This window comes from Trichosurus vulpecula, chromosome 6 (assembly GCF_011100635.1).
Source record: "Trichosurus vulpecula isolate mTriVul1 chromosome 6, mTriVul1.pri, whole genome shotgun sequence".
Lineage (NCBI taxonomy): Eukaryota > Metazoa > Chordata > Mammalia > Diprotodontia > Phalangeridae > Trichosurus > Trichosurus vulpecula.
In genome coordinates, this window is record NC_050578.1 from 153,999,177 (window position 1) to 154,143,355 (window position 144,179).

The 144,179-nt window shown below is 38.7% G+C and overlaps 3 protein-coding genes and 1 pseudogene across 3 annotated transcripts in view; all 4 read right to left on the minus strand.

The window, feature by feature from the left end:
* Window positions 1-24,150: 24,150 nt before the first annotated feature.
* LOC118854812 lies at window positions 24,151-28,176 on the minus strand (annotated as a pseudogene).
* Window positions 28,177-29,164: 988 nt separating this feature from the next.
* THEGL (theg spermatid protein like) lies at window positions 29,165-86,294 on the minus strand. The gene is made up of 8 exons (XM_036765044.1): window positions 86,257-86,294; window positions 81,996-82,049; window positions 63,527-63,655; window positions 50,954-51,091; window positions 40,610-40,730; window positions 33,153-33,284; window positions 30,414-30,589; window positions 29,165-29,279 (listed from the first exon to the last, which is right to left on the minus strand). The coding sequence occupies exons 1-8, from the start codon at window positions 86,292-86,294 to the stop codon at window positions 29,165-29,167; spliced, it is 903 nt and encodes a 300-aa protein (XP_036620939.1).
* A 14,125-nt stretch (window positions 86,295-100,419) lies between these two features.
* On the minus strand, window positions 100,420-115,055 carry ARL9 (ADP ribosylation factor like GTPase 9). Its single transcript, XM_036764196.1, has 4 exons — window positions 114,676-115,055; window positions 109,657-109,825; window positions 105,852-106,027; window positions 100,420-101,950 (listed from the first exon to the last, which is right to left on the minus strand). The coding sequence occupies exons 1-4, from the start codon at window positions 114,934-114,936 to the stop codon at window positions 101,771-101,773; spliced, it is 786 nt and encodes a 261-aa protein (XP_036620091.1). The 5' UTR covers window positions 114,937-115,055; the 3' UTR covers window positions 100,420-101,770.
* Window positions 115,056-115,959: 904 nt separating this feature from the next.
* The window catches only part of SRP72 (signal recognition particle 72), a 38,423-nt gene continuing 10,203 nt past the window's right edge, over window positions 115,960-144,179 (minus strand). The window contains exons 7-19 of the mRNA XM_036763008.1: window positions 143,888-144,012; window positions 143,733-143,790; window positions 140,964-141,095; window positions 139,394-139,522; window positions 138,142-138,214; window positions 135,752-135,816; window positions 132,346-132,441; window positions 129,849-129,952; window positions 129,562-129,639; window positions 129,094-129,231; window positions 127,211-127,248; window positions 120,835-120,994; window positions 115,960-118,575 (exon numbers count right to left, since the gene is read on the minus strand). Coding sequence (XP_036618903.1) covers window positions 118,398-118,575; window positions 120,835-120,994; window positions 127,211-127,248; window positions 129,094-129,231; window positions 129,562-129,639; window positions 129,849-129,952; window positions 132,346-132,441; window positions 135,752-135,816; window positions 138,142-138,214; window positions 139,394-139,522; window positions 140,964-141,095; window positions 143,733-143,790; window positions 143,888-144,012 — 1,374 coding nt within the window. The 3' untranslated portion in view covers window positions 115,960-118,397. The remainder of the gene's footprint in view (window positions 118,576-120,834; window positions 120,995-127,210; window positions 127,249-129,093; window positions 129,232-129,561; window positions 129,640-129,848; window positions 129,953-132,345; window positions 132,442-135,751; window positions 135,817-138,141; window positions 138,215-139,393; window positions 139,523-140,963; window positions 141,096-143,732; window positions 143,791-143,887; window positions 144,013-144,179) is intronic.

Here is a 144,179-nt window from a genome sequence, read left to right on the forward strand (position 1 = left end):
ACAGTTCCTTAACTGGAGGAGACCAGATGTATTACCCAGTGGAGAAAATTTGACATCCCTTCACCAACAGCTTCTGAGTGGGAGTCTGCATTAGACATTTTTTGGTTTTGGTTCAAACTTGTGATTTTATTGGTGTAGGAGAACTCCTGGTGTGGAGACTTCCTCCACTCATGCAGATTCATAATTCACCTATGATTTTTAGTCTTAGAGAGATGCATGGGGCCACGAGAGGTTAAATGACTTGTTCATAGTCACACAGAAAGTATATAACAGGCAGAATTTAAAGTCAAGTCTTCCTATTTCCAAGGCCAGAATTCCTATCTACTATGCCATACTGTGCAGCAACTAGGTGGCAAAGTGGATAAAGTGCCAGGCCTGGAGTCAGGAAGACTCATCTTCCTGAGTTCAAATCTGGCCTCAGACACTTACTAGCTGTGTGACCCTGGACAAGTCACTTAACCCTATTTGCCTCAGTTCCTTCATCTGTAAAATGAGCTGCAGAAGAAAATGGCAAGGCTCTTTGCCAAGAAAACCCCAAATGAGGTCACAAAAAGTTGGACATGAATGAAACAATGACGCCATACTGCCTCTCACAGAAGCTGTAAAATGAGTCAATAAACTCGAGGAGCAAAATGTTCCCCCATATTGGTGTCTGGGGTCAAAATTTCTTCATGTTTATTGCTCCTGGAATCAAATAGTAAGATTTATGGTTCCCAGTTAATTCCCCAAATTGTGAATTCATTTTTCCTTGGAAGAAAAATGGCTATGTCCTCTGCATATTTCACCGATTTTGCTCTGGCAAGAATAACACTGGACATGAAATCAGGAAGAGTTGAATTCTAATCCTGCCTCAGACGCCAGCTATGACAACCTGGGCGAATCACTTAACCTCGCTCAGACATTCTCCTCATCTATAAACTGGAGATAACAATAGCACCTCCCTCAGGGAGCTGTTGTGAGGATCAAAAAAGGTGGAATATGTAAAGTCCTTTGCCAAGGAGAATTGTAAAATATTAGCCATTCTAATCATCATTATTGTCATTGTTCAATATCTTTGTAAACCCAGTGCCCTAGGAATTCCACTCCTCCTCCTTCAACAGGAAATACAAGGGGACAGAGCCCTCCAAATAAGACTTCATTGAAAGGAACACTATCTGGGGCCCTGTGGATGATAACATTCCTACTTTATGTTCCAGAGCTCTGTTCTTGTTCATTTAAGACTACCTTTGGTCAATCCTAGGCCCCTGATCCCTAATTTCTTGAACTTCTTCCCTACTTAACTTTTATTGCCACTAATGTACAAATAAATCTTCCCTATATGAAAACTATCTCCAATTTTAAAGGTCCACAGGATAGGGATACATGGATGGCAGAAAAGTATCGATTATTTAACAAGAAAATACATATATATATATGTATAAAGTACTTTACAAGACATAATGTGCTGTATTATTTCTCTTATTAAGCAAAAATATGGTTCCTGCCCCACAGTCCCCTTCCCTGTATCCCCTTTCTCCCATCTCCCTACCTTACTCACATTCCTTTTACTCCATCCCCCTACAGAGCCAGGGGGACAATAAAACCCATTGGCATATATACCCATTGAAGTAACAAATTAAAAAAAATAAACATCAAAGAAGTTTTTAACTTTTAACTTTCTCCACACTCAAAAGGGAACTGGGAAGTCTAGATCTCGGGCCTAACATTTGTTACTTATCTTAAGACTGGTTGAAAGGGATAGCAATCTAATTGGACCATCATAGAAGTCCTATATATTGTAGAGGATCTTAAATGTCAGGCTAAGGAGGTTCTCTTTTATACTAAAGGCAATAACGGACCACTCGTGGCTATGGAGGATAGGTGTGACATCATCAGATCTGTGTAATAGGAAAATTATTATGGCTACCGAGACTGGAGGCAGGAAATTGAGAGTTAAGAGGCTATTATAATAATCCAGGTGAAAGGCAACGAAGGCTTCAACTAGGGTGGGAGTAGTATGTGTGGAGAGAAGGGGACATGGGAGACATTATGAAGGTAGAAGCCAGGGGTCTTAACAGATTAGCTATGTATAGTTGGTGAGAGTGGGGGGGGGGGTGGAGAATGGGGGCATCAAAGATCACTCTGAAAGCACAAGCCTGAGCAGCTAGGAGGAGAATGATGCCATCAAATGAAATAGGGAAGTCGGGAGGAGGGGCAGGCTCAAGTGAGGAAGGGGATGAGCTCAATTTAGGATGCACTGACCCTGAAGCATTGGCAGGACAAAAAGGCAATGTGGTATGGTGGAAAGAAAGCTGGATTTAGAATAAAAGAGCATAGTTTCAAGTCTCTACTCATTTATTTAATATACTTAGAAAAGCCAATTAATTTTTTTTTAAATTTAATTTAGTTTTACTTTCAGCTCCAAATTCTCTGCCTTTATACTCTCCCTCCCCAATCCATTGAGAATGCAACAAAAATAAAACTCGTTGAAAATATGTTTAGACATGAAAAACAAATCTCCACAATAGCCATGTCTCCTGCTCCTGCCCCCCCCCCAAAAAAAAAGCAAGAAAAAGGAATAGAAGAAAATATACTTTAATTTCTACTCTGAATCCGTCTTTTGGGAGGCAGATGGCATATTTCATTATGAGTACTTTGGAATGAAGTTGCTCGTTATGCTGATTTGTTACTAAGTCTTTCAAAGCTGATTATGTTTGCAATATTGCTGTTACTGCAAAAATGTTCTTTTGGTTCTGCTCCCTTCATTTTGTGTTAGTTCATAGAAGTCTTCCCAGGTTTTTCTTAAACCATCACCTTCATTTCTTACAGCACTATTGTATTCTATCATGTTTGTATACCATAACTTGTTCAGCTATTCCCCAGCTGGTGAGTATCCCCTTAGTTCCCAACTCTTTGCCATCACAAAAAGAGCTGCTATAAGTATTTTTGTACATGTGATTCCGTTTCTTCTTTCTTTAATATCTTTGAGGTATAGATCTAGTAGCAGTATCACTGGGTTAGAGAATATATATATATATATATATATAGTTTAATAGTTTTGGGGGCATAGTTCCAATTGCTTTCTAGAATGATTGGACTAGGTCACAACTCTACCAACAATGCATTAGTGTACTGTTTTCCCACATTACCTCCAGCATTTGTCATTTCCTTTTTTGGTCATTTTAGCCTATCTGATGTGTATGAGGTGGTACCTTAGAGTTGTTTTAATTTGCTTCTCTCTAATTACTAGAAATTTAGAGCATTTTCATATGGTTATTGACAGCTTTTATTTCTTCCTCTAAAAATTGACTATTCGTTTCCTTTGACCATTTCTCAATTGGGAAATAGCTCTTATTCTTACAAATTTGACTCAGTTCCTTATAAATTTTAGAAATGAGACCTTTATCAGAGAAACTTTCTATAATTTTTTTCCTGTTTCCTGCTTGTTTTCTCATTTTAGCTGCATTGGTTTTATTTGTGCAAAACCTTTTAAATTTTATGTAATAAAAATTAACCTTTTTACTTCTTGTGAACCTCTCTGTCTCTTGTTTGGTCATGAACTTTTCCCCTAGCCATATATATGACAGATACTTTCTTCTATGCTCTACTAGGTTGCTTATATCACCCTTTATGTCTAAATCATGTGCCCATTTTGAGTTTATCTTGGTATAAGGTGTGAGATATTGATCTATACCTAGTTTCTTCCAGACTGCTTTCCAGTTTTCTCAACAGTTTTGTCAAATAGTACTTTCCAGCCCCTGAAGCTGGAATCTTTGGGTTTATCAAACACTAGGTTGGTGTGCTCATTTGCTTCCATATCTTATATACCTAACCCATTCCATTGATCAGCCTCTCTGTGTCTTACCTGGTACTTAACTGTTTTGATAATTACAACTTTGGAGGAGAGTTGGAGATCTGGTGCTCCAGAATGATTGGACTAGGTCACAACTCTACCAACAGCGCATTAGTGTACTGTTTTCCCCCATTACCTCCAGCATTTGTCATTTCCTTTTTTTTGTCATTTTAGTGTAGCGTATGAGGTGGTACCTTAGAGTTGTTTTAATTTGCTCCTAGTCTCTCTTCCTTTCCATTTAAAAAAAATGATTGCCTTCGTAGTCTTGTCAACGAATTTTTCTAGGCCTGAGGTGGCTCACCTGTAGAATGAAGGGACTGAACTGAATGACCTCAAAGGTACCTTCCATGAATATGCCATCCTTTAATCCAGATGGAGACACGGGCCTGGATTTCAAAGGAGAGATTGGACATGGGGCCATTTGTATCGGGGTTGTAATTGAATCTATGGGAATAGATGAAACCGTTAGTGGAAACAGCGTCGAAAGAGAAGAGAGGAAGACCTAGTCCAGACCCTTGGTGGATACTACCACTTAGCATGTGTAAAGGGATCAAGGAATAAGGAAAGAAACTCCCCCCACCCAAAAAAATCATGAAATAGGTTAAGAAGAAAACCAGAAGGCAACACCGTCATGGATGTCATGAGAGGGTTTTGTATTCAGGAAAATGGTGTAGTTAATAGTGTCTAATATCACAGAAAGGTCAAGAATGCTGAGAATTGAGAAAAAGCGCCACATTAAATGTATGAGACAAATGGCAAAACAAATTTTAGACAGTTAAGGCGTAGACGTTTCTGAGACTGAAATGCATCAGTCCAACTGGATGTAAAATCTTAAGCTTTCAAAAATACAAAAAAAAAAAAAGCTGGGAGGGCTGATTCACTTTTTGGCTTTCATTAAATAATGACAAATGGTGTGTTGCTCTCAGGAAAGAATGGTTGGAAAGAACAGGAGAACGTAAGGTGATGTGTGAGTTGAATGCTTACATGTTAGGCAGTTTATTGTAACATTAGAGTTTTGCACTAAGCCACAGAATGCACTTTTAGAAATAGACAAAATGATGATTGAGGTATCTGAGTACTCTAAAAGTAATTAGGCAAATGTTTACTAACATCAGGGGTAGATGGCGGTCCACACTGATGGAATCCTAATAAAACTGCCCCCAGACCCAATATTCTAACTTCCTTATAGGGCCCACTGAACAGCAGGCCCACTGCCCCTACCTAGCCACTCCCTCACCCCCCCACACACACTCAATATCCTAGCTTCTTCACATATGCCTCACTGCTCACTAGAATAACATGTGTGTCTATGAACAGGTGTGTCACAGAAAGAGCAGGTATGTCCATGTGATGGGATCCCAGACATATTGCCTCTAGCTAGCCACTGCCCCAGACCCATTTCTCATATTTCCCACAGCAACAGCAGGTGTGCCCATGCACTTAACCACAACCACATCCGTCTAGTCTCAGACAGGACCACACTACTCAGGTAATCAGAAAGGGGCACCACCAAAACAATAGAAGAGACTTTCCCTAAGTAGGCTCCTGTGCAGTAACAGTAAAGAACTGACCTAGAGTGAACTTATGAGGTAGAGAGGCTTATTATAATATCATTATCATACATACATAACCCCACCCCCAATGGTTTTTTTCTGTATGCATTATGGATAATTGCATGCACAGTTTCACTGAAGCTGGGACCACTCCCCATCACATAATCCTTTAACAAACCCCTCCTGACTTTTTAATATTCCTAATTTCTGTAATGTAATTGCATCTTTACTTTATAAATATCCATCTTGCTTTCTTTGAAGTTGCTGATTCCTCTTGGAACTTAGCCTGCTCCAGAAGAGGCATCAATCTCAAAAGATGCCTATACTTGGATTAGAGGTGGTCTGACTCTGAATTCTTTGAGAAGGCTCCCCCACAACACATCATGAAACTTCAACAGTTTTTGGCATCCCTGGGTGGGCAGAGTCTAAACCCAAACAATCACAAAAGTATCTGAAAATGCAGTGAAAAAACGTTGGTCACACCTGATAGACAATACATTTGATTTGAAGGCCTATTATTTAAATTTACACCTAAACATTAAAGAGAGGTAGCTGTGGATAGTAGAATTAGGGATATGACCTTAGAACCAGGAAGAACTGGGTACAAATCCTGCCTTTGTGTGACCCAGGGCCAATTCCTTAATATCTTAGTGCTCCAGGCAATTTTCTAAGACTGTAAATTGCATAGCAGGTACCAACCTGTATCAATAGAAGGAGTCTCCTCCCCTGAAAGTTCCATATACCAACAAAATCACAGGCCCAGTCTACATCCTTATCTTGGGAACAATAAAGAATTAACCTTTAAATCACTAGCCAGGTGGTAGAAAGCATCATCCATCTCAACAACTTATAGGCTTTGAGCAAGAAGATACAAGCTATTCTTTGTACGTGGTAGCCCAAAATAATTAAATTTGAGGATGGAATATTTCAACACACAAAATCTGATAGAAACATCTAGGGATCCAATCCAGGTTCAACTAAGTATATTAAGCAAACATATGTTCTATGTAAAGAAGGAATACATTGTTTTGTTTTAATGGCTATCAAATTCTTCAGTGCTGAAAGACTCCATTCTCAATCAAAGCCTGTTTCAATAAGATAGCAGAGATGAACTGTCATTATAGATAAAAATATACTTGAACCTCACATCCAATTGGCAATTTTAAAACATTGAAGAAAGGGGCAGGGATGGGAAATATGCACCTATATAACACCTACTCTGTGCCAGGCACTGTGTTAAGCACTTATTAGAAATATTATCTCATTTGACACTCACAAAAATCTTGCATTATTATTATCCTCATCCTACAGTTGAGGAAACTGAGGCAAACAGGGTTAAGTGACTTGCCCAGGGTCACATATATCTCGTAAGGCCAGATTTGAACTCAGGTCTCTCTGATTCCAGGCCCTATCCACTGTGTCATCTAGCCGCCCTAAAATAATAGTTATGCTGGAAGAACAAAGGTTAGTGTAAATAAGGTGATATCGCAGAAATCATGAGGAATTAGAGTTATAAAAGTAGGCCTTAAAGATCTAGTCCATAAAGAGGCTGAATAACGTGTCTAAGGACACACAGATAGTAAACCTAAGAAGAGATTGGAACTAAGGTTTTATCATATCACAGTGATCCACTGTACCATGCATCTCATCTCATTGCTTTTAACATCAGAATTTTTTTAAAAAATGAATTATGTAGTTTGACCAATTAAAATATGCAAATACTTAGGAAAAAAGATCATCTAATCCAATCATCTCATTTTAGAGATGCAGAAACTGTAGCCCAGACAAATACATGACTTACCAAAGGTTATGTATCCAGTCAGGAGCAAAGCTGGATAAAACTCAAGTCTCCTGACTCGCAATCTAGTGCTCTTTTCACTACAGTGCAATTGTCTCTTGTCTGTATAGTAGACAGAATGGGAGACTTAGGGAGTGCTTTCCATGGTATGTAAGAGATTTTTCTTCTTTGGCATTGGGATATAAAGGAACAGCTGGGTGGAATAAAGGTGGGCTATACCAGCCCTTCTACCAGACATCATGAATGAGCCAGTGTACCTTGGATCACAGAGGTCTATACCTATTCATGAGCAAAACATATGGGGAGAATAGGTAGTGAATAAAGTATATCAAGTGAGGCTAGAAGATGCCTGTCCATCACTGAGACTATTCTTAGATATCTATTTTAGTCCAGGGTCAAGATCCATGCTCTCCTTCTCTTAACCAAGTTGGAAGGTAAGGCATGACTAAGGGTGTTGGACAGGCAAATGGCAACAGCCTGCAAGCCCAGGAATGCAACCGGTTCTCTACTTGAGTTAATTTCTTCAAGGCAACTGGCCTGATCTTGATCAACCAAAGCAGGGATGCCTTGCCAATCAACTGTGCCAGGAGCTCGGGCAAGGCAAGACCAGAGGTGTTCACTCTTTTCTCAGAATTGATTTGCTGGCTCATTTCCATCAGTGTCAGGGATTGGATCCACACGCCCACACTTGTTGCCCTTCCCCTGCCTTGGCTTCCTCTGTTACACAGGCCTGTGAATTTTCCTTGCTTACCAGATGTCTCCTGAGCTAGTCATTTTCTCCTCAGTTTCTCTGTTGGAGTAAATCCAATAGGACCATGCAAGGCAATAGGAAAAACACTGAATTTAGAATCTGAGGGACCAAGCTCAAATCCTTACTCCTACACTTTCTACCAGCACGACCTTCACCAGATCATTTTATTTCTAAAATGAGAGGATTGGAATTAAAGGTTCTTAGCATTTTTGTGAGTATGACTCCCTTAAGAGTCAAGTGAAGTCTATGGAACCCTTCTCAGAATAATATTTTAAAATGCATAAGACAAAATGCGTAGGATTATAAAGGAAAGAGGTTCATAGCCCCCAAGAACTCTCAGACTGAGTGATCTCTAAGGGTGCTTACAATTCTAAATCCTATGATCCTATAACCCAATGATACACCCCCTTAGCAGGTATTGCCTCAGTGGGACAGCCCAAGTTTGTCTCAAATTAAGTGTTGTTATAGGACAACACCGCTTGAGAGATATTTTTCACTTCAGCTTCCCACTGCCATTTTACATTCTTTCTATCATTTGGCCCCAGCTCCTGAAGATGCTTTAAAAATCAAATATGAGACCAAATACAAAAAATTAATTTACTGGACTAAAAAAAAGGAAACATAAGACCTCGTGTAGTATAATCATATAGGATGACCACAGGCTTTGAAAAAGTGTTCATTAAACTGGCCACAAAGAGCAAAACAGTGGGTCTCTGGGGTTAATTTAGTTGGCTTCTAGAATTTAGGCCATTGAAGGGCTGATGGCATGCAGGGTGTTTGTCAGCCAGAGATAAAGCCAGAAGTGGACGCACAATTTTTGGTTGCTTAATATGAAAGGCATGTGAAGTTCCTCGTTTCCAGGCCTCTGCTTCTTGATGTTTCTAACAGAAGCTCAAATATAGAAAAGTCCAGTCTTGTTCAGAGGCTGGTCTGAGAAGAGTTGGACTGAGTTTGGCCGTATATGTTTGTATGTAGAATAAGTGATGCTCTGCTTAACGTTAAACCCTGGCAATCAAATCCAGGGGAAGGACAAACAGTGAGTAGTCAAATGCAGCCCCAGCTCAGCTGCTGAAAGATTCCAAGTTTCCCAACAGAAAGGAAAATGCTGGTTTCCCAGGGGAAAGAGACCAACTGGTTGTTCTCTAGCTTTGAGGAGGAATCTGTCACACCTAAGTGCTAAATGGTTTCTTAGGGACAATATCAGCCAACGTAAAGTAAAACTAGAAGAGACAGGGAGAGGGGAAATGTTGGTAACTAAAAATGAGGTGAGGCAGCTAGGTGCCATGGTGGATAGAGCTCTGGGCCTGGAGTCAGGAAGACCTGAGTTCAAATCCAGCCTCAGACACTTACCAACTGTGTGACCCTGGGCAAGTCACTTAACCCTGTTTGCCTCAGTTTCCTCATCTGTAAAACGAGCTGGAGAAGGGAATGGCAAACCGCTCCAGGATCTGCCAAGAAAACTCCAAACGGGGTCAAGAAGAGGCGGACACAACTGAATGACAACAACAAAAGAATATGGTTATTCACTTCTGGAAGAAATCTGATTTGATGAAGTTAATGGCTCGTAAACCTTCCTCATCAAAGGGAAAGGTGATAACTTTTGTATCTATTTCTAAACTTTAAAATTTGATGCGATTTAGGATTAACAAATAGTATTAATAAGGTATCTGCCCTGTGGGTGATAACATCCCATTACATCTAGAATAAATTACACACTCGTCAGCCTGTCATTTAAAGCCATGGACAATTTGACTCCCATCTATCTTTTCAGCTATGCTATTCTCCTTGAATTACGTTTGGAGGGGGGGGGGGCAGTGCGGGAATGGCCCAATAGCTGTATCCTAAGCTCCATCTACCGGCTCCGTTTGTCACTCTGGCTGTCCGCTATCCTTGGAATGTGCTCTCTTCATGCCTATCCCTCAGCATCCTTGACTTCCTTTAACACTCAGTTCAAAGGCCATCTACTCTGGGAAGCCTTCTCTGATTCCTTTCTCAACCCCTACACTGTCTGCCTTCTCAAATTATATTGTATAAGGGACATATTTATTGGAATGTAGTCCTGGAATCTTAAGTTGGTGTTTCCCCAGGGACCACCAGTACTGGGATATTTCCAGTTGGCTTCAGTGCCAGCATGGCCCAGTTTGGCTGGCTGGGAAGAAAAGAAAGGGATGAAGCATGTCAGCATTCTAGAAACATGAGGTTGGGAGAGTATGCAAACTACAGGGTGTCGACACAGGAAATCTCATTAACATCTTATTAACCATTTCACCTAAGACTGTTGTTCAGCGACTCCTTTTTCTGGGGAATGAGAAAGGAGAAGGTGCATGAAAATGAAAATGAAAATGAAAATCACAAACGTAACACACTTCATTGAATGCATAAAGAGTGAATGTGCTAAAAATGAGGGCAATGTGGAGCTATTGCATTGAGTTCATGTGAATCTTGCAAAGCGCATCAACCTTTGCATCACAAATGACGGAAATCATATTGAAGATGTTATCTGTTAATATTCCAATTAAATAAAATGTTGTTGGAAATTTCATTCATTTCATTTCTTGAAAATGTGCATTTTTGCTTATGTGTCCAGACTTTAGGAACACCCTGTACAGGTAACACAGTAGCCAAAGTTCCTGCTCTACCTGAGCTAGGTGGAGAAGCCCTGTAACCCCTTAATGTCAGAGTGATTGTTCATCTCTGTCTGGAGCAGTGAGAAATGGAAACCATCAGTGAACTCCTTATTTTGTTGTGTGTTTTTGTTTTTAAATTTCTACCCTTGTAGCTTGGGAGACTCAAGGAGCAGCAAAAAGAGGAAGAAATTGGACTATAACCTTTTATCCATAAGGGATGAAAAAAAGAGTTCGTGAGGACTAACATCCCTATCTCTGTCTGGAGTGTTTATTGAAGGTGTGTTTGCTTGAACTCATAATGCTTGAAGTAAATTGTCTTTGTTCTTCACCGCCCAGATGAAGTCTAATGACGTTATTAAGAGCTGATCTTACAAAAGGGCAGGTTGCCATTGAATGGAGGTGGGGAAAAATTCAAACCAAAGAATCCAGAGCTTGGAAGAAAAAGGGATACACAGTAACTCTGTCACATGAGATGGTGGGGGGGGAGTGTTCTTATTACACCTGTATTATTATTTTTTTGTATGTACATATACATTTTCTTCAACTTGAAAAGGCTACAAGCCAAGACCAAAGTGGAGGGAGTGGCAATGCATGATTTTCTGTTTGCAGATGATTGTGCACTCAGTGTAGCCTCTGAAGCTGAGATGCAACAAAGTATGAATCTGCTGTTTGTGCTAATTTTGGCCTAACATTTTACACCAAGAAAACACAGGTGCTCCATCAGCCACCACCACACCATCCAAATGTGGAGCCATTGTTACAGCAAATGGAGAAGTTTTGAATTCTGTGGACAAGTCCAGGGATGTACACATTGATAATGAGGTTGATGCATGCATTACCAGAGCTAGCTCAGTGTTTGGGAGGCTCCAGAAGAAAGTGAAGGAGAGAAGAGGTATTAGACTGACTACCAAACTGAAGGTCTACAGAGCCGTTGTGCTGACCTCATTGTTGTATGCCTGTGAAACCTGGACGGTATACTGGCGCCATGCCAGGAAACTGAATCACTTCCATTTGAATTGTCTTAGGGAAGGTTCTGAAGATCAAGTACCAGACACCAAGATCCTTACTCTAACTAAACTGCCAAGCATTCAAAGTCTGCTTCAGAGAGCACAACTCTGACGGGCTGGCCATGTTGTTTGAATGCAAAACATACACTTGTCAAAACGACTATTTCATGGAGAACTCACACAGGGCGAGCATTCACATGGTGGTCAGAAGTGATACAAGGAGACTCTCAAGGTCTCAAGTACTTTGGAATTGATTGTGTGACATGGGAGACACTGGCATAGGCATGGAGACACAGCATGGCATGCCCACATCAGGGGAGGTGCTGTGCTCTATGAGCAAAGCAGAATTGAAACAGCTTGAAGGAAACGCAAATTTAGAGAATCCACTCCGGATGTTCTCACGGACTATTTGTGACCATCATGTGATAGCGCATTCCAAGCTCATATTGGTCTGATGAGCCATAGTCAGACACATTGAAACTTGACTCTAGCATAGTGATGTCATTTTGGTCCTCTTCAAGAATGAAGGTCAGCAACCAACATGTACATGGCAGTGTTTTCAGTCCAGTGCCTACTGTCCATCCTCCTGCAAAACAACCCCTGTGGAGATATAGCCTGGCAACTGCTCCTGCAGGTACTACAGTCATATCTACTGAAGACCAAGAAAAATTACCAAAGTCCTTGGCACTGTTAGAGGGTTCAACATCAGGAATGAATATGATTTTATCAGTGGAAATGGCATTAAAGAAGATGCTTTTAAAAAATTAATTAATTTTATTCTGAACTTAAGAAATAAAAAGCATTTCTATAACTACTAAATAGGAAAAAAGAGTTGATCATACATGAAAATGCAAATCTAGTATGTACAACTTGCTGTTCCTTTTAAATATATAATCAAGTTATCATGTAACTTTCTTTTTTGGTTTCCTTCACCTGTCCCCTCCCCGCCCCCTGCGCCCCCAGCCCCAGAGATGGCTACCATTATAGTTGGACCTTAAGGAACATGGGACCATTTGGTCCATTTTGCAGCTGAAACCTTCCATCTGTGTTGTCTTCTCCCTTTAGAATGTGAGCTCCTTGAGAGCAGGGATTGTTTTTTTGTTTTTTCTATTTGTATCTAGAACATCCCTATGTGCTTTGCACATCAGAAGTGGTTAACAAAACATTCATTCCTTCATTCATTCATGTTTTAGCCTACTCCCAAGGAGAATGTCCTTGAAAGCAGGACCTATTTAGTTTGTATTTATAGCACCTTGTACATTGGTGCTTATTGTTGAATTAAATTAAATGAAATGCCAACTACAACATGTGGTCTTTGGGAATCCAGGTGTTTTAGAATAAGTACACAGGTTGTAACTCTTTGTTACATTAAAGTTATTAATGATATTAAATAAATTTTAACTTTGGATTTTCATTGCCATTCAGAGCCACGAAGGTTGCTTTCTCCATTGTCATAAGAGTTTCTGTTTTTAAATTGCCCTACAATTAACAACAACAAAACACCCCTAATCCCAAGGGCTTCGTAGCAGTAGTGCATTGTGGGTCAGAGGCTAATTTTTAGGTTTCAAGGCAATGATTCAGTATTATATCTATCAAGGTCCCACCATCACATAGAATAGGGATTAGAAAAAGTTAATTCTGTGTATTTTCACTGCTTGGTGCAGGCTGTTAAATTACTTTGACCTTTCTAGAGCTAATGGTGTGTCCCTAGTCATTTGTTGACTCTCCAAAGAGTAATGCATTATCTTTTGTAAATTTGCTTGTGTTTGAGGGGAAGAGACTTACCCAGCATAGTTTTCCATATATAGCAATTCTAGGTAAATATCTCAAGGTCTTTTGATAACACTCAGAGCCTTTTAAGAAAGAATTTCTTAGGACACCTGAAGCTGATTCTAAGAAGGGGACTTATTTTTATATTGGGTAAATAGAACAAAAATGGTTTATGGAAAAGATAAATGAGAAAATACCTAGCTGCCCTCCATGAGTCCAAGTCACCAGACAGAGATGAATTATAATCTGGTATTAAATGAATTTCCAAAAGGAGTTTGGAAGCATCAATGATCTTTGGAAAATCCTGGGAAACCAGGGATGGGCAAATATGATGCTGATTTTTAAAAGGGAGAAAAAAAAGGGTTTTTTTCAAATTGTCAGCCTATGACATTGAATTTGAGGTCTTGAAAAAATTATAGAAAGGTCATTTGTGAGCAGTTAGAAAGAGGCAAGGTCACTCAATGCATGCTGGGCCATTGCCAATTGTCTTGACTTTTGTCTTGCCACTGGACTTTGATGACTCTGGAGGAGAGATCGAAGCTGACAGCTCTGAAGATTTTGCACAGCTCTGTCTCACTTAAATCCAATTCACAAGCAAGTCAGAAGATATCACCTGCAATGTCATTGGTAGCCTTGGTCCTCTTATCTGTCTGCTCCCTTAAATATTACTAGTCTCTCCTAGGGGATGTAGCTTTTAGGTTCAAGGTAAACTTTTGATCAATGTTTCTTTAATGGCGAATGGAGGACCCAACCTTTATATCCAAGGCTTGACTCCCTCCCACCAAATGCCAATTCTGCAATAAATGCACACAGCAAAGAAACTCATTTATCTAAGTTAATAGCAAAACAGAAATCAGAAAAAATATACACAGGATATATCAGACAAAAGAGTAAGAGAGTTCTCCTGTTGATAGGGAGAAAACTCAGCTCGACTAAGGTACAATCACGTACCCTGTGTGTATGGGGGATATCATAAGTCTCAGATCTTACCCCAGGGGAAATTCCTCAAAGACTCCAAGGGAGCAAGCTGGGGATGGAGACATGATGGAGACTGCCAGCTCCTCTCATGCCAGTTTCTTCTCAGAGTCTTACTTTCCCTTCAGCAGCCTGAAATGGAGTTGGCATCATCCATCTTCTCTCCCAAAGCTAGAAGCCAGAGGAGCCCAAAGCAACTACAGAGCCCAAAGAGACTCAAAGAAAATCAAGAGACTAATGAAACTCAAGAGCTTGAAGAAATCCAACCTTTGCTTTTTCTGGTTTTTGCCTACTCTGCCCCACGCCTCATGGAGGCTCAGGGCATTGTTCTCTACCAGTAAGGAGAGAGTCCTTGTTATTAACACAAAAACTTGTGTCGATAACAGAAAAATTCAACTGCAATTTGAGTCCAAAATTAGCAGAACCAAAATTAGTAATTTTTTCACCCAAGCAACACAAAAAGCACCCTCAAATAAGCTTTTTAAGGTAAATTCAGTTAGGAGATAAGGAACCTAGGATACCCTATGGATGAAGATTGTACAGCAACTTGAGGCTGGGGGTGTAAGGAGGGCCTAAAGAGTGGTTTAGCTGGTATTCCTGAGCCTTTTGATAGATTCCTATTGTAATTAATTATTCTTGCTAACTAGGCACTAAACTCAATTGTTTCTACCTGATGAAAGACTGAAAATACTATGCCCTCTAAATTTTGGCTGTCCTCAGGTGCTCTGCCCTAGTTATAACTCTGAACATTAACATATGCCACAGAGCACACCTTAATACCCAAGAATTTCATTGTCGTTCAACATTCAATCAGAGAGACTGTTTAGAAATTTTGTTGAGAGCTCAAGAGGGCAGAAAAATTAATAAACATCCAGTATTAGAAACAAAAGTCTAGACACCCTCTAGACAGAAGAGCTGCTCTGGCCTTCAGAACTGAGTCGAGGGCCAGAAGACAAGAAAGAATCTTTGGTATTCATAGCTACCTTGGCAAATACTGCCATTCTTTTCATCGTCTCTTGTAACAAATCACTGAGACTTCTAGTTCTGGTGTAAAACACTTATTCCATAATAGCCTGTGGGTAGCTGTCTGGGTAGAACATAAGGAGCTGGCTTCTCCCTATCCCCCTCCAGCACAGTGCAGGGATGAGCGAGTGCTCCCAATGTTTGGTGCAGCTAACTGTAGGGAAAAGCAAAGGACAAAGCCTTGGTGCTATAGTGCAGCCTGTGACCCAGCGTCCTCTCCCTGTTAACTAAACAAAAATTCTGCTTTCTTCACATGTGACTTTTAGTACAAGTAACCAGTCCAGGGTCACTATGACCCTGTCTGCAAAAGCAAACTGTAGGTTCTTACTCAAATTAAGAATAAAGGGGAAAGAATTATATAACCATAATACTTAAAAATTTAGCAGCAAAGGTATAACCAAAATGGTCCACATAGCAGTTCTGTAAACCTCCCTAAAACATTGGCCATGCCTTATCTGAGCGTAAGTGACTGTAGCTCCTCACAGGCAAGTGACCATGTTTTTCTGGTTTGTTCTTTACCATAGCCAAAGTTTGAAATTATAATGTGTTCTCTGTTACCTAAGTAAATATGCCACTCTAATACAAAATATAATGTGTTCTATATGACCGAATCTGGTATGCTGCTCTTATGCACTAAATTATAGTCACGAGCATTCCATTAAACTGCTGGATAAATATTTGTCGGACAGCTTACGGAACCACACAATCGGCACTGTTTAGATACAGTAGTTATTAACCAAAAGGTTAATTTGGACTTCTTTCTTAAAGGATTAAGTCTATTCATTGGACTGAAACGTACATTTTTATCAAATTGGGATCCTGAGAAAGGCTCTTTTTGGCACTGGGAATTGATTCCTCTGCTCCTGTTGTCTAATCCTTCCATCCTCGTAAAATGAACAATACACCTTGTCAAGGAATCAAAAGCCTATTTTGGATGTAGTTTGTCAAGCTGGAACAACCAAGGCATTTGCCAAGAATGCTCCTCTTCGGTTTTCACACCTCCTGTAACTTCATCTTTTCCCCTCCTAGCCCCACATTTTTAGAGGAATGTGTGAACCTAAGAAGCAATGAGGTGTGGGAGATAGACTTCTGTCTATCTTAAAGTCAGGAAGATTCACTTTCACATCCTTCCTTTGATACTTATTATCACTGTGACCTTAGAGTAGTCACTTCAACTTTATGTGCCTCAGGCAATTCCCTTTGGATTATCTACAAAGTCATAAAGTTGCAATCTACCTTGGTAGAAATCTCTCCCACACCAGGAGTTCCCTACACCGATGAAATAAAAGTTATCCTTTTCTACTTGTGGTTAGAAGCTAGCCCTCAGAGTTCATGCGAGAGCCTTCTGTTTGCTGTTAGTTGCCTCAAGGTGATTTCCACTTCTTAAATTCCTACCATGAATTAGGTCATTAGATTTCCCTCTTCTAACACATGCACCTTATAAAAATGAGAAGTTTACTTATTTCGCCACAGGCTTGAGCTCTCATTTTATCTTGTCATCGAAATGAGAGGGAAAAAAAATGAGTTCGGAATGTAAGCTTGTGGTTTTCCTTTTTTCTGATGTGAAAAGTTTCTGAGCAGTCGCATCCCAGATGAGCAGTAATTAGCCTGACCTAAAGGTCTGTCTTTTATTTTTCTTGAGATTTATTTACATTAGAAGGTATTTGTACAAGCTTTTGGTAGCTGTTATGCTACCCTTAGGCATTGTGTAATCTGGGTCTTTTTTTATCATTATGAAAGGAGAAAACTCTCCAATGTATGGCTGCTATACTGTGCAGTGAAGAAGGGCTTTGGCAGTCACAGGAAATGACAGGATGCAGCTGTAGCAAAGAAATGTGACGTTCAAGGTCAAGAGCAGAGAAAGGGACTGAAGCAATGAGCGGGGCTTCTCCTTTCGGTGGTTCACTGCTGAATTCATTCACCCTGCTTCAGGATGGGCTAGCAGAGGTCCAAGCCAGAGAGTGGACAGGCAAGCACAAATTCCATGCATTTCAGTTTGTATCAAATCTCAAGTTCTGCACCCAGACTTGGCTGAGATCCTGAGGCCAGAGTTTCTGGTTTTCCATCCAGTGACTGGCCCTGGGGGATGTCTAAAATGGTTGTTTACACTCCTTCGGGCTGCTGAAGAGAAAACTCCAACTGCGCATGGCCTAGACCTCCTGGATTTGGATCAATCTTGTGTCAGAAGAACTTTTGGGGTCGAAGAAAGTGGCAAGCTTACAACCACAATCCAAAAAAAGTGAAGAGAAGGGGTCCGATAGAAGAGGTGTCATGGAAGTAGACACAGTAAGATTTGGCCACAGACTGGCTATGTGAGGTCACATAGAATGAAGAGTCCAGAATAATACCGAGGGAGGGGGGCAGTTAGGTGGCTCAGTGAGTAGAGCACCAGCCCTGGAGTCAGGAGGACCTGAGTTCAAATCCAGCCTCAAACACTTGACACATGTACTAGCTGTGTGACCTTGGGCAAGTCACTTAACCCCAATTGCCCTGCCAAAAAAAAACAAAACAGAATAATACTGAGGATATAAACCTGGAAGACAGAAGGATGGTAGTGCCTTTGACAAGATAGAGAAGTTTGAAAAAGGCAAATACTTAGGGGGAAAGATGAGTTCAGTTCATGACATGTTGAGTTCAAGATGTCCCCATGACATTGAACTTGAAATGTTCAATAGTCAAATGGTGATACAAGACTGCGGTTCCAAAGAGAGGGTGGCACTTGATCTGGGACTTAGTTCACAGAGATGATAGTTAAACCCATGGAAGCAGATAAGGTTCCTGAGAAAACATGGAGAGAGAGGAGAGAGCACAGGACAGAAGCTTGGGGAATACTCAGAGTTAGAGAGTATGATATGGATGATAAGCCAGCAAATGAGGCTAGAAAGAGTGGTCAGGTCAGACAGGTAGGAGGAGGAACAGAAGAGAGCCATATCATGAAAACTCAAAGAGAAAAGAATAACCAGGAGAAGTGGGTGGTTTTGTTGTTGTTGTTCAGTCATTTCAGACTCTTCATGACCCATTAGGGATTTTCTTGGCAAAGATACCAGACTGGTTTGCCATTTCCTTCTCCAGCTCATTTTATAGCTAAGGAAGCTGAGGCCAGGGTCACACAACTGGTAACTGTCTGAGGCCAGATTTGAACTCAGAAGAAGAATATTCCTGACTCCTGACCTGGCACTCTATCCACTGCACCACCTACTTGCCCCAGAGTGGGTGGTAAACAGGCTCAAATAAAGCCAGTTGGTCTACTCTAACAGGATTAAGACTGAGAAAATACCATCTGATTGGACACCTGAGAGACAATTGCCTTGAATATAATGGTATTTAATGAATGCTCCTTGATGAATATATGCCTATAGTGCAGCTCCTTCCTAGCCTCTGCCTCCTAGCTGTTCCATTCTCTCACATCCAGATGGCCAAGCTGACATTAGGATACCAGTCATGTTCTAGCAGGCTACTTTGGCATCAGAGAGAAGGCAGGAAAGTGAACTCCAATGATAGATGGGGAAAGATTTTCTCATCTAGAATTCCCTCCTTACATGGAAAAAAAGTAAAGATTGCTATCTAGATACCTTCATGTTCATGCCTCAATTTGGAATGTCACATGAGACCAATGTAAATATGTGCCAGGACCTTCCTGAGTAGGCTCTGTGGAGCAAGTTCCCTCAGAAGCAGGAGCAGGAAAAATGGAGTGTGTTGGTAAGGTGTGAGGATCAGTTTAGCAGCTAACTCATTCTCCTCTGTGTTGATATAAAGGATTGCTAGTAATTCACTAGTTGCCAAAGTTTATGCCTGGTTTGATAGATGTCAAATTAGGGGGGTTAGAACACCTATTTTAGAGGAGAATCCCATGCCTGCTCCTTGGGCAATTCAACACCAAGCACATGATCATATGCCTAGGGAAAGCAGCAAATTGATTTTTTGCAATTTGCAAAATGTTCTGCCTCCAGGCTAAAGGCTTCCTTATACTGTTTTCCTCAGTTAGACTATTCCATCTCCTCATGAGAAAACAAATCTAAGCCCAAATTGCATCACTTCCCCATCTTTGCCATCTCTGCCTCCTACAATGCAAAACATCCTGAATACTCTTATTTGAGGAGCTCTAATTCAGTGGTGGAAATTCAACTGGGAGAGGAGGCCTAATCTGCCTGTGTTCCTGATTCAGTCTTCATAAATTGTGTGTGTTTGTTGCTGTTTTGTGGTACAACACATTTTTATTATCCTTGAAGATAACAGAAACCTTTTGGGAACTGAGGTAGACCATGAGGTACAAGGAGGAATACCAAGGGATGGGGATGGAAACCCATTTCTCCAAATGTTGATCAGTCACTGGATAGACAGTATAGGGAGGTTCCCAGCTAGGGAGTGCTCTCCAGAAAAGAGATCTACACGTGACACACCTTTATTTGCATTATTAATATTTTCTCCACTACTTTCTTACGTCTAGACAATCAATAAAACAATAAATTAAGTACTAATTTGTAGCATTTGTCCATTTCCAAGGTATAAATGCTAACAGTAAAGATTTAACAATAAGTTCTCAGTCTTGGCACTTGTAGAACACCTCTGGTTCCCAATGTCTTTCTACATAAGAGTATCTTTTACAGTTATCAATTACTTTAGCATGGAATAAAACATGGTGGTGAGAGGCCTTAATGGATAAAAAGGAGCTTCCAACCATCATTCTTGAGTAGTAGGTGGGCAGATTATATTATCCGATGTTTGGAATCTTGTTGATATAGGGAGATTGCAGAGTTGCATTTCCATATGCTGTCCACTGCCTAAGAGCTAGTATGTTGGCATCTAAGGGAGGTGCTAGAATGACAAGACACAGCCGAGCCCAGAGATGTTAGGTCTTCAAGAATGCACGCTCTAAACTAGTATTTCATTCTAAGGATGGATCAGTTCCAGTGGTCACTGAATCCTGGGTGGCAGAGGTTAGACAGTCAACTCTGTGCCTTTATTAATATTTTAAAGACTGTTGCTTAAAAAGCTCATATGACTGATAGCTTGATTAATGCTATCTAATGTTTCCAGATAGAAATCAGATACTATAGAAACATACTCCATGTGCTTGCCTCTTTCAATACTATCTTTTTCATAGGTTCCCAAAGTGGGCAATACTATGCCCTGGAGGATGCTGGAACAATCCAGGGGGCAGTAGTAGCCTCGGGTGCAATTGGGGGCTGTTGAATAAAAATAAGGGAGCAGTGGAAGCATAAGGAAAGAAGAAATGAACTGATGTTTGCATGCAGTGAGCAGAACCAGTAGATCACTGTACACAGTAACAGCAATATCGTAATGATGATCAACTGTGTTTTTTTGGTGACATGGTTAATATGGAAATATGCTTTGCATGATTTCACATGTACAGTTGACATCATATTGCTTGCCTTTTCAATAAAGAGGGAGGGGTTACAGGGAGGAAGAGAAGTTGGAGCTCAATTTTTTTTAAAAGAATGTTAAAAATAAATAAATAATGAACTTTTAAAAAAGAATAAAAAGGGACCTTAAAATCCTCTCATTTTACACATGAGGAAATTGAGACCAGAGTGACTTGATAAAAGTCACTTAGTGGCAGAAAATGTCCTAAAACCCAAATCCCTTGATTTTCACTGCAAGCTTCTTTATATTACACTGCCACAGTACCTTTCAAGAAAAGAAGGGACCATAGAGTGTGCCTCCACCACAGGACCAAATCCAGTCTTCTATTCCAGAGGATTGTCAGTTCCATCTTTGAGGTCAAGTGACTGAAACAGTATCATTTCTAACAATGATTTTACCAGTCTAGTAATCTGACCATAACCCAAAAGATGTAACCGTGTTAAACTGGACTCCCCACCCCAAACAAATTTAATATATATTGACACATTCATCCCAGCTTGTGCCAAAAACAAACAAAAAAGCTTGAATACATTCATAACTACCATCTAAACTACATAGGATCCTAGCCTTTGAAAGTCTGAGTGGAATACTAATTTTCAAGGTGAAAACTAAATCCAGGGAAAAATCTTTCTTTGCCCAATTCAAGTGCCATCAGTTGAGATAGGAACACCCCAGGACCTCCTATCTTGCTACATAGTCTTTGAACTTTGAACTATTAATAAACATAGAAGAGGATGAAGAGGAAGCCTAAGTTAGATCAGAGATCCCTGTATCTGATTACTCTGTCATGAGAATACTACATGTTTTCTCATCTTGGCTCTGTCATCCATTTTTGAGGTTATCTGGTACAAATCCTTCATTTTATAGATAAAGAAACTGAGGCAAAGGAAGGTTAATTGACTCCATAGTATCACAGATCTGGAACTGGGAAGGACCTCAGAGTCTGAAGCCAATGACTTTATTTTACACATTAGGAAACTGAGTCCCAAGAAAGTTAAATAACTTGCCTAAGGGCACATAGTTGTTGAACATAACAGATGGGATTCGAACCCAGATCCTTTGGGTTCAATTCTGGTGCTCTTTCCATTACTCCACAATACCTCCTATATCCTCTGAAATCCCTCTGTAACCACTTCCTGTTGTTCTCAGATATTTTGGTTAGAATTCTGTATTAAGATGGATTTTTGGTGAGGCTATGGATAAATGGAATATACCTTTTAGAGCACACCAGATTTTATGAATATTTGGTTATGCCCTTCATATTACAGCCTGTGATTAAGGAAGTGTGTTCAGTATGACCTGGCCTACTTAGATGACATGACTCATAATATAAACCAAAGAAATGTGTATTCCTACAGACAGATAGCTTTTCTAGGATTTTATTCTTGGAGGGATGAAAAATGGAACCAACATAACTATATACCCATATTCAGCACTGGTTTCTTGTTGCATAAGTTAAGATTTGCAACATTAATTAGGGATAACAAACTGTTACTGATGGTGCATTCTTGGATAGTTGAGGCTTAAGAGGGTTTTGTTAATTTATAGTGCATGTTGAGCATAATTCTTTTCACGATTGTTCCTCCTGATGATTCAGATGCCTGGAATGACAATCACTTTGGCCAATGTGCTATTGAAAAGTTTTGAAGCCTAAGAGGATGAAAGCAGGATGAAACCATTATTCATGTCTGGAGAATGTGCAGCAAATGTAATAGAGGAGGATGAGTCCTCATTGTGATTCATCCAGGCCACATCACTAGAGAAGATCCTACAGACTCATTATCAATGACATCCTATAAAGCAAGCATTCAGGAGAAGTGTGATCCCCAAATTTAGTTTAGAAGCATTCATTATTGGGTCCTAACAATGTGCAGGAAGTTCAACAAGATGCAGAATGCCATGATTAGCCCTAACACACAAAGGACCCAATCTTACAGCCATTAGGAACAACCTTCTGCCCCTTTGCCACCGTGTGGAATAGGAATTGAATTTATAATTAATCATCTTTGCAGAACACTGCCAGTGAATCATTTCTTGAGAATGTCACATAATCCCATGTTTTAAGCTGCAAGATAACCTTTAAGAAGAAATGTTTTAAAAATATAATTCTTATTAATATCTTTTGCTTTTACATTACTCATACTACCCAAAATATCCCCTTTCCCTCTTCCAGGGAGCATCCCTTATAATTAAAAGAAAGAGAGGGGGGGCGGGGAAGCTCATCAAAATCAACATGTTGAAAAAAATCTGACATTATATTTAGTGTTCCACATCCGTAGTCTGTCACCTGAATAACAGCAGGGAGAAATATCTTCTCCTGTATCTCCTTTGGGGGGCCAAGCTTGGTTATTATAATTTCATGTCATTGTTTTTATTTTTGTTGTTCTTTTTATTTATACTATTATAATCATTCTGTAGGGTTTTCCCGGTTTTGCTTACTCCACTTTGCATCAGCTCATATAAGTCTTACTGTTCTTCTCTGCATTAATCACAGTCATCATCTCTTAAGACAAAGTAATATTCCATTACATTCATATACCACAATTTGTTTAGCAATTGACGAGTATCGACTTTGTTTCCCAGTGCTTAGCACAGTGCCTGGCACATAGTAAGAGCTTAACAATAATGTTTACTGATTGATCTTCGATTCTTTGCTACTGCAAAAACTGATGCTATAAATATTTTGGTGTATATGGGAAACTTTCACTCTGTCATTGGCCTCCATAGGGTATATATATATAAGTAGCAATGGAATCTCTGGGACATCTCATGAACATGTTGGTCACTGTTTTTCTCATAATTCCAAACTGCTTTCTGGAATGGTTGGATCAATTCATAGCTCCACAACAGTGTATCAGTGCGTCCAACTCTCCACAATTCCACCAATGACTATTTCTATTTTTGGTCATTTTTGCCAATTTCCTGGGTGAGGTGAAATCTCAGAGTTGTTTGGATTTTAATTAGAGACATAGAGTATTCTTTTGGAAGATTGCTAATAATTTGCGATTCTTTTGAGAATTATTCATATCCTTTCCCAAAGTCACCTACTTCCCTTCTTATCCCAGTTGCATTAATTCTGTTTTTGCAAAAGCTCTTCAGCTTCTTGAAATTGATATCTACTTTATTTTTAGTAATCACCTTGATCCTTTGTTTGGTTAGGAATTCACCCCCTAGCCATAGCTATGAAAGTTACAGGATATAGTTCTCTTCTAATTTTTTTATGGCATGATTAAGGACACATGTCCATTTTGAATTCGATATATGGAGTAAGATATAGATTTAAATCCAATTTCTGCCAGACTGACTTCCAGTTTTCCCAGACATTCTTTCAGTTTTATTGACCAGTAGGCTGATTTTGATTATCTCTGATTCTTTTCTTTTTTTCCCTTTGAAAACCTTTATTGCAAGACAAGGATCAGGCCTGAGCCCTCATTGTTTACCATTGCAGTTGATGGGGAGATTCTTGTGTCTGGGCGAGGCCAAGGAGTTCCTGATCTTGGCCGGGAGGAGAGCCCAGTTACAAAGGTAGGCAGCAAGGGAAAGTCGTCCAGGCACTGGGGGGGGGGGCCAATGTCTGGTGAATCAACAGCAGGTTGTAATCCACAAAAGAGATCTTGTCCCTCATGATAAAGGCCTTGCTTTGCTGGTTCTGATTCAGCAGGGTCTCAAAATGCTCCAGCTGGGTGGGCAGATTTTTCACATACTCGTCCTTGCCCTCCTCAAAATGGTGGTAGATGAGGTCAAGGTACTTGAGCCTGAGGTCCTCCACCCCCCATCATTGGCCATATCCAAGAGAGCCTTTTCTCAATCATCCTTCCCATAGAGCTCATATTTGTGCCCCACGTATCTCAGAACGGCATTGCTCTGGTAAAAGGTGAAGTCTTCATCAGTGAATCTGGGGAACCAATTGTAGACACAGCTGGTCTTGAGTTCCCCCTTTGCACACGTGCACATGTCTTCATTCAGTCGGTCATCATGCCAATCCTGGCCCTGGTCAGCCAGGAGCATCCGGATGGCCTCACATCACCCTGGAACACCGAAGTAGGTGATGGTGTAAGGAGGAATCTCTATAGATAGTGGCACACAGGAGCAAAAGCAATAGGTAGCTGGATCCCAGGGGCCGCATTGAGCTTAATATGCCCCGACCTACATAACACACCTGATTCCACCTCTACACTTTCCTTCTCACCCCTCCATGTCCCACCCCATTCTTTTCTAAACTGTTTCACTGAAATATTTTTCTACTTTTTTTTAACCAAAACGTAATAGTAATTTAGTTAGAGGCCTGGAAATGCTATTCCCCGCTACATTCTTTGTTTTTTTCACATTATAGTCTAGATTTTTTTCCCTCCAAATTTTTTATTTTTTGTCTAGCTCTACAGATTATTTGGCTGTTTGACTATACCAGTCTGGCTGGTAAAATCTTTCATTTTTATTGTATTAATATTATTTTTATTAAATTGGCATATTGGCTCATGGCTCAACCCTAACTGCTAAATATCTGATTATTGTATTGTTCATTACTTCATTCAGAAACATTTTATAATTTTATCTAGACAAATACTGAGTCATATTTGGTAGACTGATCGATTGCCATTTTATACATTTCATAGTTATTTTGAGTGGGACTTTCTTTTCTATTATTCTTTCCTGAATTTTGTTATTGTTTATATGTACAAAAATGTGCTTTTTTGTGGGTTTATTTTGTAGCATGCTACCTTACTGAAAGTACTGATAGGAATGCAATTAATTCCTTTGCTGATTCTCTAGGATTTTCTATGTAAAACTTCATGTCACTAGATAATGGGGAGTTTTTTTTTTCTTCTGTCTAGATTTATTCTTTTATTTCTTTCTCTTGTCATTGCTATTGCTAGCATTTCTAGAAAATCAAATAATAGTAGGGTAAACTGGAATCTTTGCTTTTTCCCCACAGTTATTGGGAAAGATTTTAGTGGTTTTCCCATTGCATATAATACCACTTTGGGGTTTTAGATACTTTGTATCACATGAAAAAATATCCTCATATGCCTACGTTTTGTGGAGGGTTTTATTTTGTTTTGTTTTAATTGAGTATTATACTTTGTCCAAAAATTCTACATTGATTGAAGCATACTTTTTTACTCTATTTTCCTTGTTTTCAATTTTTTGGGGTCACAACATGACATGACTAATATGGAAATGTTTTGCATGATAGCACATATATAACCATTATCAAACTGCTTGCCTTCTTAATGAGGGGGGAGAGAAGGGAGGGAGAGAATTTGGAACTCAAAATTTTTTAAAAAATATGTTAAAATTGTTTTTACGTGTAATTGGGGGAAAATAAAATATTAATTGAAAAACTTCTGCGTTTATTGATAGAATCGATGGTAGGACCTGAGTTCTAATTCAGACTCAGACAGCTGTGTGACTCTGGGTAAGTTACTTAACTTCTGTTTACCTAAGTTCCTTCATCTGTAAAGAAAAATGAGGATAATAATAGCACCTGTTTCTCAGGGTCACTGTGAGAATCCAATGAGAAACTAGTTGTAAAGAACTTAGTACAGTGCCTGGCATACAGTAAGTGTTAAATAAATGTAAGCTAGCGTTAGCTATTATTACGAAGGGAAACTTAAGCCGCCAAAGATACAGGAGCAAAGAAAGTAACAGGGATATAAGTAAAGAACAAAGGCTCTAATATGGGAACCTGGATATTCAGTCTGACTACATTATAACTCCCCCAGTAGGAAGACCCTCTTAGCTGAGCCTTAGACAACAGATATTCAGCATAATTCCCTCAGTGACTAAACAAATAACCTAGGATGACCATGAACCTAGAAGATTCACCCAGTCTTTCATATTTCATACTCCAAACCAATGTATTTCCCCTATTTCACATGGAACTAATCATCTCCATGTGGGTAGGATTAAAAGTATAAGATAAGCATAGTTTGCATGGTTGTCAACAGTAGGAGCCATGATGATACAAAGGCTACGGGCCAGAGGGCTACATAAAAGAATATCTGTCAAAACTGTATATTCCTCCTCCCTAGTTAGAGATTTTCATCAGAGGCATGGGCAATCTTCACCAGAGGACCAGAGGGAGAAGGGTTGTGGAGAATGTTAACAACATGGTCAGAATAAGCTACAAAGATGGAGTGTGCAAAGTCACTCCAGCTTAGCTATATTATTCCACCATAAGCATAAGGTGCTTAGGTGAATTAAGGAGGAGGAAGAATGGAGTCTTCTGTTAATAATAATAGACTGGTCACTATTGGGGAGCCTTAGGACAGATTCAGTTGTTTGTGGAGAACAACTCAGATCCAAGTAAGCTGCCTGGGTTTGGGAAGGGTCAGACTGTTTTGTTTTAGACGTCTTAGGGCCATTACTGAAATAGGATTTTCTCTCTCTCTTCCAGTAAACCAGTGTTTGGGATGTGAGCTGAAAATCTCTTCACAGGTACTGTGCTTTGTCCCTACTGGATATGTCGTTTACTGTAGCTACTTAGCACATTTATGTGGGGACAGGAGAGAAAAGGGGAGTAGGTGAGTGACAACCTGGTACCAGTGAATGAATGTGTTGTGTTTGAAATTTGAGAAACTGAGGCACAAAGTTCCAAGCAAATTCAATTTATTGATAAAGTACAAATTTATCAATAAATAGGTTTTTAGCTTCCCCAGCAAAACTAAGATCCAGTTATGGGGTTAACAACACTTTTTAGAATTTTGAAGGAAGCACAGAACAAAGAACCAAGTTGGGTAGGTTGGGAAGACAATGTAATTGTTACAGGGTAGACAGCATCATGGGGGTGGGGATAACATGATTGGTTATATCGAGGAGAGTGGGGCTCGTAACCACCCCTCTCTGTCATTAAGGAATGCTTGATTGATTTAGGAGATCCATCTGCATATTGCAGACCTTGATAGTAGACCTGAGTTAACAAACTCCCTGGTACCTAGAAAGGTTTGTTAGAGAGATAAGACTCTCCTTAATTGTATAAGGATAGGCAAGGACAGACAATATATCTCAGGGAAACATATCAGATCAGCTTGTAGGCCTTTGCAGGTAACAAACAGGTCCTGGAATTTCCACAGGAGCTATAGGCATGGTAGATAATAAGTCTTTTCCCTTTAATTATAGTGACTCATGAACAGGCTGAATTTTAAACTGTTTCAGAGGGAAAAGCTTAGCTAAAGTACATAGAAAGGTAACTTAGGTAGATACAGAATTGACTACAATATGAAATCAATGCATCATAGGGTCAATCACAAGTTGAATTAATTTGAATTTCTCATGTGATCATAAAGCTTTTCTGGGATAGCCTAGGCTGCATTAATATATGCCAATTGCCTGAAAGTCTACACTTATCAACTTTATGTATGATTCAGAGTCCCAGAGACAAAGGCTTCAGTAAAAATCTTGTTACCGTAGGGTTCCCTCCTTCCCCAACCAACCATCTGCATCAACCTCTAACATTTGGTTAGCTCTTTACCCTAATTTTCAACAAGATCTTTTTATAAACCTCATATCTACATAACATAAAATTGGCATCCTTTCAACATGAAGAGTCTAGAGGTAGAATTAAATTACATTAGATGTGGTTTTCCAAGAATTATTTACTACTTTGCTTTTGTCTCTTTTTCACTTGTGTGGTTTTATCTAAAGTAAAATTTACATGTGCCTTGAAATCTTGAAAATGTAAAGCCTACACAGATGTGCCATTGATGAAATTTCTGCAGTGATCTTTGTCAATACGTTCTGCTGTTTTCAAGCAGTCCTATGACACCCATCTTGACCAAAGAACTTATTTTACGTGACACTGAGCATACAGAACTTATTTTACATGCCACTGAGCATACATAGACAGAGAAAGGTTGGTGAAAATGTGACACTTTGGGATAACTCATCTCTGATATTACATCCAGAACAAAATGATGTTTCAAGCTGTCCAAGAGAGCTTCGCCTTTCTCATCAATGTATAATTGTTAATAATAAAGCAATATCTAGCTAATTAAAAGTAGCTGGTATAGGAACAAAATTACCCGTTCTAAGAAGGATAAGGTCACATGTGTGTACTATGAAGAGAAAGGGACAGAAATATCAGCAAATTGTAGAAACACTGACCTTATTAGAAAAAGAAGATACATAAAACACAAAAGAAAATACAAAAAGATCTCACACTTCAGGCTTATTAATAACAATGGCATGTTCTCATTCACTTAAAAGGATGATGATGAGACATGCTACTCTTGTTAAGTTTTTGATTTTTGGTGGGAGTGGAGTAGAACATTGGAGACTAGAAATACACACTCAAAAGTTCTCAGAAGAAGCAATTGCTGTTTAATCATTACAGTGATTCTCCCAGAGGTCTCATAGAGTGTGTTCTTGCAGAAAAGGAGAGCTGGACATCTTGAGAGGATACCAAGACACATAACTGATGTCAGAGGTATTCTGTTCTGCACATTCAGCGTTTAATAGGCTCTGCCAATTTCGCTATTCTCGGTGAACACACTGCTACTTTTGCAGCATCCTTAACTTTAAAGGCATCCAGGTTAATAGCATTCACAGTCAAAGGAGTTCTGAAACAAAGCAAAGGTAAAAATCAAAAGAAAATATGTTTAACGTTTTAGAAAGAAAACTCTGGAAATTTCTCAGTGGTATAGCACTTGTCGCAACAAACTAAATGACCTAAAATAGTTAAAATTTAGTTCTCCTTTATTATTGAGGAATAACACCAGGGCTCATACTCATTGAACTCATGAATAAGCAAAGCCCTACAAAGGTAATATGCACTTAAAAGTAGTTGGCTTATGCCAAGACACTGTTACAATATCTGTCCTAAATCCTATCCTGAGCTACCACCAGCTCCCATGTGTCTTCTGGGAAAAAAAATGACTTGATTATTTCGAAAAATAATTTTGGCCTGTGATTTTTCGACCAGTACAATCTGCAACTTACAGTCTTACACTGTTACCTGGGGGTGCTGAGGATTGAAAGGCCTTGTCCAGAGTCATGAAGTCCGTATGTGTCAGGAGTAGAATTTGAACCTACATCAACCTGACTCCAAAGTTGGCTTCCTCTTCACTACTATGCAACTATGGATGCAACTATGCACTATTTATGCACTTGGAACCCAATCTGCCCTCCTACTCTGCCAGTCCTCTAGTCAACCTCATGACTCAGCCAACAACATGAAGAGTGAATCTGAGTCACTCACTTGAATCATTCCTTCTTATCTTCCCTCTAAAGAAAGTGCCTTTTATTTAATTCACCATTGGTCAGAATGAACATTATATAGAAGAGAAACTTACATCTTCCTTCTCTGGAACTCAAATCACCTATTGCATTTTCAGGTATTAATCATATGAGCCCTCTTACTGTTCTTACTAGACGGACAAGGATCTAGTGTGGTTTGTCTTGTTTTATAGATAAAAGAAATAAAATCTAAAATGTAGTAACTTGCTTAAGAAGTCAGACAGAAAACGAACTCCACAGTCTGAATAAGAACCAAATTTTTTGACTTCAAGCCAACACTGGGTCCTCTGAACCTTAAACAAAAGCTCAGTGTTTTATCTTAAAATGGCTAATGATTTGCCTAGGTGAATGTAACAAGTAAGATTTCTTTGAAAATGTTTCATTTCTTGAACTGTTCTCCTTATTAATACCTCCCTTCCCAGCTCATTTCTCCTCTTTTTCTCTTGGTACAAGCATACCTCGAATTGGGGGTAGCTAGTGCTTCAATCCTTGGTGATGGGACATAGTTTAGGGCGGCACGTGATACTGGCTGCTGAAGTGGACGCATTGGGAGATAATCACCATGCACGGTTTTGGCTTTGGCTAGAAATACTGTACGAGGACTTGGTTGAGCTGCCATGGCAGCAGTGGATACCTTTGAAGGAAAACAAAAAACGAAAACAAATTCACCAAACCTGCTGACCTTAAATTTGGAATGCATCTGCCATTTTACATTTCTCCATATTACTTTTACGATAAACTATCAATGTCAAGATGAGAGGTGCCATGGTGTAGGAGGCCACCAGCTGTTTAACTATGGTCAAGTCACTAATTCTTTCTGAGTCTAAGGCAGCTAAGACATTTAGTGCTAGACAGATTGCAATCTACCTGTGTGAAGGGAGCTCCAACACTAATGAATTTGCATGTCATTGATATAGCAAGGTTGACATTTTAGTCAATATCACTATATTTTTCAAATCTTTATTTTTAAAATGAGTGAATTTCACATCAGAAAATAGCCCTTGAGTCCTGAAAATTTATGTATGTATATGTATATATGATATACATATATATACACACAGACAGACACATATAATATACATTTGTATCTATATTTCATTATTACATATTTAACTTGTGTTTTATGATGAGATGATGTGAAATAATGCTTTTCATCTATACTGCTTTCTATAACTATTTAAGAATCTAAGGAGATAGAATATACCTTAAGAGTTCATGTCATCTGACCCTTTCATTTTACAGATAAGGAAGGAGAAACTCAGTGGTCAATGTATAGGGGATGGTAAATCTTACTGCATTTTACAAAGGGGAAGATTGAAGAACCAAGAGATGTGATTTACCCAAGACTGTAATCCAGGAATCCTGCCTTCAATCATTATGCTCTTTTTATTAGTCACACTGCCTGATTGACTCCCACATTAAATGCCTAAGGTTAAATTCAAAGCACTGTTCAGGACCCTTTAACACTGCCCAGCACGAAGCATGATCTGCTGGTATTTAGTGAGTGCCCAACTGTGCACAACAACTCTGGATTGTATGCCCAGGTATCCCTTCTCTCCATAGGATACTCTTCTAAGATGCCCTAGGGGAGTAGGGCTAGAATTTATAGAATGACAGAGTTGCAAGAGAATTCAGAGACCACCCAGTCCAACCTGGAGCCCATAGGTCATAAATCATAAACCTAGAGCTAGAGGTAATAGAGATGATCTGGTCCAAATCCCTCATTATACACGTGAAAAACCTGAGACCGAGAAAGATTAAGTGATTTGCCTGATGTCATAGGAAGAGGCAGAGCCAGGATTTGAACCCAGATCCTCCCTCAACCAAATCCAATGCTCTCTTTCCTTTTATGATACGCCCAAATAAGAAGCCACATAGCCTCTTCTTGAAAACTTCCAAAGTAGGAGTTAGAGGAGGAAGCTTATTCTATTTTTGGAAAGTTCTCATTGTTATGAAGTCTTCTTTTCTTATATCAAGCTGTAATGTTAATAGGATATAAGATCTTTCCTGCCCATTATTAGGCCTCACATGGAGCCCATTAAGAGAAGTTTGCTTAGGGGAGGCTTGCTTGTAGGAAGGCTTTCACACCTTTTGGTACTAAGCTACTTAGGCACTGAGTCACAAGGACTGTGATGATTCTGGCTCTGAGCCTATTAGCCAAAAGCGTATATATATTCTGAGGTTGGTATTTCACTTTGGGGGTTTGCTTATGAGAAAGATCTTTTGATTTCCTGGTCATGACACTGAGTAGCTGTATGTTCAGAGCCCCCCAACTACTCATATGTAAAGGATCTCTTGATCCACTGATGTATGTAAAGTGGATAGCAATATTGCTTTGATCAGGCAGTTAGAGCCCTGTCTGTTGGTCTTTATGCCAATTTCTTTGCTTCTATTTTCTCTGTTTGTATTTTCTTTGACATTCAGGGTGCTGACTTTTCCCCTGAACTAATGAAAGTAATTAAAGAAGATTGGTAACCCTTTCTGAACAGTCTTTCCTAGAAAAGCAGATCAAAGAACCTGTGCTAACAGGCCAGGGTGCTTGCTGTTATGCAAGCCTAAATCCCTCTCTGTAACTTCCACCCATTGCTCTGAGACCAAGCAGAAAAAAAAAATCTAAACTCTCTTTCACACATTAGCCCTACAAATATCTGAAGAAAATATCATGGCCTCTCTCAGTCTCCTCTCCAAGCTAAACATTCACGGTTTCTTCTGCTGACCTTCCCTGCCATGGTACAGTCTCCAGTCCTTTCATCATCCTTCTTACCTTCTAATGGAAATGTTCCAGCTTAACTAAATCTTTCCTAAGATATGTGGCCAAGCCTGAACACAGTTTTCCATATGTGTTCTGGCCAGAGCAGCATCTGGCAGAGTTAGATCCTTTTTCTGGATACAATGCTTCTCAATGAAGCTTAAAGTCCCATTAGCTGTTCTGCTGGCCATATCATACTACTGATTCATACTGACTTTCTAATTGACTAAAGTTCCTGAATTTTATTTTTCATAAAAACTTCCATCTTACTATGTTTCCCCCTCCATCCAATACTTGAAAAGTTGCTTTCTTTTATTCAAGTGTAGAACTTTTCAGTTAATCTTACTAAATTTCAGCTTTTTTCTATCTGGTCCATTGTTCTAACATTAAGGAACCAGCCAAAAGTCAGTTCTTTCTCCAGAGAATAGGGAAAAAAGTGGTATCTTACAGGGCGAATTGGCAAATCATTTCTTCCTCTTTCAAAATATAATGTTTCTGTTTTGACCTTTGGTTCTGAAAGAGAGATCACTCTTAATGAGGGATTTGCATGCAGAGCAGCAGGTGTAATCTGTGTGCCAACCTGTATAAGGAAAATAAAATAGTACACATTGACAACTTACAAAAGGCATGAATCATATGAATATTACATTTTTCCCTGATCAGTGAACCACATTTCTTAGCAGAGTTAGCAGAAAGGAATATTGTATGTACTAAGAGGATAATTGTGTGTACCAATTTCAACTAGTTTTTTTTTAGAAACTTCATTGTAAAATTAAAAATCAGAAGGAAAATAGGTAATCATGTGAAATGTCATTTGGACAGCTTTCAAAGAAAAAAAAAGATAAAATCTATTTTGCTTGAACAAAACCAATGTAGCTAGAATAATATGAGAAATTACAGGTGGGAAAATATCTTTGCATCAAATATCTCTGATAAAAGTCTGATATCTAAGACATGCTGAGATGGACACGATTTTTTAAGACTAAGAGAAATTCCTCAATGGATAGCAAGTCAAAGGATATGAACAAACAGCATTTGAAAGAAAAGTTAAAAACTATCAGCAACCATATAAAAGATTGTTAAAAGTTACTGACAATATGAGAAATACAAATAAAAACAACTCAGAGGTTTCACCTCATTCTTTTCAATGGTTCAAAGATGATAAAAGGTGGAAATAGTCAATGTTGTAGGGGTTGTGGGAAGACAGACAGAAAGACACACACACAAACTGCTGGTGAATCTATAAATTGGTCCAACTATTCTGGAAAATACTGAGAAAAGTCACAAAATTGTTCATACCCTTTGACTCAGTGATCCCAATTTCCTCAATGAGGTCAAATATGACAATCAATCAATGAGCATTTACTAAGCATTTACTATGTGCCAACCACCATGACTCCGTGAGGTTACAAGGATAAAAAATCAAACAACACCTTCCCTTACATTCTATAAGAGGAAGCAACACACATGCACATGCACACACACACATGCACACAAACACATACACACACTTAGATACAAAATACATAAAAGGCAAATATGAAGTATTTGGGTTGGAGGCACTACAACTGAGGGAATCAGGAAAGACCCTCAACAGGAGGGGACATTGGTTGAACTTTGAAGGATGTTAGGGATTCTATCTAAAGAGGCTAGATATGTAAAGCGCATGCATTCCAGGCAAATGGGGACAGCCCCTGTTGCCAAGACACAAAGATAGGAGACTGGATGTCACGTGTTAGGAATAGCAAGTAAGTTAGTGTGGCTGGAATGAATAGTGTGCTAGAGATAGTAATGTATCTGGAAAGGTACTCTGGCGTGAGATTAACAGGGGCTTATATGACAGAGGAGTTTGCGTTTGATACTAGAAGGAATAGGAAGCTACTGGAGCTTCTTGAGGAAGAAAGTAACATGGTCAGGCCTATGATTTAGGAAGATCACTTTAGCAGCTGTCTGGAATATGGAATAGAATGGGGAGACACATAGTGCAGGACAAATCTAAAGGCTATTGAAATAGATCAGGCAGGAGGGTCTAAACCAGGGCAGTGGCTATGTGAGTAGAGAGAAGGGTACTGATGTGAGAAATATTGTAGCTGTAAAACTGACAAGAATTAGTAAGTGATTGGATAGGTGGGGAAAGGTACCAAATATTTCAAAATATTCAGAGCAACAATTGTCATAGTAGCCAGAAAATAGAAACAAAACAGCTATCCATCCACTGATTAGGGAGGGGCAAAAGAAATTATGATTCTGGAATATACTGTGAGGGAATATTAGTGAACTATAAGAAATGCTGAATATGATAGGGATCAATCAGGAGAATGATTACCTCATTGGTTTCATGAGTTCACTAATCAACCTGATGAGATTCCAGGGTACAAAGCACTACACTTAAGTGCTGGGAAAATAAAAAGGAATAAAGACAGTTTGTGTTCTCCAGAATTATGCAATCTAAGGGAGTGACTGATCATTATTTCAATTCAAGAACATTTATTGAGTACTTCCTATGCGTGCCAAGTATTATGAAGCATACTCCAATGGGTTTGTGATCTCATTAATTTGGATGTGCCCTCTGTAATGTATATCATAACTTAGTCATGCCTACTCATCCTGATGTCTTCCCATAAAGAGAGGTCTACCCAACAAAAGGATCACCCAATACCTTTGAGGCCTGCCTCTCTTTCTCTTGACATCATGAGGATGTTATTAGAGTACTAAGGCTGTCCATCTCTCATTCCTCACCCTCACCATCTAGCCAACCAACCAGCCTATCTTCTTTTCCAATCACTCATTTCCATGATGACCTTTTCTATTCTTGTTCTTCAAAAACTCCCCAGTTATATTTTTGCAGCCTGTTCACAACCATCATGAACTTCTCCATTTCCCTATGGGTCATATGTATCTTCACACCCTCAGAGATTAGTGTGTTGTATGTCTTCTAATTATATAATAATGTTATGTTGTTCATCATATTTGATTCTGAAAGAATCCTGGGGTTATTAAGAGAGCTTTTCGGCCTTTTGAAGGCAATCCAGACCATTTTCCTCCTTCTTCTTGCTTAATTATAGACCCAAAACACTGCACCACCATCTGTCCCAAGTATATGTTCCAAAGGGCAAGTTGTGTAGGTTATCCCTACAATTCACGTCAGTCATGGGCAATTGACACTTCGTTCACTTGGTCTTTGCTGTGCAGATGGTCAGGCCAAACTCTTCTGAGTAGTTATGGATCTCTTCCAGGAAGTTCTGCAATATTTCAGAGCCTGATGCACCCAAAACAATGTCCTCCACTAGCAGGAATATGTGGAGTAACTTCTTCAACTTGAACTCTGTGCTGGATCTCCTCCATCCCAGTGGTGAACACCTTTGATGATCCCCCTGTCTGATGCTTCATCTAACATTTATGATCAAAAGATATTTGAAGAGAGTTATTGCTATCATTATATCTTTCAAAGACTCTTAAACGATTCTGATGTGTGAATGGAAAACATCTTGTTGGCAGAAATCATTTAAGGAAGCATTTCATTCTACTAAATAAAATACTTTTTAATAATCAGCAAATAATAGGCACAATGAGATCTTATCTATGATACATCTTTCAGCCAGTTATGAAAAGGTAAAGATACAGTCCAATTTAGAATATGGATTGCAAAAGACTGCTTGTTACCCACTAATGTTCCCACTTAGGATGACTTCAACGTATAGATGAGTCATAAAGATTTTATATAGATGGGATGGTAGGCATATAGGTTGATATTTGTTGAAGTTCTATTCCTCACCTTTCTTCAATATTAACAAGGTGCAATTTTCCCCATTATGTCTTGTGTCTTCTCCTTAAGTCAAAGGCATACATTGAGTATAGATTTGGTGTATTGGTACATCTGATTCATGCATTATGCAAACTTGTGCTATGAGTATATGCAGGATATTGGCATTAAGAGTTCAAGTGTGGTAGCTCTGTTTTCTTTGATTTTGAAAAGAATTTGTTATAAAAAAATCATTGCAGATTTTTTCTATTTTTCTTCTGTTTGTTGTCCTTCCATTTTTATCCTTAAATGCTCTTGAGATGACTACTTAGTTGGATCTCTTGCCAAATGTCTTTAAACTGGCTTTATTTTCCACTATTTCTCTTTACTTTATGAGGCCATATTGCTCAATATTATCCATCATCTTCCTTTTCAAGATTCTATAAACGAGTTTAGATTCAGAATTGGTGTTGCCTAAGGACACAGTATCTCTCTGCCTGGCAAAGTCCTACTCTGATGCCTCCTCAGGGCACAGAAGTGACCTTGGGTCCTCAAAGCCTATGCCAGCTGAATGTCAGCCCTGGCAACTTCAACTATACTGGAAAGGCTTTGAGTAAGACTCAGGCAACAGACCAAATCTGCTTTCCAAGAACCAGTCTAGCTAAGTACAGTGAAGTTCATCACCAACAGGCTGGCCACTTTATGATTAATTCCTTGGCTGTGGCAACCTGTGAAACAAAAAATTAAATAAAATGACTCCTAGTCCTATGTAGTCCCCTTCCATTTCTGCAATAACCATGACAAAATGATAGAAAAGGGGTAAAAGGTGCTAAGAATCATAGCATTTTTAGATCATCTATAAATTTTTATGGCTATACCAACAAGTAGACATGCTGCTGTAGGAGAAAAATCATATTAATCCTGATATTCTCACTATAAATAATCAGATGAAAGGCGGGAGCTGCAGCTAAGTGGAAGTATCACTCAAAGGTACACCTTGGAGGGACAAAGAAAGGAGCTGGCAGAATTGGTTCTATCATACATTCAATGGTAACAAGAACCATCATTTCCTTAGCTATTTGGTCATTTCATATTGAAATACTCATGACAGATATTTGCAAAAATATCACTGTGAAAACAATTGCAACTTATGTATCAATATGAGTTGCAGAGGATCAAGAAGTAGAAAAATTCTACAAAAAATTCTAAGATCCTACCAATTAAATCAATGTACACTTTGATACTTACTGACTTTAGGAATATGTGAGACTAGGTAAGAAATAAATCAGAAAACATGGGTCACAAAGAAAGGATGAAAGAAATCAAGCAATGCGCATAAGTCTTACCCTTATCTATCATGATTACTTTCTTTGAGAAAAAAATTGATAGATGCCAGTCATAGGACACACCAAAATAATCTCACAAAAATAAAATTGATTATATTTTAAAAGACATTATTGATGTGGGAGTCACCCATAAATCAGTTGTCTTTATATAATCACATCATCAACTTGTCAGAGCAAAGATCAAAAAATTAGTAAAAAGTTAGAAGAAAGAATAATTAGATAAGGTATACAACTGAACAAGTCAATCTTAATAAACAAGCATAATTGACAATAAAACTAGGCAACAGACAACAAAAATGAGATTGACATCAATTATAACAATTTCATAAAGAAGCTTAACCAATGTAAATCAATTGCCATAAGGAGACCAAAAGAATCATAGTCAATCAACACTATGAAACACACAAAGATGAAACCAACACAGTCACTGCCTGCAAGAAGCTTAAACTTCAATAAATAAACAAATAATTACATTAATAATTACAATACACAGAAGAATTTTGTAAGTGCTATAAGAGAGGCACCAGCAAAATACAACAGAATTTTAGACATCTCTTCTGACTGAAGGGAAAGAGGAAACAGAGGAGGATTCCTGGAGAAGGTAGCCTTTGAGTTGAGCCTTAAAGAATGGATATATTGTTAAAAGGCACAGGTAGAGAGGATGGGCAAATGCAAAGAGGTGGAAAAATGTAGTGCACATTGGCACAATGGCAAAAAGTTCAGTTTCACTTAGATTTTGAATACAACTCACATTTCTACAATTCTTTAAAATCTACAAAGCACTTTCTTCAAAACAACTCTGTAAGATAAGAGCAAGTATCATTATTCATATTTTACAGATGATAAAACAGGATGAGAGAGGCTGAATGACTTTCCCAGAATCACAAAGCCAATATCTGTTAAGAGGTGGTATTTGAACCCAAGTCTTCTGATTCCAAATTCCATGTTTTTATGCCAAGAAAAAAAGAGACCAGGATAAGATTCTGAAGAGCCTCAAATGCCATCGTTAATAAGCTTTGAGCAGGGGAGTTACATAATCAGAGCTTTGCTTCAGTATATAGGGTGGATTAAGGTGGCTGGAAGTGGAGACTAAGAGACTAGTTAGGAGGATATTAAAGTGTCCATGTAAAAGGTGGTGAAAGATTGAATTAAGGTAGTGGATTTGAGAATTAAAAGGTGGAGACTGCTACAAAGATACTGTAAGACTTGAGGATTGAGTGGATTTCGGGGCTGAGAGGGAGAAAAGAGTCAAAAATGATTGAGGTTTGGAGTCTTGATAAGTAAAATAATAGTGTCATTAAACCGAGTTAGTGAATTAAGTAGGAGGAGCTAAAGGTAATTAGTTCATTCTTGGACATGTTGAAATTGAGATGTCCACAGAACCAATCAAAAATGGCAGTTTGATATGTAAGAAAAAAGCTCTGGAAAAAGGCTAGGATTGGGAATATATGTGTGGGAATCATCTGTATAGTGGTAGTCACTGAAACCATAGCTGTGGATATGGTCACTAAGAAAAACAGCATAGGAAGAGGCAAGAAGAGAATTGAATGAATAAATGAAAAGGCATTTTTAAGAGCTTACTGTATCCAGAGCACTGTGCTAAGTGGTGTGGATACAAAGAGAAAAGTAGCATCGTCTCCACTCTCAAAGGGCTCCCATTGTAATAGGCAGATATGAGGTATGTAGGGAATATGCATTTAAACTACAGGAGGGAGAAAAGAAACAGACTGTCCCTGAGGCACTTAATAATTGCTTGCTGATCTGAAGTCCCTTGAGAAGTAGTCAGACAGACTTCAGAAAATCAGGATAGTATGGTATCCTGGAAGCCAAGGAGAAGCATTGGTCAGCAGTATCAAATATTGCAGAAAAATCAAGAAGGATGAGAACTGAAAAAAGACTTTGGACTTCTTGATTTGAAAGTCATATTGAGAAAGACAATATGATGTAGTGGATAAAGAACTGGCCTCTGAGTCAGGAAGACCTGAATTCTAGTCCTGCTTCTAATGCATACTGGTTCACACGTGGTCACATATTGTGAGCGACTTGCTTTCTTGTCAATGCCCCAGCTAGCTCTCAAAGACTATAAACTGCAGCAGAGGGGTTTAGCTGCATTGGTACAGGGAATCCTTCACCAAGAGCTCCCTAGACTGAAGAAACAGATCTGGTCCCCCCAAAATTCATTATTGACCTTCAAGAACATGACTGAGTAGTCAGGGTAGAAATCAGATTGCAAGAGGTCAAGGAGTGAATGGCAAAGAAATGTCTACACTGACTACACTGACTTGTTTTAGAGCTTGGAGATCAAATGAAGAAAGGGGATGAGACAATAGTAATTTAATGGAGTGTTGAAGGAGACTTTTTTAGGTTAGGGGAAACCAGAAGAGGTTGGTAGTTGGAGGGGAATCAGCAACTTATTAAGTGACCACTGTGTGCCAGGCATGGGAGCAAAGATACAAGTTTAGGGGGTTTTCCTTGGAAAAGAGATAGGACACTTCTTCCTCTGAGACAGGAAGGAAGGTGGGGAGGACAGGCCAAGGTACAGAAAAATGTGGAAGTGAAGAAGAGGGACATTGAGGGAGCTTGTGTCCATGTAATTCTCTTATGAAGTAGGAGGTGGCTAATCTCATAAGATGAAGGGGGAGGAGGACAGAAGGAGTCTAATTTAACAATGAAGGAAACTATAAGCAATGGAAAGAAAGGCAGGGAAGGGAATAGAGTTGTAAGAGCCAGCTACCACCAGACTACCTACAGGAGGTCACTTTAAAGGTCAGGTTCCCACCAGGTCAGACACATTTTCTTTGACACGGGCCCTTTTACCTGTTTGGGAGCAACAAAATCCGGATGTGTAGATTTAGCCACAGAGAGTTGAACTATCCGGACAGAAGCCTCAGGGATGAGTGAAGGATCTTTCACATGCCATTCGGGGGAGCTATACGGCCTGCGGGCAAACAGGGACTTGAAACGTTACAGTTGATAGGCAGTTGACCCATAATTACAATTGAGTTGTACTCATAATCCCTGTCCTAGGAATTTATTTTCAAGCAGACACTGTTGCCCAGGGTTGAATTACCTCTCCCAAACAGTCTAAGGCAATTCCTATGATACTGAACATGGAGTAACTTGTCACATATTAATGACCGAAGGCATAGTAGGCCATTGAAGTTCCCTCCTTGCACTTTCCTGCCCCTCATAAAATGACAACAATAATAAACATGAAGGAGGTATTTATCCCTCAAGCAAATGACCAAATGCATTATGATGTCATGTATGAATTTCAAATAATTAGTATTTTTATTAAGAACTGGGTTAAAAGAAATTATGCCCACCAATATTTTTTTTGGTTACAAATCTTGTGACTGGAAAGACAGAAAATATAGGGGCATAGGACAGAAGAATCCACAAGTTTCTGTAGAAAGCTAAATGAAAACAACGGGGAAAAAAAGGTCAACCTAACTTTTTTCCCCACTTAATAGTATTTTATTTTTTCCAATTACATGTAAAGATAGTTTTCAATATTCACTTTTATAAGATTTTGAGTTCCAAATTTTTTTCTCCCTCCTCCCCATCTCCCCTCCCCGAGATGGCATGTAATCTGATATAGGCTATGCATGTACAATCCTATTAGACATTTCCACATTAGTCATGTTGTGTAGGAAGAATCAGAACAAAAGGGAAAAATCACAAGAATTGTATTTCCCTCCATCCTATTCCCCCCATTTATTCTATTTTCTCTCTCCTTTCACCCTGTCCCTCCTCAAAAGTATTTTGCTTCTGACTATTCCCTTTCCCAATATGCCTTTGCTTCTATCACCCTCTCCCTTCTCTTATCCGCTTCCCCTCCTACTTTCCTATAGGGTAAGATAGATTTCTATGCCCAATTGCATGTATATGCTAATTCCTCTTTGAGCCAATCCTGATGAGAGTAAGGTTCCCTCACTCCCCCTTAACTCCCCCCTCTTCCCTTTCACTGTAAAAGCTTTTTCTTGCCTCTTTTATGTGATAAGTTACTCTATTCTACCTCTCTCTTTCTTTTTCTCCCAATACATTCCTCTCTCAACCCTTAATTTTATTTTTAGATACCATCCCTTCTCATTCAACTCACACCTGTGCCCTCTGTCTATATATAACACCTTCTAACTACCCTAATACTCTGGTCTTTTCATCAAGAATATTTGAAAGTCCTCTATCTCACTGAACATCCATTTTTTCCCCTGAAGGATCACACTTAGTTTTGCTGGGTAGGTGATGCTTGGTTGTAATCCTAGTTCCTTTGACATCTGAAATACCATATTCCAAGCCCTCTAATTCTTTAATGTAGGAGCTGCTACATCTTGTGTTATCCTGACTGTGGTTCCACTGTACCTGAATTGTTTCTTTCTGATTGCTTGTAATATTTTCTCCTTGAACTGGGAACTCTGGAATTTGGCCATAATATTCCCGGCAATTTTCATTTGGGGATCTCTTTCAGGAGGTGATCAGTGGAGTCTTTCAAGTTCTATTTTACTTTCTGGTTCTAGAATATTACAGCAGTTTCCCTTGATAAGTTCTTGAAAGATGATGTCTAGGCTCTTTTTTTATCATGGTTTTCAGGTAGTCCAATAATTTTAAAATTATCTCTCCTGGATCTATTTTCCAGGTCAGTTGTTTTTTCAATGAGATATTTCATTGTCTTCTATTTTCGTCATTCTTTTGGTTTTGTTTTATTGTTTCTTGATTTCTCGCAAAGTCATTAGCTTCCATTTGCTCCATTCTAATTTTTAAGGAATTATTTTCTTCAGTGAGCTTTTAGACCTCCTTTTCCATTTGGTCAATTCTGCTTTTCAAGGCAGCCTTCTCCTCATTGACTTTCTGGACATCTTTTACCATTTGGCCTGGTCTGTTTTTTAAGGGGTTACCTTCTTCAGTATTTTTTTGTGTCTCCTTTACCAAGCTATTGACTTGTTTTTCATGATTTTCTTGCATCACTCTCATTTCTCTTCCCTCCCTTACTTGATTTTCAAAATCCTTTTTGAGGTCTTCCATGACCTGGAACCAATTCCTTCTTTTCTTGCAGGCTTTGGATGTAGGAACTTTAACTTTGTTGTCTTTTTCTAAATGTGTGTTTTGATCTTCCTTGTCACCATAATAACTTTCTATAGTCAGATTTCTTTTCCGTTGTTTGCTCATTTTCCCAGCTTATTACTTGACTTCTAACTGTTTGTTAAAGTAGGGCTCTGTTTACAGGGTGGAGGACACACCGCTCCAAGATTTAAGGGCTTTGTGCAGCTCTTTTCAGAGACACTTCTAGGGATCTCTAAGTTTTCAGTTCTTCCAAGTGTATGATCTAAAGAGAAGTGCTTACTATTCTCCCGGCCTGTGCTCTTGTCTATGAGTGACCACAAGCACCCTTTTCTGTCCTGGAACTATGAGGAGAGTCCCCCCCTCCACTGTGGCTACAAGCCATGCTATGCTACTGCTCCTCCTCACCCCGGGACTGCCACCAAGGACTCAGATCTGAGTATGGGCAAAGCAACAGAGTCCTGCCTCAGTGCTAGCAAAAAGACCCCTGAAATCTCCTTCTGACCAGTTGTTCCACCTCCTTACTGTCTGTGGGATGAGATATCCAGCTATTGCTGTCACTATCACTGCTGATTCAATCACTCCCAAGGCCTGCTCCTGGTTTGGTAGGGTTGGGGCTGTGTTGGTGTGGCCTATGCTGGACTGCCCTCCACTCTCACCCAGGTGCAACAGACCTTTCCTGCTGACCTTCTAATTTATCTTCAGCATCTGTGGGCTGAGAAGTCTGGAAACCATCACTACTGCCAGTGATTCAGTCCCCTGAGGCCTGTTCTGAGTTTGCTGGGGCCCTGTCTGCACTAGCACAGCGTGCATTGGACTGTGCTCCTCTCTCACCCTGCTGCAACAGACCTTTCCTGCCAATCTTCCAAGTTGTCTTGGGCTGGAAATTTGTATCATTCCATCTTTATGTGGGTTTTCCTGCTCTAGAATTTGTTTAGAGTCATTTTGAAAGGTATTTGGAGGGATTTGGGGGACAGCTCAAGCGAGTCCTTGCCTTTACTCTGCTTTCTTGGCTCCACCCCTCAACCTAATTCTCATAGATGAGATGGAAAAGGCATCAGAGTAATCATTAGAAGCTAATAAAAGATCTTATCCACCATGGTTCAAGTGTGTTGGAATAATCTTTTCTCTGAATTTAAATGCACCTTTTACATCATTTGATTCATGATCTTGTTAGAACAGTTGCTATGGCTCCCCAAACACCCTTTGGATATGACAGTACTACCTTAGTCAGTTCCTGTATTTTAAAATAAATAATCTCCACAGACCAAAAACTAGCTGGTATAGCTGAAAATATGTGACACATTGTTTCTGAACAAAGGTAGAATGTATGTGTATGTGTGTGCACGGGTGAGAATGTGCATGTATGTGACAGGTAAGGGGGGAAATCGAGAAAATGGTCATAGGGCCACAGATTAATTGGCCGGGCACCAGAAGCAGCTGTAAAATTCTGAGTTCTCGAAATGCTGCCACCATCCAGTCCCTTGGTATTTATTGAGTTTAGTCTCCTAAGAGCAAAATATAAGGTTCTTATGCAATGGTTCAGGCCTCTCAGTAGAAAGATCAACCCAACAACAACAAAACTATGAAAGTAGTTTGATAAACGTCTACCTATAAATACATGCAGTAATAGCTCACATCTCAGACTATCCCTCATCCAGAACCTTTCATTAACTGGAGAATAGCAGAGAACCTACAAATCAACAAGGAAAGGTTTCTAAGAAATAAAAAATAGATGTAATGATGTTCCTAAGATACGAGTACTTTACTAGGAAGAGAGAGCCCCTCAGCTCCTCAATGAGAGCCCATTTACTTTGGTTCTATGACCAATCGTAGGTTCTTAATAAATGTTGATCGATTCACTGACATGGTTCTAACAAGCTTGATGATCTGGTTACTGCCTCAACAGCACACAGATAATTAATTAGAAGGGAAGGAAGGCTACTCCCAGCAGGCACATTGATAGCAGCAAGTGATAACGGAAGTCAAGCATCGAGGGAAAGAGGAGACAGAGAGTTAGAAAAAGCAAATAGGAGAACTCAAAAGTATCGTAGTCTGGGTTCATTCCAGACAGGGGAAAATATTCCTATCCACCTCAACAGTTCCTCAGGATATCACTACAGTATAGCACTGTACATATAATAATTGATGTTCACAATGATGGCCCTGAGTCTTTACTTAAAAGGGGGGGCGGGGCAATATATTTAGCATCCTCTGTTCTAGAAGACAGGGAAATGTGCAGCATATTCAAATTATTCAGTTTTCATAATAGGAACTTAATCTTTAAAGTGATGTCCTGTAGTCTGGTGGTAACTGGCTCTTACAACTCTATTCTCTTCCCTGCCTTTCTATTGAGATTCTTTCCTTTCTTTCCATTGCTTATAGTTTCCTTCATAGTTAAGTTAGACAGCTTCTGTCCTTCTTCCCCTTAATCTTATCAGATTAGCCACCTCCTACTTCACAAGAGAATTACATGGACACGAGCTCCCTCAATGTCCCTCTTCTTCACCTCCAAATTTTTCTGTATCTTGGCCTGTCCTCCCCATCTTCTTTCCTTTCTCGGAGGAAGAAATGTCCTAGTTTCTTTCCAAGGAAAACCTCCTAAATTTGTATATTTTGCTCCCATGTCTGGCACACAGTCATCACTTACAATAAGAGCTTGCTGAAGTGACTTAAATGAAATCCCCTCCCATCTTGTTCCACCAGTCCTCTTCTTTCAATTTCTTCCTCTCCACTAGCTTCTTCCCCTCCAACTACCAACCTCTTCTGGTTTCTCCTACCCTAAAATTTGAATAAGATCAGATCTAAAAATAGAATAAGATTAAAATTTTAAAGCAAGATTTGACACGTTACAGGAATAAGCCTCAATTGGCCAGAAAATTCAGTTATCTTAGATTCCTTCTCCAGTGATGCTAGATAAATGAAATGTTATTCTATCTACAAATATAAACATTTACCAAACCAACATACAAATATATAATTACCAGATCCATATGTAAATATTTACCAAAAGAAAAATCATAGAATTTTTTTCCAATTATTTTTTAATTTATTTAATGTAGTTTTCAGCATTGATTTTCACAAGAGTTTGAATTACAATTTTTTCCCCATTTCTACCATCCCCCCACTCCAAGATGGCATAAATTCTAGTTACCCCATTCCCCAGTCAGCACTCCCTTCTGTTACCCCACTCCCCTCCCATCCTCTTTTCTCTTACTTTCTTGTAGGGCAAGATAAATTTCTATGCCCGATTGCCTGTGCATCTTATTTCCCAGTTGCATGCAAAAACTTTTTTTTAACATCTGCTTTTAACACTTTGAATTCCAAATTCTCTCCCCTCTTCCCTCCCCACCCACCCTCCCTAAGAAGGCAAACAATTCAACATAGGCCACATGCATATCATTATGTAAAACCCTTCCACAATACTCATATTGTGAAAGACTAACTATATTTTGCTCCTTCTTAACCTATCCCCCTTTATTCAATTTTCTCCCTTGACCCTGTCCCTTTTCAAAAGTGTTTGTTTTTGCTTACCTCCTCCCTCTATCTGCCCTCCCTTCTATTGTCCCCCCTTTTTTATCTTCTTCCTCCTTCTTTCCTGTGGGGTAAGATACCCAATTGAGTATGTATGTTATTTCCTCCTCAGGTCAAATCTGATGAGAGCAAGATTCACCCATTCCCCCTCACCTGCCCCCTCTTCCCGTCCTACAGAATTGTTTTTTCTTGCCACTTTTATGTGAGATAATTTACCTCATTCTATCTCTCCCTTTCTCCCTCTCTCAATATGTTCCTCTCTCATCCCTTAATTTGATTTTATTTTTTTAAATATCATCCCTTCATATTCAACTTACCCTGTGCCCTCTGTATATATATGTATGTATATGTATATGTATATGTGTACTCCCTTCAACTACCCTAAAACTGAGGTCTCATGAATCATACACATCATCTTTCCATGTAGGAATGTAAACAAAACAGTTCAACTTTAGTAAGTCCCTTATGATTTCTCTTTCTTGTTTACCTTTTCATACTTTCTTGATTCTTGTGTTTGAAAGTCAAATTTTCTATTCAGCTCTGGTCTTTTCACTGAGAAAGCTTAAAAGTCCTCTATTTTCTTGAAAATCCATATTTTGCCTTGGAGCATGATACTGTTTTGCTGGGTAGGTGATTCTTGGTTTTAATCCTAGCTCCACTGACCTCCTAGCTCTGGAATTTGGTGACAATATTCCTAGGAGTTTTCTTTTGGAGATCTTTTTGAGGAGGCAATCATTGGATTCTTTCAATTTCTATTTTACCCTCTGGCTCTAGAACATCAGGGCAGTTCTCCTAGATGATTTCTTGAAAGAATGATATCTAGGCTCTTTTTTTGATCATGGCTTTCAGGTAGTCCAATAATTTTTAAATTATCTCTCCTGGATCTATTTTCCAGGTCAGTGGTTTTTCCAATGAGATATTTCACAATGTCTTCCACTTTTTCATTCCTTTGGTTCTGTTTTATAATATCTTGATTTCTCATCAAGTCACTAGCTTCCACTTGCTCCAATCTAATTTTTAAGGTAGTATTTTCTTCAGTGGTGACAGATGTGCCACCTAGCTGCCCCTTAAATGTCCATTTTCCTTTTCCATTTGGCTAATTCTGCCTTTCAAGGCATTCTTCTCCTCATTGGCTTTTTGGAGCTCTTTTGCCATTTGAGTTAGTCTATTTTTTTAAGGTGTTCTTTTCTTCAGTATTTTTTGGGGTCTCCCTTAGCAAGTCATTGACTTGTTTTTCATGCTTTCTCACATCATTCTCATTTCTCTTCCCAATTTTTCCTCTACTTCTCTGACTTGCTTTTCCAAATCCTTTTTGAGCCCTTCCATGGCCTGAGACCTGTTCATGTTTTTCTTGGAGGCTTTTGATGTAGGCTCTTTGACTTTGTTGACTTCTTCTGGCTGTATGTTTTGGTCTTCTTTGTCACCAAAGAAAAATTCCAAAGTCTGAGACTGAATCTGAGTCCGTTTTCGCTGCCTGGCCATGTTACCAGCCAACTACTTGACCCTTGAGTTTTTTGTCAGGGTATGACTGCTTACAGAGTAGAGAGTACTTTGTTCCAAGCTTGAGGGGCTGTGCTGTTGTTTTCAGAGCTATTTCTATGCAGCCAGCTCTGCCACACCAGCGCTCCTCCACCCCCAAGAACTGCCAACTCGGACCTGACTCAGATCTTAAGCAGGCTCTGCACTCCTGCTCTGATCCACCACTTAATTCCTCCCACCAGGTGGGCCTGGGGCCGGAAGTAACTGCAGCTGTAGTTTTGTAGCTGCACCACCCCCCGCTGCCCCGGCAGTGGCCCAACTGAGAACTCCTATCACTCTGTTCCTGCAGCTTTTTCCCACTAACCTTCTCTGTTGTCTTTGGTTTATTTGTGGGTTGAGAAGTCTGGTAACTGCCGCAGCTCACTGATTCAGGACGCTAGGGCCTGTTCAGCCCGGCTCCCGGTCTGGTTGGTCCCCACTACCCACACTGGGCTCTGCTCTCCTCTGCTCCCAACTCCATGCATATAGACCTTACCCAGTGACCATCCAGGCTGTCCTGGGCTGGAGCCCTGCTTCCCTCTGCTATTTTGTGGGTTCTGCAGTTCTAGAATGTGTTCAGAGCCATTTTTATAGGTTTTTGGAGGGACCTGGGGGGAGCTCACACAAGTCCCTGCTTTCCAGCCACCATCTTGGCTCCACCAAAAATCATAGAATTTTACATATGGAAGGGACTTTGAAGGTCATGTAATCCAATTTCCCTCCAAATAAAGAAATCTCTTCCACAGTATTCCTGACAAGGTGGTCATTCAACCCTAGGTTGAATAGCTGCAGTTCTAGGAAGTATTCAGCATGCAAAACAGTACATTGAAATGTTGGACAACTATTTTTACAAAAGAAGGAAAGAAGGAGGGAAATGGAAGGGAAGGGAAGGAGGAAAGGAAGGAAGAAAGGGAGGAAAGGAAGGAAGAAAAGGAAGAGAGCAAGAAAAGGAAGAGATTGGAGGGAAGGGAAGAAAGGAAGGGAAGGAAAGAAGGAGGAGAAGGAAGAAGGAAGAAAATTAGCTTTTCTTTCTTATATTGGGCCAAAATCTGCTTCCATGAAATTTCCATCCATGATTCCTCATTCTTCCCTTTAGGACTACCTAAATGAAATCTAATCCCTCTTCCATATGGCAATGTTTACTTTAAATATTTGCTTACAATCATCGTGTCTTCCTCTCCTCAAGCCTTCTCTCCTCTAGGACAACCCTCCCTAGTTTCCTCAGTCAGTCTTTCTGTAATCTAGCTTTTAGACCTCTCACCCTGTTCACCCTCTTCTAGATATTCTCTAGTTTATCACTACCCCTGCCAAGGGTCATTCCCAGGACTGTCTACAATGCTTGAGCAATTGTCTGAGCAGTGCAGAGGTCAGTGAGATGACCTTTCCCCTTGGTCTGTATGCAGGAATGCTAACTCCTAATCCAGACTGTGACTACTCCAGTTTTCTTAGCAGCTGTGCCATACTGTTGAGTTTATATTACGCTTGGAGCCATGATTATTTGATTGTACTTTTCATACAAATTGTTGTTAAATCAGGTTTTAGATCCAAAGAATTGTAAACTGTAGCTGTGTATTTAATCTCATTGATTTTAACTCACAGTTATAACTTACTTGAGATCTTTCTGAATCTTGAGTCTGCCATCCCCCACATTAGCTATCTCTCCCAGCTTTATATGACCTGAAATTCTGAAAATCTGACCTTTCTTCTATTTATCCACTGAAGTTGTTGGTCTAGTAAAGATCCCTATAGCATGACAGTTGAGACCTCCCTTCAGGATGGCATCGACTGGGTATGGTCATTCAACCAGCCTTGAATTTACCTAACTGTATAATTGACCCAGGTCACATTTCTTCCACTATAGTTTTTTTTATTGATCTTTGTATGAGGAGTGGCCAGATTCATTTCACAAGACCATTTTGTGGAAATAAAATGACTAAGGAGAATTATTTACATGATATCAAAATAATGTAAAGGAAAACACCAGTGGAAGGACTTGAAAAATCTATCTATGTGAGGACCTAAGGTGACTTCATAGGACTGAAAGTGAAGTATGCCTCCACCTTTTGGCAGACAGGAATGGAATAAAAGACATATTTTTAGACACGGCCAGCATATTGATTTGATTTGCTTGACTATACTTATTTGTTATGGGGTGGGTTCTACAGGGGGAGGTGATGTTAAAAAAATTCAATAACATAAGAGTACATGGAATAAACTCACTCAAGTGAAAAAAAAACAATAGAAAAAACCCAAAAAAACTACTTTGGCGACAGAAAATAGCCAATATGGGAGTCTTATCTCAGAGAATTTTTATCACTGTTCACTGGCCCTGATCAAATGAAATAATATATGTAGGGCAATGTGGTCTTAAAAGATGGTATAAATGTGCATCTTTGACTTTTTTTGAGGGGGGAAGGCAGGGCAATTGGGGTTAAGTGACTTGCCCAAGGTCACACAGCTAATACATGTGTCAATTGTCTGAGATCGGATTTGAACTCAGGTCCTCCTGACTCTAGGGCCAGTGCTCTACTCACTGTGCCACCTAGCTGCCCCTTAAATGTCCATTTTTGTTGCCATTATTCCGCAGCTATTTAGGCTACCATCAACCTGCTAGAGGATCTAGACGTTAGACCAAATTGGGCTTAGAAACAGCAACAAGTGTAGATTCAAGGATAGAATCATAGTGATGCTTTCATTTTTCTCTTTCTCAACAACAACAACCACAACAAATTTGTTGACTCATTTGCATTTTTCCATGGGACTGATGGTAATGTCTCAGTCTAGAAAAGTCCTTCCTTGGTTCTAAGGAATTTTGGCTTCACCACAGTTCTAAAGCTGAACATAGCAGTATAAACTGTTAGGGTGGATGGATTTGTAACAACTGTGGTAATGCTTTTATTTCCTTTTATGATCCCTCAAAGATAATGAAAACATCACAGGCGCACACACACATACACATACACACACACACACACATAAACTAAAACAAAGATATTTAAACATTTAAAAAAATTGGATTATGGCTTTGGGATATTACCATAGGCTTTCTACCTTTTTCGTAGGTATTCTTCCTGTAACTGCTTTGGTTCTGCAAGATTTTCAATCCTGCGAGATGGATAGTTAAAAAATGACTTTGTAGGAAGCTTCCAGATTATAGATCCTAGACCCCAACTATTATGGTATTCAGGCCTGCAGATTTTAAGAGAGCACAAAATATGTAAGGTAAATATTTGATTTTCATTAATGCAAACATTCAAATTCATGGTCTTTACATTAACCTAGGCTGTTGTACCTAGGCCTGTGGAACCAGGAGAATGGTTTACCCATCATTTTTTTAAAAACTGTTTTCACTTTAGTAGAGATCTGTGATTTCATAAGGGTATGGAAGTCTAGTTGCAGAGATCCTTCCACTGATTTAATATTGACAATTCTTCTGTAAACTGCAAGTCCTACAGAGCTGCCTTGGGGCACTGAGAGTATGACACATGTGCCCAGGGTGATAGGGCCAGTTGGACTTTAACCCTGGTTGTCCTGACTCCAAGCCCACTCTCGGACTTACCATATTGCTTCTTTACTGATCACTAAGTCTTAACAATTCATTTTTTACAGTACTATTCCTACATAAGCAGAAATGTGGCTCTTTCAGAGATTATTACAAGCCATAGAGCTGCTGCTAGACTTTCACCATCAATTGTATACCTGGGCAATTTTCTGTTATAAGTTGTAGGACTACTGATCTCTGAATCTCAGCAGTTTCAGTATGCCATCTCAAATCAGCTTCATATAAATGGATTGGAGAGAAATGCTTCATGAAAGCAGCAAGTGCACTGAACTCGAAAGTGGCAAGAGGAGGTTGAATTTATATGTAAAATAGGTAAATTAAAACCTTAAACCTCCACACTTCCATCTTCATTTTGAATATTCTAAACTATGAAACAGGAAATGCTTCAAATGTGGAAAATTTATGTAAAACTAAAGCAGTGGCTTCGAAAAAAAAATCTGAAGACTTCAGGCCCAAATGACTTCCTGAACAGAAGGGTAAACCAAGCTCCCACAAACCTACAATAGCAAATGCCTGAAGTTTGTACCAGATGGGATAATGATCAAGAAACCAAATAAGTAACTACTTTAAGTGACTTCTTTTACCCTAGAACTGCACAAGAGGTCAACCAGAAGCCCCAGGGCAATAGTAAAGGGGCACCAGCAAAGCTGGCCCTAGTACAGGGCAGCCTCTCAACATAACCAGAGACAGGCCATGGACAACACATAGCCTATAAGGCTCTGTGTCCAGAGGCACCAACAGCAGAGGCCCTGTCCCTCCCCAAGAAAGCCCTATGGTGAGCATAAAGACACAGAGCTCCCACATCAAAGAAAAATACTGCGAGCATCTGGATAGAAACAGTCAAGTATCAAGGAACTACAATCAGGATCACCCAAGATCTGGCAGTTTCAACTATAAATGAGAAGTGCTCTTGTAAATACAATATTCCAAAGGCAATAGATAAAGGTGTACAACCAAGAATAACTTAGTCTGCAAAGCTGACTGTAATAGTTTATATTTTTATAGTACTTTACAATTAGGATTAAACAGGAAAAAAAGCATTGAATGAAGAGGGAAAAGTGGACAAGATTGCCTTTGGGGAATTATAAAGTTCTTTTAATGATCCCAGACCCTTTGCTAGTCTTCAAACAATTCCCCCTGGTGGGTGGAATTCTGTTCTTAAGCCCATCAAGACATGATGAAATTGAATAGATATGATGTTCCCTGTCACTTTCAAGAGAGACATATGTATCTGTATGCTATATGCATAGACTGCTTAAAGGGGGGAGGGAGGGCAGTGTCACAAATAATCTGCATTAAGTGTAAGTCTCTATAGGATGGAAGCTGGCATCAGCTGGGCACAATGTATACATCTGACATTTTGGCAGCCTCTTCATGTTGTCAGGCACAGCTGAACTATAAGCACTATGGAAAGCCAGTCATAGATACATGGATTGGAATGCAGTATTTCTCAGAATGAAGCAAAGTCTAGCAGTATCCACATTGGGGGAACTTAAACTACCACTTCGTGAAAGTCATTTTTTCATTTAAAGTTCCACAGGCTTACAGAAGAAAGCTCGATGAATGACAAATTATGTAAAGGATCTTATCAAGTAAATGCACGATTAAAAAAAAAAAGATGATAATCTAAACATTTAGGAAAAGCAAGGAAAAAAACAAAAGAGAACTCATATACTCCATTATAATCCTGGCATTGTCAGAACTTGAGGAATGCCTCCAACACAGAATTCAAGGACAGCTGCCTGTGACTAACTTATGTGAGGCTATGGATGAGCATCGAAAAGGCTGGGCAGGCACGAATGAATTGCAGTCTACTTACCTGTATCAATAAGATTGGAGATATACTAGAATACTGGGTTAGAGAAGTACAACTTACAAAGTACATTCCTCATAATTACACCATAAGGTAGGTAAGCATGGATTATTATTCCCATTTTACAGAGGAGGAAATTAAGATACAGAGAATTTAACTAAATTGCCTACAATCACATGGCTAGTGAATAGGAAAAACTCAAAGCCATTATTCAGATTTCAAGCCTAACTCTTTCTACTCCAAGGCATTGTCTCTCATGCCAAGAACTCTATTGTATACCACAGAGAATGCAAAGAAAGCATAAGATTCAATCTCCTTCCCTAAGGAGCATGAAATCTCATTAGGAAAACATGGCACATGTATGGCAAACTAAATAACATCCCAAAATGGTATATCACACCAGTGATTTTCAAACTTCACATATACTCTCTTTTTAAAAAAACCATACTTTTTCTGGTTTTCAGACTTATTTTCTTTCCTTTTAATTAATGTTAATATCTTTTTTATAAATCACCTTGATTTCAGAATGTATTCCTCTCCTCACTCCCCTCTAGTATCAGTCACTGTGTATATTATTTTCCTGATTCTGTTGACTTCACTCTGCATTAGTTCAAAGAAGTCTTCCTAGGCATCACTGAATTCTTCATATTCATTGTTTCTTATGGCACAGCAATATTCTATTGCATTCACAGAATTTTGGAGTTGGAAAGGACCTCAATGGCACCTAATCCAGCCCATCCATAAAACCATTAACTGTGAAAGGTACCTGATATGACCTTTAAAATTATTTATCCATTTTGAGCTTATTGTGGCAAAAGATGTTGATTTACTTCTAATTTCTTCCAAATTATTTTCCAGTTTACCCAGCAGTTCTTTTTAAGTATTGATCTCTTCCCCAAGTAATTTTTATTTTCAGGTTACCAGATACTAACCCTCTCCTTTACACTTTTCAAAAAAAAAGTTCATACAAATACTTTTTTAGCTCATAGTTTTTTCAACTTAAATTATTTATTTAAAATTTTGTAACAAATATTAAACACAGAATAAAATGCAAAATACAGATACTTGTTTTTTTATAATTTTTATATTTACAAAATTAAAATAATAAGCATATAAACATATTATTCATTATTCATAGGCTTCTTTGGCACAGTGTCTCAAAATATGGTTTCATTGAAGATACTACTACTCATAATTCCATTTCAACCACTAATTCATTGATATTTTATAACAGCTATTGTGGAAAACCCACTTTCACACGTATAAGATATTACAAATAACAGTAAAATTTATATGGGGGGAGGGAGAGTTAACCAGAGAACTCTTTATTCACTCATAGCTGAAACACATTCAGGTTTAAAGGCTTGTTTCGATGTACCATCACAAAATAAATGTATTAATTATTCTAACTTCTAATAGAGTAAGAACAAATGTATCATATATGGCAACAGAAAATGGGTTTATTATCCATTCATATTCAGAAATATCTAGATTTAAAAATAAAATAAAAATTGCTTCTGTAAACTGGTCAAGTAATTAATAAATAGGTATTTTCTATATCATGTATTGGAAAGTATATTTAAAATTGGGAAACATCAATGATATTACTTAGAAAACTTATCCCTAGTTCTAAATTTTTCATCTATCTTGACATTATATTTCTGGATTAGAGAAAAATTTAAGGACCTTGCATTGATTTTTATTGAGTACTTTTTTTTTCAAAACTATCCAACAAATACTTAAATTTCAAGAGGAAATTTTTGTTATAATAAGAATTTGCTTATTGATGAAAATGATGATTTCTTCTTTTAGCTCCTACAGTCTTCACTGTTTGAGCTGTGGCTCTTTGGCAAGAGAAAATCAACATGTTTCAGAGCAAAATAGGCATGTTCTCTGCTCTGACCCCATATGAGAGAGGGGGGCGGAGATTGAATATAATTTATATCACTAAAGAAATGTGCTTTTCCCAATATACCACACAGCCCCTCTCCATACCTATTCCATACCTGCCATATTACATTTACTTCTAATTCGATCTCTGTTGTCTTCTGTCTCTCCCACTCAAAATGTTAGGACAGAGACAGCTCAGTCAATAGTGAAATTTTCAGTGCAAACGTTACACCTTGGAAATTGGCAAATGCTCTGATTTACTGTTTTGTTGATTGTCTAAGGCTTAAGAAAGCGGTGGAGAAAATGATAATAATATAGATTAAATTTAAAAGTGTGTCCTCCAAAATATATGTGTACACACACACACACACACACACAGCAAGTTGTTAAACATTTATCAGCACACTTTTGCATATGTATTCCCTTTGTGTCTTCAAAAGCATTTCTCCAAAATTTCTCTTCAAATGTATGTATTTTTCCCCTCGAGACCTAGTCCTCCTGCTGTCCCCAGAGGCCTTACATCTTCCTCCCACACCAGACCAGCTTCACTTCCTGACACCAGTTCTGCCCAGGAATTGGTTTCCTGGGTCTTCCTGGAATTGCTTTCCACTTTTCTGACCCTCCCTTTGGGTGCCTTCAAGTCCTTGCTTCCCTGCTCTTTTCCCTTTGATTGCCCCTCATCCTCAGTTCGGCATGCTGCGGTTGGTTTCTCTGGGTGTGGCCCCGTGGCCCCATTTCCCCAAAGCTCCCCGAGGCTCCCCGTACCAGTCCCATAGAACTTCCTGCCCTTTTGTCACCTTGCCGTGGATGGCTGAGGACGCAGGTTTTCTTTCTTCCTCTTTTCCTCTTCCTCCGAAGTGCTGCAGTTGGCATAAGGTGAGCTCGGATCCTGAAAACACCTCTCCGCCTTTCTAGGGGTCGGTCCAAGTAGGCGGATTGCCGAGCAAGATTTAATGGATCAGGAAAGACTCAGGGACCAAGTAGACGCAGTGCCAAGGTCATCTGCAAGAGGCCTCTGGAGCTGCTGATGCTTCCTCGGCCCGGTGCTGTAGTCACTTCCATCTCGGCAGCCATGATTGTGCTGTCGAAAATACCCCATAATTTTGGCCACTGCTTTAAAACCCCATTCGCCAAGGGTCTTATTCCCCTCCCCTGGGGAATGCACCCCCTAATTTGGAAAGCTGCGTTACTTGTTCGCAACTTTTTAAGATGGGGAAAGGCAAGACTTTGTTTCCTAAAGGAAAGGCGACAGTGAAAAGGAAGAAGCAGGTCATGGTCTCAGGAACGGCAAAGATCTCCCTGCTCAAGAACAAATTCCCCCCAAATATTAGAGATTTCTTTGGGTTAAAAAATTCCTCTTATAAAATCACAAAATTAAGCAGAAACTTTAGGGGGGAGGGGAGTGCGCCCAATTAAGACCTTAAGCAGGACTCTAGGTCAAATAGATGGCTTTGCTGTCCTACAAACTTCAGTAAACAAATTAGATCAGATAAGAGACGGGAAATGTCAGCTGGATCTTTCATCCTCTGGGCAAGCTCACTTCACAGGTGATACTAGAGAGCAAACCCTTCCAGGGACACTGATCAGCAGCTGAATGTTTGAGATGACTCCTGGATCTGGCTCTTCCTCTTCCAGGTTGGTATGAGGTTACAGGATTGGCACCAAGTGTGAGTTCAGCCCCAGATGTCCAAGTATTTACTGACTGACCCAGATGCTCAGTCAAAATTCCCTGCCACCTAGAGCCCCAGCTCCAGCCTCACACTGCCTCATACAGGCTGTGGCAGACAAGCCGCTACATCCTGCTCTCCTTATCCGGGTTATTCAAAGATGTCATCTGCAGCACATCTCCCTACAACCACTCCCCTGCACTCTATGCCTAGCCATCGCAACCCTACCCTTTTGTAGTCCATCTCCTCCTTGGTCTTCCTAGATCGTTGTACACTCAAGAACCCAATCTCTATGATTAAGCTCCCCTTCATCCTAGAACTTTTTGTGGCATATTCTTTCCAACTTCTGGTGCTCACAGAAATCTAGCTCTCTCCAGAAGCTATGGAATACTTGGCCATCCTCTTCTTTTCTTATGCCACAGTGGTGAGAGGGAGGGATCCAGTCTGCTCCTTATTCCCTCCCACCATTTAATAACATTTACATAGTACTTATTATGTGCCAGGCACTGTGCTAGGTGCTTTACTTTTATTATCTCATTTGATCCTCACTGAGAAGTAGATATTATCATTCCCATTTACAGATGAGGAAACTGAGGCAAACAAAAATTAAGTAACTTGCCCATGGTCACACATGGAAATGTTTGTGGGAAATAATAGAACAAGCTAGTCTGAACAGAACACAAATGGTAGCCTGCACATATGATTATGTAAAAATGTATAAAGGAGCAATAGCAAGGAGAGCACTAAAGATCTGAAGGAACAGGGTTTAATGTTCATTAAGTACTTTGAAAAGTTGTTTGAATTCCTAATCTTTGGGGAAAATGCACCAAACGTCTGGGAGAGCTGACAACCTTAGCGTGAAATTCTTTAATGAGATAATCAGATTCACTCCTAAGTCTCTGAAAAGTAGCCCTGAAGTAAGAATTAGTAAAGTGTGCTCAGTAACCAGACCAACCTGGCTAAGGGCTAGTGGTAAAGACCAGCTTATCAATGAAAGAATGGGACTTGAGGCATTGGAGTGAGGATTAAGTGGGAAGGCCAGGCTGCCTTAGGGGAGATGTCCAGCAGAGGACTTCACTGGACTGGAACTAGGGTTCAAGCCCTAATCACTCCCTGCCTGGACTATTGTAATGGCCTCCTAATTGGATCCTCTGCTTCAGTCTCTAATCTAGCTTCTTCTCTAATCTATTCTCCACACAGCTGCCGAAGTGATTTTCCTAAAGTGCAGACCTGACTGTGTCATTCTTTTTCTCAATAAATCCAAGTGCCTGCCTATTGCCTTGAAGACAAAATACAAATTCCTCTTCCGGGCATCTAAAGTTCTATATAATCAGGCCCAAACCTTCGTTTCTTATTATTCATTACCAGTATCATGATAAATCATTCCATTGCCTCCCTCTTTAGTCTAACCAAACTTTTCCTCTTATTTCTTGCACATGACAGTCTCCATGCTTTTGCATTGGCTGTCCCCCATGCCTATAATGTATTCCCTGTTCATTTCCACCTCTCAGAATCCCTCATTTTCTTCAGACTTGGCTCAAGCATACCTTTTCTATGGAGCCTTTCCTGATACCCCAAGTGCCTAGTAACTTCCCTCTAAAAGTTACTTTGCATTTCCTTGGCATACATTTTGTTTATACTTATTTACCCACATGTCTCACCTGATAGAATGTAATCTCCTTGAGGGTAGAGACTTTCACTTTTGTCTCTGTAATCTCCAGCATTTGGCACACAGCAGGTGATTAATAATTTTTTTTTTTACTGACTGGTATGATATGGAGATTTAGAAATGGAAGTAAAAGGACAAACAAAATAAATTTCAACTGTGTGCTATTGGGGGCAGGAGGAACCACCAAATGCCACTGAAAAAAAAAAGCAGACCTTGCCTGTGATGATAATGCCTTCAGTTATGCAGACCTACAGCCACATGGGCAGAACAGACACATATGCTATGGGGATCTGGAGAACAGTTCCATCAAAGCTGGGTTTAGGATGGGCTGGGCTGGGCTGGGCTGGTGAGAGCAGGTTACCCAGAGAGAAGAACATCTGAAAATGGACCTCACAACTACTCTTCACCACAAATCTTCTACCTGGGCCAGGGTGGTTTACCTGCTCCTGAAAATGCCTTCCTCAGTTCACCTTGGTAGCCCTTCTCCTGCATGGAACACCTTTCCCTCTGACTTTCCAAATGCTTCAAGGACCATGCCAAATTCTTCCTTCACAGAATCAAAGAATCTCAGGATTGAAGAGAACTCGGACTCCATCTAGTCCAGTCTGCACCTTACTGAGAATCCTTCTATTAATTCTCCAGCCCGGAGGAAGGAGGAACTCTCTTTCCTCTTAAATCCTTTAGCACTATATTTTAGTCATTTTGGCACTTACCTGTAACCTTGTATTTCTGTTTAACTTGACATATGTGTATGATCTTCCCAAAGAGACCATTTCTTTAAAGAGAAGGGTTATGTCACAAATCTTGTTGCTTCCCTATAGTGTCTCATACAAGGCTGGTCACATACTCAATAATTAATACCTCTTGAATGAAGAAATCTTTTTTTAAATGTTGGGGTTGCTATCCTACATCTGGTACAATGGAGGATGAACAGTCTTTTGCTAAAATCATATTCTAGCACCTTCATGGAAAAATAATTCTCAAGATGGTTAAAAAAACAGGTCCAAAAGATAAAAGCAAATAAAAGCTGGTGGTGAGATGGTTAGAAAAAGCAATTGGCAAAGAGGTTCCCTAGGGACTCATAAGGGTCCTAAAAACTACACTCATTATCAAAAGGACCTCTAGCTGGGTCCCAAATCAATCACTGGGGTGGGTGGAGGGGACTAGTTTTTGTAAAAGACCCAGGCTGGTATGGTAGGATCATGTGTATGTCAGAGGAAGAGGGGTGGGTACAAGAGGAGTAGAGATTGATTTACACCTCTCCAGTTTCCATCAAAATTCTGGCCCATAGCAAATGGAAAAGAAAAATTTTAGGCATCCAAAGTAAGGCAAGAAAAGATCTTATTCTCTTAATTTACAAATTATTCCACTAATAAGACTCAGCATTGAAGTAACACAAATAATAGTTCACATTTACATAGCACTTTGAAATTTACAAAGCACTTTACAAAGGAATTGGCTCAAGAATTCAATATATACTGTTTGGGGAAAAAATAAAGAATAGCCCCAGATCTAGAAAAATTTGCAACCTCCACTTGTTTTTTCTAAAGCAGAGAAAATGAATGTGGTCACTGAAAATGATCAATGTATATTTTAACATGCATATACCTTAAAGAGAAATAGTCCTCTCTCCACAATTATACATTGAGATTAAGTCTCAGAAGCAAAAATAAAGCAGATGTTCTGACTTCAATTTCATTCTTTCTCAGAGGAGTTGCAGAATACAGCTGACCCCCAAACCAGGCAGGCACTTAAGGAGTAAAAAGTATTAGCAGAAACAGAAATCTCTTTCAAAAGAAGGCCCTCTCCAAAGAATATGTGCTAATGAACAAAATAATTACACTTTAAAACATTCAAAATGAGTCTCTCTCAATCTCTCTCTCTGTCTCTGTCTCTCTGTCTCTCTCCCTCTGTCTCTCTCTTTGTCTCTCTGTCTTACACACACACACACACACACACACACACACACACACACACACACACACACACACCATCTTGCATGGCCCATTCTAAACCTTTCATCAGCATACAATAGCGAGTCACTGTGTTCTGATCTCATATCTCTGGAGTTGAGTAGTAAGTCATCATCCAGCTCTAACTTTGGTGTTGTTCAGTCATTTTTCAGCCATGTCTGATTTTTCATGACCCCATTTGGGGTTTTCTTGGCAAAGATACTGGAGTGGTTTGCCATTTCCTTCTCCAGCTCATTTTACAGATGAGGAAATTGAAGCCAACAAGATTAAGTGATTTGTCCAGGGTCACACAACTAGTAAGTATCTGAGGCTGGGTTTGAACTTGGAAGATGAATCCTCCTGTCTCCACTATGCCACCCAAGTGCCCTTTAATTATAGAGGCAGCCCTTTATTATAGCAATTTCATTTCGTTATAGATATTTGGGTATAGATTTAGTAGCATACCAATCAAACTGCTGAGAGGGTATTTTATGGGTCTAGAGAAAGCAAGAACAAAATTTATCTAGAGTAATAAAAGATCAAGAATTTCAAGGGCTATAATGAAAGTAAGTGGGTATGAAGGGAATCTAGTACTGCCAGATCTCAAGCTATACTATAAAGCCAAAAAAGTACAAAAACAATTTGATACTGGTTTAAAAGGAAAAAAGTTACTCAGTATAGCAGATTAGTTAAACAAGCCCCAGAAACAATCAAACATAGTATTATAGTGGTCAATTAACTCAAGAACACCAACTTACGGGGGGATAACTCCCTGACAAAAATACCAGAAATATTAGAAAGAAATCTCTAGAAATTAGCTTTAGACCAACATCTTATACCATATACCAAAATAAACTCTAAATGGATACATTATCTAAATATAAAGGGTCATATAATAAAAAAGTTAGAGGACAAAGAGAAGCTACCATTCACAACTATCAATAAGAGAAGAATTTTTATTTATATAAAGGATAGAGATGACCATGGAAGCTAAAATGGAGAATTTTATCTATGTAAAATTGAAGAAAAGCTTCTGTACAGGCAAATGCATTTAGAATCAAAAGGAAAATAATTAATTGGAAAAATATTCATGACACATTTTTCTGCTAAAAGTGTAATTGTCAGGATATACATAGTATTAATACAAACATATAAGAATAAGGGTCTTTCCTCCAATAGATAAATGCTCATGAACAGGCATTTCTCAAATGAAGAAATGCAAGTTCCAGAACTAGATGAAAAAATGCTCCAAATTACTAATAATAAAAGAAATGTAATATTAAAACTAGTAAAAACAACTCTCAGTTTCTAAATCATACCTATCAGACTGCAAAGACGACAACAGAGGAAAATAGTGATTTTTGGAAGTGTCATGGGAAGAAAAACATACTAATTCACTGTTGACAGAACTGTGAATTGAAACTATTCTGGAAAATAATTTAAAATTCTGCCCAATGATTCACTAAACTGCACCTACCCTTTGATACAATGCAGCTTTTAAATTTGTGCCCCAAGAAAAGAGTTGGAAAGGACTTACGTGTAAAAAAATACTTATAAAACACTCTCAGGTTTAGCAAAGAATTGAAAACAAAGCAGGTGTCCATCAACTACCACTCACAGGGGATGCAGGCCAGCCTTGTCGTTGTTTGTCCTTCATTCTCAAAGAGGACCATGGCATTAAGAAGATGATGCCATGACTTGCAAGAGAATTGGATTTAAGTGAGGCAGGGCTGTGCAAAGTCACCAGCCTCATTTTCTCCTCCAGAGCTCTCTGGGTCCAGCGGCAAGGTATAGATTAAGACAACTGGAGATAGCCCCAGATGCAGTGGGAGATCTTAGCCTTTTTAAGCTAAGGTCTCTCTCAGGTTTCTGTTTGTCTGCAGCAATGCCCATTCAGTGATTAAGGCTAAGTAATCTAATTGAAGCAGCAAGGCACCCTGAGGGAGAGACAGGAAACAGAATGTGCCAGGCAAGTTAAACCATCACCTCCCACCACCTTGATTGCCGTCAGACCACAATCTCCAAATCCTTAGGAACAGTCAAGTTTCCATCCCATTGCATCCTGGAAAGCAATGCCTATGTAGATACAACTTGGCTACTGCTCCTTCAGGTATTAGAGTCACATTTACTGAAGACTCAGAAGAGAAAGTTCTAGTCACTGAAGCTTTGTCCAAGTTTTCCCTTGTCAAACTGTTCAACATCAGAAACTGTTCTGATTTTATCAGTGGAAATGATGTTTAAAGAAGAGGCATTACCATCTGCTTCACCACAACACCCTAAGGACCAAGGGCTTTCCCATCTGACCTGTGGCTGAAACTTCCATGTGTGTTGTCTCTCTCATTAGAATGTGAGCTCCTTCAGAACGGGGACTACCTGACTTTTCTATTTGTATTCCCATCTATTTGTATCCCCCACTTAGCACAGTGCTTTGGTCATAGTAAATGTGTAATAAATATATTTTTATTCCATCAGTTGGAGGAAGGGGAGGTACGTTAATGGGCATGATAGAAATCTTAAAAGAACATCAATAAAACATTTCAAATACACAGAAAAAAATACAAAAGGGGACGCAAGTAAAACAATTTTCTTACTACCTTCTTAAACTTAATAGATGTATTTCTTTTAAAAAAAAAACTTGTACAAAAGAGAATTTTGGAGTTTTTTTAAATACAATCATTTCCATGTTCTTTGTTATCTTAGTATGTGCCTGTTGATGAGTGTCAAATATACACAAAAAAGAGATTTATGTATGTTGCATACCTAATTATGGCTCCCAAAACATAACAATTGCCCAAGTGAAAAACTGAAATAACTGACAGTATGTCTTATCCCCTTTTTTGTTTACCCAAAAAATATTCACAAGCATTTCCTGTACCATGTAAAAGGCAATGTATCAGGCCTGGTTGTAAAGAGGTTGGATTATAAACACTGCCGACAAGGCGCCACCCTTCTTCTTAGGCCATTAAGACTAGTGACACTGTCCACAGGTGGGTTTTAGAGAAAGATTTATCCATTCATGCACCCTGTGGTCTTGTAATGAAACAAACAAACAAACAGTACATAAGCCAAACCTGTTGGGTATATGTAGTTTGGAGATCTTCTTGGGGTCTGCAAGTCGCTCCAATCTTTTAGTTAGCTTTGCATTCAAAGCATTCAAAGATAAAGGCTTAATAGTATCTTGATTTCCCCAAACCAATTTTCTATTAAAAGGAGAAAGACAAAAGGATACATTATCCACTATGAAGTAAATGCCCTTACCTTAAAAATTATACCTGAACATCTCCATGTTTACTGATTTTTCTCTTTCTTCAAAAAGTCTACATATAAGCATTCTATGAGTACAGTTGTTGAGAAAGATATCATTCGTAAAGATGAGTTAAGTATGTATTTAATCCACATTCTTAAAATGGGATATGCCAAAAATAGTTACTTAGAATAACTATGTTTTTGTCATCATATCCTTTTTAAAAGGATAATTTACAACTCAGGCTCAAACCAAGAATACAGACAGACTATTTATGTCAACAACAATTACTGAGTTTTAATAAATGTGAAGAACCCTGAACCATGTTGAACATGGTTGGATTAGATGATCTTCAAGGCCACTTCCAACTCGAGGTAAGAGTTACATCATAGAATTCAACAATGATAGAAACTAGAGGTGACCAGAGAGAGAACTAACGAACTCTCAATGCAAACTGAAGTATAATTTTCTCACTTCATTTTTCTTGGTTTTTTTAAAAAATATGGCTAATATGGAAATATGTTCTGCATGATTTCACATGTGTAATTGATATATTGCTTGCCTTCTCGGTGGGTGGTGGGAGGGAGAGAGAGAATTTGCAACTCAAAATTTAAAAAAGAAAAGGATAATAAAAATAAATGATCATTTAAAAAATTAGAATAAAAAAAGAAACTAGAAGTGAATGTAAAATAGTAAGGAAAAAAACACAGTCTCTGCCTTTAGAAGGTATATAATCTAACTCAGAATTCATAACATACATTCATGAAGAAAACCCAAAAAGCAACAGTCAAATGACTGCAAATGAATAATGAAAGAGGTAGTAACTTGATGAAGGAACAACTGGTTTGGGCTTAATCAAGCAAAACTACCTGGGACAAGTAAGTTTCAAGGCAGGTTTTAAAGGAGTGAGGAACTGACAAGAAAAGGAATGAGGCATAAGATAAATCTTATATTAGACAAAGGCAGGAGGGCAGCCTTTATTTTTTTTTTCATTGGGATAGAAAGTCATATAGGAATGTAGCTAAATGTCATAAGGGATCATATGATCCCAGATTTAGAGCTGGAAGGGACTTCTGAGGCCTCCTAGATAAGGAAACAGAAGCCCAAATAGAGATCAAATAACTTGCCTAAAGTCGTACAGGTAGTAACAGGCAGAATATGAACCCAGGACCTCTTATCTGAAGACTGTGTGCTTTCCACTGTCCCATTCTGCCTCTGGGTGTGGTAAGCTGGGAAGATCTTGAAGGTCTGTCAGAAGTGCATGAATTTGGTAACATAGCAATGCTTCATTTATATGGCATTATCAGGATCAGGAAGTGAGGTAATGAAAAAAAATTAGTTAAAGAGTTACAAAAATGTATATGTTCTTTGACCCAGCAACACCACTGTTAGGTCTGTTTCCCAAGGCGATCAGGAAAAAAGAAAAAGAACCTATATGTTCCAAAATATTTATAGCAGCTCTCTTTGTGGGGGCAAAGAACTGGGCATTGAGGGGATGCCCATCAACTGGGGAATGGCTGAACAAGTTGTGGTCTATGGTTGTGATGGAATACCACTGTGCCATAAGAAATGATGAGCAGATAAATCACTATTGATTAGAGAAATTCAAATCAAAACAACTCTGAGGCATCATAACACACTTATTAGGTTGGCTAACATGACAAAACAAGAAAATGGTAAATGTTGGGGAAGATATGGGAAAATTGGAACACTAAATGCATTGTTGGTAGAGTTGTGAACTAATCTACCCATTCTGGAGAGCAAATTGAAACTATGCCCAAAGGACTATAAAACTGTGCATACCCTTTTGACCCAGCAATAACACGTCTATGTCTGCATCCCAAAGAGATCATAAAAATGGGAAAAAGACTTATGTGTACAAAAATATTTATAGCAGCTCTTTTTGTGGTGGCCACGAATTAGACATTGAGGGAGTTCCCATCAATTGAGGAATGGCTGAACAAGTTGTGGTATATGAATGTAATGGAATACTATTGTTCCATAAAAAATAATTAAGCAGGCATACTCAGAAAAACATGGAAAGACTTACATGAACTGATGCTGAGGGAAGTGAGCAGAACCAGGAGAACACTGTACATAGTAACAGCCACATTGTGCAATGACTAACTTTGATAGACTTATCTGTTCTCAGCAATGCAAGGATCTAAGACAACTCCAAAATATTCACAGTGGAAAATGCCATCCACATGCAGAAAAAGAACTATGGAGTCTGAATGCAGATCAAAGCATACTATTTGCTTTCTTTTTTTGTTTGTTTCTTCTTTCTTGTGGTTCTTCCTATTGGTTAAAATTCTTCTTTACAACATGACTAATGCAAAAATATGTTTAATATGAATGATATTCTGTCTTGGGAATGATATACTGTCTTGGGAAGAGATGAGGAGAGGGAAGGGGGAGAAAATTTAGAACTCAAAATCTTAGGGAAGTGACTGTTGAAAACTAAAAATTAATTAATTAATTTTTAAAAAGAAATTATGAGCAGGTTGATTTTAGAAAACCATGGAAAAACCTGCATGAAATAATGAAGAGTAAAATGAGCAGAACCAAGAGAATATTGCATAAAGGCATAGCAATACTGTTTGAAGAATAACTGTGAACAACTAAGCTATTCTGAGTATTATATTCAAATCAACTACAAATAGCCTATGAATGAAGATGCTATCTACCTCCAGAGAAAGAATTGATAAATAGAAGTATGCATAATATATTTTACATATATGTGTATGTATATATATATATATACATATACATAATGTGTGTATTTAATGGTGTCTTTCTCTAGTACAGGATGGGGAAGGAAAGAAGGAGACAGTTTGAAACTTAAAATGTAACAAAAAATAAATTAAATTAAATTTTAAAAAGATGGTTGGTGAAGATAATAATGCCAATTAGTAACAGGGTAGATTGGGGAAGTGAGAAGGCAGAGAGGCCAATTATGGGGCTACTATGGTAGTTCTAATATAAGGTGAGGAGTGCCTGGACTATAGTGATGTTTACTAAAATAGGAGGGAAAGGCCAGATCCAAGAGATACTGATAAGGGGTTCACAGGATTTCGTATCTAAGGACCCAAAATAATCATCCAGAACTTACAAGCCAAGAGATCTGAAAATAAGATAACACCATTGATATCACAAAATCTCAGATTCAGAGAGCTAGACAAAACTTTAGAGACTGATCAATAGCTGGCTAGTTAAGTAGCTAAAGGCCACATTTCATATATTTTTCAGGAATTACCAACACATTTAAATGAAAGTATCTTATAAGCAAGTGGAGATATTGACCTACAGATAAAATGGAAGAAATCAGGCCTGAGACTGCGCATTTGGAAGTCAAATGAATACAAATTGAAATAATCAAACTCTATCTATTGAACACCCACTAAGAACAAGACATTATCCTAGGTGATGTAAGAGATACAACAATCAAATGAGGTCACATATTTAAAGCACTTTGCATCTATAAAAGCACTATATAAGAGATTATGATGAATAAAGAATGCTTTGTTTAATGTTGATAGGAATTCAGGGGAAAGATAACTCTCATTTATTTCAGTAAAGAAGTCTTCAAAAAGGTGACAGGATTTGAGTTATGTATTGAAGGATGAGGTAGGATTTGGATAAGCTGCTGGAAAGGGGGTGCAGTGTTTGTGGCTGGACATCTAGGTAAGCCAAGCCTTCCTGACCTTCCAGGGCACAAAATTTTCATTCCTCTTTTCTCTCACCATTCCTTCTCTATTTTCTTATATGGCTACTCATTCTATTCCCAGCCCTTAAACTTTGGCATCTACCAAGGTTCTGTCCTTTAACTATTCCCCTTCTTTCTTTAGACTCTCCCACTTGAGGTCATTCACTATCATGGCTTCAATTATCAACCTGACATGGATGTCTTCCAAATCTGTATCTCTATTCCAATGTCTCCCTCAGGCTTCCAATACCATATTTCCAAATGCCTGCTGGATATTTACAATTAAGTGTTCCACCAGCACCTCAGACTCTACAATCAGACTCATCTTTCCCCCAAACACACCCCCTCTACCTACCTTTACTAATTCTACTGATACCACTCAAACACATGAGTTAATAACCTCAGCATTATCTTTGACTCTTCCCACTCTCCTACCACATAATCTTGTCAGTCTCTAAGTCCTATCAAGTCTATCAATGTAAGCAAAGAATTCATGACACAAGAGATAGAGAGCATTACAAAATGCAAAATGGATAATTTTGATTATGTTAAATTGAAAAATTTTGTATAAAAAAAAAGCCAATGCAAAAAAGATTAGGAGGGAAGCAGAAAATTGGGAGAAAATCTTTACAACCAGTGTCTCTGATAAAGGACTCATCTCTAAAATATACAGGGAACTGAGCCAAATATATAGGAATACAAGTCATTCCCCAACTGAGAAATGGTCAAAGGATATGAATAGGCAGTTTTCAGAAGAAAAAATTAAAGATATCAGTGAAACAGCTCTAGATATCTATAGGCATATGAAAAAATGCTCTAAATCACTACTGATTAGAGAAATGCAAATTAAAACAACAAATCTCTCCTGTCAGATTGGCTAAAATGGCAAAACAGGAAAATAATAAATGCTAGAGAGGATGTGGGAAAATTGGAACACTGTTACATTGCTGGTGGAGTTGTGAACTGATCCAGTCATTCTGGAGAGCAATTTGAATTATACCCAAAGGGCTATAAAAATGTTCATACCTTTTGACCCAGCAATACCACTTCTAGGGTTGTATCCCAAAGAGATCACACAAGTGGGAAAAGGACCCATATGTACAAAAATATTTATAGCAGCTCTTTTTTGTAGTAGCAAAGAATTGGAAATCAAGGGGATACTCATCAGTTGGGGAATGACTGAACAAGTTGTGGTATATGAATTTAACGGAATACTATTGTGCTGTAAGAAATGGGGAAGATACAGACTTCATAATAACCTGTAAAGACCTACATGATACGATGTTGAGTGAGAGTAGAAGAACCAGGAGAGCATCATACACAACCACAGATATATGGATTCTGAGATGACTAACCTTGATAGACTTAGCTTTTCTCAGCAATACAAGGTTCAAAGACAACTCCAAAGGACTTATGTTGGAGAATGCTATCTACGTCCAGAGAAAGAACTATGGAGACTGAATGCAGATTGAGGCAAACTGTTTGCTCTCCTTTTTTTCCTCTCTTTTGGTTTGAGTTTTTTTTTTTTGGCTTTGTTTCCTCTTTCTAATGATTCATTCCATTGGTAATAAGTCTTCTTTACAACTTGACTATTGTGTAAATAAGTTCAATGTGAAGTTATGTGTAGAAGATATATCAGATTCCATGCCATCTTGGGGAGGGAGGGAGGGAGGGAGGGGGGAAAGAAAATCTGAAACTCAGGATCATGCGGAACTGAGTGTTGTAAACTAAAAATAAAAAATCTTAATTAAAATAAAATCTATCCATGTATATCTCTTCCACCCATCCTCACCTTCCTCTCCTCCTTCCCACTGAACCTTAGTTTTTTCACCTAGACTATCATATTAGTCTATTATCCATCTTTCTGCCCCTCTCCTATCAATCCTTCACACTACTACCCAAATAACTTTCCTAATGTGCCACTCTGATCATATCACTCCTTCTCTAAACCTTCAGTGGCTCCCTAGCACTTACCTAATAAAGTATACACTCCTGATGCTAACTGTCAAGTCCCTATATAATTTGGCTTCAACCAATGTTTATAGCCTTATTTCAAACTACTCCTCATCATATATTATATCTTCCTATCATATTGGATAACTCTCCATCCTCTGTTCTTGTCTTGACTTCTTTCGCAATGCACATGCTTATGTCATCCCCTATGCTTAGAATGCTCTCCCCCATCTCCATTTCTATATGTTGAAATCTTTCCTCTCTTTCCATCAAGGCCAGCTCTGTAGTTTTCCCTGTCTTGCCTTCCAAACTCCCCAGCTGAAAGTGTTTTCTCCCTCAGATTTCTCAAAGCATTTCTTCTTGAACCTCTTCTCTGAATTCTTCTCACTTCCTACCCTTTTATCATAGTTATTTGTGTGTACATCTTCCCCTCTTTCCAACCCCCTTTTAATTGTAATCTACTTGAGAACAGGGTCTGTGCTGCATACATGACTGTATCCCAAGTATCTAACATAGTGCCATGAATCTAGTAGGCACTTAATAAACATTTTTAACTGAATTAAATGGAATAGAATAAGCAAAGGCATGAATCCACACAAGTACTAATGTGTTTAAGAAATAGTAAAAACATCAGTTTGAACAAAACTAAGGATTTATATGAGGAAGTAATGAGAGATAAAACTGAAAAGGTAAGTTAGGTCAGATTCTGGAAGGCTGTGAATGCCAGGCAAAAATTAGAATCTTCTCCTATAGGCAGGAGGGAGCTACCAAAAAAAATTTAGGAGAGCAGTGACATGGTAAAAATAATCTGATGGTAATGTATAAGATAGAATAGAGACAGACAGACAGCAACAGAGACATAGAGATAGGTAATGTATAAGATGCATGAGCGAGAGAGAGAGAGAGAGAGAGAGAGAGAGAGACAAAGACAGACATATAGACAGAGAGACCAATAAGAAAGAGTGCCAAGGGCTAAGTTTTAAGTGAAAAGAGCCTGAAATAGGGTGGTAGGAGGCAGTGGAGAGAACTACAAAATACCTGGACTGATCTTTTGGAAATACCTATGGTTCACAGGCTGAGCTAAGATTAGAGACAATAAGACAGAGATAGAAAGACAGAGAAAGGAAAAAGATAGAAGAGCATAGTTTAGTGGAAGTCAAGGACAAAAGCATTTCAGATATTGTCAAATTCATCTGAGAAGTCCATTAGGATGAAAAATTAATACATAAAACTGTATTTAGCCACAGCAAGTGCTATTGGCCAAGTGGTAACACTAATAGTAAAATGGCACAGATGACCTATTTTTTTACCAGTTATTTAAAAAATAAAAGTCACTACATAGATAGCCTTTAAACAGGTACCATAATGAGATTATTTGAAAATCCTTTCTATTGAAAAAACCAAACCAAACACTGAGCTGACTGACTACCTGTTAGAGAAATGTGGCCATAAAATTTAGACAGAAGACATATCTGGGAAGTAGCCAATGTAGAAAGAGAAGTTAATGTTGCCAGAAAAGAGAAAAACAAGTGTACGATAAGTGTAGGAGCAAAATCTTCATGAAATATGAATGATAAGCAGACCTCCAGTAGTATAATCCTTAGATAATTACCTCATTTTCCATTTCTCTTTCCTAGTCTAGAAACTGCCCATATTTAGCAGTTAGCAATGTTAAAGAAATGAAAATTAATTTCATACTCTGTTTCATTAGGACTTGATTCTTACAGATGAAGATCCTACTGTATAGTTTCCTACAGAGAATATTGAGAGAATGCAATAAAATACACTTAATTATCCATAAAATTATAGGTTAATGGACCTGGGAGGAATTTTGAGATTTATGTGACTAGCCTCCTTTGACAGTTGAATATTCTCTAAACCATCCTAAACAGAAAGTTTTCTAATCTTTTCTTTCTTAAAAGATCTTCAAAGAGGGAGAAAAAGATCTTTATTTTCTTTCTTAAAAGACCTTCAAGGACACTTAACAACCTATTTCACTTAACTTACCAACAATTTTTTTTATTACTGTATTGGTCAAGGTCTTCCTCATTTATACCCCAAATCACTTACAATTTCATTGAAGCTTCTCTCTTGTTTATTCAGTACTTTATAGAAATGGAAAACAACCAATCAACATTTTTCTTATAAAATTTTTTCACATACTTGAAGATAAAAAGGAAATCACTCCTTTGCTTCTCTCCTCTACAGGAGCCAACTCCCATTCCTTTAACCTTTTCTCTTTTCCCTCCTTGTAAAATTTGTTGCTCTTCTCTGGACCCCTTTTTATTATCTCCACATCATCCTTTAACTTTGTGCTAGCTTCCTTCTGGCACCAAGCATACTGCTGGACCACCTTCCGCTGGTCAGTCACAGTATGATCAGGAATTATAAATTAACTTTAATCATGCTAGGCAGATCATAATTAGGAAGGCAAACTTTCTGTGAAAAGGAATAACAGTTAATTTCAAAACCAAACGCCAATAATTTTTGACAAACTTTTATTTTGGAATACCCACTTGTTACCTTTGTCTTAAGCAACCACTTTGGCTGTAGCTAGCCCCCCAGGTCCCACCCTGCATTTTCCTGGATCTGTTAGGCACTAAAAGGATCTGGGCTGGGATAGACTTTGGGTGTGTAACACAGAGTTGTCTGAGGTTGTTCTTCTTCCTTTTGTGAGTAGGACACTTAAAATGGGATGACCATACTTTATGCAAGAGACACCAAAGAGATCTAAGGCCAACAACAGAAGATTGCATAGAGCAGCAGGTGCCCTTTGGCATCCACTTTTACCGACTGAGATTCCTGGAAATGGCTGTGACACCTAGGAAGAACACTACCTGTTCAAGTAATCTTGTACCATTCCAACTCCTCTAATGCCCTCTCTGTGATCCCTAATCTATCACTTTTTTTCAAACTTTCCCTTTCTACTGGATTTTATCCTACTGCCTACAAACATATTCATGTCTCCCCCACCCTGAAAAAAAAACCCTCACTTGATCTTTCCATTGTTGGCAACTATCATCCTGTGACTTCAGCTCTAGCTACAGCTAAACCCTCAAAAAGGCCTTCAATGACAGATGCCTCCACTTTCTCACTCTGTTCTTAACCCCTTACAATCTGGTCTTATCATTTCACTGAAACTGTTCTTTCCAAAGTTACCAGTGATCTCTTAGTTGCTAAATCCAATGGCCTTTTCATTCTTCTCAACCTCTCTGAAGCCTTTGACACTTGATCAATCTCTCCTCCTTGATACTCACTTCTCTTTAATTTTCTGGTATATTACTCTCTCCTGGTTTTCCTCATACCTATCTTCTCCTTCTCAGTCTCTCTTGCTGGCTCCTCAAACAGAGGAGCCATCTAACACATCTAATACACCATCTAACCACAGGTTTCCCTCAGGATTCTAACCTAGGCTCTCTTCTCTTCTCCCTCTATACTACTTCACTTGGTGATCTCATCAGATCCCATGGATTGAATTATCATCTTTATCATTTTTCTCAGATTTCCCTATCCTGCCCTAACCTCTCTGCTGATTTCCAGTCTCACATCTCTGACTGCCTTTCAGCAATCCCAAACTGGATGTCCAATAGACATCTTAAACTAAATATGTCCAAAAAAGAACTCATTGTTGCTCTCCCTATGCCTCCCCCACCCCATCATCCCTATTACCATAGAGGACAACAGTATTCTTCCCAGTCCCTCAGGTTCACAACCAAGATTTCATCCTCAATTCCTCCCTATCTCTCTCCCCCCCCCATATCCAAGGTGTTGCCAAGGCCTAGCAATTTCACCTGTGCAACATTTCTCCTATATTCCCCCTTCTCTCCTCTGACGCTGCTGCCACTTTATTACACAACCATCACCTAACACCCAAATGATTACAATAGCCTGTTGGTGAGTCTGCAAACCTCAAGTCTCTCCCCACTCCAATCCATCTTCCATTCAGCCACCAAAGTGATTTTCCTAAAGTGAAGGTCTGACCATGAACTCCCCTACTCAATACACTCCAATGGCTGCTTATCACCTCTAGGATAAAATACAAAATGCTCTGTTTGCCATTCAAAGGCCTTTATAACCTCCCTCCCTCTTACCTTTCTAGTTTTGTTAAACCTTACTCCCCTCTATATACTCTTTGATTCAGTCACTGGCCTAGTGGCTTCCATGAACAAGACACTCCATAGCTCTGCTCTGGGCATTTTCTCAGGCTGTCTCTTATGCCTGGAACACTCTCTCTCCTCTGCAGAACCTACTGGGCTTCCCTGGCTTCCTTAAATCTCTATCAAAATCTCTTCTTTTACTGTAAGGCTTCCTCATTCCCTCAATTCTAATGCCTTTCCTCTATTCAATATTTCCTATTTGTCCTGTATATAGCTTGCTTTATTTGTTTGCATGTTGTCTCCCCAATGAGATTGTAATCTCCATGAGAGAAGGGACCTTTTTTGCCTTTTCTGGTATTTTAGCATTAGCACAGTGCCTGGCACATTGTTGGCAGTTAATAAATGTTTATTGATTAATTGACACTAGTCATGTCTCCCAAGGCAGTAGGCTGAGGTTTTTGGTGTCAAAATCACCTAGCCAGTGGCTAGGAGTTGAAAGCAGTTTATTATGGAAGCCAGAAGTAGGACACTTTCACCTGTCTGCTGGGTAGAAGTCATAGATACGGGGGCAGAGCCAAGATGGCTGTTTGAAAACAGGGACTCACTTAAGCTCTCCCCCAAATCCCTCCAAACCCTTGTAAAAATGACTCTAAACAAATTCTAGAGCTACAGAATCCATGAAATAACAGAGGGAAACAAGTCTCCAGCCCAAGACAGCCTGGATGGTCACTGGGAAGGTTCTATCACACCGTGCTGGGAGCTGAGCCAGGACAGACCAGGCCAGGAGTAGACCAGGTGGAGCAGGCCATAGGGCCCTGAATCACTGAATCGTGGCAATTACCAGACTTCTCAACCCACAAACACCAAAGACAATAGAGCAGGTCAGTGGGAAAACTGCTGGATCTGGGTAAGGGAAGTGAAAGGTCCACCCCAGCCCCGGGGCAGTGGAGGTGGCTACAGCAGGCAGCAGCAGCAGCAGCAGCAGGGGTGGCGGCAGCTACTTCCAGAGCTCCATGCCCATGTGGGGAATCAAGCAGGTGATCAGAGTGGGAGTTCAAGGATCTCTTTGCTTGTGCTGAGGCAGCATTCTCTTGCTTTGCCCTGCTTGGATCCAGGTCACAGTCCTGGTTGGAGGTCCTTGGGGGAGGAGGAGTGGTGGTGTGACAGAGCTTGTGGTGGCTGTGTAGAGGGAGTCCTCCTGGTAGTTACACAGCAGAAAGGAGTACTTGCACTCACAGACCAGAGCACAGGCTAGGAGAGGAGTATCACACTACCTCAAAAGAGAAGTAGCTCTGAAAACAGCAGCACAAAACTCTTGAAACTTGGGACAAAGCACTCTCTACTCTGGAAACAGTCATACCCTGACAAAGAGCTTAAAATTCAAGTAATTGGCTGGGAAAATGAGCAGGCAGCATAAAAGGATTCAGATTATAGAATCTTTCTTTGGTGTCAAAGAAGATCAAAACATATAGCCAGAAGAAGTGAACAAAGTCAAAGAGTCCACATCAAAAGCCTCCAAGGAAAATATGAATTGGTCTCAGGCCATGGAAGAGATCAAAAAGGATTTGGAAAAGCAAGTAAGAGAAACAGAGGAAAAATTGGGAAGAGAAATGAGAGTGATGCAAGAAAATCATGAAAAACAAATCAATGACTTGTAAAGGGGACCCCCCAAAAAATACTGAAGAAAATAACACCTTAAAAAATAGACTAACCCAAATAGCAATAGAGCTCCAAAAATCCAATGAGGAAAAGAATGCCTTAAAAGGCAGAATTAGTCAAATGGAAAAGGAGGTCCAAAAGACCACTGAAGAAAATACCACCTTAAAAATTAGAATGGAGCAAGTGGAAGCTAGTGACTTAATGAGAAATCAAGATATAATAAAACAGAACCAAAAGAATGAAAATATGGAAGACAACATCTCATTGGAAAAACCACTGACCTGAAAAATAGATCCAGGAGAGATAATTGAAAAATTATTGGACTACCTGAAAGCCATGATCAAAAAAATCATGATCACCTTTCAAGAAATTATCAAGGAAAACTGCCCTGATATTCTAGAACCAGAGGGTAAAATAGAAATTGAAAAAAATCCACGGATCGTCTCTCGAAAAAGATCTCAAAAAGAAAACTCCTAGGAATATTGTAGCCAAATTCCAGAGTTCCCAGGTCAAGGAGCAAATACTGCAAGCAGCCAGAAAGAAACAATTTGAGTATTGTGGAAACACAGCAGCTTCTACATTAAGGGATCAAAGGGCTTCAAATATGATATTCCAGAGGTTAATGGAGCTAGGATTAAAACCAAGAATCACCTACCCAGAAAAACTGAGTATAATTCTCCCAGGCAAAATATGGATTTTCAATGAAATAGAGGACTTTCAAACATTCTTGATGAAAAAACCAGAGTTGAACAGAAAATCTGACTTTCAAATACAAGAAAAAGAGAGGCATGAAAAAGTAAACAGGAAAGACAAATCAAAAAGGGACTTACTAAAGTTGAACGACTTTGTTTACATTCCTACATGGAAAAATGATATTTGTAATTTATAGACAGAAGGCACAGGGTGAGTTGAATATGAAGGGATGATATTTAAAAAAAAATAAAATTATGGGGTGAGAGAGGAATATATTGGAAGAAGGAAAAAGGGAGAGATAAAATGGGGTAAATTATCTCACATAAAAATGGCAAGAAAAAGCAGTTATAATGGAAGGGAAGAGGGGGCAGGTGAAAGGGAATGAGTGAATCTTGCTCTCATGGGATTTGACTTAAGTACCCTCCAGGAAAGTAGGGGGGAAAGGGCTAAGAAGGGGGATGATAGAAGAAAGGGCAGATTGGGGGAGGAGGTAGTCAAAAGCCAACACTTTTGAAAAGGGACAGGGTCAAGGGAGAAAACTGAATAAAGTGGGACAGGATAGGATGGAGGAAAATATTGTTAGTCTTTTACAATGTGACTATTATGGAAGTGTTTTGCATAACGATACATGTGTGACCTATGTTGAATTGCTTGCCTTCTCAAGGAGGTAGGGTGGGGAAGGAAGAAGGGAGAGAATTTGGAAGTCAAAGTTCTAAAATTAAATGTTCAAAAAAAGTTGTTTTTACATGCAACTGGGAAATAAGACATACAAGCAATGGGGTATAGAAATCTATCTTGCCCTACAAGAAAATAAGGGGAAAGGGGATAAGGTGGGGGGGTGACAGAAGGGAGGGCAGACTGGGGAAAGAGGCAATCAGAATATATGCCATCTTGGTGTGGGGGAGGGTAGAAATGGGGAGAAAATTTGTAAGTCAAAATCTTGTGGAGATCCATGTTGAAAACTAAAAATATTAAATAATAAAAAATAAATAAATAAAAAGAAGTTAGAGCTACATGTGGTAGGATAACTTCTTCCATTGTGATTTTGAGGGGAGGGCTGGGGAGGAACTTGAAAGATAGTATACTACCAACAAACCCAGCAGCAAGAGACAGACAAAGAAGTTCCATTTAAAATAAATACAAAAAAATAAAAATTAAAAAATAGAATAAAATAAATACAGACAACGTAAAATACTTAGGCGTCTACCTGCCAAGACAAACCTAGGGATTATATGAACACAGTTATAAAACACTTTTTCACACAAATAAACATATAGCTAAACAGGTAGAGAAACATTAATTGCTCATGGGTAGGCCAAGCCAATATACTAAAAATTACAATCCTACCTAAGTTAATTTATCTATTCAGGATCATACCAAACTGCCAAAGAATTATTTTATAGAGCTAAAAAAATAGTAATAAAATTCATCTGAAGGAACAAAAGACCAAGAATATCAAGAGAATCAATGAAGAAAATGTGAAGGAAGGTGGCCTAGTAGCACCAGATCTCAAACTGCATTGAAAAGCAGTAATCAAAAACAATCTCTGTCTAGCTAAGGAAGAGAGTGATGAATCAGTGGAATAGATTAGATATACACAATAGTCAATGACCAGAGTAATCTAGTGTTTGATAAATCCAAAGATTTAAGCACTTGTTGAGACAAGAACTCACTATATGACAAAAATTGCTGGTAAACTGGAAAGCAGTTTGGCAGAAACTAGGTATAGACCAACATCTCACACTGCATACCAAGATAAGGTCAAAATGGGCACATGATTTAGACATAAAAGTTGATATCATAAGCAAATTAGGGGAACATGGAAAAATGTACCTGTCAGATCTATGGATAATGGAAAAGTTTATGACCAAACAAGAAATAGAGAAGATTATGGGAAGTCAAGGAGATAATTTTGACTACATGACATTAAAAAGCTTTTGTACAAACAAAACCAATGCAGCCAAAATTAGAAGGAAAACAGGACACTAGGAAAAAAATTTACAGCAAGTTTCTCTAACAAAGGTCTAATTTCTTAAATATATATGGAACTAAGCTAAATTTAGAAAAATTAGAGACATTCCCTAGTTGATAAATGACTAAAGGATATGAACAGGCTGTTTTCAGAAGAAGAAATCAAAGCTATCAACAGTCATGTGAAAAAAAAGTTCTAAATCACTAGTGACTAGAGAGATGAAAGTTAAAACAACTCTGAGATATTACCTCATACCTATCAGATTGTCTAACATTACAAAAAAAAGGAAAATGACAAATGTTGGAGGAGATGTGGAAAAATTGAGACACTAATGGATTGTTGGTGGAGTTGTAAACTGATACAAACATTGTAGAGAACAATTTGGAACTATCCCAAAGGGTTATAAAACTATGTATACTTTTTGATTTACAATGCCACTACTAAGTCTGTATCTCAAAGAGATCAAAGAAAAGAGAAAAGGACGTATTTGTACAAAAATATTTATTGCACCTTTTTTAGCAGTAGCAAAGAATTGAAAAATGAGGGGATGCCCATTAGTTGTAGAATGGCTGACCAAGTTGACTATGATGGAATGCTATTGTGCCCAGGAGAACATTGTACATAGTTATAACAATATTCTCAAGATCATCAACTATGAAAGACTTGGTAATTCTAATCAAGACAGTGATCCTAGACAATTCCAAAGGACCCATGATGAAAAATGCTATCCACTTCTAGAGACAGAACTGATGAACCCTGAATGCAGATTGAAAGCATACCTTTTTTAACTTTATTTTTATTGTTTTATATTGTGTTTTCTTTTACAACAGGACTAAAATGGAAATATGTTTTGCATGACTTCACATATATTATTGATATCAAATTGCTTGCCTTCTCAAGGAGGAAGAAGAGGTGGGAGGAAGTAAGAGAATTTGGAACTTAAAATTTTCTTAAATGATTGTTAAATTTTTTACATGTGATTGGGAAGTGTTTAATGAAATAAATAAAAATAATTCTTAAAAAAGTAAAGCTGGGCTCTGAGAAACCAATGACGATACTGGAGAATAAGGAATAAAACATTCCCTTACACACACACACACACACACACACACACACACACACACACTCACACACATACACGTAGCCTCATAGCAGAGAGCCAGGGGGTCTTCTAGGACAGAATATTAAATGTATTATCAGATTTGATTATTGTTTCATACATTACTGCCTTTATCTTTGTCAGCCTGGGTGGGTGAAGAATTGAAATGATATAAAGGCAAAAAGCATCAATCAACTATATTTTTCAAACCCTCTGTTCCTTCTTCTCCAGATCCTCTGAGTCCCTACTTTGTCCGGTTCAAACGAGCCATCCTAGAAAACCAGCTTACACCTCCATGTACCAGGCTCAGTGGGCATGCTGCAAAAGAGAGATACCTTTGCTCTAAAAGAGAAAGTGCAAACCTGAAAGTCACCCAGCCTCTTTTACTGTTGAGTGTATTCAGACAATTGTCTGAAGGGGTTGAAGTCAATCTTAAGATACCGTCAACAATGAAACCCTTCTTTCTAAACCACAGCCAGATTTCCTAGGCAAATTTATAACAGATAATAAAGTTCCTTCCCCAATTGAGAAATGGTCAAAGGACATGAATAGGCAGTTTTCAAAGGAAGAAATTAAAGATACCTATAGGCATATTAAAAAATGCTGTAAATCACTACTGATTAGAGAAATGCAAATCAAAACAACTCTTAGGTACCACATCTCTCCTGTCAGATTGGCTAACATGACAAAATAGGAAAATTATAAGTGCTAGAGGGGATGTGGGAAAATTGGAATATTAATACATTGTTGGTGGAGTTGTGAACAGATCTAGACATTCTGGAGAGCAATTTGGAACTATGCCCAAAGGGCTATAAAAAAGTGTATACCCTTTGACCCAGCAATACCACTTCTAGGGCTATATCCCAAAGAGATCACACAAGTGGGAAAGGGACCTGTATGTACAAAAATATTTATAGCAGCTCTTTTTGTGTGGTGGCAAAGAATTGGAAATCAAGGGAACGCCCATCGATTGGGGAATAGCTGAACAAGTTGTGGTGTATGAATGTAATAGAATACTATTGTGCTGTGAGAAATGGGGAAGATACAGACTTCATAATAACCTGGAAAGACCTAAATGATGCGATACTGAGTGGGTGGAGCAGAACCAGGAGAACATTGTACGCAACCACAGACATATTGATTCTGTGACGACCAACTTCGATAGACTTGGCTCTCCTCAGCAATACAAGGCTCAAAGACAGCTCCAAAGGACTCACGACAGAAAAAGCTAGCTACATCCAGAGAAAGAACTGTGGAGTCTGAATGTAGATTGAGGCAAACTATTTGCTCTCTTTTGTTTTCTCTTCTTTTTTGGTTTTGTTTCTTTTCTCTCATGATTCACTCCATCGGTCATAATTCTTCTTTGCAACTTGACTATTGTGTAAATAAATGCAAAGGTTTATGTAGAATCTATATCGGACTACATGCCATTTTGGGGGGTAGGGGGGAGGGGAGGGAAGGGAAGAAAATTTGAAACTCAAGAACATGTAGAACTAAGTGTTGTAAACTAAAAATAAAAAATCCAATTATATAAAATATTAAAAAAATAAAGTCCCCATATGATATGTCCTAATCACAACATTCCTTGACTTTTTGGTGCTGACAAAGCTATGGCCATGGGTGGAGGCAGACAGTGTAGGCATGAGACCTATGGTCACGGGGTGATTCCATATAGGTTAATGTCAGTGGGGTGCTACCCAAATGCACATCCCATCAAAAGAAGAAGACTGTCTTAATATAGTGTCCTAATCTTAGAAAAGTAATAAAATATAGAAATTTCCACAAATATAAAAAATTAACATAACTTTTCCTCCTTATATACTGCATATATCATATGAGTCTGTCACTCACTTGCTGTGTCAACATGATTAGATTTTTTTTCACTTCGTAATGACTTGGTTTTCTTTGCTTGTTAGATGGAAATGATTAGTATAAGAATTAATGAGCTCTCTCTGGATATGGTATGTACTACATCTACACATATTTATGCAGTGAGTATGCTCTGGGCTCACTATCCTAGAGGTGAGTACATAACCTCACATATTCAGTTACTTTCTCAATAACCTCTCTCCCATATATGTCAAAAGAGAAAATATTCTAAATATGAGAATAAAAGTAATACTTTTACCACCTCTACAAAGAGAGTTACCTAGAGAGTAGGCAAATCATCTTCAAATGTACAATTTTAAAATCCAGGCTCCTTTTTGTAGTAGCAAAAAATCGTAAACAAAGTAGATGCCCATAAAGTTGGGAAATAACTAAATAAGCTGTGGTACACAGAGTTAAATGAATATTACTGTGCTGCATGAAACTCTGAATATGATAAATACAGAGAAGAATGGGAAGACCTATAAACTGAGACAAAGCGAAGTAAGTAGAACCAGAAAAACAATATATACAACAATCACAACCATGTACATGTAAAGTACAACAACAAAACAAACAAACCTAAGCACTATGAAATGTTAATGACTGAACTTGGCTTCAATTATGAGGGATGAGAATGTATCTCCCTCCCCTCTCTGCAAAAGTGGAAGATAATGGGTATGGAATACGAACATAAAATAATGTTGGACTTCAGTGAGGTGTAAGTTATTTTTGTTAATTTGGTTTTTTTTTCCTCTTTTTTTAATTCTTTGTTGTATAGGATGGCTCTCTGGAAGCAGGAGGAAAAAGGAATATATTAAAAAATGTAGATTATGCAAAGACAAAAGATATCTTTGAAAAATTCCAAGGCTTACTGATAACTTACAAAGGGAAAAGGGCATATCTACTGAGTTAGGATTGTAGAGGCTAAGTAGGGACACAAATGTGGCCATGTCGAAGTACATGTTTCTAACAACACAGAGCCAAGACGCATAGGCAGAGACCAAAATCCAAGGTACAAAATCCAATAGAGGTGGGTGGTGAAAGTCCCAGAGGGTGAATGTATGGGTTGAATATGGGTGAGTTTCATAGACTGAATGAAGGTACCAATTTAAGTTCAGAAAAGTCAAGTAAGAAAGGAGTTGGATGGATAGTGCATTGGTGATACAGAGGTTAAAGGGCCAGTGAGAAAGGATTTGTCTTTTACAATCAGTAGAAACAAATGTCATAAACAAGACTATATAGCCTTACCTATCTGGAGCCCTCCATACTTTTTTAGGTCTAGAAAGATCTCTTGTTGGGCACCTGGAAAATTAAAGGAAAAAAAGCCAATTGATTAATGTACCTATAGATATATGTTTACATATAAATTAATTCTATTTTTTCAAATCATGAAAATCTATTTTTTTCCCTACCAACTCCCCCCTCCAAATAAAAAAGGAAGAAAGAAAAGCAAAAACCTTTGTAACAAATATACATAGGAAAGCAAAACTAATTCTCAGATTGTCCGTGTGCAAAACATATATATGTATATGTATATGTATATGTATATGTATATGTATATGTATATGTATATGTATATGTATATGTATATGTATATGTATATGTATATGTATATGTATATGTATATGTATGTATCTCATTCTGCACCCTGAGTCCTCTCTTGTCAGGAGATGAGTAGCAGTTTTATCTTTGGCCCTCTGGAATAATGTTTGGGCTTTACACTGAAGAGGGTTCTTAAGTCCTTTAAGGTTGTTTGTCTTTACAATATTGTTGTTACTGTATAAACGGTTGTCCTGATTGCTCCCTTCACTATGCATCAGTTCATACACATCTGTCTAGGTTTCTTTGAAACCATTCTTTTCATCATTTCATATAGCATAAGAGTATTCATTTACATTCATACACCATTAATTTGTTCAACCATTCTCTGTTGAAGGGGTCCCTCCTTGGTTTCCAGTTCTTTACCACCACAAAAAGAACTGTAAATAAACTGAGTGGTTTATGGAGACCACTTATAAACACTTAATTGTGTTGGATGAGTCATAGTCCGCTCGTCCTAATAGCAAAAGACTCCAACAAACCCTGACCATTCAGAAATAGTCTTGCTAGTATGGGCCTGAGTTCTACTAATAAAGCATTCTATTGATTTAACAACAAAGCAGGGGTGTTGTCTCCAGAAGGCCCCAGTTAAAATGCAACATTTTAGCCTTTCTTATGAGCATAACAAGGTAGATTTGTTCACAAATTAGATAGACCACATCTTGGATATTAAGGGAATGACTGCAGGACAGTTAAATTTCACCGGAGTGACAGCAGGGCAACGTGGATGACGGCAAAACTCGGAAGTCCGGACAGATTGAGATTCTGAGAGGTCATTTAATTCAAGCTCTTCATTTTACAGATGAGGAACTAAGATCCAGAAGGGTCAAAGGACTTGCCAGAGGTCACACAGGTGACCTATCAGTGGCAGATCCTTTATATGTGAAGCTTTTACTCTCCACTGTCCCACATCATCTCCCTCTTATGTAAGAAGGGTTTCTTCAAAGACTCCCAAGCTTCCTCTGAGCAGCGCCATTCTCTCCTTGTCCCCATATATACCCTCGCTGCCTTTTGGCATCATTTTGCTACTAGGAACCTGCTTCTTTCCTGTTTCCCCACAGTCACCTGGAACCCTCTTCTCAGATAACACAGTTTTAAAGTAGGGACTTTAGAACTGTGACCAGTTAATGGTGTCTTCCTGAGTTCAAATTTGGCCTCAGACACTTACCAACTGTGTGACCCTGGGCAAGTCACTTAACCCTATTTGCCTCAGTTTCCTCATCTGTAAAATGAGCTGGAGAAGGAAATGGCAAACCACTCCTGTATCTTTGCCAAGAAAACTCCAAACGGGGTCACAAAAAGTCAGACACAACTGAAACAACTGAACAGTAACACTTTTGGTCTGAGTAACATTCTAGGGTACTTTCAAGTCATACCTTGTAAATGATCACTTACTCCATTAATGCCTAAGAATAGTCCTACTTCATAACATTAAATTCTAGACAGAAGAAGAAACATAAGGGAATTGAACTAAGGAGATATTACAGAGAGGAGGCATATCAAAAGAGAGGAAGAGAATAAATCTTTTCCAGTTTTACCTTGGATTAACTTGTTCATAATATATGTACTGGAAATGGTCCAATCCTTCAATTGAGGAGTGTGTGTGAGTGTGTGTGCATGTGCGCGTGAGCTTACACATGCAAAAACACATGCACGAATGAGAGGGGGCAGTGGAAGCACATGACTCTCTTAAGAATATTCCTGCATCGCAATGCAGGGAGATGAGGGTAACGATTACTAGGACTTACACAGAGCTTTAAGGTTTGCCAAGTGCTTTATAAATATTATCTCATTTATCTTCACAACAATCTCAAGAGGTAGGTGCTATAATTATCTCCATTTTATAGATGAAGCAAACAGAGGTCAAGTTCTTTGCCCAGCATCACACAGCTGTTTGAGGTTATCAGGATCTGAGGTTGGATTTGAACTCAGGTCTTTGTGACTCTAGGGCCACAGCTCTATTCACTATGCCACCTGGCTGAATATACCTGCATATGATACCACTATGCCAGTCCTGATGTCTCATGCATATTGGGATCATATTGCTCTCTAAAGAGAACAGCTCAGGGAAGATCAGGTAAGAAACTAGTTTATGAAAAAACAAGTTGGCCTACATACCAATTTTTTCTTTTAAGAAATTATTCATTTTACAAGCATTTTTCATCTCTCCCTCTAATATGCCCCCCAAAATTGAACAATAAAAAAGAAAAAGAAAACTCATAATTAATATGCATGGTCCAGCAAAACAAATTCCCACATAAGCTATAAAAAGCCGTATTAATCTTTTCAACGAAGTTTGCTTATGATTTGAAGTTTTTACCATCTAGTCAAAGTTCCCCCCAGGTGATTTTTATTAATGTATCAGAATTTTTTTTTAATTTTGAAGTAAAAAGGGTACCTTTTAAAAATATATGACATAAAATGTAGTTTTATACAGTCTCATAATTTATCACAAAAATGCTTAAACTAAGTTATTTTAATTTGAAGTCATCTCATTAATGTCTGTTTAGCTTTTTTGTGGAGGCTTAATTAATGTCTTTCCTCTCCTCACTCACTGATCATACATTATGTAAGCCCAGCTACATCTTCAGGCTGGGTATAATAAAGATAATCGGCTGGAACATTTGCTTGCTTGCTTTCTCCTAGTAATTGCATTACCTCACAAGGCTTTTTTTTTTTTAATTTATCCATCATGGTAGGGGGGACGACGACAGCCTACTGAAGGGTTTTTTTCTTGTGCGCAGATTACGAAATTACAAATACATGACCCTGAGCTTTCAAAGAAGCTTAGCCTTTTATTATTTATCTAAGCTGGAAAAATTTCTGAAATCCTTGACCTTGCTACGGACTAATGATGCCATGTTATACAGCAGCAGCACTTGGGGCTATTTCCAGGTTCAAAGGGTTGGGGCAATCTAAGTAATTCTCTCATTCAGTCAGAATGTTCTTCCTCATTTACCAGCCCCTCAGTACTTACACTTTTTTTCACAATGTTTTTGGTACACTGAACATGTATAGGCCAGAGCAAGGCTCTTGGGAGGTAGAAAATGGGAAGAGTGAGCTGTTTCTCACAAAATCAGATCTAGACAGAATCACAGTATCACAGTTGAAAGGGATTTTATAAGTCATATCATCCAATCAATAACTGAACAGAAATCCCCACTACAAGATCCCTACAACTAATGGTCATCTATCCTCCACTTGAAAACCCTCAGTGAAGCAGCCTATTCTATTTTAAGACAGTTCTAATTATTAAGAAACAATCAGTTTAGATCATAAAGTAGAGAAAAATGTCTGAGTTTGGAAAGTAAAAAAAAAAAATCATAAAAAGTTTCCACCAGCCTCTGTCACCACCATGGGGCAGCTATGTGGTGCAGTGAATAGCATGCCAGGCCTGGAGTCGGAAAGACCTGAGTTCAACTCCAGACTCAGACATTAACTAACTGCATGACCCTGGGTAACTCACTTAACCCTATTTGCCTCAGTTTCCTCATCTGTAAAATGAGCTGGAGAAGGAAATGGCAATCAATCCAATATCTTTGTCAAGAAAACCCCAAATCGGGTAATGAAGAGTCTGAAATGACTGAACAACAACAACCACCACCACTAAGTAACCAGGTGGTTATTACTCATCTAGCATTAGTCATTAATTTGATTTTACTGTGCACCCAGAATAAGCCACAATTTACATCTTGACAGTAGGTAGGCAGCTATTTGGAAGAGAAATTTACTATAACAAAAAAGTCAGAAAAAAAAAGAAGAGAAGGAAGACAAGAAAGTGTTAACTTCCAACCCTGACCCCTAGTCACCAACCCACAATTTCCAGAGAGGAATAAGGGGAAAAACTTGGTGGCAGTGAGGTGCTCCCCTGGCAGCCCAAAGATGTCTGGCTCCTTGTTTTGCTCAGTACCTGTCATTTGCAAAGACTGTTGCTACCCCTTCAACCATATCCTTAATTGATTAGCACTGTTAAATCCAGAGCATGCAGAATGTTTCTAGAGCCTTAGCTAGAAAGAAGCCACTGTGGGTGCTATTATTACTTCTTCTAGGAGTCTATGGTACAGGAGCCGAATGGAATCAGCAACCCAGAGCGTCTAGTTGGAGTCTGGACTACCCCAAAAGTCAGGCCTCCAGGTATACAGTGAGCAAAGAGGAGCACATACGAAGTCCATGCAGGCCGATGTGTCAGGAAATACTGTCAAGAGAGCCCCACTATGTCCCTAACTTCTTTTCTTCCCCTTTGTCCTTCCTTTTCCCTCCCTTGCTTTCTTTACTTTTTTGCTCCCTACCCCCATCTTCTTAAGGGAAAGGATATTCTGATGGCAGGGAAAAGAATGACAGAATCTTAGAGTTGTCAAGGACCTTAAAAGACAAGTAGGATCATAGGATTTAGAGGTCAAAGGTACCTTTGAAAGTATTTTAAATTATGTAGGTTAGGTAGATCCTAAAACTGAGACCCTTAAGGGTTAAGTGACTTAGCCAAGTTCACACAGTTAGTAAGGATCCTTTCTAGCCCATAACCTAATGCTTTAGTCTTCTTCACAACATCCTTCTAACTAGGTGGTCCCAGCTAAAGACTATCACCATTTGGTTAGGGCTCCACTGAGATGGTAGCATCTAGTTTTCCCAGAAGAAGGTTGGCCATAGAGTGTGGCAGGCTGTGGAAGGATTGCATAAATCCAATCTATTAAACCAAGCAGCCTATGGACCAAATCTGACCTGCCACATTTATTTTAAAATACATTTTATTTAAAAATGTAAAAAACTATCCTTAGCTAGAGGGTCATGTGAAAACAAGCAATGGGCCAGATTTGGCCCATGGACCATAGTTTGCCAACCTCAGTATTAAACCCATTATCTTTGGGAATTTCACTCCCTTCCTCGAGGATCCCCCATCAAGGAGCTGGCTGCAAAAAGGAATTCATCTTTATGGAGCTAGGTGCAAATAACTATCCATCTTGGGCACCCCCCACAAAAGGACAAAAGGTGGCCCCAGTCTGGAAATCCTAATTTAGCTGATTCCATAGAATTAAGTCCTCGGAGAGTTTCCCAGGCCTATGGTACTCTGCTGCCAGAGAGAGACTCATATTGGCTCCGTTAGGCCATGCCCTTGCATTGCTCCAGTGACTCATCAGGTTACTGTTTTAACTTTTCTTGTAACCTCAAAAGTTCCTTGGGGTAAAAGCTGACTTCCCCTTGCTGCCTCAGGGAGTAAACCACGATCTGGGTTGCAGTAATAGTGGTAAGCCCCAGGGATGCCTTAACACTGATAAGAATTCCCAAATCTCTTTCTCACTGACACTCCCATTCTCCTTTCTTATGGCTCTGATTCCTCTGGGTCAGAGGCCTTATTTCCATTCCCAGGCCTGTGGGTTCTTGGCTGTAGCCTAAAGTCCCCAGACCTATCAGGAGAGTTCCCTTCTCTTGCCCAGGACTTAAAAGATAAAAACTCTATTTGCTGAATACTTTGGGCCAATTTGCTTTTAGCCTTATTATGCTGGGAGTCCAATATCTGCAGGATGGTTAATAATAGCAAAGAAATGTTGGAGCTGATATATGCTCCCCATGAGCCTCCGGCACCCACTGAGCTGTTAGAAGGACCCTGTTCTTTGTTCCATTCTGTACGCAATCAGATGTGCTCTAGCAACCAGGTGCCACTGTGAGGCATACAGCTATCCAAGTTCCCCACTCTCCATATCTTCAGTGCCCCAACTCAAACACAATGCGAGCAACAAGGCCCAATTCCTAACCACCAGGCCTAACAACACTCTGTTAATCCAGGTTTAATGTCGGGACTAAATGAAACATTCTTAAGTCATCGAATAGTTAACAAAGCACATTTACACCTATAATTTATGTAGAAAGGTTAGCAGCAATAATACGCTAGCATGAAACTTCAGCTTTGGCAGACGTGGACTCCCTCATCTCCTTATGGAAATGAGCACGGTTTGTCTGAGAAGCCAAGAGTCCACATGAGTGGGACTTTTTATGCCTTTAGGTGACCAGAAAGCTGCATCAAGGGACAAAGAGGCCAGGCAGGTCTCTGAGACAGCTTTGTCTCTTGTCTTGTCTTGTCTTGTCTTGTCTTGTCTTGTCTTGTCTTGTCTTGTCTTGTCTTGTCTTGTCTGGGACGCAAGACAGCTTTAGGAAAAAGTGATCCCTGTAACGGTGGAAGGGAAGGGGGCAGATGTGGGGACACCCTAGTAGATACCAGACAAGAGCTGCTCATTCAGTAGCTCATTCAGCTCTAATTGTTAGGAACTCTCCCTTTATATTGGGCCAAAGCCTACCCATCAATGTCCCTTTTATAATTTGGCACCAAGAACAGAGTAGAACATTCCAGAAGTTGTTTGATTGCTATATAGTGCAGTGGAGTTATCATGTTCATTGTCTAGAATATACTTCTATTAATAAAATTTACTGCTGTGTCTTTTAAAAACTCTAATGTTTTATTAAAAACAACATCAAATTCAAAGCAAACAAGTAAATAGTAACTATTTAGAAAGCATTGAATTTTTGGCAGCCACATGACAATGATGATACATAGTATACTTGAAGTCATCCAGATGGCAAATCATAAAAAGTTTCCACCAGCCTCTATCACCACCATGGGGCAGCTATGTGGTGGAGTGAATAGAGCACCAGGCCTGGAGTCAGAAAGACCTGAGTTCAAATCTGCCCTCAGACACTTACCAGCTGTGTGATCCTGGGCAAGTCATTTAACTTTCACCTGCCTTAGTTTTCTCAACTGTAAAATGAGGATAATGACAGCATCTACCTCACTGGGCTATTGCGAGGATCAAACAAAACAATATTTTAAAGTATTTAGCACAGTACCTGGCACATAGTAGGTATTAACCAGTATAACCAGTTTGGTATAAACCAAACCAGTCCTAGCATATAGACCTGGAAGAGACCTGAAAGATCACCAAGTCCAGTCACCTCCTCTCACAGATAATGAAACTGAGTTAAATTACCCAAGGTCACATCATAAGATAGACTTTTTTTTATATATATATACACTATTGTCTAACCACATTTCCCTCATCCAATGAAATTCTGCTATCGTTGTGTTGTTCTTCAGTCCTGTCCAACTCCATGACTCCATTTGGGGTTTTTTTTTTTGGCCAAAATACTGGAGTGGCTGGCCATTTCCTTCTCCAGCTCACTTGATAGATGAGGAAACCGAGGCAGGCAGGTTAAGTGACTTGCCCAGGGTCACACAGCTGGTAAATGTCTGAGGCCAGATTTGAAATTCCTAACTCCAGGCTGGGTGTTCTACTCGCTGCACCACCTAGCTGTCTCCAATGATGTACAACTGACTTTTTAAACCTAGGAGCAGGAATTTACAATTGTATCTATTAACTTCTATCCTGGTAGATTCAGCCCACTGTTCTAGTCTCTTACACTTTGGGTTTTGGTTTTTTTTTTCTTTTTGGATACTTCCAACAAAATAATTAGCTATACCTTTGAGTTTTACATCATTCCAAAATTGGATAAGATGTATGTCCTTCTCCAAATCACTGATACAAACACTGGGCAGAAGAAGGTTTGAACAGAGTCCTGCGGCATGTCACTAAGGACCGCTCTCTGAGTTTTGACATCAATTCATTAATCAGTATTCTCTGGATTTATCTGTTCTCCCAGTTATGAAACCAACTAATGGTACTATCATCCACAGGAATATCAGGAGGACTTTTGTCAAATGCCTTGCTGAATTAAGTCAAGCACTCATCGGATGCTTTGCTTTAACTAGTGAAATTTCTCAAAGATGTCTGGGTAGTTAGTCTCCCCTCATTGCCACAAGGCCCCTTCTTACCTCTAAGGTTTCTTACACTTTGTTTCCCTCCACACATTCTATGATCTAGCTACTTACTGTTCCTTACACAAGATACTTTATCTCCTAACTGGGTGCCTTTGCTCAGGCTGCCCTCATTGCCTAGAATGCTTCCCTTTCTTACATGTGCCTCAGTCTCCGTGCCTCAGTCTCCCTGGCTACCTTCAAGACTCAACATCACCTCCTTCAGGAGGCTTTTCCAGGTCCCCCCATTGCTAGCGCCTTCCTCCCAGAGATGATGAAGTTCCATCTACTCTGTATTGTAGGTACTGGGTTATTTACCAGGTGTCTCTGGGGGTTCTTTGGCGGTGGGGACTGTCTTTCCCTCTCTTTGTATCCCTACACACAGCACAGTGCCTGGCACAGAGTAAGTACTTAATAAATGCTTATTGACTGACGACCTCTGAACCAGTCTGTGATCTGTCTCAGAAACTCATTGGTCATTCCTTTCATTTTTCTGACAGTTTCTAAGATAAAACTCCAAGTGTCCACTAACTCGACTGCTCCAAATACCCTGGCTTGAACTACGTTCTCCTATTTCCCTGCCTCATCCTGGCAGGCTAGAGACGCCCATCACATTGGATCAGTAAGACTAGTTGTTATATTTGTGGCCTTACCTTGTCTCTGTTTTTGCAGTGGAATAACAAGCTGCAAAAGAAAAAAGGGAAAGGAAAATGTTAGTTTAAAAATCATGATAACATTTAAAAATTTACTTTATTTTTTGGAATAAAATAAGCATTTCCATAATGTAGTACAATAAAAAAGATAATTGCATATGAAACTGTAAATCTGCTACATACAATTTGCTATTCCTTTCAAACAAAATTATCATGTAAATTTCTTTTTTTTCTTCCGTCTCTCTCTGCCTCACCTGGCCCCACCCCACCCTCGAGACAGCTACCATTAGATACAAATAGGTATACATATAGGTAAAATTATTCTACACATACATCTATTTATCAGTTCTTTCTTTGGATGCAGATAGTGGCTTGTTTTGGGGTTGTTGGTTTTTTGGGGTTTTTTTTGCAATTGTGGTTATGTAACTTGCCCAGGGTCACATACCTAGTAAATGTCAAGTATATGAGGCTGGATTTGAAGTCAGGTCCTCCTGATACCAAGGCCAGTGCTCTATCCACTGCCCTACCTACCTGTCCCAGATATGTCCTTTATAGTTAATTTGGGTATTTATAATAGCCAAAATAACTTATTCACTCCAAGTCGTTTTTAAAACAATATTGCTGTTACTGTATGCAATGTTCTCTTGGTTCTGCTCATTTCACTCTTCATTATTTTTTCATCATTTCTTATATCACAGTAGTATTCCATCATAATCGTATACTACAACTTGTTCAGCCATCCCCCAATTGATGAGAATCCCTACAATTTCCAGTTCTTTGCTACCACAAAGAGAGCTGCTATAAACATTTTAGAACATATAGTGTAAACTAGTCCCTCCCCTGAGGCAAGGAGGTCACCAAGGACTCTCAATCTAATCAAGGAAATGAAGGCCAAACTCTTCAAGGGCACTTGGTTGAACTGAGTGCTAAGAGCCCGTTTTGCTTACCAACACACCCAGGAAAGATGTAACCTCCAGGGGCAAAGGTTCAGCCTGAGAGGTTCAGCAAACATCTCTAGGCCAACTCTGCAGAATCAACAAAGACTTGGAAACACTTGGACTTATGAAGAAAGAGGTTATCTACCTTCAGAGACACACATGGTAGGAGGAAATAAGAATATTATGGTCTTACTCATATGTGTATGTATGTATGTTTAAAGATATCTATGTATGTGTGTGTATATATATATTTATATGTATATATAATATGCTTAATTATAGCCTTCTTTAAAGGGAGGGAGAGGGGAAAAAATAAAGTAAAAAGGGCACAGCAGAGAAGAAAAGAAAACCGACAAGGAAGCAAAGAAAAGCTGGACAGCTTTGAAAATGATGTGTAGTCTTTATTATATAGGTTTTCTTGAAATTGAAATGTATTGTTTTATAGTGAATCCTCTCATGGTCTGCTGTGTACATGGCAATGTTTCTTTTTTCTTCTCTTATTTTGCATTTAAGTTTAAAATAAAAAAATTACCAAAAAAAGACACCAAAGAGTTTTGAGAACTGTGGCATAATCTTAGCAATGGAAGGATTAGCAAAGGAAGACAACTTGGGTAGGAGGGTGAACGAAGATTTGGAGAGAGGACAGATTAGGGAAAAGAATATCAGAGAGGATACTGTTTACAATAGGCTAGGTGAGAAGAGATGTAGTCCTGATTTTGGATAACTGAAGCCACGGGAGAAGATTCCTGAGGTAGCGAGTACAGAGAGAAGAGGGCAGTAGCAGTACAAAAAGAAGTGGATCCAACAGATACTGCAGAGAGAGGAACAAGATCTGGCAACTGCTGAAGGAAAGGGAAGAGTCAAAGATTTTCTGTGAAGTCCTGTCTATGTGACTAGGAAGATGGCAGCACCACTAGCAGAAACAGAGAAATCACAGGAAGGATCATATTTAAGATAAAACCACATCTATAAAATTAGATTATACAAGATGGCTTCTGGAGTCCTTTCTACCTCTTGGTCTATGATAATTGAATCAAAGAAATTATACCTTGGATGGTATAGAAATCATCCAGGCTAATCTCATCATTTTATAGACATGGAAATTGAGACATAGAGGAATTAAGTGAGTTATCTAACGTCATACAGGTAGTGAGCTGCAAAGCCAAGATTAAGACCAATGTCCTCTAACTCCAGATACATTGTTCTGGGATAAATTCATTTTTAAACATGTAGGGTTTGAGATGCTATTAGGACATATGTCCAGCAGATATTTAGAAAGAATGAACCGGGGGTCTGGGAGAGAGGTTGGAAATAGAAATATAGATGAATGATTCTTCTACATAGAGGTTATAAAAGGTGATCATTGAAGCCATTGGTAGTAGATAAGGTTACCAAAGGAAAGAGTTTAGAGGAGATAAAATGGCCTAGAAGAGAACCTTGAGTAATGTTGACATTTAATAATTTTTGAAGAGGAGCAGACAGTAGAAGAAGGAGGAGTGTCCAGACAGGTAGGAGAACTACAGTACAAAAGTACCATGTTATGGCAGCCAAGGAAAGTAAAGAGAGCACAAACAAAGGGGTGGCCCACAGTGCTAAACACCACAGAGAGGTTCAAGGAGGAGGGGAGACAGCTAGATTTGGGGATATGGAGGTATTTAATGACCTTGGAGAGAGCTCCTCAATACACTAGTGGCAAGACTGCATAAGACTGAGGAGTGAGTAAGTGCGTAAGATTGAGTTGAGTGAGTAGTAGAAGCAGCAAGTGCAGACCATTCTTTCTAGGCATTCAACAGTGAAGATGGGGAAAGAAATAGAATGATAGTTTAATGGGATGGCAGAGCCACCACTAGAGTTTGTTTTTAATACTATTTTTGTTTGCCTTTTTAGTTTTCTTTTCAGTACATTTCTAGTCTGAGGAGAAGGATAACAGAAAGGGAAAGAGTGAGAGAAGTAGTGAGATAGTGGAACAAGGATACCAAGGAGAGTGAGACACTTTTTCTGAGACTGGAAAGATGGCAAGAGGATTAGAGAAATGGAATTGAGAGAGTTCACTGACAATGACCTCAGTCTTTTTGGTCAAACAGGAGGCAAGGTAATTTGTTGAGAGAAAAGAGGTATATGGGTGTGGAGTTGGGAGTTAGGAGGAGAAGGTTTTAAATAGTGCTGGGAGAGTACAAAAAGGAGTGGATAAGAGATTAGTAAAAAGATTTCCATGCTTCGGATAGGTCCCAGAGATTAGAAAGCAGACATCTGCAGCTGACAGTGAGCAGGAAGCACAATTTTGTGGTCTCCTCCAGGTATCAGCAGCAGTCATGGAGGAAGGCAGAAGTTAACCAGGACTGAGGGTTAGCAGGGCTGAAAAGGTGGATGGTCAAATGTAGTAGCAATTTAGATTTGAAGCTCTTTCCCACCCATTAATAGGCCATGTGACCTGCTTATGTCACAGGAAGCCTAAGATATATGTGGTGGGCTTCCTGACAGGAAAGGGAAGTTATAACACAGGGAAATGCTGAGAAAGAGAAAGATGTTATAGCTGCTAATGGCTGCTAATGGCCGCCCTTGTGATTGTTAGAACTGAACAGGCTGACTTAGCTGTACTGTGAGTTTGTTTTGGGGAAGCCCCAGCAGGGGGTCACAGAGGTTTGGGGATAGTGAGGCTCCAGGTTGTGATATTGTGTGCGGAATGTTTTAGGGCTGTGATAGACTGGATAAATGGCTTGTGGGATATGGTTCTCCGGTGTCTGAAAAAATGGTTTATTTCTCCTACCTTCTATGTGGAGAGTCTCATATACTTTGAGATACAGAACTACATAGGCATCTTGACAATTGTCATCTACATTATTATTATTGCCTTACCGATACAGCAAGGAAACAAGGAACTGAAGGGTGAAGAAGGGAAGAGACCTCTTATTGATTTAGCTGACCGTAGGGTCAAGACAGTGCAGAGAGAAAAGCGAAACCAGAACAGGGTTGACAGATTTGGAGAAAGGGAAAAAATCAAGAACATTCCTATGCCAAAATCAGTAGCTGTTATGTGAAATGTTTTCTCAAACTGAAACCCCAATACAGTAACCCTTGGCTGCGAAGAATTCCAGTAAAATTTTAAAATTTCCAATCAACTAGGCATCTAGAAAATTTTAAATATACACTAAAATATTTTTACATTGGGTATTTAGTGGCATATACTTCTATTTAAAAGTGGCTATCTTAGCCATAAAACACTAAAATAATTCCTTGAAAACTTGTGTATGTGAAACGCCAATCAAGCTTGATTAGTATACTACAAATAGGCTTGGTATGTATGAGTCTCACTCTACCATTTGGTTGAGAAGGTTGCCATCTATTGGAATAACAGAGACTGAACACCCGCTCCCGCTGTTTAAGATTTCATATCATATAAATAGTACTAATACTAATACTACTTATGTCATAGCACAATTTCCTCTTTTAAAAAGTATCTCAAAAGAAATGTGAAATGAGCAAATTTAGAGTATCCACCCCAAATGTTCACATAGACGCGTGGTACAGCATTCTGAACTCGTATTGGTCTTGGCAGCTATAGTCTTGACTCTAACATAGTGATGCCATTTTGGTCCTCTTCTAGACCAAAAGATGACAACGGCCACTAATACTATAGATTCAGTAAAGGGAAATTGTGATAGCAGCTAAGCACTATAGAGCCCCATAACTACTTGGTCACAAATCAAGTTACTCTAAACTTTTAAGTCTAAAGATACAGCTGTGATATAAATTAGTTCTGTCACACTATTCAAGGAACTATGACAGGAATTACCTAAAATATCCTTATTATTTCATCACTTACCTTTTTTTAAAAAAAAATTTTAAATAAAGAAAAATGTTTACTCCTGCCCTACTACTCCAACTATTACTTCTCAATCCCCCTTTTCAAAAAGTTTGCTTCATTAAAATAACAATAATTTTAAAAGTACTATATCTGATATAAGAATTATGCTTAAGGAGAGGTATGATAAATTTTGTCTTGCACTGCTCTTGTCCACTGGTAACTTCATTTCCCCCTCTCCCCAATGTATATATACTCTTCCTGAGGGTCCATAGCACACTAGAGAGTTGTTGGAAAAGTATGAAATTAAGGAGGAGGTAGCTCCACTAAATGGTGTTTAAAATGCCTGTAGGAATCATATGCATACTGTTATTAAAACTAAAAGATTAAACTGTCCCTTCCATACCCTTCTCTTATTCCATTTAATTTAATTCAACCAAAAACACTTATCAAATGCATACCATGTGCCAGGTTGCACATAAGTGGTTGCCCTTAGATATTTTCACCTTCAAGAATGTCCCTAATATTCATTGTAATCAGATTTCACTTGTATAACAACCAAAAATCATGGTTAAAGTATGCTAGCTGACAATGTAGGAGATATAAAGATTAAAGCACTATCTTGTTCTTAAGGAACTCCAATTAGATACTTTGGCCAATTTCACATTACACTGTTTCGGTTCTTTATAATATTTTCCACAAATCTCTCCTAAAAGGGTGATGATAGAGAAATAAAATTCTTGAATGTTTCAAATATCTTTCACATCATGGATGTGGCAGCTCCTTCCACGGACATAGATTGCAACCCTTCTGTAACTTAATGGTCTTCTGGGATTGCTGGGGCTGAAAAATCCATTGCCCTGCGGCCAAACTAGGATGAGTCTCTCTGAACTTAATTGGGTTAGTCTTCAGACAACAGACAAGTACATTAACCTATATTTGAGGCCTTTCCACCTTGATAGGACCTTTTAGAGCTTGCCTTCCATTTAGCATAACCCTCAGGAATCCAGAATCATTTTCACATCATGATTGCCAAGGAAGACTTTAGTAGAGGTACAAAATAAAGACACAAAGAACTTAAATGACATCAAATTCCACTTGCCTCATTCTCTTCCTCCTAATAACTCATATACTTATTGTCCATACTACTCATTTAAGTAAGTTTATATGCATATTATATATATATTCATTTTATATGCATATGTATTTGTGTGTGTATGTGTGTGTGTGTGTGTCTTTTCTCTCCCACTAGATTCTTTCCCACTAAGATCCTGAAAGGAAGAAATCTGATCTTAAAGATAGCACGGTACAATGGAAAGAGGTTTGAAACTTACTGACCCTGGGCAAGTAATTTAATGCCTGCACTTGAGTTTCCTCCCCTATCAAATGAAGAACTTGAACTAGAGGAGGTACTTTCCAGGTCTAAATCTCTGATCCTACTTCTTTGTCTCACAGCACCCAAACATTGTGCATCTCAGACAGGAGATGCTCAATACATTTGTCACTGATCTCTTACCCCAGTCCATACTTTTGTAGATGGGGTTGATACTATTCACCCAGGGAGTAGAACATGTACTATATGGGATTTTTTTAATAGTAGTAGCAAAATTCCAGGATTTGCACTGTTCCCACTCTCCCACGCCGCGTCTGGTAGCAAGTATCCTACTTGCTAAATACCTCTAAATATCGCCCTGGGCGCGCAGGGAAGTTTTTATTGGGGGACGGCCCCTGTCCGTCCCCACACGTAGCCCCTTCGCCGCGCCCCCCGGCCGACCGGACGCAGCTGCAGAGCCCGAGCCGCTCCGCGCCGCCCCCTGCATACGCTCCTGAGCCACGTACCACTGCCCACCGGTTTAGTCTTAGAAGACGAACAAGACCGCTCTGACATGTGTGCTCCATGCATGCCCAGAGGTTCCAGCCGTCCCGAGGCGCTCTCTTTTGCCGCGGACAGCAGCAGCCGCTCTTTCTTGCCAGGGCCGCCCGCAGTCTTGGGTGCGTGCTGATGATGTGGCTGGTGCTGTTTCCCAAGCCCTGGCTCGCGCTCTCCTTGGTGCTGCTGTTGTTAGGTTGCCAAGGGGACCCTGACGTGCGCGCGTGCGCTCAGGCCTCTACCCCTCCCCCACCACCTCACGCCAGGCTCGCTCCGCCCCCGGGACTTCGTTCCACTGCTGGGACTGCGTTCCGCTGATGGAGCCTGAGTTCCTAGCGCAGAGGAAGAGCAACAGAGAAAGGGACGCGTGGGTGCACGTCGTGGGTGCTCCGTACTCCCTGGCTCCTCCGAGAGGCCGGCAGCCTTCTCTGATGCTAATCGTTGCTCTGCCGGCCCTAGGTTCTGATGCTGCACAACACCTGGGGAGACTTAAGTACTCACAGTGTGGGGGTTCAAACTCACCCTCGCTGTTGTCTAGTCGTAGACATACCTTTACTACTACCCCCAAAATCAGACCAGTGGCTAACGTTTATACAGCACTTTAAGGTTTGCCGAGCACTTTACATATTATTTCTACCTGTGAGGTAGGTGCCATTTTACAGATGAGACTAAGGGAGGTCAAATGATTTGCCCAGGGTTAATTACTAACTACTCCTAAGTGGCTGAGGAAAAATTGAATTCAAGTGTACTTGACTCCGAACTCGGTGCTCCATTCACGACTACACCACCTAGCTTCCAGGTTCTAATGTATCTACATTAGCTTGGAGCTGGAAAGGACCTCAGAAGTTGTCTAATTTCCCTTCATTTTACAGCTAGGGAAAATGAATGATTTGCATAAGGTCATGCAAGTAATATGCATCCGAGGCAGGCTTTGAACCCAGGTTCTGTGACTACAGAGCTCGTACCAGTATGCTGTATTACCGCGGTTGGCTCATATCATAGGATTTACAGCTGCAAAAGATCTTGGCACTGAACTAGGGGAAAGTGAGACCTATCAACCAGTCAACAAACACGAATTAACTTCTGGCACTGTGCTAAGCCCTGGGGACAATACAAAGACAAAATTATGCAACAATCGTTCTCAAGGAGCTGTCTTTTGTCTGTGTGGGTGTTGGGGAAGGGGGGAACAACATATGTATATATGAGTATTGGGATAGGGACCAGTGATTTCATTGTATTAGGATACTCCCAGGCTAGGAAACCTCTTTTTCCAAATCTTAGACTGTTGCCTAGAGTAAGAGGTTAAGTGACTTGCCCAGGGTCACATAGCCAGTAAGTATCAGAGGAAGAACCTGAAGTGAGGTTTTCCTAGTTTCAAAGCTGGTTTTCCATCCGCTGCACCATTCTGCCCCATAACCATCCATCTGTGTGTACACAGGATAAATAGGGAGGGCAGTGTGGTGAAAAGGTTGTTGGTGTTGGAGGATACTTGAGTTTGAATCCCTGCTCTGACACGTGCCACCTCTGACACTCATAGGACTTAGAAATGAAAGTAACCTTGGAAGGCCAAACCCCTTTGTTTCACAAAAAGAGGAACCTGAATCCCAGACAGTTTGAGTGATTTGCCCTTGATCCCTTAGGTAATAAGTATCAGTTTCAGAATTCAAACCCAGGTCTTCTGATTCCAAAACCTGTGCTCTTTCCAAGGCAGAAGGCTGCCTCTATCTAATTAAACAGATATAAGAATTACCTGTGTGTCATCTAACAAATGTAGCCAGTCTGCTTGAAGTGGAACTCACTTCTATCATAAAGTGTGAGCCTCAAGGTACCAAACTCTGAAAGGGCCTGCGGAAAGCAAAATGCTTGTTCCACACGTTCAAGGGTCTGGATTTGTCTCATTTCCAGCCATCTTGAGGCACTGAGTAGAACTTCAGACCAGCCCCCTGTGACCTAACACTAGTCATCATCTGCCAGGGTCTTTGAACTATGAGATCCCAAGCCTCCAGAAGCCCTGTAAAGGTTGTACCAAATGGAACCTATATCCATAGATTCATAAGATCACAGATGTAGAGCTAGAAGAGACCTTAAAGATCAACGGGTCCAGCCCTCTCATTTTACAGATGAGAAAACAGGGGCCCAGAAAGGCTGTGACTTTCCCAAGGTCACCCAGAGTTAAGCAGCAGAATTGGAATTTGAGCCCAGGTCCTCTGACTCCAAATTCAGCGTTCTTTCCACTTTGCTGAGGGCAATAGAAGAGGTCTGTGCTTTGGGGGACTAAGATTGACAGCCAGGAGCCAAGTGACTTGTTCTACATTCAGGATTCATTTTTTGTGTGCATCACTAGACAGCTGCTAATGTGAGCTCTATATTGTCCCATTTTCCTATCACCATCACATCTACTTCTTCTGAGCTTCATCTATTTTTTTAATAGGCAGGGTTTGAGGCCCTGGGGTTGGACAGATCTAAGAGTACCAGGAAGTTTCACAGATGGACTAGCTTTCACAGCAAGCACAAGTTTATTTAAGGTCTTCACTCTGGCAGTTTGGAATACTGAGTGTAGATGTCTCAATCCGCCCTCCCACCCTGCCCCCACCTCTTTACAGTGCAGGGGGAAAGGACTGTCCAGACTTCATGCCTTCCATGCCCACACACACAGTTCAGCAATATTCTTCCAGTAATCAAATCTCCCACCCCTTGGTTCTATCCTTTTGTCTCCATTTGTTAAGAAAACATGCCAAGAAAGTAATGTCTATCTATCTTAGGAGTAAGGTTCCTTAGAGTTTACTGTCTTAAGAGAGAATATACATTCAGTTCCTGTGATTTGCCCTACTCCTACTCATCCTGGAAAGTATTCATGGGAATATACAAGGAAGGACTCGACCAAAAACCCAGTTTAGCAAAAACTTTAAGAAAAAAAAAGATGAAAGAAAGAAAAAGGAAAGAAGAAAAAAATATCCCCCCACACAAATATTTGAAGCTAAAACAAAGGAGGGGGGGAGGGGCCGGGAAGCAAATGCAGGCTATTGTCAAGCACAGTCACTGTGCTGGTTGGTTTTGCTTAACTGTTTCTTTGTTACAAGAGAAGGCTCATAGGGAATGACATGTAAACACAGAAGGCATCAATAAAATATTAACTCAGAAATAAAAACAAGAGAGGGAAATCAGGAGAAGGATATAATTTAAGTTGAAAGGGTTTAACTACTTTCATTATCTTTGGGTTTCATGTTTTACTGCAGGTCTCAAATTACAGAAGGAAAAATTCTGCATCAGTATCTCCATGTTAGAGCTATAACCCACTTTTCAAATCTGTAAAACAAAGAAAAAAAAAGGTAGTCAGACAAGCAGCTTAGGTTAAAGATTTAATTTTAAACAATTATGTTTTTAGGCAAGTGCAATGAACAGTCTCATCATATGTATCTATTTACAATGTTTTCTAAACAAAGCTAAAAACAAATGTTATATAAAAGGGAAAATGTAAAAATTGAAAACAAAATCCCAAAATAAATCCCATAATTTTTATTGCCCAGTTTCATCTTAAAAGGTATTTCTTTTAAATTTTAAACTGCAATCCAGAATTCTATGTTTAATTTTTAGACATGAACAAGTTGGGGATTTGTTTTACTTAACTATGGATATTTGTTACAAGGGTTCTGTTTTTCTTCTAAATTGGAGACAGGTAGAGAAAAAGAAGAATACTTGTTAATTGAAAAAATAAAATACATTTTTAAAAAATTCCCATTTATTTTTCTATCTCCATTTGCTTGGCCCTGTCTTAATGAACTATTCTGATTTTCAAAATTATTATATATTTCCTAAGGTTTTGATTAAAGTCTTATTATGATTCTCCATCATGGTATGAAGGTGACCTTGGGTTCTTGAAGGTTCTGCCAAGAGAGGACCAAGTCAGGCAAATCTTAACCAGCTGGAAAAGCTTCAAGTACAGGTTCAATAACAAACTCAATGACCCAGCCCAATGAAAAAGGAAGACAATCTTCCAAGCCAGACAGTGAATGCAATGTTTTGGTGGAGGGAGTATCCACAGTCACAAAATTACAGATTCTTGAAGTATTTCTCAACTGGGCAGAAAATTCATTTTTTTCATGTACATTTTAATTCTGCTTAACAAAAACACAAGGCTTCTAAGAACAGTTTCAAAAATATAATATATATTAAATATGTTAGTATCTAATTAAAATAGATGCTTTAAATAAATTAACATCTTAGTCATCTAAGTTCCATGTGCTGTGAAGAAAATAGGATAAGCTTTGTCTTCTGTTTAAAAGTAAAAACCTTTTTGGCTTCAAGCTTGCAACACAACATTCTCTGGTTATAAGGGCCGACAGGCACCGGAGGATACTGGTCACTTAGCTTCTAAAACCAGCTGGGCAATCAGTTCTCGAGCATCCTGCATACTGGAGGGGATTTCTGAGCCATTCTTGGTTACGTGGGTTCCAAAGAGGAACAACTTTCTATCATCTCCAATCTCAGATAATCCCAAAGCCTCATGAATATCTGTGATACAATATGCGTCTTCAAGATCCTTGACCCAGAAAGCAAAAGGGAGAAAAAGTTGATAATTTTACATGTTGGCGTGAGCACGAATATTCTTCCAAGGATTGGGTTTTGAACTAGATTATCTCTAAGTCCCCTTTCTTTCAGCTCTGAAATTCTATTATCTTACGGAGTGTATATAAAATTACAAATATATGTATATACACATACACATATTACACACACATAGACACACACACTCAGTTATTCTTTTTTAATTATTTTTTGGTTAGTACTTTTAAAGCTTTAACATTTTCATGGGTAACATTTTCAACAGCTAAAATTGTTAATTAGCTTTTTTTTTTCTGTTTGAGGGGTAGGGCTTTACTCTAAATTTCAGGAATCAAGAGAATACACGGGAATTGTTCATTAAGAAGTCAAGCACTTAAATTTTCACAGCAATTTATCAACTGCCTTCTAGTGATTGGCATTCAAAGCATATCAAAAAGCCCAATGCCAGTCTTTAAGACATTTGTCAGAATATTAATGAATTTCTTGGGGTCCAATAACTGCCAATAGCACTTGACAAAAGTTCACATGAGACATCTGATATCTAGAGACAGTCTCAACTACCCATTCATCTAGGTTCTCTTAAAAATCTGTGTATCGGTGGAGCACCAGAAAGTTCCATACCTGTACAATATCATCTTAGTTCTTGATGATATGCTTACGCTGCAATAAGCTCTAATACTTCAGTTCTAGCCTTTGTAGAAAGCAGGAATAAGAAAGGGATGTGTCTCTATATATCCTTCACAAAAGTGAAGCTGAGGACGGTATCAAAGGGGGTTTACCCATGGACATCTTTCCAGAAAGGTCTATGTAATAATCACCTCCTAAAATTTAGGGCCAGGAAAAAGTTTCAGTAAAAGAACATTTTTTTTTCTTTCATCAGACAAGAAAATTATATAATCCAATGTTTTTGCTTGGTTTGGTTTGGTTTTTGCCTTGGCTGTCAGAAAGCTCAAAATCAAAGTCTTTGTTCAAGTTTAATGACTAAAATCCCAGGTGCCTGCTACATCTATTTCTCTGATTTTTTTGACCAGGGTTTTGTTATGTTTTGCTTTTTGTCTTTAACTGCCCATCAAATAGATATTTGGCCAAAGGTGGCCAAGATCCTTGGCCAGGAAAACCTGAATTTATTTAGTCCTACAACTTTAACCCAGTAAAAATTTCTGGAACTAGGTTAAAGAAACTAGTAAACATATGGGTTATATTTTTAAAAAATAACTGTGCTCAATGATCTTCAGGAATGAAAGAAAGCACGTACCTTTGAAATAAAGCGTTCTATTTAAATTTGGATTATTTTAAATTTATGCAACTTTACATGAGTAAAAGTCAGAGTTTAAAGAACGAGAACAGTGATATTGCATTTTTTTAAAACTAAGAATGGATATATTAATATGATAACCAACAGCAATGATGAAAGTTAAAAGCAGAGTTTTATATGTCTAATTCAAAGAAAAATCTATAAATGAGGAGGGTTTGGACCACATGATGGCTAAAGCGCCTCCCAGCCCTACCTGTATGAACCTATGAACTTTTAAAGTTGTGTGTGTGTGTGTGTGTGTGTGTGTGTATGCCCTTCTCACATCCCAAGGAAGGAAACAAATATTTATTCCTTCCTGTGCTAGACACTGTGCTAAGCGTAATATAAATATCATCTCATTTGATCCTCACAACAACCCTGGGAGATAGGTGCTATTATTATCCCCATGTTACAGTTGAGGAAACTGAGACAGATAGCAGTTAACTGACTTGCTGAGGGTCGATCACACAGCTAGTGTCTGAGGTTATATATGAACTGAGGTCTTCCTGACTCCAAGTTCAGTGCTCTATCCATTATATCACCTAGCTGCCTCAAAAAAGATAGGGATATCAAACTGGAATTTCCAAGTCATTCATGATTGGAAGCCAAGTCAAGTGAAAAATTTATAACTGCCTGGATAATATTCCTTATCTAGATGTGTTATGAGATAAAAAAGTGGAGGAGGGGCTCGTCATCAGCAAACAATATATAGCTGATGCATTGGGCAATATTTGGTGTAAACCAGTTTAATTTCTTAATTCAACATGAATGGTACAGTTATTAACTCAAATGTAGGTTCCCATATCAGAAGAGTATTTTCTCTTGTCTCAGTTTACACTGAACATTAGAGACACCTTAAATTTAAAACTAGACTTTGATTCAACATTATTGGATATTAACTTAATATCCAAGGCAATGGATATATTTCAGAGAGCAAATCTGAACTTAGTGAAGTTTAAAAATAAGGGTTCGCAATCTCATATATTGTAGAGTGAAAAGTACCCAGCAGAATTTTGCAAAATTTTGTCTTTATTGCTTTGAAAATGGGGTAAGTGATAGATACATTTCTGTCTGGTATTAAGATCATACGGATTCAGAAAGTGGCCATGATGAACGTGGGGAACTACAAGGCAATCGCGGAGTGGTGGGAGTTAGAAGGAAGACCTTGGTTGGAGTTCCAGGTGTGGAACTTAGCAGCTATTTGACTTTGGGCAAATAATCTGCCTTTTCTGGATCACAATCTCCTCTTTTGTAAAGTAGGAACAGTAATACTGTATTACTCAGCATTACCTACCTAAGAATTGTCGGAAGCATCAAAGGAGATGAAATACATAATGTGCTTTGTAAACTCTGAAGAGCTAAATGGCACCTGTTATAACAACACGTTCCTCAGTGGAAAATGCAGCCCCCTTTTTTTTTTTGCAATGGTTGGAATCCATGGGATTATTGGCTACTTTCTATGAAGAAAAGGCTCATCCAATGCGGGGCTTTTTTTCTCCCTGTTAGGGTGGATTTCTCTACTTACTCCTTTTTAGCTTCTATAGTTCCTTTTTTCAAGGCTGCTCTGTATACAGCAAACATTGTAGGTTTCCACTGCATTAACACTAGATAATACTGCATATGCCAACTTGTCCTTTCCAGAGATGGGGCAGAACCATGGCTAAAAAGCACAAAAGGCCAGACCAGGGAGCCAAAGTAAACCAAATACTTTTCAATGAGCTTTGCCAAGTTTTTTCTTTCTTTCTTTTTTTAATCTAAAATGAGGTTAAATGGAAGTGGTCCAGGTCAAAGCTGTAAATGCCTGAATCCCAGAAGGACCCCACCCCCACCCCCACTCCCCCTCCCGGGCTCTATCTCTGCTCTTTTCATTTCCTTTATCTCTTCTATTTCCTTCCTTTATAGAAATTAAGAGGTACAGTCTACCTCCAACAGAAGGGACAAAGTAAATGGACATCATCCTATCGTTATTACTGAATTTTAAAGACTATCTAGTCCAGGGGTGGGGAACCTGTGGCCTTGAGGCCACATTTGGCCTTCTAGGTCCTTGGGTGCAGCCTTTTGACAGAATCTGAGTTTTACTGAACAAATCCTTTTATGAACCTTAAATGTGTCCTCATCAGCCAATTCATTCAAAGCATATCTAAATAGGAATTGCTTCTAGAACATACCTAACAATGAAAGAATAAATGAATGAATAAAATATTTATTAAAAGCCCATTGAGTGAAAAGCACTGTGCTTTGCCTGAAGACTGCTGGTATGAAGGAACTTACTCCCTCCCCTGAGGCTTCTTGTTCTACTTTCAGATAGTTCTAATCATGAAGAAGTTTCTCCTTACGTAAAGCCTAAATCTGCCTCATTTTAACTTCTACTGATTGAACCTAGTTCTGTCCACTGGACCCAAGTGGAAAAAAGCCTGGTCTCTCTTTCATTTCTAGTCCTGAATGTAGAGTTTAAAGTTAGCTATTTTAAAAATAAGAAAAAAATAATCTTTTTTCTATGTTAAACACACACACACACACACACACACACACACACACACACACACACACCATCTAGTGGGTGGTATACATGAGAGGTTTTTACCTGTTTATTTGCAAAAACCACTAGAGGAAGGGCCGGATCTTTCTGGATCAATTGATGAAGATGCTCTTTGGCATCAGGTAATCGTCCGTGATCTGCTGAGTCCACCACAAAAATCAATACCAATACTTTGGAGAGATACATCTTCCAATAAGAACGGAAAGGCTCACTGCCACCAACTGCAGGAAAACAGTAGAGGGAAGTCTAATCAATAAATCATAAATACATGGTCCCAGAAGGTTTTTAAAAGGCTGAATCACAATCTGAGAGGAATCCTAGTCCACCTCTGCTTACAGACTTTATGAAGACCTATAGTGAAACCAGTAATGGGGTAGGGCAGTGGTGTAGTTCATGGGTCAGCAAACAATGGCCCATGGGCCAAATCTAGCCTTCTGCCTGTTCTCATACATCTGCAAGCTAAGAATGTTTTTTTCCATTTTTGAGGACAATAAAATTTTAAAACCCTTTTTAGCTCCACAGGGCCATACACAAACAAGCCAGCATTTGAACCCTAGGCTGCAGTTTGTCTACCCTCCGTGGAGGAAAAAGTGACTAGGATTAGGGGACAGAAGACCCAGCTGGAATTCTGATTTTGTCACTTTCTAGCAAGGTTATCCTGGGCAAATCACTTATCCTCTCTGAGGCCTACTTTCCTCAACTGTAAAATGCAATTTACTAATTCAATGGACATCTATGAAGAACACTGCACTAGGTGGTAGAAAAGATATGAAGGTTACTATATAAGATGAGGGTCTTGTCTTCATGGAGTTGTAAGAGGATGATAAGATGTATACATGTATGCACATTAAACTACAATATGCAATATTACATAATAAGTGCTTTTGAGATGTGCAAAACAAAGCGTTACATGCTGTGACATTGGAGGAGAAGGGCTATTATTATCAGAGAGACCAAGGAAGCTTTATGGAAGAGGTGATATTTAAGTTACACTTTAAAGAATGGGTAGGAATTCAACACAAAAAGAGGAAAAAAAGAGGGAAAGGTGATTAAGCAAAGGCAGAGAGAGACAGACAGACAGAGACAGAGACACAGAGAGAGACACACACACACAGAAGCACAGGGCAAGCACTAGGGGGAAGGAAGAGATACTAGTTGACATCCATAAATAAGGGAGAAGGAAGAGTCAAAGATAACACCAAAGTTTCCAACACAGGAGACTGGGTTTAGTATCACAGACAGAAATAGTGAAGTCTAAAGTAGAAACAGAGTTAGAAGGAGAGAAGGAAAAAAAAATGTCTTTGGACCTGTGTCAATGTGACACGTAGGTAGAGATGCCTGGTTTGCAGTAGAGATAAATGTCTGAAACAGAGAAATTAGGACAGAAAATACAGCTTTGGTAGAGCTCTTTGCAGAGGTGGTATCATACTTCTATTAGCAACCTGTCAGAACTGTTGTAAATGATCAAATAAGATAGTGTGTGCTTGTTGTTTGTCCTTGAGGAGGACTGAAGACATCTTGGGGTAGTAGCTTGACTTTTGAGTAAACTGGATTTAAGTGAGGGAGAATTGCACAAAGGTGTTAACCTCACCCTCTCTTCCAGAGTCATTGAAGTCCAACGGCAGGACAAAAGTCAAGTTGACTGGTGATGGCCCGGAATGCAAGACTGTGGCACCTTTGATGCCCGACCAATCTCTATGCACTCTACAATGCCTGCTTCAGCCACTTTCATGGCCATTGGAAAAAGATGTCCAACCTATACCCAAAGCATGAACCATCTCTAACGCTAATCTTTGTTTTGGCACCATACTTACAAGATGTGGACAAGAGAAGTCTGTTACTCCTTACTGGAGATAATGCGTGAAAGTGCCTCATAAGCCATAAAGTGCTGTATAAATGGGAGCTGTTATTACTGTTATGTTATTCTAGTTTATATTTGATTCTAAGGAGCCCCAAAAAGAATCATCTCACCTCAAAGGAAAGATCTGGCAGCCTTCCTACTACCACTACCCCTTCCTCAATGGAGCTCCTTTTTTTCTGGCCCATCAAAAGATTAGTTGATAAAGATGCTAAATATCCTGAGGCAAAGCATTTCATTTGCCAAATCTAATTTCATTTTTATTCTTTTTCCTTTTGATATCCCCATCTCATATTTTTGCCTTTCTTTGCTGAGTTGAGAATTTCAGATTCCAAAGGTTTAAAAATTATTAAAACCATTTGCTAGCAAAATAGAAACTAAAGAGTCAGCATAGTAAAGTGAATAGGTTGCTGGACCTAGAGCCAAAAAGCTCTGGGTTCAAATTCTGCCTTGGATACATAGTAGCTGTTTGACCTTGGGCAAGTCATGATCAAATCATTGGCAACCTTTTAGAACTCAAGTCTCACATCCATAAAATGAGGATAGTAATGCTGTAATCCCTCATATGGTTTTAGTGTGACTCAAATGAGATAATTATATATAGCATTTTTACAAACTTTACAATGCTATATAGATGTCAGGTCTTAGTGTTGTTAAGCTAGGGGGCACAGTGGATAGAGGGCTAGGTCTGGAGCCAAGTAAACCTGAAATCAAATCTACTTGCTAGTTGTGTGACCCTGGGTAAGTCACTTAACCTCTCTGTCTCAGTTTCCTCAGCTATAAAATGGAGATAATACCTACCACACAGGGTTGTTGTGAGGATCGAATGAGATGATATTTGTAAACGTATAGTATAATGCCTGGCACATAGTAGGTGCTTAATAAATGCTTGTTTTCTTCCCCTACTGTCTGAAAATATAAATATAGCTGAAATTTACACCACATTTTAAGGTTTACAAAACAAAGGTTTAGATGTATCATCTCATTTGATCCTAATAACTATCCCATGAGATATGTCTTGTAGGTATTATCTCTCTTTTACAAATGAAAACCATTGTGGATAGCCTATCCCCTTACTCTGGGTGTTCCTCAAGACTCTGTCCTGGGACTTCTTCTCTTTTCTCACGCATTCACTTCTCATAGCTATACAGATGTCTCACAGATCTGTACATATACCCAGTCCTCACCTATTGCCTTAGCTCCGGTCCCAGCAGAGTGAGGTGTTTTAATGAGCATGCATCTTTCTGATCACCAGCTTTCTGCTAGTTGTGTTCACTTGGGTTTCCTATAATCATCTCAAACCCAACATATGTAGAACTAATCATCTTCCCTGTTAAACCCACTTTTCTTTCAAACTCCCCCATCCTTCCTATCATCCAGATTTGAAACCTCAGAATCATCCCCAACTCTTCATTTTCCTTCATTCCCCATCAAATCAACTGTCAAGTCCCATGAATTCTCCCTTCACAACATCTTTTGAATTCATCCCCATCACTCTGCTCATACAGCTACCTCCATGGCTCAAAATCTCTCACTGACTATTGCAAAATTGACTAATTATTGGTCTCCTGCCATGTTTTAGGACAAAATCTTCAATGATGACACTCACAACATAGAGGTATTTGTTCATAGGGGTTAATAATGTCCTGTAGGATGTCAATAAGGGATACAAAAGGTTAAATCAGGAGTGAGGGGGGAGAAGCCTACATTGGTAAATTGGTGAAGTTTTCTTTTGAAGTCTGCCATTATGCAACTCTAAGAATGTTCTTCAAGGGGACACCATGGAATATTTAAATACTTTTTTTTCCTTGGTGGTCATGCACTAAATAGCCTAATACAAATATCAGAACCCAATGCTCCCACTTTCATGTATCACAAAGAAGCATACTCATTAAAATGCTAAAGAAGTATCATGGCATGAATATACAACTTCAATATAAATAAACAGATAAAACTGTCTGTTCACAAGTGGAAGAGAACAGGCTGACTTACTCTCCAGGAATTCCATCTGCATATCTCCACTGTTGATGCACACTGCATTGAAGCCCTGAGTGGGAGCAATGCTATGCTGGACTTTATTTGTAGCTAAGGTATGCAGGACGCTGGTCTTTCCTGCACCATCCAGGCCTAGCACTAAGACTTGCTTATTTTGTGCTTTGTCCTGTGAAAGAGAAAACGAATCGTAAGCCACATCTGTGTTCATCTAGGAAGCAAGCAACCTGCTATTTAATTGACAAAACTAAATCCACTCTCAACAATCCCTGCCTTCAAGCAGCTGACATTCTAAATGGGGGAACAACATATACACGTATAAATAAATACAAAACACGTACGTAGTAGTTAGAAGGCAATTTCTGGGAGGCCCTCATGTAAGAGGCGGCGCAAGAGCTAAGCTTTGGAGGAAGCCAAGAGTTCTAAGGTGGAGGTAAAGAGGAAGTACTTCCTGGCACAGGAAAAAGCCAATATGAAAGCACAGAGATGAGAAATGGAATATTGTGTGTGTGTAACAGCAAGCTGGCTAATTTGGGCTGGAAGGTAGACTTCAATGAGGGGAGCAACATCTAATAAGCCTGGAAATGTAGCCCAGAGCCAGACTGGAGAGGACTTTAAAGCTGAAGAAAAGTTTACATTTTAGTCTAGAAGTAAAGCTCTTCCTTTGAAATTTTTCAAATGTTTAGTTTGACCCTACCTAATTATAAAGGAGCTTCTATATTTGGAAATACGTTTATATAGGAAGGTGACTTATGGGTCACATGACCAACAAAATGGAGCACTAGATATCTTTCATGTTCCCCATAACCTTTCAGACCTTCCTAAAATAGAAATTATATGCCGAAGATAAAGCAACTTCAGCTGTCTCTATGGTCTGGGACACTCGGAATGCAAAAAAAGGTTAAAAAAAAAACAACTCACATATTACCATCTCCCCTGAGCACACTCAAGACCATTCCCCCAGCTCCCATGCTACTGGCAGGAAGGCTGCACTAGTGAACGCAAAGATTCAACACATAGGCCTCCATCAAAACCCAGCCCCACACCCTCTTTGACGGAAAGCCATGGAAATCCCAACTCCAGGCTACAGAAGTTTGCTGGGGCAGTGGCTGGCTGGGGCTACAATAGCCAACCAGCTCCCTGGCAGGCAGCTGTCTGGGCCACAAAAAAAAAACTGAAGGAGAACAGAGCAGAAGAGGGAAAAGAGTAAGACATATATCTGGGCTTGAAATAGAACTCAACACCACACATCCCTCCTCCCAGAGCCTCAAAGACATAAACTATAGAAATCAGTCTGGACTGCTTATGGCAAGCCAGAGAACTGAGGAACAGAGAGATCAAGACAGGACAATGACCCAGGACACCATGTATATGGATGTGTGAAACTCCGCTGACCCTGTGGGAAAGAGCTCAGAATCCACACAGGCCAGTTCTGCCCACCCAAATGTCAGTCCTAGATTGTTGAACCAGGGATTACCAAGCTTATGAAAAGGCTGAGACGCTTTGAGATCCAGTCTCCAAGTAAACCACCATTGGAGTCTGTTCAGAAAGTGAACAGACTAGAGGAATGCAAGAAGCAAGAATAAATGCAGGAGCCAAGGATAGTAACAGCAACAGAGTGAGAGCAAAGATGAGGAAGAGACTTCTTTTTCAATGTGCACAAGGAGACAGGGCTGAAGGTCAAGTCTGGTGGAGAGATGTAGTGGATGGGTAGGCCTAGGGTATTATGGACAGAACTTGGAGACACCATCTACAAGTAAATCAGTGCTTTTTTTGTGGGACTACATTACAGAATTGTTGTTGTGTTAGTCCTTTGTTCTCAAAGAAGACCATGACATCAGGGAAATGATGACATGACTAGAAGTTGACTTTGATTTGAGTGAGGAAGGGCTGTGCAAGGTCACCAGCCTCACTTTCTCCTCCAGAGCCAACTGAGTCCAGTGGCCTGATACTCACCAGGACGACTGGAGATGGCCTAGGATGCATTAGGAGACCCTGGCCCTTCAGGCCAACATCTTATACCACATTCCACAATACAATTCTAAAGGGACATGTGACCTTATGTGGCCTATGATTAAAAATCATACCATTAAAAAAAAATCGAAAGAGAAGCAGATCGTAAACCTCTCCTAGCTATGGGGAAGAGATATATTCTTAAGCACAGAAGAGAGGCAATTACAAAAGATAAAATAGATAAATGATCACATGAAACTGAAGGGCTTCTGCAGAGGAAAAATTAATGCACCCAGGATAAGAAGAGAAGTGGTTGAATGGGAAAAAATAACCTTTGTATCAAAGTTTTCCAAAAAGGGTTTGGTATCCAAGATTTAGAAACAACAAATGAATGAATAAATGAGACTAATAGCCTCAGGATATGAATACATATTTCTCAAAAGAAGAATTGTTTTACAACAACATGAAGGAATGCTACAAATCACTAATAATGAGACAATAATAAGAGAAAAGCAAATCAAAACAACCCAGAGGCTTTACCTCATACTTTGCAAATTGGCAAAAATGACAAAAAATGGCAATAGTCATGTTGGAGGAGTTGTGGAAAGATAGGCACACTAATACATTGTTGGTGGAGCTGTAAAATACTACAGCCATTTTGGAAAGCAATTTGGAATTATGTAAATAAAGTGATGAAAATGTCCATACCCTTTGATTCAGAGAACCCATTACTCTGCTTATACCACAAAAAGCCATTAATGAGAAGAAAATCTCATATATTAAAATATCGATAGCAGCATTTTGGTGATAGTTAATAACTGGAAACAAAGTAGATGTCCAACAATTGGAGGATGGCTAAACAAATTGTGGTGCATGAATGTAATGAAATATTACTGTGGCATAATAAATGATGTACGTGATAAATACAGAAAAGCATGGAAGGATCAACAGGAACTGATGGAGAATGAAATAAGCAGATCCAAGAAACAACATACACAGTTACTACAACAATTTAAATGGAAAGAACAAGTACATGACAAAAAAAATAAATATAACAAAATTATAAAGATCAAGCAAGATTTGAATGAAGAGGGGGGAGAGGATATCCCTAATCCAAGTCTTTGTGGAGGTGGGAGGCTCACAAGTGTTACAAATTGTACATGTATTCAGATTATTTAAATGTATCAATCAGTTGTGCTGATACTTTTTCCTCTTAAAAAAAAAGATATAGGACAGGGGAAGGATACTTGGGACAACTGTGATGATATAAGAAACAAGGTATAAAAAAAAACCATTGTATTAGCACTCAGCAATAATGAAGCCTACTGTTTATTTATTTTTACCACTAGGACACCCCAGAATTTCTCACTTTTCATTTACTCCAATTAAATATATTACCCAAACTCTCTCTAGTTTGTTCTACTCTATTCTGGGCTTTCTCCCTTTAAAGCAGATTCTCAACCTTTTTTTTTTTTTAAAGTCATGGACCCCTTTGCTAGTCTGGTGAAGTCTTTAAAGCCTTTCTCAGATAATGTTTCAAAATGAATAAAAACAAAACACATAGGATTAATATATTATTGTGTATCATACTAGAATATGGTTATCAAAATATTTTTAAAAAATTTACAGACAGCACATTAAGACCCCCAGCTTTAAAAAGTCTTTACTGTAACTGCTAGCTCTCCTTTCAATTACCTGGCAAAGTGGATGAAAAAGGAAAGAAGAAATAGCTAAAATCAGTCCCTTCCATAATTGTCTGCTTCAATTTTACCCTCTCTCCCCTCTACCAACCAGAACACAGTCTCCTGGAGACTTTTGTGGGGCCGGACCACATGGTCAAGTTATATTTATTCAACAAGCAATGGATGACAGATGCTGCTTTGTACACAGTAGGAGATTTCATCATGATTTCTCCCAGCTCCCATGTCTCCTACTTACTGTCAAATAAACACCTAATCGCTGGAACATGTATCTTACAGATGCCACATATTACAAACTACTTTTTGGATTTTATTCAACTAATCCTCATTTAAGTCCTCTGCCTCCTGGTGTCACATGTTTAAGAGACTGTTAAATTGAGATTTTTGTTTATAGGCCTACTTGTACACAGATAATACAGGGTTTCCCAAAGGTCTACCGCTTGGAAGCACTAAGACCTTTGGGACACCCTGTATATTCACAGGACATGAAAAAGACTGTGTCCCTTCATCAGTATTTCTGAGAATACTTAAATACTTTCTTCTTCATAAAAATGCACTAAATATTTAAAATAAAAATAATGGGAATTTACTTTCCCGTGCAATGCCCAAGTCTCACAAAGATGTTATACACATCGTTGTTTGGTCATCTCAGTCATATCCAACTCTTGGTGACCCCATTTGGGATTTTCTTGGCAAAGATACTGGAGTGATTTGCCATTTCCTTCTCCGGCTCATTCTACAGAGGAGGAAACTGAGGCAAATAGTTAAGTGACTTGCCCCGGGGTCACACGATCGGTAAGTTTCTGGGGTCAGATCTGAACTCAGGAATGGGTCTTTCTGGCTCCAGGCTGGCACTCTATCCACCGCCCCACCCAGCCGCCCTGTTATGTACACAACACTAGAGAAAACAATGTTACTTTCCATACAGCTCGACAGATTGACCGCCACCTAGCAGAGTTGAGCGTGTTCATTGCTTTTGGAATGGTTAACACCTCCGGAGGCCAAGCTCCCAACCACCTCAGAGATCCAAAGGTGAAAACAGTTCCGATCCAAACAATGCAGACCCTCTGGGGCCCCTTAGCTATTCGACTGAAAGTTGACTTTTTGACAGTCACTCGCGATCAGTAAACAACGGCGGGGGCGACCCTGAGTCAGAGTGCACGATAGCCCAGCGGACACCAGCCAAGGCCTGGCCAGCTCCAACAATGAAAAGCACTAGAGGACCAGGGAAGGAGAAGGTTGGAGGGGCCCAGGATGACACGGAGCATCCTTCGCCAAGCTCCGGGCATCCTACCACCCTAAGGAGAGGTGTCCGTCTCCCGATTCCAACCCGGCAGAGCGCAGCCCAGCCCACCTGGCCCCTCACCTGTGACTGCTTCTGGGATGATACAGCCGAGGTGCTGCTCTTGTCCTCTTTTCCCCCCACCACAAGCGTTTCTTTCTTCTCTTTTCTCCCCATTTGCGGAGGAGAAGCAGCCCGAGGCTCCCCCAGATGTGGTCGGGGCAACTCTGACTCGGCCGCGGGGCGCGGGGAGGACACGTAGCTCCACACGGCATAGATCACCCCGCCTGTCATCGCGGCCGCCGCGGCCACCAGCGCCACCGCCCTCATGCTGCGGCTGGCCATAGGCCCCGCCGTCTCTGCTCCTAACCCTGCTCCGGCCCTGCCACCGGGGCTGCACACGCCGCAGACGTGCAGAAGACCACGGGCCGGGGCTTCGTGCCACGAGCGCCGGCTAAGAAGAGAGCCCAAGGGCGAACAGGATCCAACCGAGCCTCGGGGGCAGGGAGGTGGAGGCTCGGAGCTCCCGCAGTCCCGCCCTCTGCCCTCCCCGGGGGCGTATGCGCGGCTCACGGGGCTGGGATTGTCCCCAAGGGCCCACCCTCAACATCCCCAGCTGTCAGCTGAGCCCGGCGGGTTTGGTCTAGAGCTGCTGACTCCTGCTGCTCAGTCTTCCAGCCCGCTCAGTCACCACAGCCCCGCCCAGGGGCAAAAAACCAAATCCAAAAGCCCAAACCCTAGTACAACCAAAGAAACTTCTCGGCCCAGCGCACGACCTCCTCCAGTCATTTTCCTTTTCTTAAGCAACCTACCATGGAGTCATTTCTCCTACTTAGCGAGTTAAGAAGCTTGCTAACTCTAGTCATATGGTATTTTATTAGTGCCCGGGACGACTTACTAAAAAACGGGAGACACCACCACAAAGTAAAATCCCTGACACCTTATTTTTTGCCTTTGTATCCCCCAGCACCCAGCGTAAACCAAAGTGCCCAAAGTCTGTGTCTGCAAGACAAATTGTGCTCTTATTGAAAAACAAAAAACACCCTTCCTGTACAGTGCCAATCTAGATGAGTGGTCTAACTCTTATCTCTAATCCTGCCTAATGGCTTAACTACAAAGCACATCAGCCTTTCTGCCATCAGATTCAAGCTTTATCCTTTCCTTACCCAGAATTCTCATCCCTTAGGTTACAAGTTTAAATTCCAGTAGGATGTTGAATCGGTCAGTCGGTGAATACAGATGGTGCCAGAAAGGTTAACGAGCTAGTCTTAACTAGCTCGTTAACTGAGGTTAACTGAGCAAACGTCCTACATACCAGTTACTAAAAATCACTGATTTATAGAATAAATTCTAAGACTGGCCAAAAAATTCACCCCTCCTTTATGAATGTTTATTAACCACCACTTTGTCAATTATAATAACCAGCATTTTATATAGCCTTATACAGTTTACAAAGTACTTTACATTCATTTTCTCATTTGATCCTCACAACAACCCTGTGAGGTGGGTAGTGCAAGCATTTTGATCCCCATTTCACAGATGAGGAAACAGGCTCTGAGGTCACACAGCTATGGAGGGAGAGCTCCATTTAGAACTCGGTACTCATGACTTCAATTCCAGTTGCTCTTTTCGTTACACCATGGGTCTGTCCCCAAACTACCTTTGTTAAAAGGGATGGGCCTACATGCATATTTCTAAAGGCTACAATGGACTAAAATTTCATGGTGAATTTTTAATAAACTCTGGCTTCTCTCAGAATATCACGTCTATACTTAAGATTTTGGTGGGTGAAAGGAAATGACACTTTGAAAACAATTCATCCTCCATGGAACGAAATAAAGGGTACTCAACTTTCAATGTACATAAGCCTCCCACAGAAATCCTGACACCCAGGACACTTTCATCCACATTCACTGCTAGAATGTTTTATTTTAAAATGTCACAGTGAATGGAAAGATCCACACACAAATTTATACAAAATATGTGACTGGCAAAATCCCTGTCCACAACAGGGTACAATTATTAGCAAAATTAATTAGAGTCCTATTCACATTTCTACAGTCAATTATAATCATTTGTTTAAACTGAGGTCTGCTTATGACAGGCATTAGTATGTCCAGCAAGAATAACAACTAAGAAGTTTGCCTGAATTTTCACCAATATGTGTGAAATATACCTTGGTCAAAATTTTCACAGAAAGTGTTTTTACCAAGATTTTATGGCTTACTTAAGCTAACAAATGATTATCCTTTTCCAGAGAACTACAAATAGGCCTGGCACATACATTTGCTAGTAATTATTTCTGTAATATATATGATATACTCAGAAGAAATTAACTTTTGTCACTCATACCAAAAATATCATCATTCTGGCTGAGTTCAAGATGTGCGTCACATGTACATCACAATCAATCCTTCCTGTTTTAAGATTCAAAAAGAGGAAATGCCAGGAAGTTTTCCCTGCTTCACCCAGCAACAAGGAAAAATCCTGAAAACTCTGCTGAGGAAGTTTTGGTAGCAATGTTGGGACTTAAAGTCTAGCAGTATTTTATTAACAAGGATGAAGTAATGTAATCATAAGGCAAATGTTTGTAGGACTTTAGTTTTGAGAAGCATCAAATGACTAGTAACAAAAAAGCAGCATCCTTATGCACACAGAGCTAAACAGTTCAACAAGAAAAAAACATTCTGTTTAGACACAGTGGCTTCTGAGGGAAAGGCATAGGCGATACTTTTAAACAGCGAGCTGAGGAAGAGAATACTTCATTAATTTGTGGGGGATAGGAGTGTTAGAAACCCACAACTAGAAAGTTGTAGCTGCTTGTTTGAAGGATAGCACCTATCACAGGTATATGATTCCTTCTTAGGTCTCAACACTGACCTGCTAATAATACTGAACTGCTGTGTGAATTACCTCTCACCAAGTTTTATGGTATAAGAAAATGCCCATGTATCTGGTTGGGAATATCCTCTTTTTTGTGTGTGAGACAGGATGATAACAATTCCTTTGCCAGAGCACTAGATGCTGGAATAAACTGCTCACCATACTGATAATGGCCATTTTCTTTCTTGAGCTGAGTGTGCTAGGTCAATACAGTATGTTGCTAAATTCTGAGACACAGAAAGGCTGCATATTCATAAAAATAATAATGTAGTGTGAACCACCCAGTCCAACTTTATATAACAAGAAGTAAGTGACTACAATTACTGAAAACAATTAAACTAAAAAAAAATGCCCTGCTGGTTAACCACTTAGCTGTGAAGCCAGGGAAGGTCCAGGTCCCCTTTCATAGAGTGATGCTTCCAAGCAGGTTGCTAGTGTGCCTGAAGAATTCCATCTGCAGCCTCATTATGCCTAGGTAATCATGCTTTAATATGTGGAAGGTGAATGCAACAAGTGGGTCTTCAGAGTAGGTTGAAACTAATGTAAGAAGGTTCCAGTTTTAACATAAGCTAGAAAGAACCTGGAGAACACGCCTTATTTGGGAAGCTGGGAAAGGCCAGGGGAGCCCACAAAGAACAGGGGCCAGCAGATGGTTACAGTGGGCAAATACTCAACTGCTCCAAGTCCTCTAACTCTACACAAAGGTATATGACATGAGGAGCCCGAGAGTTAAGCTGGCATGGAGCTGAACAGCATGACATTTGTGACTCCTGGATGCAGAGAGCACAGAAAACTAAACAGAACATTAATTTAAGAGGGGAATAAAAAAGCCCTGTGCATGGTGCTGTTTGACCTTTATTATGTTCCTGGTTCCTTACAGTGGAAAGAGTTAAAAAAAATAGACTGTGACATGAAAGTCCAAATCACCAGCCTCCTTTTCCACCTTTCTTCTTTTTCTGTTGCTGTTTCTTCTTTGTGGCAGGAGCCCCTGCAGGCTTCTGGTGTCTTGGGGGTATTATATTACTTGTAGAGGCAGATACTGCAGCAGCACTCCCAGGCCGGGGGGAAGTGGGTGGGCTGGACACAGTTTTACTAGCATCCCTGAAATAGGCCAAATTAGATAAGGCTTATTAATTTATTCAACACAGAAAGCAAATAAAAAGTATATTCCTGGAACCTTACTTTCCCTAAATAATGCGCACTTCTTTTAAAATGTCATTAAGTAGTAAACTGATAACTCTAAATATGGCCATTATTTACATTTATCTAAATTTATTATATCAAGAACAAGTGAATTTTTTTTATCTAACCCATTAAGTGTACCCTCTGTGGCATACTTATAGAAAGACATGAACAAGAGTCTCACAGAATGGGCTGGTATGTAGGGTTGCAACATTTATCTTTGGAGGAAATACCCACGGAGATAAAACCGTAAGTCTACTGAGTATACACGACAACCAAGCCAGAACCTTATTTTTCTTCCCTTCAACTAAACAAAATATTCTTCTCTCCCTCTCTCTCAAAATAAGGGCTTCCCATTTCTCTGTGAAATAAAGAAAACAGCTTTTCCTTCAAGTATAAGGATTACCTTAATTTGGAGAACATGATATATACAAAGAATATTCACATACAGTAACTGATGGATTAATCAGGAGGCTGATATTAATGGTCAACAAAACTATGTGAAACTGTAAAGTTCCTAAAAGTGCAAGAGTGCTCTAGTCTCTTAAGTTTTTCAAGTTTCTTTCCTTATCAGTCACTTCAGTGATGAGGAAATTGGCAGGACAGTCAAATTTAAGAATAGGCATCATACAGAACCAGGCTTCCTAAATTTATGAAGCGAGTAGTGGTGGTCCTGCTTGTGCAGTGGAAGTAGATTGGTCACGCCCTGGAAAGTAGAGAGCTTTGGGAACACTCCTTTCTCTGTCACTTAGTAGCAATGCGACCCTGAGTAAGCCACAAGCTCTTTGAGATTCAGTTTCTTCATCAGTAAAACATAAGGAACGCTAACATTATGTAGACCATAGCAGTGGTTCTCAAAATTTTTTTGCTCACTGTGAGGAATATACCAACATACCACAGCAGACTCTCCTGTAGGCACATGTAACTGCAAGGGTATGTATGCTCCATTCAATTCAAAGCACACCAGATTAAATTCTGATTAGTGTCTCTGAGAACTACTCACCCACCTCACAGAGTTCTTAAGAAGATCAAATGTGACAATGCAAATGAAATAATTAAGTGGTAAACGCTATATGGCAGTGGTCGCCAAAATGGGGGCTGGAGGCCTGACCCCAAAGGGCTCAACTAATTGAAGAGGGGGAAAGGAGGCTGCACCTAATCATTTCTGCAGGATCTAGACATGGGACCTGTCTCCAGCTCTTACCCCTCCCCACCTCCTACCTCTGCTGTGTAATGTCCCAAGCTTCCCCCTTCAGAGTTCCTTTGGGCCATTCAGGGCAGTTTTAACCTAACTGCTTCCCTAAAGATTCAGATATAAGAGTACCACTGGGAAAGCCCCCTCTAGGAAAATTTTCCTTGTTATCCAGAGATCTGCCTCTCAGATCACCTCTGGCTGTAGCAAGTAGCTCTCAGAGGGCAGGCTAACCATTCTGTGGCAAGGACTGGTAAAAGCCCCACTTCCCTCCTTTTCTTTTGACACAGACTTAATCACACTGGAGGAACAGGTATGGATGTTGTGATTTTTACTATAGATCTTGCTACATAATCTTTTCTCCCATTTCTCTTTTGAACTTCCCCACCAGTATTGAGGATACTACCATCCTTACAGCCACCCAGACCCAGGTTCACTAATTCTGAGTTATTCTCCGTAACTCCAGTTGCCGTATCTTGTCAAGTTTACCTCCACTACATCTTTGGCATCCCTCTCCTCCTCTCTCTGCCTGGGCCTCATCACCTCTAGACTCGATACTGAAATAGCCTTTTTTCACCTCCAATCTCTCTCCTCTCTTAGCCACTGTGCACACAACAGCCAAAATGAGCTTCCTAAACACGAATCTGACAATGTTAAAATCACTCAATAAATTCTATTGGCTCCCTATATTAACTCAAAGATCAAATATTTTCTTCATCTTTCTCTTACCCTTTATAATTTTATATTTCTGTGTAAGTTTTATAATTCATGTAATTAGTACAAAAGGGCATTTTTATAACTTAGAAATAAGTAATTATCCACATATTGGGTGGGGTGTGTTCATTTTTTTTTTTTTAACCAACAGGGGCGGGCTTGTGATTGAAAATGTTTGAAGACTACTGATACAAGGCTTTAATGCCCTTCAAGCAGTAAAATAGTAAGTCCTTTGAGAGACTGACAGCCCTGTGCAAATAGTCATCACTTACAATTCAGATGAAGCTGCTGAGGCTGTTCCCTGTGTCCCTTTCCCTATCAAATCCTTCTTTTTACCCTTCTTTCTTCCCCTGTAGTAGGAACGTTCTCGCATTGGAAGCCACCGCTCGGGATCTGGGGTGACTTTAGGATCATAATTCTTGGGTAGTTTTCCTGTTTAAAGAAAATAATGAAAGAGTATATACACATTATGATTTTGTTCTGAAAACTGAACCAAAACTGAAAAAACAAAAATCAAGATGTAAGAATGATTAATTTGAGTAAAAGCTGGAAAATTATCAAGAGATCTAGAACTCTAAATATTTGGGTTTACTGGTACCTATTGCCATCAGACCATCATATCTGCTTTTATACTACTGTCTCTAAGATAAAATAGAAACTTGTCAAGTAGGTATTTACAAATCAATTTGGCTCCAATTTACTTTGCCAGACAAATTCATATGATTCTCCTTCATATATTCCAACATTCCAGTCAAACTAGCCTATTTGATATTCCTCAAATTCACCATTCCAGCTCCTACCTTGATGTCTGTGAATAAGCTGTCCAATGTGCCAAGATTGTACTCTCTTATCTTCGTCTAGAAGTCTTTGCTCCTTTCCAGGCTCAGGTGCTACCTCCTAGAGGAGGTATTTCCTGATCTCCCCTCAAACTACCATATACTAACTTATCTGTGCAAATGTTCCCGGCAAAACAGTCTTAGAATCACGGAGATAGGAACTCCATGAAAGTAAGAACTGTTTTTCATTTTGTCTTGCTATCTCCAGGGTCCTAGCAATTATTTATTGTACTTCAACATGCCCAAGACTGTAGTAAGAATAACATTTGGCAAAAACTAAATTACTAATTCTTTCCCCATCTTCTCTTGAACGGAGATGGTCAGCAAACCATCTTAGAATTATTTTAGGAGTTGGATGTCTCCTTATTTCTGACAGGAATTTCATATTTCAAGGATCCACAATTTCACCATTTGCAAACTCCTTCTACTAATATATTTCCAAAGCCCTCTATCCTTTAAGCCTTCATGGGTTGCTGTGGCCAAGTGATAGAAATAATTTAAGAATTATTAGACCACCTGAATGCCATGATAAAAAAAGAGCCTAGACATTAGAGTTTAAGAAGTTATCAAGGAAAACTACCCTGATACCCTAGAACCAGAAGGTAAATAGAAATTGAAACAATCTACCAATCACCTCCTGAAAGAGATCCCAAAATGAAAACTCCTAGGAATATTACAGCCAAATTCCAGAGCTCCCGGGTCAAGGAGAAAATATTGCAAGCAGCCAGAAAGAAAATTTAAATATCATGGAACCAGTCTAACATAAGATTTAGCAGCTACATTAATGAATCAGAGGGAAAATTGGAACATTGTTACATTGCTGGTGGAGTTGTGAACTGATCCAGTCATTCTGGAGAGCAATTTGGAACTATGCCCAAGGGGCTATAAAAATGTTCATACCACTTCTAGAGTTGTATCCCAAAGAGATCACACAAGTGGGAAAAGGACCCATATGTACAAAAATACTCATAGCAGCTCTTTTTGTAGTAGCAAAGAACTGGAAATCAAGGGGATGCCCATCAACTGGGGAATGGCTGAACAAGTTGTGGTATATGAAGGTAATGGAATACTATTGTGCTGTAAGAAATGGGGATGATACAGACTTCATAACAACCTGGAAAAATCTACACGATATAATGCTGAGTGAGTGGAGCAGAGCCAGGAGAACATCATACACAACCACAGATATATGGATTCTGTGACAACTAACCCTGATAGACTTTGCTCTTCTCAGCAATACAACGCGCAAAGACAACTCCAAAGGACTCACAATGGAGAATGCTATCTACATCCAGAGAAAGAACTATGGAGTCTGAATGCAGATTGAGGCACACTTTATGCTCGCCTTTTCCCCCCCACCTTTTTTTTCTCTTTTGTTTTTGGGGTTTTTTTGGTTCTGTTTCCTCTTTCTCACAATTCATTCCATTGGTCATAATAATTCTTCACAACTTGACTAGTGTGTCATACATAGAAGATATATTGGATTCCATTCCATCTCGGGGGGGGGAGGGGGAGAGAAAACCTGGTACTCAAAATTATGTAGAACCAAGTGTTGTAAATTAAAAATAAAAACTCTCAAAAAAAAGAATCGGAGGGCTTGGAATGATATTCTGGAAAGCAAAGGAGCTAGGATTATAACCAAGAATAACCTACACAGAAAAACTGAGTATAATCCTTCAGGGGGTAAAATGAAGACTTTAATGAAATAGAGGACTTCCAAGAATTCCTTACGAAGATTAAAACTGAATAGAAAATACGACTTTCAAATACAAGACTCAATAGAAGCATAAAAAGGTAAACATGAAAGGGAAATCATAAGGGGTTCAATAAGATTAAAATGTTTACATTCCTATATGGGAAGACGATGCTTGTAACTCCTAAGAACTTTATAATTATTAGGCCAGTCAGAAGAAATCAACATAGACAGAGAGCAGGGGAATGAGTTGATTATAATGGGATGATATCCAAAAAAATATAATGAGTCAGAGGAATGCACTGAGAGAAGAGGGGAGAAGAAGAATAGGACAGTTATCTCACATATAAAAGAGGCATGCAACGAACAGCTTTTACAGTAGAGAAAATGGAGGAGAGGGTGGTGGACAATGCTTGAACCTTACTCTCACAGGAGCTGGCTCAAAAAAAGGAATAACATACAGACTTAACTGGGTATAGAAACCTATCTTATCCTATAGGTAAGTAGGAGCAAAAGGGTGATAGAAGGCTGGTAGAAGATAGGGCAGATTAAGGGAGGCAGCAGTCAGAAGCAAAACAGACTTTTGAGGAGGGACAAGGTAAAAAGGAGAGAGAGAAGGATAAATAGGGGTAAAAAAGAAAGAGGCAAATACACATTAATAATAACTGTGAATGGGATGAACTCACCCATAAAATGGAAGTGGAGAGCAAAACAGATTAAAAACCAGAATCCAACAATATATCGTTTACAAAAAAACACAATTGGAACAAACACACAGAATAAAAATAAGAGGCTGGAGCAGAATCTCCAGCAAAAATAGACCAAATTAAAAGAGATAAGCAGGGAAACATTTTGCTAAAATATGTTACAAAGACAATGAAGTAATTTTAATACTGAACATATATGTACCAAATGGCATAGCATTCAAATTCCTAAAGGAAAAGTTAAATGAGTTTCAGGAGGAAATAGACAGCAAAATTATTCTAGTAGGCATCTTCAACTTTCCCCTCTCAGAACCAGATAAATCTAACTATAAAATAAACAAGAAGTTAAGGAAATAAACAGAATTTTAGAAAAACTAGATATGATAGGTCTCTGGAGAAAATGGAATGGGAACAAAAAGTAGTACCTTTTTCTTGCTGTACAAGCCACCTTCACAAAAAGTGACGATGGATTAGGCCATAAAAACCTCACAAATGCAGAAAAGCAGAAATATTAAATGCACCCTTTTCAGGTGACAATGCCATAAAAATTACATTCAGTAAAGGGCCATAGAAACATAGATTAAAAATTAATTGGAAACTAAAGAATCTAATATTAAAGAACGAATGGGTTAAAGAAGAAATCACAGAAATAACAACTTCATTGAAGAGAATGACAACAATGAAACAACATACCAAAATTTATGGGATGCTTTAAACACATCAAGAGAGAAAAAGCAGTTCAATCAATTAGGCATTCAATTAAAAAAAAAACAGAAAAAGAAAAAATAAAAAAACTCCAATTAAACACCAACAATTTACAGAGCTAGGAAAAATAACAACAAAATCATCTGGAAGAATAAAAGGTCAAGAATATCAAGGGAATCAATAAAAAGAATGTCAAGGAAAGTGGTCTAGCAGTATCAGATCTCAAACTGTTTTACAGGTAATCACAAAACATTCTGGTATTGGCTAAGAAATAGAGGAGTGGATCAATGGAACAGATTAAGTACACAATACACAGAAATAAGCGACCATAGTAATCTAAAGTTTGATAAACCCAAAGATTTAAGTTCTGGGGATAAGAACTCACTATTTGACAAAAACTGCTAGGGAAAATGGAAAGCAGTTTAGCAGAAAATAGGTATAGACCAACATCTTGTACCATATTACAAGATAAGGTCAAAATGGGTATATGCTTTAGATATAATGAGTTATATCATTAGCAAATTAAGGGAGGATAGAAAATTTTACCCTTCAGATCTATGAATAAGGGAAGAATTTATGACCAAACAGGAGAGAGAAAACATTAAGAGGATATAAAATGGATAATTTTGATTATATTAAATTTAAAAGGTCTGACACACACAAAAACAATCCAGTCAAGATTAGAAGGAAAGCAGGAACCTGGGGGAAAATTTCTATACCAACATTCTCTGATGAAGGTCTCATTTCAATATATAGAGAATTAAGTCAAATTTATAAGAATACAAGTCATTCCCCAATTAAGAAATGATCAAAGGATATGAACAGGTAATTTTCAAACAAAGAAATCAACTATCTATAGTCATACAAAAAAATGCTCTAAATCGTTGATTAGAGAAAGGCAAATTAAAACAACTCTGAGGTACCACCTCACATCTATCGGAAATGACAAATGTCGGAGTTGACTGAAAATAGGTCTGTTAATGAACTACTGGTCGAGTAGTGAACTGGTCTAATCATTTTGGAGAACAATCTGGAGCTATGCCTAAAGTTCTATATGTAAAAATGTGCACACTCTTTGATCCATCCCACTACTAAGTCTGTACCCCAAAGAGATGAAAGGAAAAAGAAAAGGACCTAGATGTACAAAAATATTTACAGCAACTCTTTTTGTGGTAGCAAAGAATTGGAAATTGAGAGGATGCTCTTCAATTGGGGAATGGCTGAACAAGTTGTGGCATATGATCGTAATGGAATACTAGTGTGATATAAGAAATGACAAGTGGAGTGGTTTCAGAAAGAAACACGGTAAGACTTGTATGAACTGATGTAAAGTGAAGTAAGTAATGAGAGGTTACTGTGCACAGTAAGAGCAATGCTGTAGTGATGATCAACTGTTACTGGCTACTCTGATCAATACAGTGATCCATGACAATTCCAAAGGACTCATGATGAAAAAATACTATCCACCTCCAGAGAGAAAACTGATGAATTTTGAGTGCTAACTGAAGTATAATTTTCCCACTTCCCTTTTTTTTTTTGCAATATAACTAAGATGAAAATGTTTTGCATGTTTTCACATGCATTCATCATTTTAAAAATGGAGGCAAGTTTTCCCAATACTTTGCCCTGATCAGACCATATCTTAAGTATGACGTCCAGTTTTGCATACCATGGTTTAGGAAGGACACTGATTGACTGGATAGCATCCCAAGGAGGACAACTAGAATGGTGAAGAACCCTGAGTCTATCATAGAAGAATAGATTGAAAGACCTGGGATTGTCAGGGTAAGAGAAAACTTCAGGGGAGACATGGCAGTTTTATTCAAACAAGTAAAGTGGTATTATGAGGAAAAGGGATCATGTTAGTTCTGACTGATTCCAGAGGGCAAAACCAGGTTCAGTGAATAGAAGATACAAAGAGAAAAATTTTGTCTTGACATCAGGAAATATTTCCTAACAATTAAGTGGAATGAGTTGCTACAGGAGACCTGAGGATCTTAGAAGCAGAGATTAGATGTGTGTGTGTGTGTGTGTGTGTGTGTGCGTGTGCACATGTATGTATAGTATAGATTAGAGCTATACATAGGACACTTTTCATGTACAAGCTGGATTAAATAACTGATAAAGTCCCTTCCAACTCTAAAATTCAATGAATTTGATCTTTGTAAAAAAAAATTTAGCTTGGGAATATTTTCTAATTTAAAAAACCTGGTTAAAGGAATCACTATTCAGTGAGTCTTCTCAAGTGATAAGCTTTCTGAGTCTCACATTTATTTCTCTCTTGATATATACACATATAAGGAAATATACTACTGCCACCAGAGCTTTAAATACATGTAGTGTAACAGCAGTGTGAAAAGCAAGGTTCTTTTTGCAATCTGTACTTACTATGCGGAAGGAGTAAGAGTAAGTGCCTCACATAACAATGCATCTGGAACTAAGTTCAGTCAAAGTCAGTTAAGCCAGACCACAACTTTCACCCATAATCTGAAGAATACTTATTTCTACACAAAAAACATAAGACTAGTATCTATGAATCTTGTAGAGCAAACTTGGATGGTGAAACAATGGTCAGTATCTGAAAAACACAATTCTACCTACAAGGAAATAAAATGAAAACTATGTTTCTTCCAGAGGATTTCACTAAAAAATGAAAGAAAACTTAGTTTCATCCAATGGTAATTCATTGGAATATGTAAAATGAATTTACCTTTCTTTTTTTTCTTCTTTTTCTTTATGTCTCCTTGCCTAGAAAAATAATGAAAACATCAAATATTTATGGAGCATTTACTGTTTGCAAGATATTTAGAAAATGGAGAACATAAACTACGGAGCCTCCCCTCTAAAACTTACAATCTAATGAAGAAAATAACTACACAAAATCATCAATATTTACATGCGTGGTACAGGAACTGTAGAGAACAGAAGAAATGGCCATTGAGAAATATTTTTATTTAGGAAGTATTTCTCACACAATCTCACACACAATTAACAAAATTAAAATCTTTAGAGACAAAACCAAAAACAGAGTACCAATAGGCTAAGAAGGTTTGACACAGCTGAATCTAGCACCTTAATTTACATACAAAGAAACTAAGACTCTGAGACGTTAAGCAACATGTTTAAGGTCAGGATCTGAATTTGAACCCAAGTTCTCTGATTCTAAATCCAGAGCTTTTTCCCACTATGTAACTTGCTATTCTACACCTGACAAAAATGCAGAAAAAGAAACTAAACACTTTTATTACAGCCTATTTTGGGGGGCGAAGCAAGTTAAGTAGACATTTCAAAACCAACCTGAAAAGCTAGTAAAGACCAGTTAAACAGATGACAAAACTAAATGACCACGTCAGATCTAAATCTCCACAAAGGACATTTTTTGTACAAGCAGTAGAGTATAGTTATCAGAGTTGAAATGAACCTAAAAGATCATCTAGCCCAATCCCCTCATAGTTGGCATGAGAAAACAGACCAAAAGGAAATTAAATGACGTGTTTGAAGTCATAGGGCTAGTTACTGCCAGAGAAGGAACTAAAAGCTAGCTCTCTTAACCCCCAGCCCAAGGTACCTTCTATTACATTAAAGGTTATTTTCTGCCAGAAATTCATTTTATCAACTTAATGAATCTCTCCAAAACCTTATCCAGTGAAACTAGAAAATGGAAGAAGCAATCTGCTTTGATTTTGACCCAGGTCTTTCATTCCAAAATTAAACACAAAGACAAAATATTACAGGACCATAGATTTAGAGTGAAAAAGAAATCTCAGAAATCATTTAGGCCAACTCCCTCATTTACAGGTAAGAAAACTGAGGTCCAGGAAACTTAGATAGTAAAAAGCTTACCAGAAATTCAAACCCAGTTCTGATACCAAATCCAACATTCTTTCTACTATACCAGGCTGAGGCTAAGGCACTACAATCCCTACACATGCCTTAATGAAACATTTAGACTGCAAGTTATACCAAAGCTTAAAAGCTATTATACATAAAACAGATTTTTAAATTGGAATGGTGAGATGGGAGGGGGGACCAAGGTATTAGAAAGTGAACATATTTTAAAAATTCTATGTTTCACCCCAAATTTAATCAAAGAAATATATATTAAATTAAACAGTGAACTATGAAAAAGGAAGCAATAGAAAAACCCGAACAAAATGTGAACTGAACTTAACTAATGATATTTTAGGGATCTTGATTAGACTGTAAAATTGTGGTCCCTCTGACAATTAAAAGGAGAGAAAAAAATAAAGAAAATGCTTGATGTCAATGATTGCACTTTTTAAGTGAAGGAAAACATTTTGAGGTTCCAAGGAAAACTGAAAGAATAAAAAATTTCCAAATGAACTTCAAACTATACTTTTTATATTATTAATGGTATGGTCAAGGCTGCAAAATAAGTAGCTATTTTGATTAATTATCAATACCTGCAAATTGATGAAAAAGAAAAACATTTTTCCTTCCCATAAAGATCATCTAACTAGTTCCCTTTTTACCCCAACATGATTTTTATATAAAATATAGCCATTCTTCATCTTGTTATTTGCTGGTGTTTTTCCAAAGGTCTTTGTTAAGATTAACAATGAAAATCATTACCCTTGTTCTTTCAGTGGGTTCTCGCCAGTAAGCTTCCCGCCTTTCTTCCGAATGTATGTAGCCCCATGGGAATTTTCAAGTGCTTCTACATCTACTTTCAGGGACATACTGTCTGATGAGGGCAAGTGTTTACTAAGACTGTGACACAGTAAAAGTTCAGGAAGACAAAATGAACATATGCACTATTCATAAGACAGTCTCATTTTTCAGCATTAGCAAACAAAGTCCTTAAATCCCAAAGAGAATAAAAATTTAAAGAATGTAATAACATCAGCAAGCTAAATTGTCAGATATATTTATGTACCACATTATCTTGACAAATGGCATGGGAGAAAGGCATCCTAACAGCATGGCTTAATGAACACACCATTCTAAAACATCTAAAACATCCACCAATCTTAAAGATGAATTGAAAGTAAGGGATTTTATCAGGGGTATGGATTTGGATCTGTCCAGAAAAAAAGATACACTTTTGCCTTTTCAGGATCTACCAGTGAATAAGCAGAGATAAGCTGTGCCAAAGTGTGGACATCTTTTGGATTTTGCCTGAGGGAAAAATGAAAAAAGTTAAGCACAAAAATTCCAAACATATGAACTAGTCAACAAGCATTTATCAAGAGCCTATGTGTCAGATGATGAAGGCAAAAAAACCCAAAAAAAACCAAAAAAGCAAAAACAAAAACAGCAAAAGCCCATGGACATAGAATGATGACAAAGCAATTAAGATGTCCACCCTTGCACCCATAAAAGTTTACTTCCATAGTTGCTCCAGGTCACTAATTGCGTCCTTCTTCCTCCCATATTTGAGTTTGAAGTTGGCAGCTTCTCTTATCAAGGATAAATGAACAGAAGACTTTGGCTGCAGGTTCATTAAAAAAGGAAAGTTTTAGGCAAAATATATTTAACAAGTGTCACTGAAGTGACAACTATTTAGACCACAAAAATTGGCTTCTTCATTAATTCCTTCATTTTCGCTTTTACTGACTGCCACAGCTATTTGAAGAACATTGAAAAGGGGGCAAAAATCAAATTATGAGCTAACCAAAACAATGATATCCAATTTAAAAGGAAGTTGTATTACATTCATTTTTTGAGATAGTGTTTGAAATTGGGTCCATTTTCCCCTAAAAATAGTTACAAACAGGTCAGATTCCCAGAATAACCCCTCCACTGCATACAGATATTAAAGGATCATGTAGGTGAAGCGTATTACTAACAATACTGCAGAAAGTAACCGTTACCTCTATTATTTTTAATTATAAACTCATTCCAATTCTATTGTCAGGGCTAAACCCTTGGAGCAGAGACTCTTATCTCTCTGTTACTGGCCTTTGGAAAAGGGAAGGAAATGTGCATTTATTAAGCACCTGTTATGTGCCAAAGTACTGTGTCAAGCATTTTACAAATATTATCTTATTTGATCCTCACAACAATCCTGGGGAGTTATCCCCTATTTACAGCTAAAGAAACTGAGGTAAACAGAAGCAAAGTGACTTGCTGAGGGTGACACAACTAGTTGAGTGTACTAAGGCCACATCTGAATTCAGATCTTCCTCACCCCAGGCCCAAGGTTCTATCCTCTGTGCCACCTAGCTAGCTGCCTATGAGGGTAAAGAAGGCCTACAAGGACCCAGTAGTGGTAAGTCAAGGGGTCCCAGGTTTCCCTAACTGAAGGGAAATGTTCCATTCCTAAATAATGGGTGTTTTTAATAGTTTATAAATTGAGGACAGCTAGTATTAAAATATGTTATTGAAAATAACCAGAACATTACTGGCAGAACTGTTGAACATTTTTTAGAGGGCAACATGGTCTCCATCTGCAGTGTTTATTATTCAGTATATATTTATCTGAACTTCCACTGAAGTCCTATCTGATACCTCCTTTAGGGGAAAAGTTTGTAAAGGTTTCAAGTACAGACCTGGCAACAGATTGTGTTCATGCCAATCTAACTGAACTTGAAAAGGCTTGTACCTAGAAGACTGGCCAACAGGAGACTATATTCTGGTCATAGCAACTACAACAATGGGGAGACTATAACAGACCTTTTGATATAATGAATTAGTAGTATCTATACAATCTGTGAAATGAACTATGACTCAAATAGAAAAGCAGTCTGTGGACAGTCACGACTCATTCAATAGTGACAAAGTGAGAATTTTCCCTAATAAGCTTCCCTGACTGTTTGAAGCAATGATGTAGTATCAATGTTTCTCTTTCTCAGGACTTCTACTTGAGGGACATAACTGCAAATGCTATGGCCTTCCCCTGACTCTAATAATTTACCCTCCATATGTCATATATTTTAAAAGAAACAAGAAAGAAAAAATAATAAATCCTCTACCTTGTTAGTGATTGACCTTTCACAGCATGGCACTGCACTAGTATTGTTTCCACATAACTATACTGATTATACATTTTTCTCCTGGGCCTCCTGATTAAAACATTTACCAACAAGGATCTGTGGTTTATAGACCTCAAGAATTGCCTAAAAGTGCTCAGTTTAAGCAACTTGACCAAGGCCACAAGCATATCCCTATAAGAAGAGGGCCTTGGACTAAAGCCTACTTGACTTCGAAGCCAGCTCTTTGTTCACTATGCCACACTGTCTCTCCTTTCAGTCTTTTCAACTGACTGTTAGGTTTCTTTGGTTCAAGGATACAATGTGATAATTGCCCCCACCAAAAGAGAGAGAGAGGGGGGGGGGGGAGAGATGAGATTTGCATTGCTTTATCTGATTTTTGTTTTGGGGTTTTTGTTATCATAATTGATTCAGAATTTAAAAATACAATGGTGAAGATAACAAGAAGTCTAAATATGCTGTCAGAAAACATCCCCAAAGGTCAGTCTACAGAATCTAACTGTGCTTTTTAAAAAAGTCATTACAAATACTGCATAAGGCATCATTATAGTGAGTTACTTGCTTTTATGGAAGTAGCCTTATTTTATAAAAAAAGCTAATTACTAAATCCAGAGAAGGGCAGGATAGGGCAGTATATAAGTAAATTATCATTAAAAAGGTTATTTTTTAATCTTCTTGAATGGTGCCAATACTTGGAGGTACCAGTATTTGGGGGAGGGGAGGAGTTTTACCTGTACTTAAGAGAAATTCAAATAAAGTTAATAAAAAAAAAGGCTCACAGATCTAGAGCTAGCAAGGATCTCAAAGACCATCTAGCCAAAATTATTTAAATTATGCAATTTAAAGTTTATAATTATTGTAGTCAAAAAAATTCCCAATTAAGTTTACTTACCTGGTGATTTTGGTACCACTGGATAGCTTGAGAAAAGACCTCAATGGCACTATCAATATCTTCTTCATGACTATACATTGTTACTAATGCAGATACCTATACACAGTCAAATTTTTAAAATTAATATACTGTAAAATTCATCAGGAATTTTATACCTTTTTTTCTAAAACCAAAAACATTAAGGAGATGACAGTCAACATATCCTGTCTTCTTTGTCAGTAACTATCTCATGTGTATTATAATGTTCTTATAATGGCTAACTAAACTTTTTTTCCCAAAAGAATTGTGAAGAATAAAAAAGACTTCAAGTGTTTATAAAAAGAAAGTAAAAATATTTGTTTAAATATTTATCATTCTATTCTTCTAAGGAACAAAGGAAGTTATAACTCTTAACATTTACTAGCTCTGTGGCGATAAGGTAAATCACTTAACCTATCAGAGCACCATTTTTCTTATTTGTAAAATTGGGATTATACGGGTAATACCCACCTCACAAGGATGCCAAGAAGGAGTTTTGTGAACCTCCTAACTCTATTAAGATAATGGGAGTTATTATTGTCACTGTTATGCTTCCATGGTAGAAAAGCTGAAAGTTTTGAGCACAAAGCCCTCTATCTAATACCTGCCACCCAAGGACCAGCCTCACTTAAAGACTATCTCTCAGAGAATAAATTATTTTATTTGTTTTTATTTTGTCTACTCAGGAGTAGATGATCTTGATTTGAGGTGGACCGTTCCTGCGCTACCAACTGTTTCATTGTTTACTGTTGTTCCAGGGAATCTCCGATTCCAGGGAATCCAAGAAGTTTCTTCAGTTTACTTACAAGCATAGGTCTCCAGTGTGCTGATAATTACATTCCTTGCTACAAGGAATGTAACTGTCTTTCCTTATAAAGTATAAAAGCAACCCAGTGTTAGATTTCACAACAAATTTCTATGGAGAAAATGGCTCCCAAAGGCTCTCAAAGTATTTGGAAAAGTCCTCTGATTTTCAAGAATTTTTGACTGCTTTGAAATTTGAATTTTATTTCTGAGTGAGTCCCCATTGTTACTTTGTAGAAATTAATTTAATTATTATCCTAAACAAATGAAATCTGCATATTTCTGTGCAAATAAATAACACAACCCACTTCTGTTACTCGGTGAGATTAAATAGAAAAAAAATTCTCACTTTTGTTCCAAAGTAAAAGTTATAATTTGATGATTAAAATATGGTACCAAGTTGCAAAAATCATTTCCAATTCATAAAATATTAAAATAATCTAATGACAACCTCTTACATCTACCTACAGTAGCACTGTCACAAATGTACATTTACATTTTAAAAATAAGGGTCAACATAAATATTCCATTTAAACCCACATGAGTAATAAGCAAATCAAAATATTTAAACCGACTATCATTAAAATGTTCTAGCTGTGAAGAAATTACAATTCGATCCATGGTTTTATAAATGAGGACAAATACTTCAAAACCAGGACTCCAAGTCTGTGTTATTTTGTTGTACTTTGAGAGCCTTGACATCACTCCCAAGAACCACAGGTAGGCTAGACATTACTACGCTGAGACAGTGTGAAGAATTTCTTTTCCCATAGGAAGCTTTGTGGCTTTTAGGCAGCCTATTGAAAACAATTGCTCAACCTGCTATAATCAATTATCTATTAATATTTTACCTTTCAAAGTAATACTAATGCACTGTGGGTGAAGCTGTGAAGTGGTACAACCATTCTGAAAAGTAATTTCAAATTATGCAAATAAAGTGACCAAAACGTCTATACCCTTTGACTCAAAGATTCCACTTCTACACATATACTTCAAGAAGGTCAATAACAAAAAGAAAAGCTCTATACAAGCCAAAATAGTTAAAGGAAAACTGTTTATGATAGCAAACCACTGGAAACAAAGTAGGTATCTACCGACATAGGGGATGGCTAAACAAACTGTGGTATATGAATGTAAAGGAATGTCACCTGTGCTTTAAGAAACAATGAACATATGATAAATACAAAAGCATGTCTGCCATGTCTCCAATTTACCTTGTTAAACATTGTAGATAATTGCTAATAGCAATAGCCAAACAGTTAACATTAATGCTTTGTTAAAACATCAGCAATACTGAGTGCTGTAAACTAAAAACTAAAAAAAAAACAAAAAAACACATCAGCAATGGTGTTCGAATGAAGTGATAGCCTCTATCCTAACTGGGTTCTTAAATAAATATACTACGTAATGATTCTGAAAATAACTTCAATTTTTTAAAATTTGAAAAACTTGCCAATCAACTTTATGTTCAAAATGTAGTACATTATTTAATGCAGGACATAAATTATATGACGAAAGTTACTTTTGTTACTTTAGGCCAATTTAATTAATTCAAAATACAACAAAACCTTAGTCCTTTCTGGTTTTGTCTAAATCTGTTAATTTTATGATGTCTTGGCATTTTTGTCTAATTATGCAAGTTTAATGATGTATTAATTTTCCTAATCTTAAGAAATATTCATATAGCATTAAGGACTGTTGGCATACTGAAAACACTTATCACATTAGTAGCAGTATATGTGTTTGTCTTTTGTTTTTGAAACTTGCTTATAAACGTAAATAAACCTTCCCTTTTACTTAAAAAAAGAGAAAAGCTTATATGACTTATATGAAATGATATAAAGTAGAATAAACAGAAACAGGAAAAGCATATACACAATGATCAGAACAACATAAGTGGAAAAACCAACCACAAAACTAATGAAATAAAAAGCTGCAAAATATAAAGAACAAGTTTGGCCCCAAAGAAAAAAATGTAAGACCCCTCACCCCAAATCCCTTTGTAGAAGAGCAAGGTGGGGTCTATGAGTATAGACTACTATGGATAATGTCCAATTTCTCCCCCCCAGATTTTGTATAGTATGATTTTACTGAACTGGTTTTTTTTCCTTTATCTTTTAAAATAACAACAAAACTTTGTTATAAGAAATGAATATAATCAAAAAATGTTGGTGATAAAAAAATACTTCTTAAAATCAATTTTAAAAATATATTAGCTATCACAGAATATTCCTAAATCCCCACTTGCCTGAGCTTCACTAATTCTCTAAGTCTACTCAATCTCCTAAACCTGTACCTCATCTCCCAATAACTTTATACCACCTTCATTTGATTTTTTAAAAAGGATTTTCAGAAGATCAGAAACTACTCCACTGAACCCAACTCAGATAAAGAATTTGGCTATAGCACTCAATATATGTCTGTAATCTAGCTCTACTCTTACACGAGAAATAAAAATGCCTTGAGCTGAAATTAAAATGCTCTGGGTTAATTCTTCATCAAGATAAACTAAACAAGCGACAGTTTCCAATAAGCTCCTATTTCATTTCCTTTTCTCATCTTGTATATGTTAGTTATAACTCACCATGCCTGGTTTATGCTTTAACTCTCCTATACTTCTCAAGATTAGACATGCTTTGGTAATATTACCTGAAGGATAAAACAGAAGCAGTATTTTATAAAAAATTATACTATAAAAATTTTACTTTACCATTTCTTTTCCCTTCTCCCTTTCCTAACCACAAGAAAATGAAAGCCAATGATTTACATTAACTTAATCCTTTAATTTCTAGCTAACTAGTCTCACTCCAAAAAACTACAAAAGATAATATCCCCTCCCCTCCTCTGATAATTCTTTGTTTATAAGAGTGTAAATACTAGATCGTTTATTCTATGGGTAAAAATTGATACGCAGTGTGGCGTAGTAAACAGGGAGTTTTCCTCTTTAGAGCCAGGACTTGATTCAATCCGGACTCTAACAAAGAACAGCTGTGTGACTCTGCGCAGCCAACGGGCAATGCAAAAAACTACTCTGAAAAAATAAACCACTGTTTCCTTTCCTTTCAATATTTACAAAACAAAGAACCAGAATGAGAAGTCCCCTCAAAAACGATCCTAATTAGACCACATGAGGTCGGAACACACAGCGTTCACATTTTTAAAAAATCAACAAGCTAGAAATTGTCCAAGAGGACAGGAGATGATGCCACACCAGGATCAACTAAAAAAACGGGGATGCCTATCTCAGAGAAGAGAAAGCTTAGGCAAGGAATATAAGAGCAGCACTTTGACACTTGAATGAAGGATGGACTAGAGTGTGAAGAGACTTAAGGCAGGCAGACTGGCCAGTAGGTCACCGTAACAGTCCAAGCAGGAAAGGATTAGGGCCTGCACCAGGGGAGTGGCAATGTCAGAGGAGAGAAGGTGGTATGTGCAAGAGATGTTGCAAAGGTAAAAATCAATAGGCCTTGGCAGAAGATTGGCTGTGGGCATGAAGGAACGAAGAGCTGAGGATGATACCTAGGTTGTGAGCCTGGGAGACTGGAAAAGATAGTGGTGCCCTTGACAATAATAGAAGTTCAAAACAGGAAAGGATTCGGGGCAATGAGAATGAATTCAGTCTTGGACATACTGAGTTTAAGCAGATTTCAGAACATCAAATTCAAGATGTCAAATAGATAATATGAGATGATACTGGAGGTCGGCATAGAAATTAGGGCTAGAAAAGAAGATCTGAGAGTCAGCAGCGTAGAGATGATAACTAAATCATGTGGGAGCTAATGAGATCACCAAGTAAAATAGTAGGAGGAAAAGAGAAGAGGACTCAGGATGAAGCTCTGCCGGACAACAGCTATTACTGGGCATAACCTGGATGAAGATCCAGCACAAGAGGCTGAGAAAGAGTGGACAGAGAGAAAGAGACTAATGTTCCCAAAACCTGAAGGAAGAGAGTGTTAAGAAGAAGAGGGTGATCAGTAGTGTCAAAGGCTGCAGAGAGGTCAAAAAGGATGAGGACTGGGAAACTGCCCCTGAATCTGGCCATTAAGAAACCGCTGCTAACTCTAGAATAAACAGCTTTGATTGAACGATAAAGTGAGAAGCCAGAATGCAGTTAAGAAAGTGAGGAAAGGAAGCAGAGGAACCTATTCTGGATGGCTTTCTCAAGGAGTTTAGCCACAAAAAGGAGGAAAGGTAAGATGACAGTTGGCACGATGGACATACCTGAGGATGGGGGAGACACGGTCATGTTTATAAGCTATAGAAAAGCAGACAGGAGGACCGAAGATGTATGAGAGAACAGGGATAAAGAGGGCAATCTGCTACAGAAGATGGGATGGGATCGCTTGTGTATGCAGACAAGTTTGCCTTGGCAAGGAGAACTACTTTATTATACAGAGGTGAACGAGGAGATAAACCTAGAGCTACAAGTGCTAACAAACTCAGAAGACAAGTTTCCTTCCCTAGATACAGGCAATGCTCCTACCTGACTCAAATAATCATTCAAATATGTGAACAAAACATATACACAGATAATTTATATAATGGCTTTTTTGCTGTTGCCCGTGGGAAGGAAGGTAGTCTTAAACTATGATTCAGAGTTTGAGGAAGGCGTACATGAGGGAGAGACCTGGATTTAAGTGACTGGCCCTGGGCAAGTTCTAGAGCTCAGTTTCCTCATCTGTTAAGTGAAAGGGTGGATCTAAATTATTTCAAAGTTCTTTTCAGTTACACGATTCTATGAGCATACTTTGTTTGCAACTTTTTAACTGTCAAGACCCTCCAACATTCCTCTAAGAAGGAAATATAAAGATCTCATCAAAAGACCAATTCACTGATAAAATTCTTAAGACTCCAACATGGTTCTTCCTATATTCTCACCTTGTGTGAAGTCAAAGTTACTTCAGGATAACTCAAATCATTCCATGTTTCATTAAAAACAAAATCACATTACAAAATTATTAAACGCATCGGTACCTTGAGCAATTTTCAGCTGTGCCATGGTCAATTTAATTTCTGCTGCATTGGCCGGATGCTGTTCTGAAAATTCCTAAGTATTTTTGGAGGGGAAAAATAGAGACTCATCATACACTTTATTTAATCAACTCACTGCTGTCAACTCTTAATCTCTCAACTATCTAACTTTTTAAACAGCTTCTAATGAATAAATTTCCAGGGCACAATTTGAATCACAGAAGTTCAGGAAAATCCTATTCTGAAAGATCAATTAGGATAATCATTTCAACACATATTTCTGCTCAAAGGTATGCTGTAGAAGCTGAGAAGTAGCATAACGTATCAGAAATAGAAAGCTGGGCTTAAAGCCTGGAATGACATGAGTTCAAATCCTGCCTCCAACACACAGCAGCTATGTGCCCACAGACAAGTGCCTAACCTCTCTGAGTCTGTTTGCTCATTTCAAAATGAGAATAATAACTGTACCACCTCCCTCATGGGGTTGTGACAATCAAATGTGAAGTGCTTTGTAAATCTTAAAGCCCTGTATCAATGCTGATTCTTGAGTTTCTTGTGATTTACAAACATGGAATGATGATCATTATAGAGTTGAGTAAGTTCTTTTAAAAAGTATATAGTTACTATAACTGGATTTGAATAAGTTTTTAAAAATGTATAGTTACTATAACTTCTGCCCTTTACCTTTTCTCTCTGGATAATGTTCAAAAACATCAGGTTTCCTGGAAGATGTTTCACTGTATTTCACGCAATGTAAGCGATAAATCTGAAGTAGATCTTCCAATAAATGATGTCTGCTTTTGCTTGCTTCTCACCCAAATTCCAAATAAGTAAACCAAAAAGTCAGTTTCTCCATTAGCAAAATCAGAAGCCAGAGTGTATCTTCAAAACCTCATAAATCTGGGCTATGACTAATCTAGAAATTAGGAATGAACAAACGGTAGCTTTCTGTGGTCCATCTGATCAAGCCAGACAGCACAGAAAGCATGTTCTGAAGAAAGCAGTCTGGAACTGAGATAAAATAGGTCTCTAAATGAAAAGGCACTCGGTGTGTTTATGGCGAAGGGAATTCCATAGGGCAAACACAATCTAATAATGACATGATATAAAAATGAACTAAAACAGGTTTATGATTTACATTTACCCCTTGCCGTCATCTCCCTATCAAGTTTTAAGAGCTGCTGAATCATGATGAAAATGATACAGCAGGTCATAACGATCACGAATACCATGCGAAAATAAATTATTTAATCACCTGAAGGAGGTCTATTGCCTTTGCATGTTGCTTTTCCCGGCAGAGTTGGGCAGCTTGGATTAACACAGGCAAGAGATGCTCAGGACTTTGGGACTGTAAGCTGGTTGATATTTTACGGCACTGATCTGCCTAGATAGACAAGATTTCATTTTTTCGCATAAATAAGTAAATTATTACAACCATGATGACAAATAGTACAGAATAAAAGGAGAGATAAAACCAAGTGAAATAAGATAGTCATTTTAGTCGGATAAATTACGAAGAATAAGTATGGCACTTTATGTAGTCTTATTCTCATTTTGTTCTTGAGAATAAGCTGCATTTATTTGGAAGGTACAATGTATTGTACCTTCCAATTTCTATAAAGTAACAAGATTGGTCTTAACATGTAAGAAGAAAATGAATCTCTGAATGAACTTTCTCCTTAAAATGCTGTTTGAAAGTTCCTTGAAGGAAACGAATTCGCTTCCTCTCTGTCACTGTATTCCCCAAAGCCTAGCACAGTAAACGGCATATAGTCAAGTAACTTAACAAATTCGCGTTCCATAAAAAAAGTACATTCTGTGGAACTGTCTTCATAGCTAATTTATGAATCACGAAAGGACAGCACCTCACCTTACACTTACACCCCTTTTTGTACCAAAAACATTACCAACAGCAATGTGAACAACCCTTTTATTCATCGCATTTTTGCCTCTTCATAATTTCCAACAGTTCCATAAAATCAAATTTAACCTCAAAGAATGAGAACTTAATGCCCTCAAGAAGTACGTCACAAGGATAAATACAAAGTCAAAAAAAGTGATCGGGGCAATGTCAGCATTTTTTCAGTAAGTATCTAGCTTTCTACAGCGGTATTTTTCAGGGAAGTAAATATATCTTTGTATGTAGAAAAAGTAGCACATTTAAAATAAAATCTCATTAGCTTACAGGCGTGTTTTGTATGAGGGTTTGCTTAAAAACTAACTTCATCTAAATATTTTTAACTCAATGTCTAATAATTATCACTGAACAATTTAAGTAATCTTTCAATCAGCACCAAAGGAAAAAAAATGCATAGATCCTGAATTCTGCACTCAGGGAAAGTTGATATTAAACTATAATTTAATCTGAATTTTAGGAATAGAGAGAGTTAAGATCTTTGCTCTCATTAACATTAATAATTCTATATAGCCATAGAACAAAAATGAAAACCTGTTCTTGAACCTAAGACATGATTAGCACTTTAAAGAATTCAATTTTATTTAACGTGATTAGACACAGAACAACGGAGAGAATTTATCAAAACTAACAAGTATGAATATTATTCTCTCTCTCTCTCAAAATTCATGTGTATTGCACACATTCTAGGAAATCTGAAATTATACAATAAGCAAATCATACCTAAGATGTAACGATATTTTGGTCACAACAGGAAGAGAAAAAATGGTATGTAGTTTTACAAAGATAGAAAAAATAAATTGACATAAAACAGATTTGAGCAGTTAAGCCTTAAATAATACCTCTGCAAAAAAAGCAAAAAAAGAATTGGTATGCTATACAATTTTAACAATAATTAGGAGACTCTTACCTGGTTTGTATACATAGCAAGTAAAGCTTTGTTAAATTCTATAGCCTGCAGCTGTTTCTTGGAAAGCTTATGCTCTACTCCATCTGCGTTGGTTAGTTTCACTTTTTTCTTGGAATCAAAGACATTTTGGTCCTATTAAAAAAAAATCCACAAGCATTAACTGCCATTCAGTCTTTTAGTTCTTTAATCTCCTAAGATTTCTAGTCTATGTTATAGAAAGACTCTGCAACTAGATATCATTATATCTAGTTTGTTAAATGTAGTTAGGTTACAAATACGATATATTCTATAGGACCCTTAAAGAGAAAGTGCAGTTATTAAGTCCCTTAAGCGGAACTAGTCTTTAAGAGGTCCTTAGTCCCCATATTGGGCAGTGAGAGAGGTGGCACAGTGGATAGAACGTTGGGCCTGGGGTCAAAAAGACCTGACTTCAAATCTGATCTCAGACACTTACTAGCTATGTGACCCCAGGCAAGTCTTAACCCTGTTTGCCTAATTTTTTCATCTGTTAAATGAGATGGGGAAGGAAATGGCGAACCACTCTAATATCTTTGCCTAGAATGCCCCAAATGGGGCCATGAAGAATCGACATGACTGAAAAGACTGATCAACAACAAAGTCTCCATATGCCATCTTTAGTACTGCAAAGAAACTCAGATTTGCCCAGTGGTTCAAATGCTCCTAAGTGCAACTATTCCCATGACCCTTATGAACCTACTTTCAGGTAAGGAAGGGCTCAGCAGTTGGCAGCATCATTGAAGGTGGACCAATTAGAGAACTGTTTTACTCAGCTGCACTTTGCTAACAAGTATTTCAGTGATGGCAATGGATCACTTTGCTTTTTTTAATACAAATGAACAGAAAAAGTAAATTTACTATGAAAATTAAAAGAACAAAGATACTGAAATTCATTACTCCTCCTGTTAGAGAACACACAGAACACAGAAAGCCATAAGCTGAGGAAGAAGGTAGTCGTGTAGGTGATTGGGGAAAAAAGTGAGAGATTAAGACTGGGAAGAAAAAATGAGGAACAACCTTCTGGTCCAGTTTCTGCTTCCATCTTTTATGTAAGGTTGGAAAAGAAACAAGAAGGTAAAAGAGAAGAGACTGAAGAGAATGGCTTCAAGAAAATGAAAAGTTAAGTAAGAAATGGACAGGACAAATTAAGATAATTAGACCTGCTCTATTTGACTCTAGGGGGCAGAACTAAGAATAATGGGTAGAAATCATAAAGAGACAAATTCAGGGTTGAGCATAAGGAAAAACTCCACAACAAGTATAGATCCCCAAGATTAGACTGACTGCCTCAGGAGGTGGTCAATTGCTCCTCACAGATAATCTTCAAACAAAGTCTGGATGATCACTTATGAGGTAAGGGGTGTCATAGAAAAGACACTTATTCAGGAATTCTTATTACGAGCTGGCTTTTAAGGTCCTTTTCCAAGTCTGTGACTCAATGATTCTTTGTAATCCCTGAAATCACTATAAGGGCTGAGAGCAGTGTTGAGTATTCACACAGGAAGACTTTGACTACATAAAGAATGTAAAGAATGTTCTTTTGAAAATTATGAGAAGACTTAGCATGGTAGGAATAGTTGATGCAAGCTATGATGCACAGAGAAGGAATGAACTAAAAATCTACTGTGTGCATATCATGTCACAGCATTGTTTTAGCTGAGAGTAAACTGAGCCAGTAATACATCAGTAATGAATCTAAATGAATATTTATAATATACTTTGTAAGCCAGTTTAACTGATTTTAATAGGGCTAAAAGGATAGCTGACACGTATAAATGAATTTTGCCTTCAAAATATGGACATAATCCGGTGTAAGAATCACAAATTAGTCTGAAGAAGGCTTGGAGAACCTCTAGTCCAGCCTCATTTCAGTGGTGGACATCAAGGTTCAAAGAGCTGGAGTGACTTGCTCAGCAAATTCAGGTAGTGGCAGGACCAGAGATGAAGCCTAAGCCCTCCAACTCCAGATCCTGTTTTCTTTCCATTACACCAGCAGCCTCTCAAAACTCCAAAATGTTTCCATCCAAAAGAAACTTTAAGAAATCAAATTATTTTCCTGATTCTAGCATCTTTCCTTTTACTCCACTCTATATCAGCAGGACTAATTATGCTCAACCACCACTTGCATCATTTACTTCCACTGTTCTCCATTTCTTACTGCACCACGTTTATACTTCTTTCCCTGGCTTTCACTATCTGCCATAATCTGGTCAGGTCAACCTCCCTTCTCTTATCACGCCATGCTCATTCATTATGTATGCACATGAATGACTAAATATCACAAGCAGTGTGTCTGTCATCCAAAGACCAGCCTAAAATGATTCCTAAGAAGTCTGGCTAACAGGTAATCAAATTTTTTTGATCATCTAAACCATACACACTCTTGTAGAAAAACAGCACTGAACATACTCCAAAAATGATCATTTTCCTCAAACGAAACAGTCTAACAATAAACTACAAAAATACATACTAAAAGTTGGGTATTGTTTTTTTTTAAACAGAGAGGAATCTAACCAATTCACACACAAAGCTAACATTTCTACATAGTTTACCTAAAATGAAAGGAAAGGAAATTCTTAAAACTATGACCCATAATTCGAATTTTCATGAAATAATGCAAAAATTGAGTACCAGAACAATTACCCTTAGATTCTGTTCCAACAGAATTTTTCTGGTTTGCTGTAAGAAAGGTAGCATGCATTACCAGACAGCACAGACAGTAATGATGACCTCATTTAGAACTTTCCCTACCTTGTTAATTGTAATGATGTTATTTGCAATTACAGCAAGCAATCCCACATCTGTTGGCCTGTAGACAAGAAATGACAGTCAAAAAATGAAAGCCATTAAAAATAAACCAAGTCCTCATGAAAGAATACAACATATCACTTTCATGAATCCCTTACTTTAATTTTATTATCTGATTATAAAGCTGCAAAGCCTCTTCTGTATGGCCCTGGAGCTGGAGAATATATGCCATCTGACCATGAATGATTGCTAGTTCTGCTTGTATGTCTTCTTCAGTCACATCCTAGGTAAGAAAATATGATAGGGTTTTAATCTGAAATAACACCACATAACAAGTACAGTGCCCCAAGACTAGAATGTGCTGCCTCAGGAGTGGGTAGCCCCTCACAGGAAATCTTCAAGCAAAGTCTGGATGACCATTTGCTGGGTGTCACAGAAAAGATTCTTACT

Bases quoted from the DNA above. Each gene is read 5' to 3' on its own strand.
- ARL9 (XM_036764196.1), bottom strand. From the start codon at position 114,936: ATGGCCAGCCGCAGCATGAGGGCGGTGGCGCTGGTGGCCGCGGCGGCC. The intron at 106,028-109,656 runs GTAAGTCAGCCT...GTTTTCCTGCAG, and splicing joins GCAGATGGAATTCCTGGAGA to TTGGTGGCAGTGAGCCTTTC. The intron at 101,951-105,851 runs GTAAAAACCTCT...TTCTGGGTCAAG, and splicing joins TGGTTTTTGCAAATAAACAG to GATCTTGAAGACGCATATTG.
- THEGL (XM_036765044.1), bottom strand. From the start codon at position 86,294: ATGGTTGAAGGGGTAGCAACAGTCTTTGCAAATGACAG. The intron at 30,590-33,152 runs GTAAGATACCAC...TTTCCTTCAAAG, and splicing joins ATGATTTGCCAATTCGCCCT to GTATCCACTGCTGCCATGGC. The intron at 29,280-30,413 runs GTATGCTTGTAC...GCTTTGTTTCAG, and splicing joins CTAGCTACCCCCAATTCGAG to AACTCCTTTGACTGTGAATG.